General features: G+C 40.6%; 4 protein-coding genes, 1 non-coding gene and 1 pseudogene across 8 annotated transcripts in view; 4 read left to right on the forward strand and 2 right to left on the reverse strand.

Moving 5' to 3' along the window:
• The first annotated feature begins 15,144 nt into the window (after positions 1-15,144).
• LOC145413285 (uncharacterized) lies at positions 15,145-32,694 on the forward strand. Its single transcript, XM_080283013.1, has 4 exons — positions 15,145-15,187; positions 17,827-18,063; positions 23,770-23,915; positions 31,505-32,694. Exons 1-4 carry the CDS (start codon positions 15,145-15,147, stop codon positions 31,613-31,615), a joined length of 537 nt encoding a protein of 178 aa, XP_080139139.1. The 3' UTR covers positions 31,616-32,694.
• A 140-nt stretch (positions 32,695-32,834) lies between these two features.
• On the reverse strand, positions 32,835-66,401 carry Argl (Argininosuccinate lyase). 4 transcript variants are annotated; one of them, XR_013899697.1, is made up of 12 exons: positions 66,323-66,401; positions 63,286-63,435; positions 61,921-62,091; positions 59,006-59,137; positions 53,720-53,820; positions 51,066-51,259; positions 43,896-44,095; positions 42,414-42,557; positions 41,802-41,882; positions 40,620-40,726; positions 35,615-35,820; positions 32,835-33,446 (listed from the first exon to the last, which is right to left on the reverse strand). XR_013899697.1 is itself a non-coding variant. In XM_080282948.1 (11 exons), exons 2-11 carry the CDS (start codon positions 63,415-63,417, stop codon positions 35,667-35,669), a joined length of 1,416 nt encoding a protein of 471 aa, XP_080139074.1. In that variant the 5' UTR covers positions 63,418-63,435; positions 66,295-66,390; the 3' UTR covers positions 32,835-35,666. The 4 variants fall into 4 exon arrangements, 3 of the variants coding, with proteins under 3 accessions (XP_080139074.1, XP_080139075.1, XP_080139076.1); XM_080282948.1 differs by having other exon boundaries at positions 32,835-35,820; positions 66,295-66,390; XM_080282949.1 differs by having other exon boundaries at positions 32,835-35,820; positions 66,373-66,386.
• Positions 46,675-46,794, forward strand: LOC145413343 (5S ribosomal RNA; annotated as a pseudogene).
• Positions 60,016-60,134, reverse strand: LOC145413310 (5S ribosomal RNA). The gene has a single exon (XR_013899709.1). It is a non-coding gene; the product is annotated as a 5S ribosomal RNA (ribosomal RNA).
• A 415-nt stretch (positions 66,402-66,816) lies between the features above and the next one.
• LOC145413154 (uncharacterized) lies at positions 66,817-74,628 on the forward strand. The gene is made up of 3 exons (XM_080282880.1): positions 66,817-66,936; positions 70,338-70,404; positions 74,125-74,628. Exons 1-3 carry the CDS (start codon positions 66,841-66,843, stop codon positions 74,211-74,213), a joined length of 252 nt encoding a protein of 83 aa, XP_080139006.1. The 5' UTR covers positions 66,817-66,840; the 3' UTR covers positions 74,214-74,628.
• Positions 74,629-90,699: 16,071 nt separating this feature from the next.
• Positions 90,700-102,500, forward strand: part of LOC145413286 (kelch domain-containing protein 3) — a 14,984-nt gene continuing 3,183 nt past the window's right edge. The window contains exons 1-7 of the mRNA XM_080283014.1: positions 90,700-90,850; positions 92,931-93,089; positions 96,063-96,250; positions 97,115-97,331; positions 98,124-98,210; positions 101,681-101,789; positions 102,480-102,500. The exon at positions 102,480-102,500 is cut by the window's right edge and continues 92 nt beyond it. Coding sequence (XP_080139140.1) covers positions 90,700-90,850; positions 92,931-93,089; positions 96,063-96,250; positions 97,115-97,331; positions 98,124-98,210; positions 101,681-101,789; positions 102,480-102,500 — 932 coding nt within the window. The remainder of the gene's footprint in view (positions 90,851-92,930; positions 93,090-96,062; positions 96,251-97,114; positions 97,332-98,123; positions 98,211-101,680; positions 101,790-102,479) is intronic.

A 102,500-nucleotide genomic window follows, 5' to 3' on the forward strand; every position in this document is an offset into this window, starting at 1 on the left:
TATTTACTCTGGCCAACATCAAACGATTTTACTCACCACTATGAAACCTCCAGAGGTCCTGATTTTTTAAGCAAAGAAAAAAGAGCTAAAGGCTGTGTGTCTGCCACATTACTCTCCTAAGTAAGATGTGAACAAAAGAGAACCAAAAACAATATTCAGTAAGTTCGAGATGTCCTGGCACACTGCAGTTTTTTGACTGGGAGTCAGAGAAAGGGAAATATAGATTGTTCTAAAACTGACCAACTGAGAGTATCAGGTACCGTAACTCTTTCAGTAGAGATCTGGACAGAAAAGGGGAGAAAGTGCATTTGCCTGACGGGTGATACGCGCCCGCCGTTATCAGGAGTGGATGCAGGCAGACACTTCCGGAGAAACAGAGACCAGTGAATCAGCGATAGCAGAAAGAGGTGCAACACTGTAGCTAGGAGAATGAAGAGAATTAGTGTGAGGTGGAGTGCTGATGAGACGAATAACCTTTGCCTTCACTCTGTTTAGAAGAGCTGAATAAGGTGAGCTCCCCCTCCCCCAACACACGAGAGAAGAGCAGTATTCCATACAGGAACGAATAAGATCCTTGTACGAAGTCAGCAACAGTGCAGTGGTAAAGAAAGATGAGAGTCTGTTTAGCACACCAGGGTCTGGGAAGTTGATTTACAAGGGAAGTGATTTTCCATGTTAGGTCCCTAGACAAAGATAACCCAGGCGTATTAAGAGACGAATACAGCTAAAGATTAAGTTATCTTCTGATGAAAAAGTTTCACGGGTTACGAGACAGAGGAACTAAGTTTTTGATGCAGTAAAAGTAACGGGGTTGTTGTGATGGACACTATGATAAGCGGATGGCAAAATGTTGGGTGGAGTCATCAGTGTATGAGTGGGTAAGGCTAGATGTGAAGTTCACAGGATCACTGATGATGTTGTGGTTACGTTCCTGTATTCTAAAAATAAACTAAAATGTACCGTTGTATCCTAACTGGAAGTTCAGTACTATCCAACTACGTATATAAATCTTTTAAAGAATGACTTGTAATTCTACAATCAGATTTAGACAAAAGAAAAAAAAAAGGTCACTTGCCTAGAGTTCTAATTCAGTTTGAATGTCACCATTGGAGTTTTGAAAATGAATCCTAAAATAGCCAATGCTTAATTTGTCAAGTCTGAGCTCTGGTGTCTAAAAATCTTTCAGTCCTTAGGAAAAAAAAAAAAAAGTTAAAAGCTTCCTAAGCCCATGGAAGTCAATCCGCAATTCTAAAATTTACGACTAGTGTGTAAAATATACAATATATTGTGAAACCTGTCAAGCACGAGTAATAATCCATTTCATTTCGTGGAGGTACTGGTTTTGTCTTGTTACGGTACCTCCAGACGATATTGCTCGTCAGGACGACTTCTTGTATTTTAAGAGTTTAAAATGTCCATATAAACTCCTTCAATTAGAAACACATCCTTATGAAACACCTCCAATTAGAAATACCTTTTAATCTGAATAAAATCGTTTAGCGATAGCAGGGTGTCCTCGAGCTGGAGGACAGAAGCAAAGTTCGGTAAGGCAAGGCCCGACCTTCTGACAATCATCGGGCGACTTAAAAAAAAAAAAAAAAAAAAAAAAAAAAGTGGTGCAGGCTAGCGATCTGAGGTATCAATAGGTGAAGGTCACGTGCTGTGTGCAGGTCTGAATCCCCACGAAGTGGCACCGATTTTTTTTTTTTTTTTTTTTTATCAATGTCATCAGGGGCCAAGGACGGTCATCTACCTTTAATCCAATCACTAACAGGGTTTTTTTTTCCTTAGCTTAGTGCAATGTCTGCAGGTAACGGTCTTAAAGGCGCGGAAGTCTTGATCATACTGAAAAGGTCACTGGAGACTGTTTCTTATCTTGTCACTACCATGGGCTCTTTGCAAAATTCAATACTATATTAGTGTGGGAGCAACAGTTAAACATAAAAGTCGTGGTCCAGTACTGGAGGTGTTATGCAATATGGGACTGGCTGTGACAGAGTTGGCTTTCTTACTACTATTACATTTGTGGCATCTACGACGTGAGTAATGAGTGCTGCTCATTTCCCTTTGTGCCTTAATATGGCATGCAGCCTATCCTTCCCTAATGTTCATATCACTCCCTGTCTGAGCCTCAGTAGTTGGCTCCTGCACAGACTACACCTTCGTCCTCTTGGCTTGGAGGGGCGTGGCGGATGTGTGTTTGTTGACGTGGTAGCTGACACGCGCGCGCGCACACATACACATTCCGTGTGTGTGTGTGTGTGTGTGTGTGTGTGTGTGTGTGTGTGTGTGTGTGTGTGTGTGTGTGTGTGTGACTCACACATATACACACATTCTTTACTTCCCCCCCCTCTCTCTCTCTCTCTCTCTCTCTCTCTATATATATATATATATATATATATATATATATATATATATATATATATATATGTAAATATCAATTTATCACACACACACACACACACACACAAAGAAAAAGATATGTGGCGTATAGTCTACGCTACGATATAGTAATGAAATTCAAGTGATCTTACAGTCTCTTTAGACCCCCAACCTTTGTACGGCTATCCAGTAGTAATTTTTAAACTTAAGTCTTTATTCATCACCATAACACAAGAACAATGAGGCAGGGAATGCGTACTCTGCCAGTATAGAGAAAGTTTATTTTTGGCTATCACTCTCCGCCCCAAGAGCAGTCTTGCAGTGATCTAATATGAGCTGATGTAGACAGGCTACAGAAATACAGATAGATAGACACTGTACATAGAGATATAAAGGCTAGACGGAGAGAGCGGGAGACGGGAGGAAGAAACAGGGAGAAATCTGACTAATGACATGTTTGATAGCCGCACCCACCGCCACAATATACAAGGGGCAGAGAAGCAATTATTTCCCGGTTAAGCACTGAGATGACATCCTTCTGCCTTACAGGCGATCCCATTACTACCAACTATGCTGTATTTTGCCCTGCACCTCTGGGCTATATTTGCGGCTATTCCGGAATGACGCAGGTACTCAGTCCTCTACATACAGTACACACCACACGCACCTGAGACACGCACCAGATACACCCCAGACACAAAAAAACACACCAGATACACCCGTCACAAAAAAACACACCAGATAGGCCTACACCCCAGACGTACAACACACCACACATACCCTTCCCTTCAACAGCTCCCCCCACCCCTTGAGGCCTGACTTAATGAGTGAATGACACAGTTAGGGACACACACTGGATCTGGGCGTCTCGTGGGAGGGTTAAAAAAAATGACAGAGAGGGAAAGGAGGTAAAGGAAAACACTGAGGCAGATGAGAGAGAGAGAGAGAGAGAGACAGAGAGAGAGAGAGAGAGACAGAGAGAGAGAAAGAAAAAGAGAAAGACAGAAAGAGCACACCAAACCTGCCACAAACAATAAGTGACGAGGGATCAAGGCCAGAGCTGCCACGATCCTGTACACAGTGGGGTTGGATCCTTTCGTCATCCCACTCTGACGTTAAATATAGATTCCAGAGCGCTCTTGGCCGCTGGCTTTTGTTTTTTGATACTTGGGGTGCGTGGAGTTATAGATTACGGTACTTGTTGAGAGTGGCCTTGTATAGCCTGAAATTTCCCTCCTCTCTCTCTCTCTCTCTCTCTCTCAAACAAGAGGAGGCATACAGACACACAAAGACACCTGCACATGGCAAATACACGCACATACAATTAGCTAAGCCGAAGTAGTTACTGCGGTCAAGTTAGTTCCTGTGTATGTATGTATGTAAGTATGTATGTTAACCTAGTATCTCAGGAAAACATTATGCAATCTAGATCAATACTGGCAGAAAGACTGTACGTAGGTCTGGGTATAACTGATTCAATTTTCATGCAGATCGGTGAAAGATAAGGTCACAAGCCGATGTCAAAATTCTGGGCGCGGTGTTATCCCATGAATGCCTGATCCGATCTGGTTCAAATTTGGCACATACATTATTTTTTAGGATGGGAATATGTGATCTGATTTTGGTGCATATGGAGGGAAGGGTAAAGTCACAAGTCAAAGTCAAAATTTGGGAGTGGAGTTGCTGTGTTGCCTGAGTGCCTTCTGTATCTACATGGTGCGATACAACCAGCGTAGGTAGCCTATCGTTTCTCTCTCTCTCTCTCTCTCTCTCTCTCTCTCTCTCTCTCTCTCTCTCTCTCTCTCTCTCTCTCTCTCTCTCTCTCTCTCTCTCTCTCTCTCTCTCACACACACAACCAGTACACCATCAGTACCCCACCTGTTTCATTCACAGCCTCTGAACCGGTCCATCTAGTTCTTTCAGACCGGCTCAGTGACATCATAAACCCACCCACTCTCATCACCCTATATTGTGTGCTGTGGCCTGATGTTTTATAGTAGTAGTAGTGGCTATGAGTAGTAATAGTAGTAACAACTGCGGTAGTGAAGATTTACTTCTGGCTAGTTGTAGTAGCAGTAGCAGAAATAGCACAGTAATACGGTTGTAGAGATTTAGTACTACTGGTACGGCAGTAACAGCAATTGTTGTGGTAGTAGATTTTGTTACAGTAGGTTAATTCCTTACCTGTAGCTATAATTTCGTTTTTTTTCTTTAATGTACACATCAGTACCGAACTGTACCGTATGTAGTACGCGTACCGGTAGTGGTAACTTCTACTACTACTACTACTACTACGTCGACGACGACCGCAAGCAGTAGTAGTAGTAGTAGTAATGGCTCATTTAAATCCCATTCATATCATGTAGCCTTGTTCCACTTTTTGCCAGTTATGGGAGGACGTCACTATCTGCCGTTGCACTTTTTTTCTGCCTTTTTTTTTCATGTGTTAGATCGTCCCCTAAAAAAAAGATATTCATTGACAGTTTTTTTCTTTATGCTCCGTAATCCTTGAGAGAGAGAGAGAGAGAGAGAGAGAGAGAGAGAGATTTACTTAGTCATACTACGTTAAAGATACACGGGAAAGCTTAGGAAGTGAATTAAGTAGATATTATTATTGTTTTTTAATAAGAGGACGAGTGACTAAAAAATCACGGTGTAGACTAACTGTAATAAACGTGAATATGGAGAACGGTATATAATTATGTCCATCTGTTCATCCACCTGTCTGTCTATCCATCTGCTATCCGTCGTTTATCCAGCTGTTGGCTATACTTGAATCCCTGTATCAGTCAGTTCATCAGTCTGTCTATCAGTCTATCTATCTATCTATCTATTTGTTTATCTGTCTGTCTGTCTGCCTGTCCGTCTACTGTATATGTATGTATGTATGTATGTACGTATAAGTACTGTATGTATATGTCTATCTGTCTATCTCTGTATGTCTGTCTACCAGTCTGTCTATATCTATCTATCTACCTATCTGTGTCTGTGTGTCTGTTTGTCTGTCCGTCTGTCTGTCTATATCTATCAGTCGATCGACTGATCGATTTATTACCTCTGCCTAGGAGGTTATGTTTTACCCAGCGTTGGTTTGTTTGTCTGTCAGTCTGACTGTCTGTCTGCCTGTTAGAAGGATTACTCAACAATTTATGAATGGATTTTGATGAAATAATGTGGAAGGGTGGGCCATGGTCCAAGGAATAAATGATTAAATTTTGAACCGGATCAGTGTCCGGAGTATCCCGCAAAATATCTCCAAAAGTTCTCTCAATGAATTTCAATGAAATTTTGTGGAAAGGTGCGCCATAGACCAAGAAATGGTTGATTAAATTTTGAGGCGGATCTGGATCCGGATCCGGATCCTGTACCCACGGATCTGGATCCGGGATTACTCAGAAAGTTAAGAACAGATTTTGATGACATATTGTGGAAGGGTGGGCAATGGGCCAAGGCAGAAATTATTAGATTTGGGGGCGGATCCGGAGTATCCCGCACGATATCTCCAAAAATTCTCAATGAATTTTGTGCAAAGGTAGTCCATGGACCAAGAAAGAAATTATTAAATTTGGGGGCGGATCCAGATGCGAATGCTATATCCATGGATCCGGATCCTTTTTAATGGCAATGGTATTGGCGGAAGTATGCGCTTTCTGGGCGCTCTCTAGTTTATATATCTTTTAACTATCTGTCTACGGTGTCTATCTTATAGGCAGTACACACACACACACACACACACACACACACACACACACACACACACACACACACACACACACACACACTTGCATATTTATAAAGTATGAAAAACACCCACCACTTCGCCCCACCTCTTTTTTCAACTTAACACAGATTCTGGGTTAGTGACATTTAGCTGATCCAAAGTGTGGTCGGTTGAGCCACAAAACATATCCTAGGCTGTATGCTGACGTTAAAAAAATCACAAAAAAGTAAGGAAGTATGAGAGAACAGGTTGAGGTAACTGTTTACAGATTAATCAAACACTGACGTCCGTAGTTTAGTTTCCCGGTACAATAGTCTAACTGTATCGTATTTTTGGCTACAAGGGTAATACCGTGGCCTTGGATGAGATGACTGAATAAACTTGAAAATGGCTAGCTTAATTAGACTAGGTTACTGTTGCTGTGCCGGTCCAAATGAGGTCCTTTGCACGACCTTACGTTCTCGTCGGAAGGAGAGTGGGAACCAGAGTTGATCCTTGCTCGTGCTGGTAAAGTACGAATGAGGAAACGATACAGTTAAGATATATTACTTCTGAGTCGGGGAAAGTTTATTTAGGAAAGGATAAGTTACGATTGGTTATGACAGGTCAGTCGGAAGAGTTGATTAGATTATGCTAGTTGATCCTGTCATTAACATTTACTATGAACGCATGAAGATATTTTTATGTTAGTTAATGTCAGGCGATTTTATTCAGATGAAGAAAACTTATTCAGGCGAGGGGTTAATTAGGGTTAGGCAAGGTTAGGCCTGTCAGAAAAGACAAGTCGGGTTATCCAATTACGTTTAGTCAGTTTTTCTTTAACACACTACTTATATTAAATTAAACTCCAGCAGCATGATAAATTCTATTCCATTTTTGTTACCACCAGACGAATTTAGTAATTTTAAAACGCACCGCTTGTAATGAAAGGGCTAAAAACTCCACTAATCTGTTTAGTACCATAACTTTTTACTGCTGGTACTGTTCTTGTCACCGCCAGACGACTTTATTCGGTTATGCTGTGTCAGGTGTGGTGCTGAGGTGCTGGCAGTGCTGGTGGTGCTGATGTCCACCCACGATGACAAATGACGCAGCATCCTCTATCCTCACCCACTGAACACTAATGCCCACCGTCCGCACTGGTAGAAAGGATGGGTGTAGTGGGATGAAAGAGAGAGAGAGAGTTAACTCTGTCCCTATAGTGATGATTTTTAATAAATTCCAGCTATCTCTGCTTGTACATAATGACTCAGTTCAGTTTAGGAGGGATCTCTCGTAATAAAGACCATTTATAAAGGCTACATCTAATTCCTCCCGTTCGATAGGAGCATCTCAAGTAAAAATAGCTAGCCAGTACTAGAAGGTAAAGGTGGCGGCAGAGGTCAAGAGGGGCTTTGCAGCGGTGCTGTGTCAGTAACTTAGGCCTTTCAGCTTGTGGTAGGTTTTCACCCGATATCCTGGGATACAAGACCACTGCATCATCCAGGTTACCACAGTTACCTCCCGTAGAAGTTCCCATAAGTATTCATTTTACCTACCAACCCATAAAGGGTGGATAGACACCTGAGTCGCGTGACGCCAGCTGCCCGCAACAGGATTCCTGGCGCGGCAACTTCGCAATCGGCGACGCTGACCGCTCAGCAACTCCGGCAGCAATATACTGATCAATAGCCTAACAAGAAATAATAATAACCTCAGACTCAGCAAGGCTAATAACGTGACACTGCGCGTATTTCCACACACAAGGTCCACTGCCATAAAAACCCTTTTCAATCCCATTACAGGCCTGACCAGCCTAGCTCCGGGCCCTTGGACTCCTGATGACAAAATATAATGAGATGATGATGATGAGATAGTTTATTAAGGCTATATATATATATATATATATATATATATATATATATATATATATATATATATATACATATATATATATATATATATATATATATATATATATATATATATATATATATATATATATATATATATATATTCCCTCTCGATCGAAGAGTCTTCTCTAAGCTGAATACAATCGTCCGGAGGCAGCAAGAACAAAATGAACTAATACATCATCGGGGTGAAAGGGCTGGGACCGAATCCGCGTCCACGAGGTCCCCGGTTAACCTTTTCACGGCTTTAATCTGATTGGCCTAGAAGATTTCGTCACACCTACTGCTCACTGGTTTATTTTTGGTACTACCGTACACTTTAACGTTCTGTTCCTGAAACTAAGCTGAATAAAATCGTGTGGGGTCAGGTAGGCATCAGAATATGAGATGTCCCGATCATGAGAGTGTTAATAGTCAGTGTTATCACTCAGACTCCCATAACTCACTCTCATGTGAGCTGAATCGTCTAATGTAAGGGAAATAAAATACTAAAATTGCCCCCCTCATGATTGTGTTAGCTACTAGGCACTTGGCTGTACCGGTATGTTACCGATGCAAATTTTGTCCACACTAAACTCTTCAGTACAAGGACTCTTCAAATTGAAGAGTTTTTGTATACCTTCAACCTTACAATTCAACGAGAGATTAATGGGAGCGCAAGGCTGAAGTGGCCGGTTACCTGCAGTCCACTGGGGTCACGTCCATACGACTCAAGAGGCCACAACAACAACCCCGCTACAGCCAGAGGTCCGCCTTGGAATGAATAAAGTCGTCCGATGGTTGCTTGATTGAAATGAAAAATATTTATGGTGTCGAAGGAGTAAAGCAACAAAATTATAAGAGAATAATAAGGATTAATAAGGAGGAAGTGCAACGATATCTCCTTTAGACCTCTCAACGGGAATACGCGTACGGCCTTATCCTTTCACTACGACAGCTTTCTGTATTTTATTCCTGTTACTACTAAACACATTAATCCAGTTACTCCATCGGTATATCTAACCCCTCCAGTTCCAAGACCCAAATACACTGAATAAAATCGTCTGGTGATAGCAGTGATAAAAGGATAAATGCGTCCTCGAGCTGAGGGGGTTAAAAGGTCAAGATTAACATACGGAAAAGTCATCCTAATGTCAAGAGGATTTAAGGTTGAATTTTATATGGTTAAAGTTGAGGGTTAGACGGAGTGATTGAAAGGTCTGAAGATCAAAGGCGGATGAAAGTTTAAGATCACCTATATTTCATTTCCTTTAACATGTCAGAGATTTTCGTCCATTTGCAGCTCATTTCCCGTAGCTCATTAAATAAATAAGACAATACTATGGGTCAACATCCTTTCCATAGCACTTGTTCTTGACTAGGACCTAAGTCTAGTGTTCACCTCTTGTAACAGTTCATTATTCTTAGCGGAGATTTTCGTACATTTGCAGCTAATTTCCCGTAGCTAATAAACTGCATAAGATAATAGTAGGACTCAACATCTTTGCCACAGAATTTCCTCTTAACTAGAACTATATTTTTGTATTAATCTCTTGTTACAGCTCAGATTTCAAGATACAGAATATTACGTTTGGCTACAGACTACAAATTACGGTAGAGTGCAAATACAAATGTCAGCAAGGACGTGGGCCGATCATCTACCCTTAAAGTTCTGAGATGCTGTACTCTTTAGCCCTGGGTCCAATACCTGGCCAGAGGCAAACTTGAACTGCTACCTACTCCCGTACCGTATGACTGACACACACACACACACACATCCTGTGTGTGTGTAATTCACCGGGTCGGTCAGGATCACTTGATGGTCGTGATCGTCAGCTTTTACCCTCCCGGAAGGGAGCTGAGAGCTCATATAGTCCGATCTAAGGGCAAGGATGTGACCTTCACACACGCACACACCCATCCCCTTGCTCAAGGGGGACAGTAACCACCCACTTCGTCAGTGAAACTTTTTCGCAACCTGAGCGAGGCGCGAACTCTCGTCCACCAGTTGGCAAGCGAGAGCGTTACCACTGCACCAGCGAGCGGTGTGTGTGTGTGTGTGTGTGTGTGTGGTGATTCCCCTCCTAGTTAATTTTCTCTCTCTCTCTCTCTCTGATTGGTAATTCTCCTCCTTATAAATATAGTGTCGATTTGTTGTTTATGTTACACACACACACACACACACACACACACACACACACACACACATCCTCTCTCTCTCTCTCTCTCTCTCTCTCTCTCTCTCTCTCTCACTAGTAATTCCCCTCCTGGTAAAGTTTCTCTCTCTCTCTCTCTCTCAATGGTGATTCCCCTCCCGGACTAGTTTTTATCGCGGAGTAAACACAGCTCCCGAAGGCCTAGTGCGGCTGACGGACGCTGGAGGACATTCATGGCTAAAGTGCCGTTCATTGGTTGCCGGAAGCCATGGCAACTCTTTCAAATGTAGGTAGGTATTTCTTGCGGCATGGGAGGCTGCGTAATACCTCCTTAGCGATTTAATTTGCAAATTTTACCTTAACCCCGTGCTGTTATCTCCCGGCCGGTTTACCTACTCACCATGGGATAGTTTTCGGGGGGTTGGAAGTAGCATTCATTAACCCTTTCATTACCACTAACATTTCCTATACCAAATGAAGCCGTCTGCAGGTACAAAAAATAACGCTTAAAATATGTCATCGGAGTAAAGGGGTTAATATTCTCTTACATGTTAATTATATCGCTTCAGTATCGATATAGTTTGCAGCAGTAACATTCAAGGTTATGTTGATGCGTAAAGAGCAGGGTTAATAGCTAAGGAAGAAGTGCTACGAAGTCTCCTGTCACTGACGCTAAGACCCTGAAATATATTTACCTCTGAATCTCACTTCCTCAAGAGTTTATTTTGTTAGGGGTCACGTGGAGGACAATAAAGCAACTTGGATCAGAATCAGACGAAGAGACGATATTTTCACTAATAGAAATAAATAAATAATGGGTAGTTTTCATCTTTCACAAACCCGTAACTAATGCATAAGGTAAATAAAAGAGTGGGGAGCAGTGAAAGTAAGAGTGGTAGGGTAACCAGTGTGAGTTGAAACCAGTTATTGTATTTTATCCATTTCTGTCTGGCTTTCAACATCGTACCCCAATGTTGGCGCCAGTACTGAATGGTAAACAAGTGTGTGTGTGTGTGTGTGTGTGTGTGTGTAGGCACGAACCGCTGATGGAGTGGGAGGAAAAAGTTGGCAGCGAGCTATACGAACAGATGAAGTTTTATAATAATGCTGGTCTCCGTTATGAGAGGTTAATAACCAATAGGTCAGAGTGGAGACCTTTGGGTAAGATATTTGTGTTACTGTGGAAACCATTCCAGTCAGCGGAGTTATTTTCACTTTTTATTCTTGTTATCTACAGACGAATTTATTCAGCTTGAGAGAGACATCAGGAACATGAGTGGTTGAAGACAGTCTAGCCTCCATTAACCCCAGCAGTATGAGAGGGTCTTAATTCCAATGAAATTGTCCAGGGGTAGCAAGAATGAAATGTAAAAAGACATCATCAAAAGGAAAAATTAATAGCTTTATGTGGAGGAGGAAAACGGTACATTTAGCACTGCATTAAGCCACTTGTTTTATGCCACTTACAGCACTGCATTTTATTCTCTACTATTTAACCCCTTCCGTCCAATGGTGTACTTTCTTGCTTTATTTCTGTTAGCGACAGACGATTATTTTAGTTTGGGAGAGACTTTTCTAACAACGGGTTATATATAGCTTTCATTAAACTCTTCACCACAGGAAGTCTCCCCTAAAATTGAAAAAATTTGTCTGGCCTTGGCATAAAAAAAAAAAGGGGGGGAGGAGGGGCGTCATTTGATTGAAAGGTTAAAACACGAAAAGTCTCTCCTAAGCAGCGAAATTTCTAGGCGGTAGCACGAATGACACAGTATGAGGTCATCGCACTCGAGGGGTTATCGACGATGTTTGTAAAGGGGTACGTCTACCACCTTGCCAGATCATTTGCCTTGGCCCGTATTAAATCGGAGAAAAATAAATAAACTTAGAGATAATCCAAAAAGAACTAGTAACTGCTAAAATCTGTACTGTCTTTGTGGCTTCCTGTTTATAATTGTTGGTTACAAAGGGAGACGTTAAATGCCACGCTAACAATAAAAATACTAGTCATCACTCACTTGTAGCAGTACCGTACTTCCGGTTACGCCATTCTTACTGGTAAGTGAGACATTGATAGACAGATAGAGATAGATAGACAGATAGATAAATAGGTATAGACAGACAGATAGAGACATACATACACACAGGCAGAGAGAGAGGGAGAGAAAGGGGAGAGGGAATTCCTATGTAACAAGATCTAATTCCGTCTGTTTAGCGTAATATACAAAATAATACTATTTGAAACTTGGAAAAAAAAAAAAAACATTTTTATAAAGAAAATGTGTGTGTGTGTGTGTGTGTGTGTGTGTGTGTGTGTGTGTGTGTGTGTGTGTGTGTGTGTGTGTGTGTGTGTCCTTCAACAGAGAGTTCCTGGAGGAAGGTTACGAGAGACACACACACACACACACACACACACACACACACACACACACGTATACATATTCTGCAGTGGTACCGGTAAATCAGCGTTCTTACTTAACTCAGAATTAGCTCAGTCTGTAAATTATTAGGTACGAAAATAGGAGACAGTCTCTCTCTCTCTCTCTCTCTCTCTCTCTCTCTCTCTCTCATCTCTATTTCAAGTAGCGAATGGTCTTTGCACTTTCTCAGTTCGTAAGACAGTCAATAGTACTGTTTGATATTCTCTTACAATTAGGAGGCTCTCTGATATTTATATACTGCTGGTTTATTATAGCTTTTGGAATTTTAAAACTTAAATGCGATAAATTCAACTGTAAATAACTCTCCTTATGGCAGCAGGAATAAGAAAAAGAAAGGCGCCATTGTACAACCGTTATTGAAGCTTATTTTTAATCTAATTACTTCGAGAGATATTTCCTAAGATTTAAAAAAAAAAAAAACATAAGTTGACAGTAGGAAGGCATTATGAAAGGCACCACTGGATGATGCTGAAAATGTATGGAATAGATGGACGGTTGTTGAATGCCTATGAAAAGTATGTTTGAGGGCGCTAGGGCTGTAATGCGTGTTTGCTGGTGATACTGCATTAAGTGAGGATGAATGTGAGCTGCAAGGCATGGTGAGTGAGTCCAGGAGTGTATTTCGGAAACGGAATCTAAAAGTGCACGTAGGTAAGAGTAAAGTTAGAGTCGCTGAGAGACGAAGTCACAGCATGCAGAGTGAGACTAGATGGTAAGGAAATGGAGAATGTGAGTGCATTCAAATACTTCGGTAGTGTGGTGAGTAAGAATGGAAGTTTTGAGGAAGAAGTGCTTGAAAGGGTACAGCAGGGTAGAAAGGATGTTGGTTCACTTAATGCAGTGATAAGGACCAGAGAAATGAGCATAAAAGTAAAACAGTCGCTGCTTAACAGTATTGTGACCCCCACTCTAACGTATGGAGGTAGAACTTAAACCCTGTTGGAGGGACACAAGTCAAGAATGAGAGCAACAGAAATGAGTAACTTCAGTGGGGCATGTGGAGTCACACGGAGAAACAGACAGGCAAACGAGGAAGTAAAAGAGCATTGTGGTGATGATGTGAATGTCACTGAAAGTGCACGGTGTATTAATAACCATTACTGCATGTCTGTGGACTTATGTAAGAGTGCTAAAATAAGTACCGGTAATTCCGGTAATATTTCCCGTGGTTACTCTAAGTTACAAACCTGCCATTAGAGTTACCAGTTCGGTATGACCACCTGGCCAGACATCCAAAGTACGGTTGTGAAGTAAACACTGCCCATTAAACCTTTCTTTACGATGGCGTTTTGTATATTTTCTTTCTTGCTTCTGCAAGATGATTTCAATCGGTTATGGAGATTAAAACATCTTGACGAAAATAAAGTTAAAACTTGTACCTCCCTGAACATCCATTCGTTCAAAGATACAAGTTAAGCTTTCTATATTTTTACGCCAAAACGGCGGCTGATGACTTAATACTGGCCTATAAATTTTATTTTAGTTAACATTCGACGACTTTACTTGCCACAGAGTCTGCCGTCATCCAAGGATTAACTAGCTGGTATATGACCATAATGGCATGCAGTTTGGAGCATTAGGAATTTATACCTTACAATGTTAGTGGACTGCTCTGCCGAGAAAGCGGGCAACGTAAAGTAGTGCATTGCAACCTTGGACCTAGGCCTAGGGGAAGGTGTAGGGGCGACCTTGCAATCTTTCTCACGATTCATCCAGTGTGTATGCCAACCACAACAATCACAGACAGTTAAGATTATGCAGAGGTTAACAGAAGTACGGTATATTTAAGTAATATCAGAAGATGAACTATATGAAGCGTTCAGGCATGGCGTGAAGAAGCTCCAGAAAATGGGGTGAATGTACTGCTACGTTAAGATTACAACATTTCTGAAACTACCGTATAACTGATAAAACAATGTAATTATCTTACTAATACACAACCAACAAACTAACATGATGCGTGTAAGAGTATAAGCAGAACTACTTGTGAAGACAGATGGCACCAGTGGCCGAAGGCCTACATAAAAACTACAATGACCTCGGTAATGGAGTAGGTGTCACACTGGCTGTTTAGTTCTTGTGAACACACCTTGGACCCTTCTACCTTGTCCTTGCTGATGGGTGCGCCCAGTGCTGGCTCTGCCAGGGTCAAGAGGTCAAGTGCAACCAGCACGTACATTTGCTGTCTTTCTCTTCTAGGGGTGGAATTTACGCTGGCAATACAGTTGCTCCAGGGCCAGTAGGAAGTGGTCCTTCTCGCTGCCGCTGTCAAAGTCACTCCTGACAAACTTGTCCATTATCGCCAGCTCACTGGGTTGCATAATCTTGTGCCTTGGGCTTGTATCGTCATTATAGAAGCTAACACTATTATGATGACCTCCAGATAGATGATAGTTCTAAGAAAAGTTACCATCCCTGGCTACTGACCGCCCTTGCCCCATATTTTCTGTGGTTGCGACGCCATTAAGCCTAATTCTTACCCCGTGTTGCCTTTGGTGAATGATCTGCACTGATATAAATGCAAGTGATGTAATTTCTTGTAGGTTGTGCGGCAATAAAGGGAATCAAATCTGGGAATGACCCTCATAACCTTACAAAAGCTGGTGGTGCCGCCCTTGGGTGCGTGTGTGGCAGCGTGTAATCCTTCAACCAGAGGGTGGCACCTTCTGTAGCTGTAACATCTTGCCCATTTACGAGACCGTTGACCTTTGCGATGGAGATGGAGTGTCCTTTGGCACGGACATGTGCTGCTCTATGAACCGGAGAGACGAGAGAAGGTTGGAGAACTTGTTGCGCTGTTGAGTGCTTCACATTTCCATCAATGATTTAGGTAGTTACCAACGTTTTGTCACAACGACAAATAGGAGTTTTATTTTTTTTCCCCATTTATTAATAAATCTTGTACGAAAGGGCTTATCCACCTCACTCTGACAGAAAATCGAATACTGTAGGTAATGTTTCCTCTAGGTAGCCAACCAGCCTGCAGGCTTAGCTACATCAGGAACAGTTTGCTTGATCCACCCGGTGTCCATAGCTCGGAATGGAGGTGTATTTGCAAATGGACGTACAGGGTACGATTAATGTGGCAAGATAGGTGCAAGTGCGGACGTGTCAGTAGGATCATTTTTTATTTTATTCTTTAATATTTTATTATTATTATTATTATTATTATTATTATCATCATCATCATCACTACTACTACTACTACTACTACTAGTAGTAGTAGTAGTAACTCTGATTAATTTACTTATTTTCTATTCATTATTATTATTATTATTATTATTATTATTATTATTATTATTATTATTATTATCACTACTACTACTACTAGTAGTAGTAGCAGTAGTAGTAGTAACTCTGATTATTTTACTTATTTTCTATTCATTATTATTATTATTATTATTATTATTATTACTCTGTGTGTGTGTGTGTGTGTGTGTGTGTGTGTGTGTGTGTGTGTGTGTGTGTGTGTGTGTGTGTGTGTGTGTGTGTGTATGTGTGTGGTGGCCTCCTTCAATTTTGTTTACGAAGGATTTCACGTCCGAAGTTTGGTAATGTGAGTATTCGTGGTCGTAATGAATGCTGTTAACTGGTATACTTTCTTCAGTGATGTGCCAGATTCAGTGCTCCACTATTAAGGGCCAGGTATTACGCCGGGGGAACAGAACTCTTACTTCTGTACTAAATCCCTGAAGCCGTTGACGCTTCCAGACAATTTTCTTCAGCTAAAGGGATATTTTTCAAACTGAAGGGGGAGGGATTATAAACTGCCTTCATTACTCCATCACTATTAAAAGTCCTTCCTAAGCTGATTATAAATGTCTGGTGGAAGCAAGAATAAAATCGAAAGTACGTCTTCGGAGTGACGGAGAAGGGAGTTTGACTGATAGTGTGCCTTGTTAAATGCCGTCTTAATGTGCTCATTTCGGAAGGTAACTGAAAAACGTACGAAAAGCTGTGACCGTTCGATCCCAGGTCGGGGCGCATATAAGCGAAATGTACCCAAGTATGAAACATCCGCACGATGATGACGTCAAACTGACGTCACAGAAATGGAAGGAGTAAAATGATCATGACGTTACCTCAAGAACTCCGGAAAGTGAATAAACGTTTGAGTAACTTGCAAAATACGGTCAGAATCTATAGCAATACATATTTATGCCCCCGGCCACCTATGGTGGAGGAGGCATTAAGTAGGCTAACTGACCAGTAAAATCCCTTTGTCGGCGAGGTACGAGCGAGGCCATTTAAATCCGAGAGCATTGAAATGTCGCCTTACACCTCAAGGATGCCTACAGTATATTGCTGGCTCGCTACCTACCAAATTTCATGACTTGACGACAAACTTTCTGGCCTATGTTCCTCTTATGAAGATTTTCGACATGCTGCACTTGGCGTGTGGCACGTGCCACGTGCACCGCCGGGGTGTGATGAAACCTGTCCAAAACAAATCTAGAAATGGAGCTATCATATGGTGCAAACCACGCAGTGATCGGCCCTGTGGCTGCTGAGATATAAGCTTCTCAAAAGTGTTACAGTCGGGCCGGGTCGGGCTGCTCATATGTGAGAAAAGGCCACTACTTGAGAGACTCGCGAGGACCTCGCCCTCGCTCGTAATCAGTCCATGTGTGCGAGTTTGGGTGCGTGCGTCCATGCATCTGCTACTCTCTTGTGGGTGCGATATCTCCTGATCCCATCGACGGATATCCACTAAACTTTTCTTAGTGATAAAGTATGAAGGGACGCTGAACTGATTAGGCCAGCAAAGTCAAGGGATCAAAGGTCAGAGCCATATGGGGTCGACTTACATTATCGTGTGCGTCCACAACACTCTTGTGCGCGCAATATCTCCTGAACCCACGCACGGATTTCCACCAAACTTTTGTCAGTGATACAGTATGAAGGGACGATGAACTGATCAGGTCAGCAAGATCAAGGGATCGAGGGTTAAGGTTATATGGGGTCGACTAAGTTTATCCTTGTGAATGCGAAATCTCCTGAACCCCTGCGTGATTTTCGACTAAACTTTTGTCAGTGATACATTATAAAGGGACAACGAACTGATTAAGTCTGCAAGCTCATGGACGTATAGCTTGGCGGAGGCATACTGAGCAACGACAGCTTGAGGCCAGAGTTCTTGGTGTTTCATTATTATCATTATTATTATTATTATTATTATTATTATTATTATCATCGTGTTTTATTATTTTATTTTTATTCATTATTATTGACTTTATATCATTTGTTTATTTCTTCAGTGTTGCAAATGTGGAGTGTGGTAAGCCTGGCGTGGTGGTGGCTTGGCGGGACCGAAGCGTTGGGTGCACCTCTACTGGGGCCGGAGATCATGAGTTTCGGCTCCCTACCCCGCCTGAGTCTATGGCACAGCGGCCCCTACCCCATCATCCCCACAGCGCCCCTGCAATCCAGCCTGCCAGCGCCTAAGGGAACGGATTTCGATGGGCCGGATCCGGGTCTAAATCCCGCCATTATCAGTGAGTATGCTGACAGAAATTGTTACCCGGTTTTATACATCTACCCATCCATACACACACACACACACACACACACACACACACACACACACACACACACACACACACACACACACACACACACACACACACACACAACTGCTTTAAAAGGGCTTATCATCCACTCACTCAATGTAGTGCTATCTACGGGTAAATGTACAACCCAAATGTTCTGTAGCCTCCTAGTACCCGGGAAACCACCTACTAAGCTGGATGGCAATACTATAATTCAGTGTTCCTTGTGTGCCAGGCAAAAGGTAGGGGGTGTGGCAGGGGTTAGTGTTCCCCCAAAACTGCTTTTACTCGCTGGAAAATTGTGATGGGTGGTTGCTACCATCATCCATTTACTTGATGTAGTGCTGCCTACTTCTTCCTTCACCTTTATTTTTCTCGTTCTGAGTCTGCTCTCCTCTCTTCCTATTTCTGTCATCCTTCCTGTCAATTTTTATTATTTTTCTTTCCACTTCAGCTGGCTCTACACTGAGTGACAAGCCTAATGGCTTCCAATAACCCAGGAAACCATTTACAACGTTGGGTAGTAACCATATAACAAGATAACGGGGTGCTGTGGACCCTATTATTATATCCCTGGTACTGTTGACTGAGTGGAGAGACGCAGATGCGTCGTCCTCCGGGATCCAAACCTCTACACTCTTCCCCAAGCCTCGCTATGTCCCAAGGGAGCATCAGGTCACTGTTCGGGAAGGCCGTGCAGGGGCGAATGTTTGCCTGCAGCTGATGAGTCTGCTTGGCCTGACAGTCCGGGGGTATTCAACAACAACAGTACCTTACTAGCAAAAATTTCAATCTCACTCCATCCTTAGGTAGGAAAAGAGATCTGGATGATGATAATGATGATGATGATGATGATGGTGACGTCTTTTGTACTCTATTCTTCCTAATACAATTTTTTATTCACATAAATATCTTAGGAACCTGATTTTCAAGGCCTCATCCAGGTCTGAATCCCGCCGTTATCAGTAAGTAGCCTGGTAAAAATCTTTATTGTTTTCTGCGCACACAAATGATGATGATGATGATGATGAGAGAGAGAGAGAGAGAGAGTACATAGGACGTCCCTGGTTGCAAGGGGTTAAATACAACTGCAGCCTCAACTCGCATCACAGGAACGCTAACCTTTGGAACTGGAGGAGTTAGGTGTGAGGTGTAGCCCCCCTTCAGTACGAGAGGCCTTCTTGTGTTGAACTGCGGTTTCTGGAATTAGCAAAAATAGCAATATATAATAATAATAATCATCATACTGTAATAATAATAATAATAATAATAATAATAATAATAATAAAAGACGTCAGGAAATAGCAACACCAACAACGATATGATGATAATAATAATAATAATAATAAAGAAGAAGAAGACAGAGAAGGAGGAGGGGAAGATGTTCGTCACAGGATTAAAGGGCGTGAAGGCGGCTCCTCTCTTTGCACAGCCCACGCCTTTCCATTGACTTTTCCTACTATTGTATGCATATTGCTTTTTAGTTGTTGGCCTGTGTGTGTGTGTGTGTGTGTGTGTGTGTGTGTGTGTGTGTGTGTGTGTTAAATTACTCATGCCAGCTGCTGACGTGTTTGTTTGGCACAAGATGAATGTTCCGAACTGGGAGGGTTAGATACCGCCATTATAAGCCCCTTCAGTACGAGAGCTATAATTTTGAATATATAATTATTTAGCAGCAGCGATATTGAACTAAAATGGACGTCACACAGATTCAAGGGGTTAAGGAAAATATATTATACTTATTTTACGCAAAGTTCTTTCATCTCCCTTTCTCCCCGCAACACCGTCCATCACATCTTACCTGCTTCGCCACGAGTAAAACCTTTGCTGTTTTATTATCCTTACCTGCAGATTTATTTATTTATTCATTCGTTTATTTATTTATTTATGAAGGGAGGAGTCTGGCAGCCCAAAAAGTAATAAAACGTTTGTGAGAAGTAACGGTAAATTTAAACCCTTCACTAAGATGACAACTTCATTATTTCATTTATTTATTTATTTAGTCTACTACTAGACAATTTTGTTCACCTAGTGGTAGATTTTTCGAACCTAGAAGTTAGATAGAGCCTCTGGGATCTCTTAAGCTAAATAAAAGCATCTGATGATACACTGCAAGGGTAGGCTATCCTGTACTATAAAACACGTCTTCTAAGTGTAGAGGTTCAAGGGAGTTCGAGGAGGGCTAAAAAATCTAAGGCTTCCTCGTACCATATTTACCGATCATGACCCAGATTCTCAGGCAGAGAGAGAGAGAGAGAGAGAGAGGAGGGAGGGGAGGGAAGCGAGTGTACAAGGTCAAGGTGACGCAACTCAGCTGTGACTTATTTATTCCTCTCATCACACAATTACATACATACCGCGCTTTCACTAACCATTATATCGCAATTTTCTTTAATTCCTTCTATCCCATGACCTATTCTGTGTTCTACTACTGCTAGAACCGTACGATTTTCTTCAGTTTCGGAGAGACTGTCTTTGCAAGCAGAGGTCTTCATTAACCCCTTTACTACTAGCCTGTCCTAAGCTGAATAAAATCATCTGGTGTGTGTGTGTAAGAGAGAGAGAGAGAGAGAGAGAGAGAGAGAGACTTACCATCCCCTGGGAATGCAGGATGGTCTCCACAATGCTAGAACATTGATATATAGAAAAGGCAAGACGTCTGTGCAAACTGCCATGATAATTAAAGAATGTACACAGGATCCCCCAAATAAGTGTGTCACTATGGTTTGATCTTTGACCCATAGCTCCGTAAAAGGATAAATCTTCAAAAAAAAAAAAAAAAGTATAAGGGAGTATTTCCTTAAGAAACAGATGTGCCATATTTGAAGTGAATCGGTGAAGAAATGAAGGAGCACCAAACTCATAAGTGTTTGGAAGGACGAAAGAATCAATCTGTCTGTATTATAATGATCTGTCTATCTATATTATAATAATCCGATTTCTGTATGTTTGTTGGCTTGTCCATTTGTCACCGTAACACAGCAAAACCGGCGCATTGTAGCAAGGTACCGATAAAATGCTCTAACTTGAAGAATAAAACAATTTCCAGTCCATCGGGCCACCGGTTCCCGAGTTATGACTCATATCTGACCTTTTGACATCGACCGAAGACCACTTGAAGGCGGATCGCTTTCTTTGTGGGCATTGAAGTTACCTTAACAGCCTTTATGACACGTGGTGAAAGGCAGCCTTCGGCGGCCTAATCGTTCCAAAGTATATATTTTTAAATATTTTGTGGCTACGACCAAGAGCGCTAACAATGACCATGAAAGAGACCGTTTGACTGAAGGACTGAGAGACAATCTATAATAAATCCTTCAGTGACACTAAAAGGATTCTTCTCACCTTAGGAAACACCTCTCTGACCAAAAGGATTAAGGAACTCTCTCTCTCTCTCTCTCTCTCTCTCTCTCTCTCTCTCTCTCTCTCTCTCTCTCTCTCTCTCTCAAGGATGGGCCGCGAAGCAAAAAGGAGGTGCAGTTTCAGTTTTTCATGTACGTTTCTGGTTACCTGGTATCTGCGTATCTGTTTATGTATGTATGTATGTATGTGCATGCTGTGTGTGTGTGTGTGTGTGTGTGTGTGTGTGTGTGTGTGTGTGTGTGTGTGTGTGTGTGTGTGTGTGTGTGTGTGTGTGTGTGTGTGTGTGTGTGTGTGTGTGTGTGTCAGATGGAAATGAGAGTCATAAGAAGGGAGGAGTATTCAACGTAAGACAGACCTCCCGCACAGAACTAATTATATTGTTGAAGGTCGTATCTTACCTCTCCGGTTTTTAAATCACTCCTGATCTGAATAAAATCATCTAAAAGTGGAAGGGATTAAGTAAATTAAAAGTCGTCCGGCTGATGTGGTTAGTATTGAAACAGAGGGCGTTGCACCTACTCCTCAGCGATTTATTTTCTTCTGCGGAATTCAAATCTTTCAGTATCGACATAGTGTGCATCAGTTACACGTAAGAGGATACTAACCACTATATAAAGGTGATGTTTTTTTCATCATATTTTCTTTTCTACTGCCAAAATTTTCTTACATACATTAGAGCTTCCTACACTGCTTTCATTTTAACTTGGCCTAAAAATTACGACATCGCCGTCTTGAATTCTGCGGTGTAACGATTATCAACTCTAGAATATGGTGCTAGTTACGATGATACGCTATGGCAAGGATGTACTGCCGTACTTTTGCCTTTTTCTGCCACTGACCTGCGTGAAGCAAACTACAAAATGATTATCTGGCCTAAGTTTGGTGAAAAAACTATAGTTATGAAAGGTTAATGAAACCTTTGGAATTCCTAGATTCAAGTCCCAATTAAAAGGAATAAAACTGTCTAGAGATATCAGCAACAGAATAAATAATACGTCATCGTAGTAAAGGGTTAAGACGTAATAGTCAAAATGAGTCGCTGAGGAAGAGGTGTTACGAAATCTCCAATGTAGTACAAACTTATAGTATGATGGATTATTATTATTATTATTAAAACCTCCCACATCCCGATGGAAAATTTTCTTGTTTCTGTCAGTATTACCATGCTGGGGAAGATCTAAATCGCTGCCGTTCGCATACCGTTTGAGCTACAGCCTTCATTCTTTGTCATATTATAGTGTTGGTTGGCCGATTCATCTGACCTAATATCCTCCTGATCCGACTACCGAAACCCAGAAAGGGTCAAGAAAAAGCGACTCCTAAGCTCAAGAACCACTTAAGTTAGAGGACTAAAATTTTGTGGCATATACCTGGGACATGGCCAGAATGCAGTGCTTATTATAGTCCAAATCGGATCATACTCTTTGAGATTGCCTATGGTCCAAATTTTTTGCACAACTCGGGAAAACAGAGAAGTCACCTGATTTATGTGAAAGAACAAAGCTAGGGCCACCAAACTTGGTGAACCTACAGATCTTGATGACCTAAGGTGACATACAGATTAACCATCTTAGCTTCAAGGTCCCTTCATAGCTCGGCTTCTAGTAGGCAATGGCTGTGGGATATTTTTCTTTATCAATTTTGTTCTCGGACAATTTTACGGCGTTCTAGTTATTATCATTATTATTGTTATCATTAACATTATTATTTTTAGTAGTAGTAGTAGTAGTATTTACATACTGAATGATTAACAAGGGGCGAGTGAAACAGAAAATAGTGATGAGTACAACTGTGTGGCGTTAAAATAGCCTGTATGACACTATTGTTGGGATTAATTTTCCTCCCAGCATTCATACCCTCTTGCGTCCTACCATGTCCATCTCCCTATCCCCCTTCCAGCCGCATATGATGTTAGTGTTGGAATTAACGGCTATTTTGTTGAATTAATTAAAAAAAACATTATGTCTTTACACGTCCCTACCCCCCACTCCTCTTCCATCTGTATGTTTGTTTTGGGATTAAGTGCCATTTTCTTGCGTTAATTTTATACCCTTATATTCTAACTTGTCCATCCCCCACCGAAGCCTAGCCACATATGGTGTTATAATAGTGTTGGGATTAAGTGCTATTTTGTTGCCTCATGTCTATGCTCTCTGTGTCGTGACACGTCCCTCTAAAACCCCACATACAGCCGTAAATAATGTTAGTGTTGGTATTACGTACATTTTTTTCTGCCTAACCTCTATAACCCCCTATGTCCTAACACCTCGCTTCCCACCCTCTTTCCAGCCGTGCCCAGAGAGCCGTGTCCAAGCGGGTATCGACGTGACTTCAATGACATGTGTCGACTCAAGTTCGGCTACGGTCCTAATCCCTTCTTCTCCTTCACCCCAGAGAAGTTTAAGGGGGATGTTCAGTTCTACATGGGTCTTCAGGTAAGCCAAAGTCTTCACTCTTTCTGTACGATTACGCCTTGCTCTTTTTCTTGCAGCTGCTGGAGAGGAATGCCATCGTGGGGTGTCAGCGATATAACCAGGCGGCTCAATTGTTTGGTTACTGCTCTTTCAGTTACGCCAAGCTATTTTTATCCTTATTTGCAGCTGCTGGAGAGGGACACCTTCATGTGGTGGCACTGATATAACCAGGTGGCTTAACTACATGGTTATACAAACGTCCTGCATCTACTTCCCTATGTTTCGAAAAGAAGATGGTGGACTACAGTAGGATGGCAACTATATCCTACATTCCACCGGGTTCACGTTTCAGACGAACCTTCTCTTCCTCCTCCTGTAATTGTAAAATATTTCTTGGCCATACACGATATGCTAACAATACTCTCCCTCCGTAATCACTAACTGAATGGGGGTTGGGCTAACCAGGATTATTTATTCTACAAAGTGCAATTCATAGTGTGTACTGTCTGAAGTTATGTTTGATCAACAGCTCCAGACAGAGTGTGTGGAGCGAGGAATGGGCCGCTTTTGTCCATACACAAACTTTGTGGTGTACAATGGTACGGCACTATTGACTGACTCCATCTGGGAGTTCGCACAGCGAACGCATTCAGAACCCGTCTAGAATCATATGTCACAAAACATTGCAATTTGGAGAGGAATTTTGTTCGGTGCCGTCAGATGGATTGCAATTTAGAACGTTTATATGTCCTATTTTCTACAGTGGAGCACACTGTATAGAACAAGGAATACGAGCACAGCCTATGTCCCCTATATATGGCATAGTTGCTTATACCCTACCTATATTATATCTTTTTCATGACATACCTGAAAAAGAAAAGTGAATATACTGTACTCCTTATGACAGCATATACCCCCATTCCCCATCATAGTAGTAGTATAGTAGTAGTAGTAGTAGTTGTTGTTGTTGTTGCTGTTGTAGTTATGTACTACTACTACTCCTAGCACCACCAGTGCTATACTATTGCCACTACTACTACTACTACTGCTACTACAACTACATCTACTACTACAAACACTGCTACTACTATTACTACAGCTACTACTGCTACAACGACTACTACCACTACTACAACTACTATTACTACTACTACAACAACAACTACAATTACTTCTACTACTACCACAACGACTGCAGCTATCTTTGCTTACTTCCACTGGACGATTTTATTTAGCACAAACTAGGAAGAACCTCATGTAGTGATTAGGTTAGAAGCAATCGCCATTAACTCCTTCACTACAATGACTGCTTTCAAAATTTCATCCTCGCTACTGCCAGCCGTCATCTAGCTCATTGGTTAAATTTAGGATACAATTCGCCACGTGTGTAAGATGGTCGAATATCAGGGTTTGGTGCCGAGGTGGACTGAGTTGAAATACCTGTATTCAGTTTTTGCTATTTACTTTTTGCCGCATATCTAAGGGTTGGTGGATTACAAGAGTTGAGGGACTACTGTGTAACAAGGATGAAGATGAAAGGTGGTTTGGGATGGAATGGAAGGATGCAAAAAAGTTAGGATAAGGAGTACGAGAAGGATGGAATAGAAGGTTGATTGGGTGGAAGAGAAAATGTAGGAAAGTGAAGAGAGATGAAATGAATGGTTGCCTTGGGGTCAAATGGGGAAGAAATGGGAGAAATAGAATTCCCCCGAGCTAGACCCTGTATTGGATCATATAGCCCCGCTAGGTTGCAGGAGCGCGCTACCAAGCCCGGCACGGAAGTCCCGGACGAGGCTCGAACTTGCAATCCCCCGAATACGAGCTTGTTGCTCTACCACTGAGCCACCGTAACCCCATATGAGGAAGAAGGGTTTTCTTAAAAGGAATGTAACTTCACAAGCTTCGTTGCTCCTCCATAGACCTCAGAGATTAAATACTCCTGAATATGATAGCCCAAACATATCGCTGTTCGTCTATTTTAACTTGGTGGATTTTTTTTTTTTCCTTTTGTAGCTTGTTTCACGTTACTCAGTGGCAGAATTAAACAATATTATGGCTCGATAGCCTTTCCATAGTACTCTTTCGTGACTAGCACCATACCGTGTTCTAGTGTTAATCTCTTGTTACAGCCCAGTGTCAGAATATGACACTAATAAGATCCAATATTTTTTCCACAACACTTCTTGGTGACAAGCACCATATTCTAGTGTTAATATATTGTTAGTTAGGTGACAAAATAAGACAGTCCAATACTATGACTGCATTCTTTCCATAGCCCTTTTTTATGACTAGCATCATATTCTTGTATTAATCCCATGTTACAGTTCAACACTGTAGCTGAAGAGATGGCTATTTAGAGAAAACTGAAGTGAACAGAGTATAGTAACGTTAAAGTACTGTTGCCTAGTGGTCAGCCCTGTTCTGGCGTGTGGTAGGTGGAGTACTGCACCTCGAAAGTGGCCTCGCTACCGTGCCCAGAGCCGAGTACGTCTAAAAACAAAGGTAAAACAGAAGAGAATGTGGAGTGCATAAGGATGGAAGGATGAAATAGTTGAAACACATCCAGGTGGAAATGTCAATGTTGGCAGATTGTTGGACATGAAATGAAGGCCGCAACTGACCACAAATACATGAAAACGGAGCTAATATAAACTACAGAAGCATACAGTATATAATGCATAATTATAATGGCATAAAATAAATGAAAACGGATAATAGAGGAAGTGTCTCTCGCCAGATGGTTGGGCAGCTGAATATGAAAACATGAAAAGCCGAACAAAGATAAACTAGAGGCTTATTATAAGGATGGAATACCTACCGTAACCATATGTCGGCAGGTGATTGAGCATGGATGAACTACAGCTGCATGTGAAAACAAATCAGAAAAATAAACTAAAGGTGTATGTACTGTCCAGTGCATAATAATGACAGAAGCAAGAACTAGCTTAATGAAACAGGGTGGAGGTGTCGTGCTGAAAGATGGTTAGGGACGGAATGCAGGCTACAGCCGAGCCACGGCAGAGTGAGGGATTAGTGCATTAACTCGCAGACGGCTGGGGATGAAATGAAAGAGTAAAGTTAAACCCTTCAGACCCGTTACTTTTTGTTTATTCTTTCTACATTTAGTGGTGGGTGGTGGCGACCATCATCCACTCGCGATGTAGTGCTGCCTACTTCATATGGTGACTCTTCACTGAGTGCAAGCCTAATGGTTTGCTGTGACTTGGGAAATCATTTACAACGCTGGATGGTAACCATATACCCATATAACAGGGTAATGTGGAGTCTAGTATGATGCCCCTGTTAAATAAGCTGAGACGCAAATATGGCGTCCATCCAGAAACCGAGCTTCCACACTCTTCCCCGCATCTCGCTGTGGCGGGGCGCTGTCCACTTCAAGGGAACATCGGTTCACTGCACGGGATGGCCCTGTTGGGGCAACTGCTTGCCTACGGTTGATGGATCTGGTGGACCAGACAGACCGGGGTTGCTCTGTTACTACTCTTACTACTACTACTGCTGCTGCTGCTACTACCACGACGACGACCACCACCCACTAACATTTTCAGACGATTTTATTCAGCTTGGGAGATACTTTTCGAGCTTGAGGGGTTAGATACAGTCTTCGTTAACTCCTTAAATGCGAGATATTTCCAAAGTTTAATAAAATCAATGATAAGGCTGGGGAAGTAGTTACATTTTGGAAGGCGGTACAAGATCAAAGCAAATACTGCAGACAGTTAAAGATGATAAAAGGAGTTGCAGCTGAGCCAGAACAGCATCGAAGAGTTTATGCTTCTCAGTATTTTAAGATCGTGTGAAGGACTACCAATCTCGGTATATAGCCTTGTTTGGGCTGAAGGCGAAGGACGGAGGCAACGAGCATAAAACAGCTGTGTTGGTGGGATGGACAAAGGTTAAAGGTTCTTCCGCCTTCATTGCTATCCACTCTGACTTAAGCACCATCCACAACAAACTCCTCAATACTTCACCTCTTCAACTCTTCGCTTTCCTCTGTTAATTGGTTAACGTTCCGAATCTGGATCTGAGAGAAGCCTGATGTGTTCTGCTTATCAGATGTAATTCTTTCCTTTTTTATGATGCATCAGGGAGGAAAGTGACAGATATCCCTTAAGTGTGAAGCAGACGCAGTGGAATAGTACCTATAAGCGAACTCATGTCTGCTGTACATGATGTCAGTACCAAACTTCAAAATAAATGTTAAAAAGTTGTTTGTCGGGGCAATCATGCGAAGTAGAAATGAAAGTTTTAAAACTGACGTACAGTTTTTATGAAATTAGCTTATCCTCAAAACTCATTCCACAATTTTCTCAATTTGTTATGCTAACTCGGTCTACAGTACATTTGTGTGTAGCTTTGACAAATATTTCCATGATGTTACTTGCGGTACGTTTGCATAAATCCTTCAGGCAGATGATTTTATATATAATTTACATTATCTACCACCAAATTACAGTTCTCAGACTAGGCTTTATGTGAATGAAGTTACCACCGGTAGTTTTATATACTCAAACTAAGTCTGTCAAAGTGGGACATTCATGTGTTTCGTGTGGTGTTTGATGCCCCTCTTGTGCGTAGCCACTTATCACCTAGGGCGCTGCACCTCTGTGACCTTATGTATCTAGGTTTCAAAACCTGCATACGTCCAGAGGGTGACAAGAACCACCACTAAGTCGCAAGGGTTCTTCCACTTCTGAGAAAATTTCTGGTTGTTTGCTACACAGATGGATTTGGCTGAATGGAATTGGTGTAATTTCATGGAACAGAGTTTGTGTATCATATATGTGGGCTATTATGGCAGTAAACTAAAATTTCATAAGACCTTTACCCCCCCCCCCCCCGCAGCAGCACTGTGCAGTGCCATACTGAGGCCCCATTTGAGAATGGAAATGATAGGCCAGTCACGGTGTACTTCGGAGGTAAGAATTACAAAGAGGTTGTTATATACTGCACGGTGCAATCATTTAGCGATATCATTCCCTTGTGGCCAGTAATATATTTGGGTGACTTTGTAGCCGAAGATGTCTCCAGTGAGATGCTAAAGGCAAATCACGTAATTCAATCGTATATTTGGAACAATAAATCTCAAAGTGACTTATAAAGTCTTGGTGGCTGCTTGAACATCATGGCATTGTGGGGAGAGAAGAAAGCTACCAAGAAAATTCAGCTACCAGGAGAGTAAGAAATGTATCTGCTAAATATGTCTGTTGTTTGCACTGTACCGCCTTGGAATACAAGGTTAGGGTGCAGAATTCATAATGGTTAATATGCCTTACCTATATAAGTGTCCAATAATATACCTGGTGTGATTACTAAACATGCAAACTTTGATATGGTGCTACCCAAAAGTTCCAGTAATTTGAAGAGGAAGCCAACCGTTTGCAGTTTTGCCTTTTGCTGCTAGGAGGAGTCAGCAGCACCCCTTGTGCATCAGTGTGGCCCTGGCCATGTCTGTGAGCGGACGTGTTGTTGAGCTACGCTTACTACTGTAACGTGATATGTAGATGCATCAAGTTCTGCTTCAAGATCAACAAGACGGCTGCAGAAACTCACTGGTTGTTTCAGCAAGCCTTTGGTGACAATGCTATGTCCCAAAGTAGAACATTTTTCTGGTACACGCGGTTCAAGGAAGGCCGAAAAAAGCACATCAAGTTCGCTGCAATGTGAAGTCGATGTTGATTGTTTTCTTCGATATCCAAGGAATTGTTCACAAGGAATTCATCCCACCTGGTCAATCTATCAGTGGAAAGTTTTATTGTGAAGTTTTGCAGTGTCTGAGGGAGAACACCCGCTGCAAACGTTCAGAACAGTGGAAGTACAGGGACTGGGTCCTGCGTCACAACAACGCCCCCGTCCACACATCAACTGTTGTCCAGCAGTTCCTGGCTTCCACTTACACGGCAGTCATTCCCCACTCACCCTATTCGCCTGACCTTGTCCCCTGTAACTTCTTCCTGTTTCCCAAGCTGAAATTACGACTGACAGGGCGCCGATTTAACTCGATTGAGGAGATCCAGACAGAATCGCAGGAGGTGCTCAAGACCATCACGCCTGAAGCCTTCTAGGGATGCATGGACTCATTGAAAAAATGCAGGGACAACTGTATACGTGCCCAAGGGGACTACTTCAAGGCAACAGTGAGAACTAGGAGGTAAGGCAACTTATTTTCCTACAATATTCAAAGTACTGGAACTTTTGGGTACTACCGCGTATATATATATATATATATATACACAGTATATATACATATGTCTCCCTCGCTTTACGATCGGTGTGCGTTCCTAGAAAGGCAATCATATACTGAAATATCGTATAGCGAACTTAAGGTTTAATGGGAAAAATAGGGATGCATTCCTGGACTCGTACATAAGAAACCCAACACCCATACAAGTGCTCTAACATGCAATAATAATGATGTTTTATGTGTTGTAGGGCATCTGAATCAATATGAATGTACATTTGCAAACATAAAAACATGAAACAGTATAAACAATGACATGAAATACGGTACAGTATGAAGAACAGGAAAAATAGTGATATCCTGGACACTGATGCACACAGATGCTCTGAGGCTGTAAGCTGAACAAGCGTGCTGGTGAGACTGCCACGGTGATGCGGTTTCGGGACAATTCGCCATCATTAATAAAGACAGTAATGGGTGTTAATAAAGACAGTAATGGGTGTTAATAAAGACAGTAATGGGTGAGGCTAGAATATAATTCAAAGGCAACTACAGCAAGGAAGAAACAAGTTAATTATTGACTAAAGGTCCAACTAATAAATAATATCCTAAGCCTACGCTACTGAACACAGACTTTGATGGATCCCCCTGAAATATAGATATTATAGTACTGATTAATTAATAATAAGTACAGTATATTTATAGAATGACGTGGAATTGTCCAGTGTGTGAATTGTCCTAATGGAGAATCGTCCATGTTTTGAGGGCGAATTGACTTGATTGCGAACTGTCTCGGAACCAGTGATGCTTGGTTGGTGGAAGCACAGGAAACTGTGCGTGGGGTGGGTATGCCACACAACTCTCAGGTGATCTGCTTATGAGCGTGGGATTTCTCCACATTATCAATTGTAAATGCGGTGGAGCTCAATCGTAAAACGAACGATTGGTACTAAAGAACAATCGTAAATGTGAAATATTGTAAAATGAAAACATCATACAACGAGGGAGACCTGTATATATATATATATATATATATATATATATATATATATATATATACTGGATTTTGTTTTAAAGGATGCCTTGGAGCCCGGTGGCCAAGTACTCATTTTGAGGGTAAAGGTCATGCCCATCATGCAGTAATTTGAACCCTCAACAGCTAATCAGAGGTTTATACAAAACAAGTACTGTATGGCTGGTCTTGTCCTTATATGATCTGGACTTTGGTAGCCTAGCCTCAGGCCCCCCTACACTCTGAGAGGAGCAAGGTGGGACTAGCTGTTATGACTTGGGAAGTTCAGGAGTCTACTTATGCAGGAACTATTTTCCAACAACTTTTAACTTGTGCATCATCTAGAAATGAATCATAATTTTCTAAAGGTATATAACAAGTATTTTGTGTTCACAGGTTGGGGGCCCAGGACAAACTCGGCGGCGAGGAAGAGGGCGGCGACCCCGACCCAGAGTACTCAATGTTAACTCTGTGCCAAATTCACCAAGTGATGATGATGATGATTAGGCTGGGGGCAAAAAGAAAAAATAAAGTAAAACCTCCATTAACTCACCAGAAATTATCCTCGCAGATGTTCCTGGAAATGGATGACACTAAAACAATGGAATGTCATGATTTCATTCCACTGGCCTAAAATAATAATAGTGTAGTAAAAAAAAAAGCTCACCATTTTCTATAACTAGAACAAATGGGCTCAAGGCTGAGAATCTTTTTTCCCCATCAGCATAAAGAACTCTCATCGTAACAAAATGACACAAATAAGTACCTGTTGCGGTAATCAACCAAGCTGTCAAAGGCTATAACTGGACTAAGCCATGAAGTACCTGTGTTACTGGAGGGTTTACTGGAACTGAAAAACTAATAGATCGCTTCTATTGGTCCTTTCAGTGAAGTGGCATTTTAGTGTTGTCAAAATAAAAAGGTTACCAGATCGTAAATCACGAACTCACATGTAGCGCCTAATGTACATGAATATTTAGACTGCTGTGGATGTGAACATATATATACAGATACATATATGGTATGGATGTGAACATAAATAAAGATACAAATGTACATGCCACCAGGATATTCATAGTTTCCTAGAGTTAATTCATAACAGCCAGTGCTTTGAGGCTAGACCACCAGGATGCCTGGTCATCAAAGGGTGCCAAGTAGTTGAGTGGCTAGAGTGCTTGTCGAAGTAAAGGTCTGGCCATGTACACAGGCTCAATCCCCAAGAGGTGACGGGATCATTTTGCAATCGTATAATACCACCAAGAGAAGTTGGCTGGTAACCTGCCTTAAATGTAATGGACTATACAAGAACAGCCTCAAGCCCCTACACCTCAAAGGAATTTTTTTTCTACTGTGTTATTTCCACTACCTCAGCACTATGGACTGTGGCGAAGGGCATCAGTGCACAGATACCACCATACCACCTTGGGAAACTCTGGTGATATTCTGCAAGTTTGTCTGAACTGTCAATATGGTGTGCTGGCCATATTGTTTATTTATTACAAGTGACTGCAAGATGTTGGTGTGACTGAGAAACATTACACAATAATTTCATGGTTCATAAACAATGACAAGACAGAACACATTTTTTTAAATGTAAAGTTAGATGACCATGTCTAAGTTGAATAATTATCTGGCTATGCAAACGGACAAGTACTCTTTGGTAAAAAGTCCTTTCCCTCTATCTGGTCTGGGGGCTGACATGTCATTCTAGTGTAGTAAATCATTGTTATATGTCACCTATTGTTACTTTTATTTACTATGCAGTCTGCAAAACATACAGAAATTTATTTTACAATTCCATTCCAATCTATGATGCAGATTTGACAGCTTCTCTCATATTAAATTAACATTTGTACAGAAAGTTGTGATATTTTGGAACACACCACTGACTTATAATGAGGACTGATTGTAGTTCCTTGCTCTGGTCAGTCGAAGGTATGTGTTCAATTTACAAAAAATAAAAATAAAAAAAATGAAAATAAACATAAATACAATAAAAGAAAAAGAAGCTTACCTAAATTTACAGTCATTAGTCTTACAGACATGGAAATCTGTAGTTTTATATGGGTGGAAAGTATTTTACCAAAATTGTAATTTGTATGTATCACCAAGAACACAATACCTTTGTACATCCATGCACCTGGCTTCTGTACTCATTGCAAGAGATGCACCGATGGAGGAGTGACTATATATTATCCACTCTAACACAGAATTTCCCAGTTATTATGTGCAGAATGTTGTGAGATCTTCTCTGTCAATAAGTGATATGCAGCCATGCAGTTACTGACCAAATTCAGAAAACATGAGTAATGATAGCACTCGAGGAGAGAGACTGCAGCTGTAAGGTACAAAAGAACAGAATTAACTAATATACTGGTGAAAGAATATGAACATGGAGAATTATAGACATTAAGCTTGTCATCAGTTAACAACCAGTGATTTGTATGATAGCCAAACCATTCAACTATTTAACAACTTTCAACAATCAAGTAAGACCTGTTAATTCCAACATCCCATTCCATTCTGATGCTTAAACAGTGGCTATTAGGGTCTAGTGTGGTATGCATTTAAATGTCATATGCAATTTTTATATGCAGAGGTGTGATAAGTATACTTTGAAACTGTGCCAGTTCAAGGCTGAAGAAAGAATCGGTAAACAAACACAGTCTCAGTTTAGCAACTTAAGTTCCATTTATAACATGTGTTTGGACTGGCAAGCCTAGCTCTGGGGCCCTATAATCCTGATGGAGCAACAGTAGCTAGGATGATGGATGGATGGATGTTTCACTCATCACATAAGGCAATGAAAAAAAAAAAAAAAAAAAAAAAGGGGGGGGGGATCTTACTGTAGGCAATGATAGTAGTCTGAAAGGAAACAAAGACCACAGTGATGCCAGTGCTAAAGTGACCAGAGGTCACATCCAGCTGAATCAGCACAGTATGGTGTGAAGGATGATAATCAGTCTCAAAACTGACATAGGTGGCTGAAAAAATCAGTCAGTATCAAATTACAGTGATGCTGTAAACTGAGTTATTTACAGTCAGAGTATCTTATAAACCAGTTTAGGATTTACTTCAAATCCTCAATTATTCTGCAAGAAGAACAGTACTAGCAGTGTGCAACTTATGAATAAAATCTGTGGCAAAAAATATGGTGTATACTTGTTTAATTCATCAATTGTTCTATCTATCTATCTCTTGCCAGACGCCTTAATCCTGTAAGGGGTGACCACAAACAAATCGCCTCCATGTCATCCAGTCCCCTGCCATTTCACTGCTCTGCTCCTAGCTCACACTCCCCTCTCTCATATACCTCTCCACTCCATCCCTCCATCTTAGTCATCCTTGGCCTCCCCCTCCCTCTCCCCTCCTCCACCTCACTCACATACACCCTCCTCGTTAGTCTCTTGTTCTCCATCATCAGTTGCTGCCTGATAATAAAGGATGTATTTTTTCCATATATCACTTCATGATAATAGCAGGGAACTATTAATTTATAGTTTGATGTCCAGTTCTTGAAATCACCCTAGGATGATCATAACATTAACACCATGCCTTTGTTGCCACTCATTACTACCTCTCTCACATATTCATCCACTCCATATTGCTACATCACTAGCAACACAGGCCCACATCAGTGTGCTAGGGTTAAGCAGGCTTTCAGCAACAATACCACCACCACTACTATCCACCTAAAGACTATCACTACTACCATCATCTACCTACAGACCACTACTATCACCATCATCACCACATACAGTATACTGTACACCCACAACACCAGCCCCACCACCTCCCCACACGCCCACACATAAGATGAGGGTGGATGCAGACAATGGCGGTTTCCAAACTGTTACGTTCGTAGCCCGCTGGTGCCTATTTCTGCAATGACTAAGAGACTCAAGTGTCCTGTAAAGTGGTCAGTATTTGAATAGTACAAGAATGATAAGTTAAGGGTTAGTTAAGCTTTAATTTCTCCTAGAACTGAAGGTGAGAGACAGCCTGACTTTGTTTAAATTGAGGCTCTGCTGTACTTACCAGCCAAAATTGCTACAATCTGCGTAAGAACAAAACTGTCATTACAGAAATTCATAATGCATCTGAGTTGAAACATCAAAACTCAAACTTGGATCACACATACTACAGTACTACACCAAATCTTCATTAGGATTACCTCTGACACCTTGCTCCTTCTTGGGAAGTCTCCCAACAGGAATGGCTGTCAAAAATTTTTCTGTTAAAATGTACTTTGTATTTACATACTTAAGCTTTCGGACACTCCTCTTTCTCTACCTTCTCTCCCTACTTTACTGTTCCAATCTACTTTCTATAACAAATACAGTCTTCCTCATCTACTGTAACTCTGCATCATACTTTTAAAGACATTCTTCAGTCTACATTCTCAATAAATACATTACCAGTACAAAATATATGGACTAAGAATTTTACAATACAGTACTGTGGTACTGTACAGTATTTAAAAGACAATAGCATAATGTCTCTAACCTCATTATTTATACTGTATTTTCACAACAATGTCTTCCTGACAGCAACCATCCTACTGCTGGGTCAAACTGAAGGAAGATAGGAAAGCTCGAGCATCAGCAATCTGTGAGTTGACACTGCTGAGTCCTGTGCCACCTGCTGCCTCATACTGTTCCACACTGTGCTCAAAGTTCCATACAGCAGACACATCTTCTGTGAACAGCTCACTGGGGAGATATGAAAAAAAAAATACAAGACTGTTAAATACATGAATGACTGAGGATCTACAGAGCAATAAGCTTTCTTTTCTTAGTCCTCAGAATTCTAGCTTTTCATTATTCCAGCTATGATTTTTTCAGGATTATGCATCATATACTGGGTGACAAAATACTGCTCATGTAATTTAGATAAACTAACTGTTACACAAAACTGCAACCAGACACACATTTTAAAGATCAAAGTAACATAAATGAAATAGTCAACACCAGCTTCTAATGATCATAAATACTTCATTCCTATACAAGGCCCCAACAATTAGGCAATTCTAATATCTTACTGGGCAACCTGTCCAATCGTCACCATATTTGATCAAATCATTTATATGCTCCAACATGTTTGAATGCATTGGCCTTGGTCACCTAATGGCAGCTCTACATGCTGCTTGATATGTGGCAGTCTCCTTGTTCAGTCCCTTATGTCTGATGTCACACTCTATGACCTCATTCCAGGACTTTTTTTGGTCTGCCTCTTGCAACCCTACCCCCAGTGTTCAAACTTCTCACCTTCTGCACTCAACTATCACCCTCCATCCTCTCAACATGCTCAAACCATCTCACTCTGCCCCTCCTCATCACCTTGTTCCCCTCAAGCCTCGCATGCAAGAGCACACTACACATCCAGCTAATTACTGTCATTTCCATTCATCTGAGCCTACAGATATCCTCTTCATTTACTGCCCAGGTCTCACTACCATACAGCATTACACTCCTAACAATGCTGCACACAAAGATCCCTTTGCATTCAGGGAAAGCCCTCTCAGATGAGGCAACAGCTCCCTAAATTTCCTCCAACCTCTCCTTACCCTAACCACAGGGCTAACTCCAGCCTCACCTCCAGCACATATGTCCCCTAAATAACAGAACTCCTCCACATACTCAAATATATCCTATATATCCTGAGTCCTTCAACATTTTAGCAGTCAACCCAGACACATCTGTCGCCTTCCCCAAATGCATCCTGCCTATTGCCCTGTTCACTGTAGCAGCATTAGTCAAAGGCCAAGGGCCAAACACTTGATCCACTGACTCCAAACCTTCCCTGTTCCAATCAAACTTCTCATTCAGTAGCTGGTTATAATATTCTCTCCATGTGTCCTTAATATCCTCACTGTACACTCCTACCTTTCCTTCATCATTCTTCACACACTACTCACCCATGGTATTCCTATTTTCTCTCTTCTCTAGTTTGCCATCTTAAATACCATATTCTTCATTTCAACGCTATTTAGGTTATACAGTGAAGGTCTATGAGACTCAAATTTGATTCTGTATACCTCTTTTCTTGCCCTATGCTTGGCAGCCACATACAGTATTCCTCTCTGTTACCACCTCTTTTTTTCCATTCCCGGAAAAGTCTTTTCTCCATAACTACAGCTTCTACACCTTCATCCCACCACTATGTTACCTTATGTCTTGGAGGGCCCCTTGGCCATCCACACACTGAATCACTAACTTAAAAAGAGATTTTTCTTGAAAGCTCTGTACTGCTCATCAACTTTTCTGTGAACAGCCCCTAGTTCAGTCATCATGCTACTCATCTCACTACAGAATGTATCCCTTACTGCTCAGTTTTCCAATTTCCATATTTTCCTCCTGGGTGCATAGATCCTCTTCTTCACCACTTGCTACACAAGCACCATGTCACACATGAATAATTTGTGTTGCTGCATATATTCTTTGCTACCTATCATTCTTGCATCCTTCACCAACCTCCTACCAGCCCTCCTGCCTACTATTACCCCCCACACTCATTGTAATCTGCCTAAACTCTCTTTTCATAAAATGCGTGTTGCACACAATCATGTTCACTGTCTTCCCAATTACAGGTATCCTTTCCCCTTCCGCATTCCTTGTACCATATGCACATTCCCTATACATCCCTTCATATCCCTGAGCTGCTTCACCCACATGACCATTTATATTCCCACTCACAACTACAATCTCATCATCCTCCATACCACCAACCACAGATTACCTTAAAGAGAAAAGGTGAACTAAGCATATGTACTGGTATATAATGATATAATGAGCTTGAATCAGTTTAAGAAACAGAAATTTACATCATCATCATCAACCGAACCTCCTTTCCCACCTTAGGGCAGGGTGAGGAGTGGCAAAGTCCAGACAGCATAAATTTGCCCAATCCAATGGGCCACGCTTCCATTCGTTCACCATTCAAGCCCCCAGAATCCTGGCTCTACCTGACATGCCAAAAGCATTCACCATGTGCTGTAGCTTCACATAAACGTATCCGACAAAGTCAATCCGGACGCTGTCACATCAAAAAGGGGTGTCAAATCCCTGATCATGCGCTTCTCCTCACAATATTCATCCGGTCAGCTCGATCTCTTGTCAGTTCCCTAGCCTCACCAACTTCCAAACCTCTCTTCCTCACACACTCATCCAACATATCTCTCCACCTTCTCCTTGGCCTACCTTGCCTCCTCCCGCCTTCAAATTTTCTCGGATATACCTTTTTCACCACTCTTTTGTTATCCATTCTCAGCACATTCTCTTTGATTTTGGTGTCCACAGACTTCCTCACTCCACATCTTTCACAAATACCATTATTTCATATCCTATCCACTCTCTGTACTCCACATACATTCCTCAGCAGTCCCATCTCCACTGCTCTCACTCTTGACTTTTCATTTTCATGCCACACCATAGTCTCACATCCATATGTTAACGCTGGCACTAACATTCCTTCATGTAAGCAGTATGCAGCTGCAACACTCAAGTCTCTGTTCATTATCAAGGCCTTCATTGCACCAGCTACTTTCTTTCCTTGTGTCACTCTACTTTCCACTTCTTTTGCACATTTTCCTCTCTTTTCTATCACTGTACGCAGGTATTTGAACTCATCAATTGCAATCTCTCTCCATTCACCCATACGTTTCCATCCTTGCATATTCTGTTCTCACTTTTTCTTATAACATCATTTGCATTACCCTCGCAATACAGAAATGAATTTTATATTTTATTCTTGCTGTCTCCAGATGATTTAATTCAGCTTCGAGGCTGGAACTGCAAGGGTTTGATGTAGTCTTCATTAATCCTTTCACTAACAGAGGGTCACCTTAGATCATTCTCAAGCTCAATAAAATCATCTGGAGGTAGTGAGAATAAATTACGAAAAATGCCCTTCCGCTGAAGGGGTTAAACGCTCTATTAAGGGGTTATCACACGGTACCTGAAATAATGGTTTGCTGACAGAACGCGTTCCTGGTTTGCTGGAATCAGGCACAAACCCTATCACACAAGTTCCTTGAACACCACTGACGGTCGGCAAAAATGTAAGCAAAGCACACTGGAGTCTGTCCCACCGTCTCACACAAGTCACACGTATCAGACACAACATAGTTTTTCTTGAATTTGCTGAGGAGAGAGTTATTGCTGCATTGGCTCGTGCAGTGGTGGCACTTGAGAAGAAAGAAGCGGCTGTGGCCAAAACCACAAGAAGGCGTCTGTGGAGCCGCCTTCTCATGACAAGGGAATGGCCTTATTTTTTCAATGAGGGCAATTTCAGCAGCCCTTTTCCATACTAACTGCCCAGATGCCATCGTATCTGCAGTGTTGAATGAACGGCGAGGTACATAAGATACTCTTTCACCCAGCGTGGTGTGCTGTATTAGCTCCCCAATGTAAACCACTGAATTATCGACATCATTATTTCACCCGTGCACAATATAAATTAATAATATATATAATGGAAAGTACTAAGAACTCTAGGAAGGAATTATAACTTTTAAAAAATAAGCAAAATACTGCAGTATACCCTCCAAGTTCTCCATTGAGCCCGCTCTCCTATCAGAGAAAACGTTTTGTACCTGGTTTCGTCGGCAGGAATGGATTTGCACCAAATCCAGTTTTGCCGACGAAATCCTTGGCAGCTACCATGGTTTCGTGGGCGGTTACCACGATTTCTTCGGCAAACCACGATTTCAGGTACTGTGTGATACCCCCTTTAAGCAACTATAGTGACATGACACAACCCTAAGTCACCCACTCTCTCACCTAAAAAATATCACTCAGTATCCCTTTCTTTTTACAAGGGCATTATTTCCCATGGTCAGCATCTTTACAGGGATGCCTAATGTTACCCTTGTCACAGAATCGCACCAGATCTATGAAGGCAGCAGTGTGTTTTTAATCAATGCTTTTCAGCTACCATTCTCAAAGTATATACTTGTTCTACAAAACTTTTCATTTCTAAATCATCATTGCTCTTCTACTATGCTATTCACAATCATCTACACTCTCTCAAAGATTATTCCCTCACAAATTGATCCCACTGTGTTCAACAGGTTATCTCATTTATAATCATGACATTCTGTTTTGTTCAACAGGTTATCTCATCTATAATCATGACATTCTGTTTTGCAACTCTTCCTTTATTAAAGTGGTACAATACCTACCTCTTCCAGTTTTCTGGTGCAACCTGTATTCTACTTCTTCTAAATACAGCAGTATATAAATCAATGTACCTAACAATCTTATTATACAATCTAAACACATATAATGTAAGATGACAGTGTTCATCACCATCATCATCATAACCTCTTTTCCTATATGCGGACGGGGCAAGGTAGGATCTAGAAACAGGGAATGAGAAAGAACAAACTTGGGAACAATATCATTAGCATGTCCCATAAAATTATTAATGACACATCATTCAAGCCACTAGAATCCTGATTCCACCTCCAATACCAGGTTTGCTACTTTTGTTAAATCTAGCCATCACACACCTGACTGTAGCCAGTTTGTCCAAAGGCAGCTGTGAGAAGGAACACTTGAGGTCCTCTGTCAACTTCACCACCTCACCAGCCTTCCCATGAGCCATGCGGAAGGGCATCTGTAACCATGTGTCAACTATATTTACTTGTAATTGTGTACAGTGAACTGCACTCAAGAACAGACAGCACTCTTCCAGCAACAGGATATCATGCCATTTATCCCCCCACATTCCTCTTCACCCAAAAGAATAACTGGCAACCTGGATATAAAATTACGTTGTTGCATGTCACATTCTAAGAAATAATATAACCGCAAAATTTTATCTGCCTTACTAAAATTTTATCTGCCTTAATAACCCTTGTGCAGTCAATAAGCACTAAAAAGTAGCTAAATACAAGTATATTCAATGCATTATAAGTAATATGAACATGACAGAAATATGGAATATTTCCTCTTGCTCTTTGGGGAGGGGGGGAAGGATGGCACAAACTGTTACCTTATTCACATACAGGATTTTTTTGTTGTCTGATTGCTGTTACTGGACATGATATAAAACTGCTCCTGCAATATGTAAGGCCTTAAGAATTACTGATAATCACATAGTGCTAAATATAACTGTTTTTGGTAATTTCCCATTCCGTTGTGTTTTGGTAAAACAAAGGTCTAATAAACAAAATCAACATATTACTATACAGACCAAAATATATACTCCACTTTAATCAGAATATATTAGACACATCAGTCTAAATGCAAGCTATACCTGATAGGCTTTCCAGTACTGTATTCCAGCCATGACCCCTTTAATTCATATCTGATGATTATTATTCTTAAACAGTATATATACTGTACTGTACCATTTTTTTGTCTTCTTAAAACTAAGAAAATCTACAAAACTGGCTAATCACACAGCAAAATTTCCTTATGAAAGATTCAATCCTGGTATAAAAGTCAAATGAAACTTTAACTGGTAAAGAGATATAAAGACTGGCTGTCTATGATTAGCATTTTCCCCCTCTTATAACAACATGGTATTAATAAAATAGTTCTGCTATTTCACTTGACTAGCAGTCCTGTTAGGAACACTGTAAAGGAGGCTAACTCTAATGTATTCACAATGGCATGTGCTTTATCTTTCAGCTAACAAAGAGAAGATGAAATAAAAAATCAAACACAACCTTTTCTATGTAACTCACCCCTTTCTTGACAAGATAGTAGGCAACATCAGTGGCCAACATCTCTTCAGTCAGAGCCCTACGACATGCAGCCTCGTTCACCTGTCAACAGAATCCCTGATTACTTGGGAAAGCCTGTGAAAGCAAAAACATTCCTTACCATACTAACACCAAAGATGCAACCATTCTTTGCAGCAGTTGCATCTTACTGATAAGTGTTTGTGTGTGATGCCTGTTCCACATAATGGGATGTGTCTCTTAAGTGTCTCCTGCTATGAGTAAGAGAGTTACAAGCTATATTTTTCACAGAACTTCCAAGTGAAAAAAATAAAATTTCTGGGAGTGCAACTTTGTGCTGATGCTGAAGCTCACCAAGCTCCATATGGGAGATGGAGATGGAATTGAGAAGTGTTTCTATATCCAGCAAGATCAGCTGTCTGGGTATTTCAGTCCCACCAAGTGGAGGCATCCTTCTTCAGTGGTGAAATTAGAAATTACAGTATCTTTATTAACTGTTTCCATCAGGCAATGAACAGAGACAGACACTTACAGATGCTTTAGATTATTAAATAGACTCAGTAATTCAACATCTACCCAGTGGTTGATGAAAAGCTTCTGAAACCTAATCAATACCTTAAGTGTTGCCATGGCACCAGCTGCTACTTGCAAGATGCCCTGCAATGTACAAGCTGTCTCAAACATTTTCACCTTGTCCTCCTGCAGATCCTTGTTGTATGTTGATGGCAGACCCTTCATGACCATCAAGAAACCACACAACTGGGGGGAAAAACATGCATAGTGTTCATAAGCCATCTGGCTTTCTATGCACTAAATCACCATCATTATCAACCAAATACAATTTTCCATAGTGGTAGGTGGGGGCGCTCACCATCCATTCACTCGATGTAGTGCTGCTCTCGGGTGTCTGCCCTTTCCTCTCCATCGTTCTTTCCTTCCATCCTCTTCTGTCTTTCTTTCCTTCATTCTTTCCTTGTCCTTCTGCCTACGGGTGACTTTACACTCCCTCTTCTGTCTTTCTTTCCTTTATTCTTTCGACTTCCTTCAGCCTGTGGGTGACTCTACACTGAGTGACAAGCCAAATGGTTTCCTGTGCACCAGGAAACCATTTACTATGCTGGGTGGTAACCATATAACCAAATTTTGGCGCCTGGTGGTTTAGTGGGTAATTACTGCGCTCCAATCGGATTGAGCCAGTGAAGGTTTATATCCAAGGGGTGGTTGGGGTCGACTGCTCAATTCATGTAATGCCACTCAGGGATGAATGAGGCTGGTCACTCTCATCTTAAATGTCGGGACCAATGCCTAGCCCTGGGCTCCTACGCTCCTCATGGGGCAATGTAGGATTGGATGATGGATGGATGGATGGATACAATTTTTCATGTCTACATATTAAGGAGATACTTGATCCAAAGATCTTAGGGCCACATTCTTAAAACTGAGCACACAAAGATGTGGTGACATCTCCTTATTTTAATAATACTTTCTGATGTAGGTGAAAATGATCAAACTTACCTGACTTTTTTATAACTCTGCTGCCTACATTCTGTATCATGGGATTTTTGTTGAGCACATCTAACAACTACAGATGTTCCTTAAATGACAGTCAAATTTTAAGAGGCTTGTTTACACCTTCACACACTCAGCTTTAATACCACAACTGTGTTTACCGAAACCTCCAAAAGGCACGAGTAAACTACACAGAAATACTTATTTCATATACAGTACAGTAGTTGTATGTCATTAATTAGGTAGGATTAGGGGAAGAAGAAAGGGAGGGTGAGGAGCAATTAATGTCTCTCTTGCTTCTAAAACACAATGAGCAAGAGAGACGGAGGGAGAAAACAATGTGTGACATGCAAGAGGTCTACATACTGAAAAATTATTCACACTTGTTTGTGTTCACTTGTCTTGTTAGCCTTATTTTTTTTTGTGACATGTATAAAATGTAGTATACACTTTATACATTTAATACACGCACGCACGCTCGCACACAAGCACACACGCACGCGCACACACGCGCACACACACACACACACACACACACACACACACACACACACACACACACAATGCTGAAACTTAATAACAACCCACATTTCCTGAGAGTGTCCCAGCCTTGCCCCTGATGAGCTCAAAGCTGTCGGGGTTCTTCTTCTGTGGCATGAGCGAGGATCCAGTGGCATAGGCATCCGACAGCAACACAAAGTTGAACTCTCGGCTGGAATACAGGGTCATGTCCTCTGCCATCCGACTCAAGTGAACGCTAACCAGGCTGGCCCAGAACATATACTCCACTGCCGGTGATGGAAATGGAAATGGAATAGAATGAACCATAATAAGATGGAAAAGATACATGATGATTATGTGAAAGTCCAGATGAACCATGATAACAAGGAAAACACATCTCAGTTATGTGGAGTGAAAAGAGGGTGAGAGATTGAAAAATGAAAGTGTATGTGAGAGAGACAGATGGAGAGAAAGGGAGAGGGAGACTGAGGATGGGGTGGAGGGGTATGGTAAATGAATAAGAGAGATGTGTGACAGAGGGGATGAAGTACAGGGCAGCATGGAGGCAATTTTTGCATGGTCATCCTTTTCAGGCTATAGAAATAGATATAAACAGTATGAATGACCTTTCTACTGCTGAATAAAAAATAAAACGGTCTTCGAACAGGTACAAGCACCACGAGGATGGATGGTGCAAGTAATACTGTATATATATATATATATATATATATATATATATATATATATATATATATATATATATATATAATTATATTGGTAAAGGCATGGTTATATTTAATGGGTTGCGTTATTAATAATATTATCATTTTTCAGTTGTTGCAGCAATAGTATTAGTTTACTGATTTACACTGCACCACCCAGATCTGTGGCACCCTTAGCATCTGCTTATCTTGCCTAATTATACGGCTGGCCCTGCTCCTTACAAATTATTATCATTATTTTTTTTTTTTTCATGAATAGGGAGTAGTTACCTTTTTTTTTTTTTTTTTTTTTTTTTTTTTTTTTTTTTAAAATCTGACTTTGGCCATAGGCTTCACAACCTGTTCCCAAATCCCAGTAGTCCTCCTACAAGCCATTCACCCCCACGTCACCACTTTGGCAGTAAAACCCATCATCCATATTGAATACATGCAAAGGCTGTCTCATACTGGACTAGTGTATTGGTATTAGCGGGGGTATTATTACGACATGTCAGCGGGTCTTCTGGTAGGTCAGTAAAGTCTGCTTTAATGAAACTCAAATCCTTAAACTGTTCCCTGACCAGCCAGGATTTGAACTTGGGTCCTTTAGGATCGCATGTCATCTCTCTACCAATTTGACTACCACCACCCCAAATTATATAATTACAGTAGACGCCCGATTTAACGGACTAATTCAGCCAACTCCCATTCTGTTATCTCGAATTTTCCACAAAATCAAGCTCCTTAACCAATACTCAATATGAGGGAAACTTTTCCGGTACTTTGATGTACTTTCTGCTAAAACCCTGAAGGCAACGGTCAAGCCGAGTTCCTGACAATGCACACCAAACCCTAGCAAACTATGCAAACTCTCAATGCTACACACAGCAGTCTGAACCCATAAATAATACCCCACTTAAATGCATTATTGTGTACATGTTAACAGTGATATACAGTAATGGCTTAGTAATAAAATATGTACACATAAAGAATAAGGTGAAGATAGTAGTGAACCAAATAGTATAGCAAATAGGGATATTAAATTACAGTAAGGCTTACCTCCACAAGTAGGGGTTCTGCACTTGGTGCAGAAATATGCCTGACACAGGTAGCCATACTGGCCATCCTAAACCTGTGTCAGACTCGGGGATGGTTTGGTCACTGTCAAAGTCACCCTCCATCAGCACTTGAGGTGGTACAGGGGTGACAGAGAGACTGGGAAGCATAAGGGATGGCACTCTATCTTATCAATTATTTCTCATTTCTGGCCATGCAAAAGCCTCACTCTCTCCTTCTTTTCCTGAACCTTAGGCATGGTTCATAAATGCTTTGGTTCACTGGAGAGAGAAAAAAAAATAAATATAAGGCTGCAATACCAAGGCAAAGCCACAAATGCATGGAGCAATGTTTACAGTTGGGGCATCACATGAAGACTGCATAGGCCGAACGACATCGCCAAGTCTCTGTTGCTACCCAGGCAGTTTGGCAGAGACGTGTGGGAACACCACACATCACCGGTCAGGGAAGTGTTTCTGGTATGGGTTTGATGATGTGCTTGATTTACAGGACTTTTTCCGGTAATTCAGTGATTTTAGGAACGAAATTTCCTTACCAGTATTATTCTCATTTTAACGGAAATTTTCCTTTAAACTGGGCCAAAAAAGTACCAGAAAAAAATTATTCCATTACTTCAGGCTTCTGCTAAATCGATGATCATTAAACTGAGCTTCTACTGTATAATTATTATAACTGAGGGGAAGACATGGAAGAAAATGTAGAAAGGCTAGCTGCTACCTCGAGCAGGGTATCCTTACTAAACATAATTTCACTGTTGTGGCCAGTGGCACAGCCAGGGGGGGGTCACAGGGGCCAACTCCCCCCCCAAAAAAAAATAGACTGCAAATCTTAAATGCTGAATTCTTGTTTAATCAAGGATGTAATACTCGGTATGTCACATATTTGGAGAACTAAAAAAATATGCAATTCTGAGGGAAAAAAGTCTTGTATACACATATACTTTTTAAGACTTACAATACTTTACTTCAGGTGCAAGACAGATATTCGAATTTACGCACGGGGAGCCGTTGGCGCCCGGACGGATGAGGAGAGGAGGCAGGAAAGGAAGCAAAAAAACATGTGACATTCTGTGAAATTTTCAGTTTTTTTATGTACTGTATGACACGTTGAGTACACCGCTTCCCATCCGATCAGCGAAGTTAAGCAACGTTGGGTCTGGTTAGTACTTGGATGGGTGACCGCATGGGAACACCAGATGCTGTTGGCATCCCTACGTCAAGTGGGGTTGGTGGAGGATTAGTGCCCCTCCCTGTAAAACAATTAACTCTAAGCCCTTGGCCACCCCATTTGGGATACATGGCGTCTGGCAATGGATGGATGGATGGATGACATATTATCTTCAAAATAGGAAACTCCACTACTAATTCTATCTATCTATCTATTGCCAGATGCCATAATCCTGTAAGGGGTGGCCATTTGACTCTGAGTTGTTTTACAGGGAGAGGCACTAACCCTCTACCAACCCACTTGCTGACACGCTACTAATTGGTTTATGTAATTAACCAGTCAGGAGTACCTGTGGGCATGTAGGCCTACATGTGGCTGAACTGGCAAGAAAAATAAACTATCATGGCAACGTTTACCGGCCATCAGCTCACTCGCTCATCACCCGCCTATGCCATCAGTCATCAGTCAACTCTCATCAGATTGTGTTGCACCAGTGACCAGTCCATACAACTTGCTAATTACACTACTTGCACGCCGTACTGTGACAAGAAGTACAAAGACATATTCCATGGGTTACCCTGGATCACTTTGTTATGAAACAGAAGCAGCCACAGCAATCATGTATATTGGACCTCATGAGTTCAAGTTCTAAAAGGTCAGTGTATGTTTAGCAACGCATTACAGTGTAGAGCATATTATTACTGCCAATACTAATAACGAATGGTAATGTCATGCCATGAGCTCTACATAAGTGTACTGTAGGTGCACACAGAAAGTGGAAGCCAATGATTGCTTAAGATTTTCCTTGTGATATATTTAAGGCTTTTGCTACCTGTGCCCTGTGTGGCAACCACCACTGCAGTAAACTAATTGTCACTGAACTAAGTGAAGTATTTAACACGATGGATTTTCAAACATTAGTGCTGCGTGGGGTGAGTTGGGACAGTGTGGGACACGGGGTGAGTTGGAACAGTGGGCAATGCAGTGCCTAATGCCAAGACATTTCCATTTTATGGTGCCCATTCAATAGCCCTGCCCCAACTTTACAAATGTTGTTAATACCAGTTTTCTATACAATCACAAATAATGCATGAAAAATGTGCAAATACGAAAGGGTAGCATTTTGACCTTCATAAAATTTCTATCTATCTATCTATCTATTGCCAGATGCCATAATCCCGTACGGGGTGGCCATTTGACTCTGAGTTATTTGTTTTACAGGGAGGGGCACTAACCCTCCACCAACCCACTTGACACGTAGGGAGCTTCATTTTTGAAAATACACATATTTTGCCAATTTTCCTCTCCCAGTCAGTTTTAGAGCTAAAGGTCTATTTTTTGGTGAGTGAAATCTTAAATTGTTATAGTTTTTTTGTGATTTATTCAGCAAATGCATTTTTACAGCAGAACAGTGCTGAAGGATTAATAGTCAATTGTCCTGACACCACCACCATTTTTTTTTTTTTTTTTAACCCAGGGTGAGTTGGGACAACAATTTCATTTGATTTTTGCATGGAAAAATCTACTTTTCATGCATTATATACTACTATATTTTATTGTCTGCTGTATTTATGGCGGCTTTGGGTGTCAGCAAGTAGATAATTCTCATTTTTAGGTTGCATGCATGCCCTAAAGAGAGAAAATACTGTGATATGGATTATGGCAAGAAAGCATATATTGGTAGAGTGTTAAAAGTAGGGAAAAAGAGTTTTACAATGAAATTTTTGGAAAGAAGAGGAACTGAGAAATGGAACTGGACAGTTTGTGATGACATACCATATACCGATGATGATTTTAGGCAGCATATCATTGGTGGACCTGTCTTATTAGCAGGAACTGTACTTTTTACGATGCAAGAGGTGGACAAAGCCTTTCATGATTATAAAAAGCATATTTCTCAGTGAATTTTCTCAGCATAAACAGCTACAGGCAACTTAGTGGAACTCTTAACTACGGAATATGTATAGTGCACTGCGTCCTTAACTGTGAAGTGTGGGCAAGGGGCTAGATTTATGAAATTAGTTATAACCATCTCTTTGTGTTCAATTCATCACTTCTGCTATAAAAATGACAGTGACTGATGAAAAGCCCGCCATGTGCATCGACACACATGCAAGCCGACATCGCCTGTTGGAGCCAAAATGGCCACCAATATTTAGATGCACAGAAATCCATTCTGAATCTTCTGTGCAAATCCTGTGGCTCCTGCCACTCCTTCGAACAGTGGGCCATTCCATCCCCCACTTGCTCTCTCTCTCATGTGTCCCAGAGTAGTGATCGCATCTCGTATTTACAGTATCACACTGCATCAATCTCTTACTCCCTTGCATAACATCACAGACCCCCTGCAATCATTTGTCTGCAGTGCTGGTGATCAAAAACCATTGCTGTGTGAGCTTTTTTTTTTTTTTTTTTTTTTTTTTTTTTAAATAACCAAAAGTCCAGTACAATGTCCAGCCGAGGTGCTACCCTAAGTGGAAAGTATGGTGCTCGGAGTGCTGCCCCAGGCGAAGGGAAAGTGAAGCTCCCAGGGAAGAACACAACCCTTGAAGTGAAGCTGGATATCGTGAGGTGGAATCAGGGCAGCCAGGGCATTAGCAGCACTGCTGACATGCTGCAGATACCCCAATCAATCGTCTCTACCACCATCAAGCAGTCTGCTGATGTGTTAACTGCAGGGTAACAGGTGTCCTCCTTCAATGCTTAGAGCAGTGATTCTTAAACTGTGAGTCGCGACCCAAAGTTGGGTCATGATAGGAATTTTGACGGGTCACGGACACATAGAACAGACCAAATGTTTTCAATGTACTTTACTTACGCAAATGAAATTGTAATTATCCTTATTACACTATTGGCATGTTCATAATAACAACGAAAGGCTATATACAGGTTACTCCCTCCCTCCCTCCCTCCCTCCCTCCCTCCCTCTCTCTCTCTCTCTCTCTCTCTCTCTGATTTTTTTATCCTGTGGGTCACAAAGTCTTGAAATATTCCAAATAGGGTCACCCACTAAAAAGTTTGAGAACCGCTGGCTTAGAGGATCACGAAGGCTAGGGACCCAGTGATGGAGGAGATGGAGTGACTCCTGACAATGTTGGTGCAGGACCAGAAATGAAGAGGTGCACCATCAGACTCTAGCCTGATCTGCACCAAGGCTCTCTCCCTATGGTTTAACATAAAGAAAATGCTGAAGGTGGACCCAAAGGAGGTGTTCAAGGTAAGTCCAAGGTGGTTCAAACACTACAAGGAGTGCAGTGACCTGCTGCACGTGCCCACCAACCATGTAGCCGCAGTGGCATTCCCTGTGATGTTCAAGGTGAACACAGAGGAGGGTGGGTACAGTCCCAAATGAGTCATCAGTTTCAATAATAACAGGACCTGTCCCCAAGCCTCAAGGGGGGGGGGAGGGACATGATGAGAATTTGGTCCGGCACCACTTATTGTTGGTTACATCTGTTTTGGAACTTTATTAACTGTCTTACTTCAATGCCGCCTCACTTAGTATTCTTTCTATCATACCCATAGATAATTCACTGACGGAAAGTAGTCAAAAAAGGTATTAGGAGAGGTCTAAGAACCAGTCTAGGGGGATTTTTTTTTTTTTTACATTATTATTTACCAGTATTTATTTTTGGTCAGTTTTGGGTGGGTGCCTCTTGGCCTGAAACATAACCCCACTGAATCCGTGTTATAATTGTCCTGGTACCTGATAAATCAATATACGATCCACTTTCCATAACATAACCCCATCGGACACTGGAGGTGTGCAATATATAGACTGTGGTAAACCAGGAACAACACACAAAATACATAACCAATGAGGAACTTATAAATGATGGTGAATGTATTATTAATCACTGAATTGAACTTAACGACCCACCCAGTTGATATGCTATATGATAATTTTTTTTTTCTACAACCTCTATCTATCTATTTTTCTACAACCATATACAGTATATTACAGTAATACAATGCTAAGAATAGTATGGTACTATCATCAATATAATGATCATTTCAATCCTCGATTACACAAACAACTGGGGTAGATGTTCTAGTGATCCTTTGAATCTGGGTGAAATCTGTTTAGTTTATTCTTACCTCTACCAGATGACTATATTTACTGCAAGAAAGGTTTGTCATATCAAGAGCACATTAAACCTGTATCTAATCCTTTCAGTTCACAAAGTCTATCCAAAGTTGAATAAAACTGTCAGACAACAGGAACAAAATGAAAAAGACCTAGGCTGAATGGGCTGAATATTTAAAGGACTTAATTGCAGTAAGGTATATAAATAGCATGAACACAACTAACCCACAAAGTCTCTGTCACTAACAGCAAAGAGACTGTTTTTGGTAGCCTCCCGAAAGCCAAGCTCCCTTGCCAAAGTGGCCCGGTCAACTGGGAATGGGTTACCAGCCAGTGCCCCAGAGCCGAGTGGACAGGTGTTGATGCGGTGGTAGAGGGATCGCAGCCGCTCCAGGTCAATCACCAATGGCCATGCATGACTAGGGAGTCGGAGGAAGGGAGATGAGTGAGCTGCACTGTTCACTACCAGTAAGCGCTTTACACTAAAAGATGAAGGGTTATTGATAATGTACCTGAACTGGAAATATTTCCTGAACTGAAAAGTTCTGAACTGTTCTAACTATGCACTTTTATGAAATGTAAATGAAAAATATAATCTATCCTATATTACCTTTATATCAAAAATTATTTTTAAGACTAATATCATATCATATTTCTCATTGTAATAATACATGAACATTCTCATCAAGTCAATGAGAACACCTGAACTAGCATTTTAACAGCTTAGCAAAAGTCTCTATGCTTTGTTTAGTTTTTGCCAAGTATGTTATCTATCTGTACAATGTTAATGACTTTATATATAAATTGTGTAATTTATATTGTAAAGCCTAACACCAACACACCTTCTCCAGGCACTTGCAGCAGTCATTCAGTTGATGCAGCGAAAGCAAAACACACAGCCACAACAGCCAAGGTGAGCTGCCTGCAAATTAGAGATTAGCAAGCGTTAGGAGAGGTGCAAGCAAAACTTTACCACATTCACCATAATTATGTTTCCATGAAAAAGCTTAATTTTGGCTGAAGCAAGGGTTTCATTCATTCATTCACTGCCAGACGCCATGTATCCCAGACGGGGTGGCCAATGGCTTAGAGTTTATTGTTTTACAGGGAGGGGCACTAATCCTCCACCAACCCCACTTGACACGTAGGGATGCCAACAGCATCTGGTGTTCCCAGGCGGTCACCCACCCAAGTACTAACCAGACCCAACGTAAGCAAGGGTAATACAGGAAAATATTCCTCCGTAAAAAAGGGTTAAGGTAGTTATAAACTCTTCACTTGGAGGACTCCTCAACTGTATATTAGATGATACAGTCTGGAAGCAGAAAAACTAAAACTAAAACAGAGAAAAATGGTGTTGGTGTACTGAAAAAGTTAATGGCTGTTAGTCAACAAAAATCACATGTGTAGTGAAAATTTTACCAGTTCAGTTCTACATCAAACTTCTGATCTCATACCCTATCAATCAATCATTAAGGATGGCTGTAACAAAGACTTCTATACAGCCATATCCTGACTGAACTGCAGCCCCCTCATTCCACCTTAACCTACCTTTTTATCTCTCTACTACTGAATATCTTAACACTTTTATTAACCAATGGTGGCCAAAACAAAAAGGCTCCATTATCAACTTATTCCAGCTAACTCAACTAGGCCCATATCAATCACAATACCCTCTCACATACACTCCCAAACTCTATCTTTCTACCTGTTTTGTGGTTCACTTCTGCTCTTATCAGACAAAACAGTAATAGTAACAGCCAAGCCCCTATCCCCCTCTTCAATGTGTAGGGACCTGAGGACAGGCTACCACAGTCCAGTATGCACAGGGACCAAACTACTTCCTCTGATGGCATTATGACTGAGAAAAACTCCATTCACCTCTTGGCGATGAAGCCTATGAAGCTGCCACACCATTTGGATAGTTCTGATCTCCAGATCAACTGTGGATAAATATCACTATACAGTACTCAAGATTTACTCTCTTATGCTTCATACTAACCTTCATACTCATCTTTTTCCTGGTTCTAGTCCTTCATCATGCCCTACGTTATTATCACACTCAACTTCTTCCATGGTGCTGGAGAGGGATGCCTTAATGTGGTATTACCAATATAACTCACTGCTCAGTTATTCAAACATCTCTCAACTCCCTCCCTACTCCCAGAAATGAGGATGATGAACTGCATAAAGGCAATTTCAGCCTACAGTCCATTAGGTGCATCTCCAGAAGAACTTGGGGCAACAGCAGTAACGACAAAAACAACAAAAACAACTTCCCTCAGAGGTCTCTTTCAAAGTGGGTGCTAACATCGAGCCCTGTGGGACTCCACTTGTTACTTTCCTCCATCCAGATATCTATCTATCTATCTATCTATCTATCTATTGCCAGACTCTTTAATCCCGTAAGGGGTGGCCACAAACAAATATCCTCTATGTTGCCTTGTCCCCTGCCATTTCACTTCCTTGCTCCCAGCTCACACCCTCCCCTCTCTCATGTACCTCTCCACTTCATCCCTCAATCTCATCCTTGGCCTCCCCTTCCCTCTCCCCCCCTCCACTTCACTCACATACACTCTCCTCGTCAGTCTCCCACTCTCCATTGTCTCCACATGGCCAAAGCACCTCTATGTGTTTCTCCTAATGCTTCCCATCACATCCACATCCACACCACAACGCTCCTTTACAGCCTTATTTATAAGTTAGTACGTCTCTCCATGTGACTAGGACTGTTAACCCATTATTTTTTTGCTATTTTGCCATCATGTAACATAATATTCAACTAATACGAAATGCTACCTACATTTAGAGGGCACCTAAACAAATACATTCAGGGATACTAGTATGGTGTTCACAAACAATACCAAAGAGATGATCACCTGAGGAGCCAATGAGACCAGCGTATGGGCTGAGCACGCTGAAGATGAGTGTAGCCTGGCATCAAGATGGTTTTCTCTTTTTCAGCTCGGTCTACTAACACCTGTGAAGTTGATAAGATAAAACCCATACAAACACTGCTGCTATAATAAAGTAGAAATGCTTACATACTTTTCTCATGCTAAAAAGAATGAGCCACTGGTTGAGAGCATGTAAATCATATTCCTTGAAAAGAAGGTAAAACAAATGAAAGCTCAAGTCAAGAATCATCAAAGATGCTTGGACACACTGCATTAAAAACACTGAAGGTCACAGGAAGCAGGAAAGACAGACTGAAGAACACAGCACTTGAGCTGACCAGCTGTGTACAGTACATGAAAGGGCAATGATAGACAATGAACATCAATACAACACTGCAGCAAAGAGAGAAAGGTTGAAGGAATGGAGTTTAAGAGTTCCATTCCCCCAATATGCAAGCTGTACTCCACAAATGGGGCCCTATAAAAAGTCAGCAACTAGGTACAGTTAAAAAATGCACGGAGCTGGTCCAACACCGAACCTCTATGAAGCTGATTCTGCAAGTAATGTGATCCTTCCATAACAGATTACACACACACACACACACACACACAAGATACTACAGATATTGAGAGATGATGAAGGACTGAGTTGTTGAACGTGAAAAACTGCCAAGTAGTAAATCACGTCAAACCTAAAAATGGAAACATTTTGCATCTGAGTCAGAATTTAAGAATGCCACTCTTCCCTAACCAGAAATAAAAAACAAATACAAAGTCTGGTATGCCAATGCCTGATTTCAAGTTTTTTGCTGTGACGAACAATGTGAGAAGCCGGTGAAGAAGTGAAATGTACAGTGTTCATTGAATGAAAGGATTACGTAATCAAAGTAAGATGGAACGTGAAGTCAGAGATCTCATCAAAGGATGTGAATATGAAAAAATGGCAATATTCTGTAAGATAAGATGGTAAGCCAGATGATGAAAACACTTGAAAATACTTGGCATGTCATTTCCTACATTATCATACGGAACTCAAACTTGAGTTGTGAATAAGAGAAAACTTTTTTACGGCTACAGGCTGCAAAAGTGGCCATTTTCAATAAACATACAGGAATAAGCAGAACTGGGTGCATATGTAATGCAGTGTTATATTAAAACTCTAGAATGAAACAATGAGCTTTAGAAGTGATGCGGCACTGCAGAATGGATGAAGAGAAATACAGTAGTTTGTGCTCCAGTCGGATTGAGCTGGTGAAGGTTTATATCCAAGGGATGGTTGGGGTTGATTGCTCATGTAATGCCACTCAGGGATGAGTAACGCTGGTCACTCTCATCTTAAATGTCGAGACCAACTGCCTAGCCCCGGGCTCCAACGCTCCTCATGGGGCAATGTAGGATTGGATGATGGATGGATGGATCGAGGTGGTATGATCACAGTTAAACAATGCACATATGGTAAATAAAGTAGCCACCAAAGAAACCTGCTTAAAGTAATGGTGATGATTACACTGGTAAAGGAAAACTATTTGAGGAACTGAAGTAGAGAGAGGAACCGAAAATACACTCAATCCTTCAGTACCGCGGGCAATAGGGACTGGACAAGGACCGTGGTACCCAAATCCGCGTCACTCAGACAATATGTTTACATGTATAATGGTACAATGTGTTCTGGCAACTTTCCAAAACTCTCACTTTTACCCCTTCTTACCACCTAATCCCACGTAAATTACCCCCACTTGCACCCACCATCAGGTAAAACATTGAAAGAGATATAACTGTTGTAATTAAAAACATCAATGGTATTAAAAATAGCATTAACAAAAATAACAGTTGGGATGGGTACCCTTTTGTTGATACGTAGCTCCCCGGTATTTTCTTCCCATCCCCCAATTCCCACAATGTTGTCAAAGTTTCGCTTTCTCTCATATCATGTGGCTTTCAGGAGAGACCTTAGGCCATATGGTTAGACAAAAATTTATGGGTCTGGCAGTTTTAGAGTACGAAATAGAACGAAAATTTGTGCTAACAAGAAAAAATTACTTTAATCCCTGTGTTCTCGTGAGTTAGCGTTCAGTTTCACATTTTTCGTTTTATATCGCGTTTCCCAACGCATTTCTGATAAACTAAACATATGGCTAAACTGCTCAATCAGTTCGAAATGTGTTGGGAAGAGCGATACCGAACGAAGAGTAATGCGTTGGGAAGAGCGATACCGAACGAAGAATGTGAAAAGGAACGCTAACTCAGGAGAACACATGGATGAAAGAGTACCTTTTTTCTGGTTTGCAAACATTTTCGCTCCATTTTGTTCCCTAAAACAGCCAGACCCGTAAATTTTAGTCTAACTATACAGCCTAACGTCTCTCCCGAAGGCCACATGATACGAGAAGGCGAAACTTTGACAACAACTTTTGGGTTGGGGGGCGGGAGTAAAATACCGTGGAGCTACGTATCAACAAAATGGTACTCAGTGGAGGTGGTGTTGACCTAGTCCAACTTCTGTTTTTGTTAATGCCATTTTTAATACCACTGATGTTTTTAATTACAACAGTTATATCTCTTCAGTGTTTTACCTGATGGTGCGTATAGGTGGAGGTAAATACGTGGGGTATGATGGTAAAAAGGGGTAAAAGTGAGAGTTTGCTTTCTGTGACTCTCCACATAACGCCCTATAAGCTTCTCAGTCAGTTTCAGGACAACATATAAACCTTCACAGCTGCCAGGATTGCATCACTTCCTACGCACGATCTTTATCTTCTCCCTGTCCTTCCAAATTGTTATGATGGTGCTGTCTTTTATGCTATGTTTTTTCTTTTTTTCTTTTGCCATTTTGGTATTTGTACGCTTAAAGCAGTGGAAGAACCTTACCAATTCAGTTCATATTCCTCCAGTTTGTTTTCTGTATTTTTCAGACTATTTTCGGGGTGGTAAATTACCTTTTCCTGCTGAAAAATTTCCCACTTTTTATCATCACGTTCCTTAATTGTGTTGATGTACTCAAAGGCGAAAAATTTCCCACTTTTTATCATCACGTTCCTTAATTGTGTTGATGTACTCAAAGGCGATTTTCATCTCCCAACTTCCCAACTGGATGCTACGTTAGGTTAGGTTAAATTATAAGGTATAGTTAAGCTAGGTTAGGTCAAGTTTAAACACTTAGGTTAGGACAGGCCCTAATTTTGCCGTAACCCTGATGTGTCAAACAAGTTGACAGCGGAATACAACTGAAAACGACGGGGGAAACAGATTTAGTATGAAACGTTTATTTACCTCCCAGAAGTAATCCGACAAACATAAGACTATCAGGAAGAAGAACGAAGAATGTGAAACTGAATGCTCACTTACACGAGCAGAAGTATTTTGTGTGTGTGTGTGTGTGTGTGTGTGTGTGTGTGTGTGATTAGCAAACATTTTCGTTCAGTTTCGTCTCCTAAAACTCGAAACCCATATGACTGTGAGGTAGAGTCTGTGAGACGCGAGAAAGGACTTGATAGCCGTATGCTCAGTCGGTCCTAAATGTGTTGGGAAGCATGAAACCGAACGAAAAATGTGGAACTGAACACTAACAAGAACACAGACGAAAGTATTTTTTTTTAATTAGCAAACATTTTCGTTCCATTTCGTCCCCTAAAACTGCGAAACCCATTATGAGTGTGGGGTGGAACTAGGTGAAGCATGAGAAAGGATTGATAACAGTATGCTCAGTTAGTTGGAAGTGTTGGGAAGCATTAAATCGAACGAAGAATGTGGAACTAAACGCTACGATAACACATGGACGAAAGAGTAACTTCCTCTAATTAGCGAACATTTTCGTTCCATTTCGTTCCTTAAAACAGCAAAATCCATGATAATTGTGGGTAAGGACTAGATGAGGCATGAGAAAGGACTGATAACCTTATGCCCAGTTGGTCCAAAATGTGTTGGGAAGCATGAAATCAAACGAAGAATGTGGAACTGAACTGTAACTTACGAGAACACAAGGATTTTTTTTTTTTTTTTTTTTCTGATTAGCATACATTGTCGTTCCATTTTGTCCCCTGAAATTTCCGAAACCCATATATTTCGTCAAACCGTTCGGCCTTGAGTTTGCCCAGAAAACATATTTCCATTCTGTATGCGTATTCATAAAAACCACCAGGAACCCTCAGCCAGGAACAACGCTTGCCCATTCGTTTCAAAACTAACCATAGGTTTTTGACGAAAATATGCCCACTGTGCTTCCCAGGCAAAATTTCAGCAACCTAACCTACCCTAACCTATCCCATCTCACTAGGGCTGTTTGGCTGAGGTGGCTGGCTGTGGTACTGAGATAAATATCCATATAGAATGGAAATATGCCCCCAGGAAATGTACCCAGAGGTTAGAGGGTGACGTCATAGCGTGCGGCTTTCAAATTTCGTCCCCAGGCCAGCTGACTTCCCGCGTGAGCTTAAGTTTTTCCGCGTGTTGACATGACTTGTCTCATTATGCTGACCGCGTTAGAACAAAAACGTGTTACTCAACCACGTGTTACTTAAGGATTGAGTGTATATGCGAAAACAGGTTAAGGAAGATATGTAACAGTAAGAAAACCATATGAAGACAAAGCAGACCGAGGGCAATTATGGCTATCTCATGTGTGGGGACAGCAGAAGGATGTAATGTACCTATTAATGATGATTATGAAAATGATTTACTTGGTGGGGGTGCTCAACATCCACTCACTCGATGTAGTGCTCCTTTGGGTGTCTGCCTTTTCCTCTCTTCCTTCCTTCCTCTTCTGTCTTTCTTTCCTTCATTCTTTCCTCTTCCTTCTGCCTATGGATGACTTTACACTCCTTCTGTCTTTCTTTACTTCACTCTTCCTCTTCTTTCTGCCTGTGGGTGACTCTACACTAACTGACATGCCAAATGGTCTCTGTACACCAGGAAATCATTTATTACACTGGGTGGTAACCATGTAACCAAATTATAGCGCATGGTGGTTTAGTGGGTAATTAAGACGCTCCAATCGGATTGAGCTTGTGTTGGTTTATCCAAGGGGTGGTTGGGGTTTATTGCTCACGTAATGCCACTCACGGATGAGTGAAGCTGGTCACTCTCATCTTAAATGTCAGGACCAGTCTGCCTAGCCCCGGGCTCCTACACTCCTCATGAGGCAGTATAGGATTGGATGATGGATAGACGAAAATGATAATGGCAATGATGATGACATGGAACAGGACAAGGAGGAGGAAGGACACCACATTCCGGGCAAACAAGTCTCCATAAAGTTGTTCAGTGGCTTACCTTGATAAGCTCTATAAGATGAGATGCAATGTGAGTGAGATAGTCACGGAGCCAAAGCTTCATGTCTGTGGCCACCTGATCATTGCGGCTTCGTCCTGTGTGCACTTTACCACCTACATCACCCACCAGCTCCTGTCAGATAAACCATATTTTTCTCAAACTGTACCAATAAACTGGAAACTGCTAATACAGTACATTTCATATAATGAGTCACTGTTATGGTGTTGAGGATGTTTTCCAAAACATCACAACTTTTCCAATACAACCAGTGCTGTAAACTGGGGAGCTGGCAAATTAGCTTTCTAGGTAGCAATGAAACCTTAACAGGCAATTTTTTCTGATTTACTGTGACACAGCAAAAATAAACATTAAGAAAGTAGTATACAATGACTTTCTATGCTGTACAGTAGAGCTGCCTGCCCATGTTGGTTGCGTGCAAGATGGCCACTACATTACAATCACATATTGGTAATACATGTAACACTATCTTATACAGAAAGGGAATACTGAGGTAATAACAAACTTGCCATGGATGCAAATAATCACCTCCTACACCATTATGATGTCAACTACTACCACCTTGTAATCTTCTTCAACACATTAAAACTTCTGACAAGATATGATGCTCAAAGAGTCAAGAGTGAAACCATGAATGTCTACCAGAACTTTTTCTGGGAAAGGCAAGTGGCACACCTCAATAGTCAGCTTTATGGGCCACTGTTTTCAAAACATTAATGCAGTAGGTGTGTGTAAGTATAAGCTACATATAGATACAATGGAATCTCCTAAATTGTGCGATCCTCAATGGCAGATTCATAATATGGCAACATCAAGCAACAAGTCTGGAATATCAGTAACTCACAGAAATTGCACAAAATCTGCAAATTTCATTCATTCATTGCCAGACGCCATGTATCCCAAACGGGGTGGTCAAGGCTTAGAGTTAATTGTTTTAAAGGGAGGGGCACTAATCCTCCACCAACCCCATTTGACACGTAGGGAGAACGTTATGCCAACAGCATCTGGTGTTCCCAGGCAGTCACCCATCCAAGTACTAACCAGACCCAACGTTGCTTAACTTCGCTGATCGGACGGGAAGCGGTGTACTCAACGTGGTATGGCCGTTGAAGCCTCAAAAGTGACACTTTTCTGATGTCTCATATAATACATGCAACCATTTTGGTACTTCAAGCCCGCGTGTCTAGCCTGGTGTAAACCAACTGTAGTCAAGCATGGCAATTATTAAACCAATCACATTCAAGCATAGTACTTAATATAAGCAAATCACAGCACTTTCATCCCACGCCAAACATGAAGGACACGCGCGCTTGACGACCCGGCGCCAAGCTCAGAGCATTGCCTCCTCTCAGTTGTTGGCGAATAGTTCTGATGTGGTTTACAAGAGGATTTTTCTTTCACCAGGACTTCATCTGCCTGCCCAGTATTACCATGGCTGATCGTAACCCTCCTAAGCCTACAATTTCTTCAAGGATGGGGAAGATGAATCCAACATTAACTTACACTTAAAAGTTAGATGTAATAGGGAGGACTGACAGCAGTGAGAAGAAAGCCAAAGTTGCCCACCATTACAGATTCAATGAGGATGATCTCTCCAACTGGCCGCATTGTTTACCAACCACCACTCCAACTGGATACATCAGTGTATCAAGAGCTTTCAAAGTAAGTTTATAAAAATGCCCAGTAGCTGTGGTAATCCAGGATTAATAACAAATAACCTGTGAAAGACTCACTTCAATATAAAATAAGGACAGGCCGCACTCATATAGCGGAGAATTAAGCTCAAGATAATTCTTTTCCATTTGGGTGCAGCCATTCCACCTACATGATAAACTCACGATCTCAAGTTAAGTAGTTTTGGTACACATGCAACACAGATAATTAGTTGTTGCATTATGACCAAGAACTGAGTGGAAAAAAACAAAATATGTACACCTATATTTTTAAGGTATACAAGGACGAGGGCATGTCGCCACTGGCAGTGTTAACTGACAATCTCGCCAACTGGCCACGTTGTTTGCCAACCACCGCTCTGACTGGATGAGTCCATGTATCATGCATTATAAATCCTCATTTATATCTTTCAGAGGTAAGTTTATAAAAATGCCCTGTAGCTGTGGTAATCCAGGAATAATAAGTAACATGTGAAAGACTCATATCAATAGAAAATGTGGAAGGGCTGTGCCCATTTGGTAAAGAATTAAACTCAATGAATCAATGATTCTTGTGACGACACAGAGGCAGCTGAGGGCACCGACAACATCACTTCTATTGCCTCCACACTGGACCCTGAGGGGTTCCTGAGGCAGGCTGATGAGTCGCAGCACCATGAGGCAGCAGCACACTCACCTCGTGCTGAGAGGCCGCAGTCCACTTCAAGCCTCAGAATCCTTCCCCCCTCCCCCATCCATTCAAGCAATGTCATCAGTCAGAGTCAGGTAAGAATCTACAATATTGTTCATTCCCATTAAATATGCTTTACTAATTTCTTTTCCAGGCTATTACTGTTTGCTGGTGACCAGTCTGATGAACATTTTGGGTTTGGGTGGCAACTTTTCTATTATGACAGACCCGTATGTGATTTTCTCCATAAGAATAACTATTTCTCATTCGCAAAGTTCTCAAATTGCAGCATGTGCTCAGTCTCATAAAGCTAGGATTTAGGAGATTCCATTACAGACAGATAGACAGACAAGTAAACAGACAGACAGATTGCAATGGACAGACAGACAGACACAGAGATAGACAGATAGATACTACGTACACTGTACACCATTTTTGTTATGCACGGGTCATGACATGATCCAGTAAGTGGAAGGAAACAACTCTCCATCAGATGCCCTTGACTCATTCAATGCTAGGCTACTGGCAAGAGGAATTAACATGACTTACTGTACCTTGAGACGTCTTTCATTGGCAGTATGTATGTCCTCATCACCTGGCTGTATGTTAAAGGTATTGGCAGCCCACTCCTCCTTCACTGCCTGCAGACCCCCAGTAATGCTGCCACACTCCTCTGCTGTCAACAGACCAGCCTTCTGCAGTGCTCTAGCATAAGCCACACTCCCCTTGAGGCACAGAGATTAGACTGCTATCAGTGGTACTGTGGCATTATACAGATGTGTGTCTCTATTTAATGAACCACTGGTAAATCAAGTACAGAGGTCTCTATATATCTGCAGTTGGAAATAGTATAATGATGAAACCAAAATACAGTATGATGCTTAATTGGGGATATTTGTTTGTCCAATGATAGAAGCACTCCTATCAGGATCATGTGTTCAATAAAACAAAGGTCTATAACAGCTTAGGAGCAGACAAGTGAGTTTTGTTGAATGGCCCATCCATAACATATAAGGATAGGGTTTATATGTTTATGTGGAATAGGATCAAATATATGGCTGCTAGTGAGCAGGGACAGGTCAATCATGGCCATCAATATACATAAAAGGGCCACGTTGTTTTTGTTTGTTAGTTTGTTTGTATGTCCTTTAATCATGCCCAAACCAAGGGCCAGAGACCACCAGATGCATATATATTCTGCATCAGGGTGGCCCAAGGATGGTTTTATGGGGGGTGTCAAAATTCAGACCTGGGTCATTTAAGGTCACCGGCAGAGTGTTTGCCTTTTTAGCCCGGGCAATGCTGGGTTCCCCTGCAGCCCAATTTTTGGCATGGGGACTTCTATGACCTCCAGTTCGGACACAGGCTATGTGAGGTTGACCTCCGAGGTCATTTGAAGTCACTGGTTGGAGGTCATTTAAGGTCACCAGTAATTCACGCTCAAACGACTGGACCAGCAGCCCATTTTTTGGCATGGAGACTCATATGACCTCCAGTTCGGACATAGGCTATGTGAGGCTGACCTCCGAGGTCATTTGCAGTCACCAGTCACAGGTCATCTGAGGTCACTGGTAACAAATTCAACCAGCAGCCCAATTTTTGCACTGGAGACTCATATGACCCCCAGTTCGGACTCAGGCTATGTGAGGTTGACCTCTGAGGTCATTTGAGATCACCAGTGATAGTAACAAGGTGCACATAAATACTGTGCATTTGTCTGCGAAAGCTGAATCTGAAAGTTCCTAGACCTCCTATAATTCCTCTTCAAAAGCACAAGAAGTATATAATGTTGCTGGAGTAGAAAGAAAGACTGAACTAGAACAAACAGGATTAGAGTGTTCGCCTTTTGGCCCAGGCAATGCCAGGTCCTCTTGCTAGTCTTGGATAAAAGAATAAGAAGACAATACGAATAATCTCACCTGAATATCCTGCTTCCACATGGCTTTGTCATATGAGATAGAGGCATTGAACTTTTCCATCACTGGGTCTGTGGCACCTTCAAATCTGCCACCCCATAGCTTTACCCCCTCTGATGCTCCCTCAGCAGACATTATAAACAGTTTGTGTATCTGCAAGGGAAAACTAGACTGAAAGAATTCACCGTCACCATCACTGTAACCAAAATTGCTAACAAGAAGACTGTCTCCTATTCTACACAGAAAAATAACTGTTCAAATTTCTGATTTTTTTTTCTTTTTTAAGGAATGATTATTATGGGAAAGTGTGTTAAAAATACTGTGCATATGTAGGACCGAACATTAGCATCTTATTAAACTAAGTTTAGGATCCTTAGGGCCTAATCTTGGCATGCTTCAGACCTAACCTTAGCATCATTTGAACCTTTTGGACCTAGCCTAGCCATCCTTCAGTAGACTTAATTAAAGAGGACAAAAAAATCACCCACATCATTCTTAACCTGACAATGAAAGCCACATCCTTCAGACCCATCCTCATCCTTTAATCTTCACCAAATCATTCTTGTTTCATTTTCTCTACTGACCTCATACTTAACCCCTTGGGGTTGGGGATTGTCTATAAAATCGACCATCAAGAGCAGGCGTTTTTCGCAAAAAACAGGTGATTCTTCAAAAATCACTCCCATGAAAACTAATAAACCGATTGTAAAAATCTTTATACCAAGTAAAGCAAAGTACAGCTCTTTAGCTTTCAAATGAGTGGTGTTCCAATGTCCTATGATTATATATTGTTGAGCAGTGGCTGAGAATGTGTGTCTAAACATTCTGGAATGAGGACAGATGTCTCCATGAGACACTTTCCAGGAGAGGAACCAATCTTTAGGGGTTAAATCTAACCTCCATACACTTGTCACACAGTACCTATCACACAAAATAATACTAGAAATCTAAAGATTATAATCATCATCAATATCCTGCACCTTTTTTCAGATGGGGTGAGGTAGGGTACACAAAGCCAGGAAAAGGCAAGAATACAATACCATAGTGGAAAAACTAACCAACAGCATGACAAATAGCCTAAAATGGGTCACAAACACATTCATTTCACAAATCAAACCCCTAGAATCCCAACTCCACCTGACAGGTACCGTACACCGTCCATACATAGCTTCACATTTACCCATCAGAATCAATCTGACATTTGTCAGTTTAAAAAAAAAAAAAAAAAAAAAAAAAAAAAAAATGGTAATCTTCAAGGAGACAGGGGATAACCTCTTTTTTTTTTTTTTTTTTTTTTTTTAAACCCCTGCATGTGATTCTTTGAGTATTTTCTGAGTGTGTTTTCAAGTTTAAATGTTTTTTATTTCTTTTACAAGTGGTGAACAGCACTTAAAAAGTAGTCTCTCTTTACAAAGGTCTATCTATCTATCTATTGCCGGACGCCTCAATCCCGTTTGGGGTGGCCACAAACAAATCGCCTCCAAGTCGCCCTGTCCCCCGCCATTTCACTCCCCTGCTCCCAACTCACACCCCCCTCTCTCATATACCTCTCCACCCCATCCCGCCATCTCATCCTCGGCCTCCCCCTCCCTCTTCCCCCCTCCACCTCACTCACATACACTTTTTTCGTCAGTCTTTCACCCTCCATCCTCTCCACATGGCCAAACCACCTCAGTGTGTTCCTCATAACGCTTCCTATCACATCCACATCCACACCACAACGCTCCTTTATATATATCCTCATTCGTCAGCCTGTCTTTCCACGTGACTCCACAGGCTCCTCTTAAATAACTCATTTCCACTGCTCTCACTCTTGACTTGTGTCCTTCCAACAATGTCCAAGCTTCACTTCCGTACGTTAGAGTTGGTATCACAATACTGTCATGTAGAAACTTTTTCACTTCCATGCTCACTTCCCTGTTTCTTATCACTGCTTTCAAAGAACCAGCAACCTTTCTTCCCTGCTGTACCCTTTCAAGCACTTCACCCTCCAAACCTCCATCCTTACTCATCACACTACCCAAGTACTTAAACGTACTCACATTTTCCAATTCCTCACCATCCAACCTCGCTGTACATTCACTAACTTCACCTCTCTCAAAGACCATCACTTTACTCTTCCCTACATTCACCTTCAGATTCCGTTTCTTACACACTCTCTCAAACTCATCCACCAAGCCTTGCAGCTCCCCTTCGTCTTCACTCAACAACACAGTATCATCTGCAAACAACAGTACAGGGAGTTTCCAAACACTATCCTCTCTCTCCACTACCCTACATAAGAAGCAAAAAAGTTGATGTATCATCTGTAGGTCCCCTCAAGCTGGATAATTGTAATTTAACTGCTGATTGTGGCAAAATGGCAGACAGCTATCTGCAAATTCTGTTTGGTTTACCGTATACAACCCATGAATTAAATAGCCCCTTCCCACACCAATTATCTGATGAAACTATCCACTTGTATGCGGCCTTCATGGATTTGGACTGAGAAAGCATATGACAGGATATATAGACAAAGACTGTGGAAAGTATTAAGAATATATAGAATAGATGGGAAGTTGATGAGTGCTGTGAAGAGTATGTATGAGTGTCAAGACTGTAGTGTGTGTGGATAGTGAATTATTATTTAAGAAATAACAACAGTAGCATAGGTTAGGTTAATTACAGTGAGTTAGGTAAGGTTGAATTGATTATAATTTAAATCTGGCAGCACAACTGACAGGATCATATGCCACTGGTAAGGTTAGGTTAGGTTTAGGTTGGTTAGATATTATAATTATTTCCCCATGAAACCTAGAGTTTTGACAGTTTTCGGTGCAATTCATACAACCCTAACCGTCACAACCGCTGGAATGGTCATCCCACCAACCAAACTGCCGGTTCATTATAACTCGTAAATATATGCATTTCCGATGGTATGAGGGTCAGATTCGAATGAATCACAACAAAAAACTAACAAAAACGTCTAGGTTTCATGGAAAAATAGCTGTGGTGTATCTGCTTGGCAATTACCGAAACGCCATCAAAGTTGCAAACTTACCAAAAACAAACTCCACAAATAGGCCTTCAAATTTTTTTTTGTTCACCCACTCCTTTCCACAGCCTGGCACTCTCTGCACTGCTACTACCTTGGCACTGCCGCCTGACAACAGCTGCCCAGAAACAATAATGATAGCTACCGTATATGGCAGTTTACGAAAACTACGATTTTTTTTTAAGCAATCAGTAAATTGTCAGGGTAAATTCTACACTGTACTTCTCCGTGATATCAAACTGAAAATGACAGCTGAACATATTAACAGGTCACATTAAGGGCAAACCACAACCAACATAGAGCTCAGTTATCCCACCCCTAATCAACAAACTCAAAGAAATGGCCACACCCCATACTGGATTGCGTGTGGGTATAGATACCTGGAGATAGATTATTATTATTATTATTATTATTATTATTATTATTAAAATATAATGAAAATTCTTTGCCGAGATCGGTAACTGACACGGTAGTAAAGGCAACGCAGCAGCAGCCAGTGAGCCAGCTGATCATCAACAACAACAATGGCGGACTTAAGGTCGGATGTGCGTAACGACTCTGATATGGCCGTCAATGTGGCCACCCCAGACCCAAAGAACGTCCAGGAACTAACTCAGTATGTAAGTAAATATCATAACATCTGATTTATCCAATGACTCTGCATATTTTCTCTCTCAAATATAAGTTATTGCTCTAATGCGTGGAGGTCTTGATCAGGTTGCCATGCCAACATCACAAAACATTAACTTTGGCTGTCGGCAAATTAAACATTGTTTTAATTAACATTATTAACTCCCCGTAGTCATAGCCATTATTCACCCGTAATGAGTGTTGAGTCTGGCAAAGGTTTTGTCGTAGTTGTAGTTTTTCAGGGCATGGTAGTTGGAAAATCAAGTGTCGCATTTTATATTGTTCATCATGGTTTGGTCATACAATTTCTTGCAGAAGTCTAACATCAACAAAACAGCCCCAGTTGCACAGCCAGACCTGTGGCATTAGAAAAACTTTAATATACATTGTTAATTTGGCTTCAGTGAAGGTGTTACTGGTATTTATTTTGCGTGTCATGAACTACCATACAGTTTTGTTGTAATTTCATTCATTTTGTTTGTAAAAGCTCCACCATGCTTGCATGCATTGGCCTTGGTCACCTAATGACGACTATCCCTACTGCTCAATCTCTAGCAGCCTCCCTGCTCAGTCTCATATCCATGAGGTCAGATTCTGTGACTTAATCCAGGTCTTTTTTGGTTTGCCTTGTAACCCTATGCTCATCATTCACACTTCTCACCCTCTGCACCCAGCTGTGATCTTCCATCCTCTTTATATGTCCCAAACCATCTCAGTTTACCATCTCATCACAGCAGTAATACATTCAAGTCTTATCCTTCCTCTCAGCTCTTCAGTCACAATCCTAGCCCCTCTTTCTGGACTTCCCCCAACCTAGCCACAGAGCTAGCTCCATCCCTACCTCTAGCATATAACATGTTCCCCAAATAACAAAACACCCACATACTCATGCACCTCTCTAGCAAAGGTTAATTGTTTCATGCCTCTCAGTCTCTACATGCTCTCCCTGGCACTCCACTCACACAAAATCAGCATCATTTACCAGCCTACCTCTGAGACCACATTTCATGTGCACCCTCTTATCAAAAACTCTGCACAAGATGGAGTTAATTCCCATACCCTTGTGGCAAACTGCACATGGCCACACTCCCTCTGCTTTGACAGTAGGTGTGCCTCATTCCACTTCTCCACTTCCTGAATCAATACTACTCATTTCAGTAAGATAAAACTGTTTTACAATTTGTATTTAATGGATATTAAATATGTTAATGGGGACAGTCTCCAGACTTTTGGTGCGGTCAGGATGGGATGAATAGCTTGACAACAACATGGCTCATTTCCATTTTGTTTGAAAATTGTTTGAATCTGGCAGCAGATTTCAAATCACCTCCTAGGAGTATGTAACTTGGGATGGTATCTTAGGAAATTGTATGAGATTGTTTGAAATTGTTTGATCATGATATGACTATAAATTATGCTATAAGTTACTGTTATACGTTTGGGGTGATCTCTCCACTGACGCCTCAGCTTCCATTAAAAGAGGATTATGCTGGGTTCCTAAACTGTTGGTTCCTATATAGTGGTCAACTCTGATGACAGAGAACTGTGTGGGAATTCACTTGGCCTCATGGAGCATACCATAGGCTGTCTTGGTCCTTTACCAAGTGAGGTTTGCAGCATTACTTTCCCAAGGAATAATTTATTTTGATTAACTGAGCTGGCCATATCTGTGCTTTATCTTGTATAGCTGGATGGCATTAGCCCTATCTGAATCTGAGTTGAAAGCTGTAGTTTAATAACTTGTCTTGGTATGGTAAAGCCATTTATCTCAGTGATGTGTCTTTCTGGCCCCTTTACACTCCCAGCAGGGTGTCTGAGGAATTTGAGTTTCAAATGGAGGGAATTTATGAAAATGTTCTGGAAAGAGGTGAAGAGAGTTAGACAGTGGCAAAGAAGTTAGTCGGGGAGTGAAAGATAATATATGGTAGGATACTTATTGACAGAGTTAGGGAAGGAACAGAGGAATTAGTTGGAGAAGAACAGGGAGGTTTTAGGAAGAGAAGAGGTTCTGTAGATCAGATATTCTTAGATCTTTAGTGGAAAAGTTTCTATTGAAAGGAAAGAAGTTGTAGCCTATGTGGATTTCATGGATTTGGATAAAGCATATGACAGGGTGGATAGACATGGATTGTGGAAAGCATTAAGGATATATGGAGTAGATGGGAAGTTGTTGAATGCTGTGAAGAGTATGTATGGGGGTACTGTGTGCTAACCTGTAACACCACTTCCTTAATCCCATTCATGTATAATGCTCATTGCTGTTGGTCAGGTTCTAAACATTTTTGTATTGCTTTCTTGACTAAGCATAATGGTAGAAGTGGCCCCAGATGTGCCCAGATCAGCAATTTCCAACTACCGGGACTGTATTACGCTTATCTGCCTCCCATAGCACCCAGTTCAGGACTGCTCATTAGACCACTGTGCACCTCCTCCTCTGTCCTCCTTCACATCAGGCCCATCTACCATCACAGTTGATTTAAGTATAGAGTGTTGGTACAGCATGCCCTCATTTTATTATAAAGGATGTTTGAAAAAAAATCCATCTCATAACTGTCTATCTGTCTGTCTCTAGCCAGACGCCATAATCCCATAATGGGTGGTCATTTATTATATATCGAGTCTGTTATGACGGGTTCAGTGGGGATGTGTTTTTGGCAAAGGGTCACCAACCTGCCAAAGTCTAAAATCGGTTTTCCAGCTCACCTTAGCTGGTAGGTATTTCACTTCACTGCTCTTCTCTTGCTGCTTGCCACCAAAAATAAGTTTAAAAATTAGGCTAGTTTTCAGCTCAAGTTGGTAGTTATTTCACTTCACTGCACTTCACTTGCTGCTTGAACTCCAACACCACACCATTGTTTCATCTCTGACGCTAACGCATCCAATAGTGACCAAGTTTAAAGACCATCTTGGAACAAACAAAAGATTGTAAGCTTGCATGTTGGTGATCATATTCTGGTAAACGAAAATAATGGTTGAACATTGACCATTGAGGCTTTGTACTGGATCCTAATGATTGTGTAAGCAAAAATGCTTTGGAAAAAAAAAAAAAAATGTCATCATATAATTGATTCATCACATACTGGTTCACAGTATAATGAGGGTCACTATTTGTTTTTTCAGTGTGTTGTAGAGTTAAACTTTCTTATGAATATTGTAAGGCCAGTTTGAGGTGGTTTGAGCAAGCTTCTGGGGGTCATTAGGTGGCTCTGGGGGAAATTGGGACCAAATTCCTTTATTCCTATAAGCCCTTTGTCCTGTAATGTTGTTTCCATAATCCTCTACCAGAATATGGCATTAATAGGTAAGCCAGATGTACTAGGAGAATTTACTTCTACTGTATAAACAGTAATAAATTTGTACTTTAATTTGTTATGAATCATATTTTTTCCAGGTGACAGTGCTGCTACAGCAGATGCAGGAACGTTTCCAGACCATGTCCGACCAAATTATCACAAGAAATATCCTTTTATAACCAATTACTGTACAGTACGGTATAGAAACAACTATGTATAGTTTTGCATTATACTGTAGCTGGTTGTCAGTCTAATGCATAGTGCTTTATCGTGTGGGTAGTAGACAGTGAAACATTCATAGATTTCTAACCTTACTAAGTTGCAACTCTTCCTTGCATTGCACCTTACTTTGTTTATTCACCTCATTTTTTGTTTGCCTTATGTAATAACAACAACCAACTATCCATTCATATTACTGTACTTCCTTCCTTTGTTGTTAGTCCACATACTTCCTTAGGCATTTTTGTTTCAGCCCCTCATAATTATATTTTTGACAGATTTGACATCATATGCTTTAGCATGTCATGTACTGTACTTTGTAACAAGTTGATAGAAACAGAGAATACAGTATTGTAAAAGCCTTTTTTCTTTCTTTCTTTTTCTTTTTCTTTTTCTTTTTTTTTTTAGGAAAAAGAAATACACCTGAAAATTTTCCACACTGTCACTTAAAATATATTTGACCATAATGATGTTTCATCAGTGCTAACAGTAGGTGCTGAAAAACAAGCTTGCCAATGGCACAGGCTAAAATAAGGTGCAAGGAACAGCTTTGCAGTCAGTTAATATAAATACAGTACTCCTAAAATGCAGGTAAAACATCGAATGTGAACTGCATTGATTTTTTTTTTCTTTCTTTCTTTCTTTTTTTTTTTTTTTAACCGATCTTCCATCCCCCACTTCTTTCCTTCCCACCTCTCCTCTTCCTCATGTTCTTTCACTCCTCACTTTTTTCCTTTCCACCTTTCCTTCTGTTCTCTTCATTCTTGCCTTTCACCTTGTTTTCCTTCCATGTACTGTATTTAGGACTGGTACCAGAGCAGAATATGAAATTGAACCATTTCCACCAGAATTTGGCTACAGTACCAAAGCATGGATAACATTACTGTAGGTACTGAAATTAGACCTGAGCAGATTTGTAGAAAATTAAGATGAACCAGATTGCTGGAACTCATCTGAGATTTCCAGTAGCAACCAGAACCTAGCATCTTCCAGCACTTCCTTTCCTCTCCTTTCCATTCTCCCTCCTTTCATTGGTATATACTCCATCTGTCCTTTGTCTCCGTCCTTACTGCGTCCCACATTATTTTTTTGTTTCGTTTTTGAAGGCTCTAACATGCTTGCATGCAGCAGCCATGGTTGTCTAATGGCAGCTGTCCCTGCTGCATGATCTCTGGTAGCTTCCCCATTTAGTCACTTATCCCCGAAGTAACACTAAGTGACCTTATCCCAGATCTTTTTCAGTCTTCCTCTCGCTACCCTACTCCCAACATTAACATTTCTCTCTTTCTGCACCCAGTTATCATTCCCCATCCTCTCCACATTCCCAAACCATCTCAATCTTCCTCTCATCATCACAGCACCAATACACTCAGTCCCATCCTACCTCTCAACTTTTCCATCATAAACCTTGTCCTCCAAGGCTTCACACTCAGGGTCGCACCCCACGTTCACCTAATCATTGCAGTTTCTGCGAATATCCTCTTCCTTTACTGCCCAGGTCTCACTACCATACAGCATTATACTCCTAACACATGCCACATACAAAGATCCCTTAGCACGGAGGGAGAGCCCTCTCAATGTCAGGAGAGGCAACAACTCCCTGAACTTCTTCCAACCATTCCTCACTTTAACCACAGAGCTAACTCCACCCCCACCTCCAGAACATAACATGTCTCCCAAATGACAAAACTCTTCCACACACTCAAGAGACTCACCAGCCAGTTAAATCCTTTCACGCCTGGCAATCTCCACCTGCTCTCCCTGACACACCGCACACACGAAATCAGAGTTATCTTGTAGTCTGCTTCTGATACCACTACATCTCATATACACCCACGTATCACAAACACTGCATAAGATGGAATTACTTCCCATGCACTTGTGGCAAAATACACGTGGCCACTTCCCCTCTTCTTTGGCAGTATCGCCCCCTGCCCTAGATACCATCACTTTTGTTTTATCTGCGTTTTCTCTTAAGTCCTTATGTCCCATACCATCTCTCCATTTCCTAAATCTTTCCTACACCTCCCTTTCATTTTCTGCAATCAATACCAAATCATCGGCATACAGCATCTCGCACGAGAGTCCATTTCTGAAGTTGTGTGAAAGGGCTTCAAGTAGCATAATAAACAACAAGGGGCACAAGACTGACCCCTGATGCACACCAACATTCATGGAAAATTCCTCACTCAAATCTCCATTCACTCTTACCTTGGTGCGAGCACCCCCCATACATGGCCATAACTACCCTAACTGGCCACTTGTCGATCCCAAGCTTTCTCACTGCCCATTTCACCACCTCTTTAGGGACTCTGTCAAAGGCCTTCTCCAATTCAACAAAAACAAAGTACAAGTTCCCTTTTCTTTCCTATATATTTTTCTGAAGCTGTTGAACAATGAATATCGCATCAGTGGTCCCAATGCCTGACATAAACCCAAAATGCATCTCATCAATATTTACTCCTCTAATCATACCTTCTAGAACTCTCTCCATTACCTTCATTATCTGGTCCAAAAGCTTTATGCCTCTATAATTTCCTCTTTCCAGGGCATCACCCTTCTCCTTGTACACATTTACAGTTACACTCTTCAGTTACGTTCTTCTAATTACTATTATTATTAAAGTGGGGTTGGTGGAGGATTAGTGCCCCTCCCTGTAAAACAATTAACTCTAAGCCCTTGGCCACCCTGTCTGGGATACATGGCATCTGGCAATGAATGAATGAATGAATGAATTATTATTATTATTATTATTATTATTATTTTATTATTACAGTATTATTATTATTATACAAAAATCACCTTGTCGTAAAAACCCAGTCATTTCTAGCACATCAGTTACATGAAAGTGCAGTAATGGACCATGCAAGCCTCAAGCAGTTATAGATTGTAGACACACAGAGGCCGTTCTTTCGTAGTACTTAATTCTTTTTCAGAATAGCCTCGTGGCATTAATTTTATAACAGGAGTGCCATGTATTATGAACAGTGAAGCATCAGTACAGACATATCCTTATTTATTCATTACAAAAGAAAAATTTATTTACTAGTATCAGAACCATTTTAAAAGCTGGCAAATGATTTTTCTGTTGTAAAAAATTTGTTGTAGATATCTGTTACAGAAATGTTAATACATAAGGTTCATAGAAACAAGATACTGAATGTTATGTGAGAAAGTGAGGTACGGAGGTTGATGAGGCTATGGAACTGACAATGGATCAAAGTGAGTCGAAGTGTTTTGTACAGAGGAATGTATGGCAAAGGTTTGATATTCCTGTTTTTCCAGGTAAAGAGACAGTCATGGGATTGATTCTAGCTGAGAGGTGGTATGAAGCACGTATATATGGATGTTTATATCTGTGGGATGGAGTCAGGATTCAGGGGGTGTGGCTGGTGTGTGAATGAGAGTGTGGCCCATTTAATTGGGCAGATTTTTGGTTAGTTCCTCCTCCTGTCATTTTTTTTTTTTTTTTTTTTTTTTTTTTTTTTTTTTTTTGATGCTACCTCACCCCATTTTTAGATGGGAAAAGAGGTTTGGATGATGATGATGATGATGATGGTGATTTTAAAACTGAGACAGCGTTATAATGTGCCACAATCAGATTTTGAAAACAGTATTCATGAACAGTTGTATAAGTTACAGCACGTTTCCTTGACTACCAAGCACTAGATGAGATGGGTAATCGCATTGATGACCTTGAGAGGAACATTGCCGACCTCATGACTCAAGCTGGGCCAGAGGAAGTTGATAAATGAGAAGAACCTTGAAGAGGGTATCCTGTATGGCATGGGTTATATTGGCGAAGCAGTTGAATTCCCTAGCTAGTAAATAAAATTATGTGGAGCAAGTCCTCATTATATGTAGCTTTTAAAAAGTTCTGTTGTGTAGTGATTTCTTCATTGATTCCGGAAGTACAGTATTTCCATTTACCGTAATTACAGTGCTACCTATAAAGCTGCTTTTTTCCCCCAATTCATGTATGGAAGAGTTTTGATATATTGAAACTCAGCATTGACATACAATGAGGACCACCTGTACTTCAGTGATGGATCCAGAGGGGGATGTACAGCAAAACCAGACCACTCCCCCCCCCCCTCACTTCACTTCCATGAGTTGTTCTACAACTTTTTCAGACTGTCAGGTAAAAAAAAACTTCCTTTTTTTTATATAGACAGCAATACTTTTTTTTTTTTTTTTTTTTTTTTTTTTTTTTTTTTTTTTTTTTTAAATGCTGATGATGGGTTAAAAAAAATAAAAATAGATCCCCCCTCTTTCAGAAGACTGTATCTGCCCCTGTACTTTCATGCAGTTCATGTACTTATGAAACATGCTGAATTGCAAATAGTAGCCATATAACTGATTTATCCAGCCATTATCATATAATTTTTGGACTATTAAAATCATACAAAAAAGTTTATTGGTTATTATGAATGACTTGATGAAGAAAAGCTTAACTGATTTATTAGTTGTACCATACTAGTATTAATTCATTTGTTGTTATTATTATTTTTCTGCTGATTTTCAGTGTTTTATGATAAAAGAATATATATTTTTTCCTCCATTCAGTTTTTACAGACACATGAGAGTGGTTGTAGAAATGGAACAATACAAAGACCTGTCACCAAGATGAAAGTAGCCATTATTTAGTGTTCGTTAGAGCTGTATGAAATACAGTGCAACTTATAGCACAGTACTGTGGTGAGTTTGGGTGAGTGTATGTTATTAAGTGAACGATTGTAGAACTGCCTGTTCAAATGGTTTATATGTATTGCAGGACTATGTTTGATATTTGCACTGGAAAAGTATATATGTAGAGGACTGTATTGTATATTTTTGCTGGAAAAGTATGATGTGGTACTAAATTAAATGTTATGAACATATAACTAATAAATGAACAGTACTAGTTACTTTATATCTGCTGTGTTCTAAATGGATGAAAGCATTTGTATTTTTTCATTAAAAAACTGCACTGTGTGTAGAGGTTTCAATTAGCAGCAAACCATTTTGTGCAATAGAAAATTGTGGTTTGGTTATATAGTCAATCTTTTTCAGTATTCAGAAAAGAACACATACTAACCCCTTTTGTTAGTCCCATGTTGTGGTGCTGACTTGGTAATAACTAGAAAACTCACTATACAACAAACTAGCTCCAATATTACTTGTATTCAGCAGAACGCTGGCTTACACAAAATGAATAACTGCATCACCAACAAAAGCAGCACTCTTCATTCCAGACATAAATGAATGGCAAAAGCAGCACTTTTTTTATTCCAGACATACATGAATCTCAATTATACCCTCATGTCACTGTCTTTAACAAATCTCTCCCTTTAGGAAAAATAAATCCAAATTCATGGCCATACTTTGAACACACATGCCCTCTTGTCACACAAATTCAAGTCCTGTATTGCAAATGCTCGTAAACCAGATACCTTGAAAACACTCACAGCCATTATCTTTTAACAACAGGTGGAGTCACTAATTGCAGTCTACAAACAGTTCTAATGGAAAAAATAAATGTATGTGAACTCTGGCAGGGCCATCACCGTATTCACAGACCTGGTGAAAGTAATTCCAAAAAACAAAAATGTTCCCCACAAAGCTGGATTCCCATTCGGCAAAATTGACTAATATGTTAGCCACTTTTTAAGGCCATTTTTAATTTACTTAAGCTGTAATGAAATATTTCATTCACAGTTAAAAACAGTTGGAAAATTGATGTTTAGCTCATTTGAGTACTCATCACAACAACAATCCTCCTATCAAGCTGAATCTCAGTGAGTGTTGGTCATTTGCCTCACAAAAACAGCTAACATGTTAGCTGTTTTCTGCTTAGTGTGATACCAGCATAAAGGACCAGGTGAACTGAGAAAAACACACAGGACATTCAAAGGAAACTTCCCTTCCAAGAGAAAGTCAAGTTCATCCACCCAGACAGTGATGTGATCCTCACTTTTCTACTTCAGTATCAATACAAAACACCACTCACAAATATCCCAATCATTCCTACTGTGTCATGGATTCCCCTTACACCACAACACAGCTTATGAACTTACTCTCACAACACAGACAAACCTTCAAATAATATCTATGGAAGCTTTCAGCTAGAGGTTGCTGCAGGATTCCTGCAGGCCATTGTGATCACATCCAGATGAATTTGTGGTAAAGACAAGAACATCAAGAATAGTAGTTAATTATTTCTGATATTGTGAATAAATTAACAAATTATGTTGTTGGTGGACATAGACCTGATTAACTCATAGACTTTGTGAGGTTTCCAGATACTGAGCAAAATCATCTGGTTTGGACTAGAGTAAAATAAGTTGTCAGCAGAGATTGAAGGATTACAGGAGGTACTTTCTTAAGCCTTAGATTCCAAGAGTTTATAGTGGCAAGTAATATGTTCGTGCATTAGCCAGAGTAAGACAGATAAGTTGTCAGTTGATGTTTAAAGGTTAAAGATATGTAATGTCACTGTTCTGTACAGTACAGTACTTGTTGGACAGTTAGGAACAGTCACATTTACATTTAGGGACTGTTGCCAGTGCTAGCAATGTGTAGGACTTTCCACTTGATGGCAGCTTTCCAAGTATCATGATCTTGAGCCATTTCCTTCTCAATGCCCTGTCCTGAAGGTTACCATGCATGACTTCTTCGCAGGTCTTCCTCACCTTGCTTGTGGGCATTCTTCCCCACACATTCATACCTGTGACTCTCCTCATCCAGTTACCCTCTCCTTTCATCCACCATTATTCTTTTCTTAATGCAGAGGGGGGGGAGGAAGGATGGGAACCTGCAAAATTTTATGCTTTCCAGGAAAAACTGAACAAAATGGTGGCTGATACATTATTTGTTTTTTGAAATGGATCGGTGTTGATTACTGGATAATGAACCTCCCTGTCAGGGGGTTTGCTTGTAGAGACAAGACTTCAGACATGATAGTGTATTTTATTTAATGTTCCAACTGTCATTTTCATAATGGTTGGTGTTAATGATCTCCGTGGATATAATTGTAGTTGTAAAAGAGAAAATATCTTGGTAAGCAGTAAGTTAACAACAGTCACTGCCACTCTGTATATATTTTTTTAATACCTCCTCAACTTGTATTTAAGGATAGTAAAGTCTGTGTTGTCAGGACTTGCAGTGGGTGAGGATTATTGCTCATGTGAAACTAAAGATAATGAAGTTTCTTCAGTGGTAATGTAATTATGGTTTATGCTGAAGCATCGTCCACTTTATAGTGTGGACTCATAGCTAAAAATTTGTATGAAGGGTTTAGGATAAGTAAACTGAGAAAAGCAATACAGCCTCTCTGTTGTTTGTAGTACTGTACAGTTTTGTAACCTAGTTCCATTACTGTATTGTATTTCCTCTAGGTACAGGTACTGTATTTACTCCATTGTTATTTTTTAAGTTAATAACAAAAACAAATACAGGATTTCATGTGTGCCTATTGTCAGTTTATGGTTCTTTTAATTGTAATGTATAAGGATAATGTAATACAGTGTAGCTGGAGATCTGAAAGTTTTGGTTATTAGAAAGAGGCTTTATAGTTTAGAACAAATTTACGATCTAGAGAGTTATACATGCAAGGATATGCTCACAGTGTTGTGAGCTTTGGCATATTGTGGCAAATGAAAATCAAATACACACTTGTTTTTGCAATTCTGGAGAGGTAATGATCTTTTTCCCTTTAATATCTCCATGTATGCAGCAGTGTAATATATGTATTTAATAGGTTATGTGATTAGTTCATCTGTGTTGTCCCAGAAAATTCACTGTTCTGAAAGTTGCAGTGCAGTAATTAGGCCCACATTTTTCAGTAAAGTAAATCACCTTTTCCCTTCCCTCCCGTAGTTTGTCTTTCAAATTTTTGACCTTGGCTGCTCATAACTTATAGTTTGGCTGCAGTATGTCTGTATTTATTGTATGGCTTGGTGTTTAAGAACCTTTACTTGAAATTATGCCGTTAAAAGACAGGAATAAGGTAAATTTTAGAAGGGATGAGGTGTCAGTACCAAGAATTGACTTTATTTACCTGTTTTTATAGGATGTGAATTCAGACAGTGGACTGACACAAAACACTGGCTATTTGTGTTCAGTAGCATTTTGCCCTATTTACAGCTTGGTGTATGTATACACTCTTGCTTTGGCTACTAGCCCAACATGGGAAAAACTAAAGATACATCTGTATCATACCATGGAGATAGCACAGTTTTTTTTTTCAAGAAGTTCCTGCATCCCTTGACCTACTTGCTGCCAAAAGGTGACAGTGTTGCATTGGTGGTATAATTATAAATGAATGGGTGTTCATTATGTAATGAAAGACATGAATGGTGAGTACAGTAAGTTCACTAGAGGTCCATGTAGCAGGCTGTATTCCATAGAATCTACTTGTACAGTATAGTTGGAGTGAGGTTGGCTGATGTGCGATACTATTGTCTGCATTGACATTAATATTTGTCAGTTTGTGTTCTCTGAAGCAGTTTTATTCTTGTTGTACTCTAGTAATGTGCATTTTGTATTTATTGCCAGTATTCAAGGTTGTGCAAGCTTTAGTTACCTAGTTGTATTTTATTACAGAACAATATGGAATTTCTGCTCATGTCCACTGTTAATGACTATTTAAACTATAGTTGCAGTGCTGCCACACTTTGCCAGAAAGAAGAACAAGGAATGTAGGAACTTCCTGAGGCAAGTGTTCATAGTAGAAAGTACAGGTATCTTATTGATACTTTTTTTTTTTTTTTTTTTTTTTTTTTTTTTTTGACACCAGGGGAGATAATAATTTATGTGACTTGGTATTACTGTTATTTTTGGCTTGCAGGTTTTCATGCCTCACTTTGGGTTTGTTGTACAGTCTGAGACAAGAGTCTGTCTATTGCAGTCTTTAATCCCTTTTACTTCTCACTTCCTTCTGCTGCCTGATATAAGCTGAGGTAGTCTTGGTATGTTTCAGTGCCACATAGATGATTCTCTTTGATATAATGTATCAGGGAGGAAAATGATGGACATGGCGTAAGAGTGAAATAGAAAGTAGATCCAGTTGAATAACAGGTGTACCTGCAGTAGTTCCTGATAGCATTATTTCTTGCAGCAACACATCCATGGGCCGTGCCAAAATTTAAACCCCTCCACCCCACCCATGATGGGCATGGCTCCACTAAAATAGAGTGGGATATTAGTAAAGTAACAGCTCAGTGTATCCCTCCCATTTTAATATTGGATCTAGGGTTTTGGTTGATAATGATGGGGAATAAAGATCATAAGAAAATTAAGAGAAGACAGAAAACATGATGGAGGTGAGAGTGTCCTGGGAATGATGAGTAGCTGTTATAGAAAGTCTTGGAGGATTTTGTATCCTGGCTGTCTTATACAAGTCAATAGGTAGATAGAATAACCAGTATTGTGGACCAAGTACATAGTATAGTACTGTGATTATAATCTGTCCATAGTGTGAAACTCCAAAAAACCTGTCTCATAAACTATTCACAACTTACAGTCATCCTTCCTCCTCTAGCTCATGTGAAGTTTCTGGACCCCTTTAATCTGATAACTTATTTTTCCATGTTGTTATTGCTATTTGCACATGATTTTATTTCAATTTGGGGAGATGTCTTGTTGTAGAACAGTCAGTAAATAGGGTATCTAATCCCTCTTGTCCAACAAACTTCTCTTAAACTGAATGAAAATAATCATGTAGTAGCAGAAATAAAATATGAGTGTGTGGAAGAGTTTTGTGATTTAGAGGACATGTTGTGTGCTGAAGGTGCAGCTGGAGCTAGCTCTGTGGCAAAGGTAAGGAGTGATTGGAGGAAGGGAGCTGTTGCCTCTCCTGACATTGAGAGGGCCTTCCCTCAATGCTAAGGGATCTTTGTATGCAACATGTGTTAGGAGTGTAATGCTGCATGGTAGTGAGACCTGGGCAGTTGAGGAAGAGGATGCTCATAGGCTTTGATGTTCAGAAATGATAATGATGTACTGTATGTGCATCCTTGAATGCGAGGCCTGTGGGAGCTAGGTTTACGATTGAAGAATTGTTACGAAAGATGGGACTGAAGTGAATTGATGTTGTAATGAGGAGAGGTAGATTGAGATGGTTTGGGTATGTGGAGAAGATGGAAGATAACAGTTGGGTGCAGAAAGTAAGAAGTGTGAATGTCGGGGGTAGGATTGTGAGAGGTAGACAGAAAAAGACGTGGGACGAGGTCATAGAGTGTGACCTTGGGGATAATGGACTGGATAGGGAGGCTGCCAGAGATCAAGTAGCATGGAGAGCTCCCATTAGATAACCAAGGTTGACTCAGCATGTTTGAGCTTTTATAAATGATACGAACAATTTGAAACTAAGAAGTGTGTATGTTCATTATTGAGATACCTGCTCAATGATTTAGCCAATGCAACACAAACCAGATGGTAATACAGGGTACCTTGAGGAAGGATGGGTCTGGAATGGACTGGTGTTGTGATGAGGAGGGGTAGATTGAGATTGTTCGGGCATGTGGAGAGGATGGAAGATAACAGCTGGGTGCAGAACGTGAGACGTGTGAACGTTGGTGGTAGGGTTGTGAGAGGCAGAGCGAAAAAGACCTGGGACGAGGTCATAACGTGGTACCTCAGGGATAAGGGACTGAATAGGGAGGCTGCCAGAGATCAAGCAGCATGGAAAGCTGCCATTAGTTGACCAAGGTCGAAGCATGCTAGCATGTTGGAGGCTTTATAAATGATACAAACAATTTGAAACTAAGAAGTGTGTATGATCATTATTGAGACACCTGCTCACTGATTTAGGGTCAATTCAGCACCCAGCAGATGGCAATACAGGGTACCTTGAAATGATAATGTCCTTTTCTTATGAAGCATACCTGTACAGTACATTACAGTACAGTATTGAGCATCAGTTACTTTTAAATGTCAGTTATGTGAAATGTATGTTTTGAAAAATGTTCACCTGGAAATGGTATACCACCCATAGTTACAGTATTAACTGCACAAGCCCTTTAATTGCTAGAGAGCTTCCCTTGGCTGAAAGTTTTCAAATGTGACTGCAGAAGTTATACAGCTAATCCTCAAGGATATTAAATTCATCTTCATTGGACATTTATTATTGATAACCAGAGAAAGTTGAAAGGCAAAAACTAGAAAATGATGGCACTATATTGGCCTGTTACAGTATGGCCATCTGTTGGGTGTTTGCTGTACTATGGAGGTAAATTGTTGCAGATGGAGAAATAACTGATGCCAAAGATTTTGAGAATGGACTACGGTTACCCAGGGCTTGAGAGGACAGTAGTTTTTTTAAGGAAGTAATGTACTGTATTTCAAATAAATTTCTTATATGTTTCAGTTATTTCTATTGCTGTGCAAAGCAGAAATCAGTATATGCAAAGTGCAGTAAACCTTCCATTATCTGCGAGTTGAGTGAGTTAGTAGTACACTACATTAATGAATTATTGATGAAATAGTCTAGATTAATATCTGGCTGTTCTAAGAGCCAGTTAGAGTACAGAAAGACCTGTTTATATGTGTCCCTTTGTATGTTTGCCTTTGCCATTAAGTACATTGTGATTTACAGGAAAATTACATGTTGAAAGTCCATTGTTATATATAAAAGCTGAATTACCAGTTCTGGAGAGGGATGCGTTCACATGGTGGGACATACTGTATAACTATGGCTCCAATGCCTGGTTGTACATGTGTCCCTCAATAACTTCCCTATCCCGAAAAGAAGGATGACAGGCTGCAGGAGGAGGGCAGCTTTAGCCTGCAGTCCACTGGTTTCACATTTAGATAGGCCTGGAGTTGCAGCTACTACTGATGTTACTCCCAGTTCCCCCAGTTTGCAGTACAGGACCAGTTGCATAAGTATTTATTTTGGATCACATCACTAGCATAAAAGAGGACATACTCAGTACAGTACTTTATATAAATATCTTAGGAAATGGATCATGCTTCTATGTGACTGTCACCAGTCTTTATGAAACACAAACAAACTTTTTTTTTTAATTATTTTTTTTTTTATAACACCGTGTCCTCCTTTCTTCAATAAGGGCTAAGGCATTGTCCCTAAGTTAGGCAAAGGACTTGGTTTGGAGCATGTAGCACTTTATGACCGGATACCCCTCCTGATGTCTACCAGTGACCCTTGGGTGGGCTTGAACCTCTGATCTTTGTCAGAGCGCTACTTTTCTAAGCAAGGCAGCTCACCTTGGTGCAGCGCAACTCACGACTTTGGTCTTGAGTCAGGCACTCTACCACTGAGCTGCCATGCCCCCCATATCTCATTCTTATCACAGAATCAGAAGTGGATGTGTCCCATTCGGTAACATGTGAGGGTGAAGACCGTGAAATTAACCAGCAGCCCAAGTGTCTGAGGATTTGCCATTCCCATCTGACCCGTGACCTTTTGATGTTTGGGGATTCTCCTCCACTCTGTTTGAGTTATTGTATATTGCTGTCTTCCTGTTCTTTTTGATAGCTTCATTTAAGTGCTGTCCTTTAACAATCTTTCTGTTATTTATTTTGTCTTGGCAGTCTCCCACTTTCAGCTTATGGTTTAAATGAATCCTAGATCTTTCCATGAGCAGTTTTATGTTGCGGTTAGTTTATACAATATTGGTCTTTTTCATTTCCCACATTAAACAGTACTCTTGACATTCTCCCAGACTGTTTTGGTCATGCCTTAGCTTAATTTTACTTGCATTTGTTTTCCTCTTTTTTTTTTTTTTTTTTTTTTTTAATGATTTCTTTAACATCTAATATATTTTCTTTTTAACTGCTGTAGTTCCATGTGGTCTTTGATACCGAATGCTGTGAATCAATTACTGTATTCAATTAATTCAGCAGCCTGTATTCAATGCTGGAAGCATAATAGTAGCCAAACACATACTATGGCAGTCCTTATTATATCTGAGTTTTTGTTAAGTAATTTCACACCTTTTTTTTTGTATAGATTGAGGTAGGTGGTGGCGACCATCACCCACTCACTTGATGTAGTGCTGCCTACTTCTTCCTTCACTGTTATTACTCTTTTTTTTGTGTCTGCCCTCTCCCATCCTATTTCTCCCATCTTTCCTGTCGCTTTTTATGAGGTGGCTTTACAGTACATTGAGTGACAAACCAAATGGTTTCCTGTAATTCAGGAAACCATTTACAGTGCTGGGTGGTAACCATATAACCAACCCATTCATGTTCCCTCCATGTCAGCAAGTGGATTGGCTGAGGGTTAGTGCCCCTCCCCATAAAACAGTTAACTCAAAGTCAAATGGCCACCACTTATATGATTATTGCATCTGGCTACAGATAGATAGATAGATAGATAAATTGGGGAAACTAGCAAATTGGTTTTTATTGGCAGCAATTGAACTTTTGTTCACTTGTATACAGTAGTTTAATGTAGACATAATGGTTAAAAAGAATGTAAAAAACATGAAATACTGAGTAATTTTTTAATCAAATATCGTGTGATGTGAGGGTGAGGGTACAACGAGGGAGCAGAAGGGCAAGGGAGTGATGGAGGAAAAGCTCCTAACAGAGGAGAGGAGGAAATACTTGGCAGACATGGAGAGACCACAACTGGGGTGATAAGCTTATGGGGAAGGGTATTCAAGAGAAGGTTGGGACTACACTTGACCATACTGAGTTGACCAAAAGATCCATCTCAGTCTTGAAATTCAACCCAGAACAAGAAATTGGTACTGAAACATTGAATGAGTTCATGAAAATGTGCTATGGATGGTTGTAGAGCCATGGTATTATCTTACTGTGCCATATGCCATAAGCTTCAAAAGGCAAAAAATCTCCAAATTAAAGCGAATGAAATATGTGGTACCGGGTATTTTCCCGTCCTTAACCCCTTGAGTAGTTTGTCTGAGTACTCCTAGGATGTAACGTATGAAACAAAATTCAAAATGGTTAAATAGAGAGCATTCTGTGGCAAAATGTAATAAACTATTCATACATACATACATCATCTAATCCTGTGTTGCCCTACGAGGACCGAAGTTGCCCAGAGCTAGGCAAGTTGGTCATGACATAAAGATGAGAGTGACAAGCTTCACTCATCCCTGAGTGGCATTGCATGAACAATAAACCCCAACCATCCCTTGGATATAAACCAGCACATGCTCAGTCCAGTTGGAGCACCCTAATTACCCACTAAATCACCAGGTGCCAGGATTTGGTCGTATGGTTACCACCTAGTGTAGTAGATGGTTTCCTGGTGTACAGGAAATTATTTGGCTTGTCACTCATTGAATGAATTCATGAAAATGTGCTATGGATGGTTGTAGAGCCATGGTATTATCTTACTGTGCCATATGCCATAAGTTTCAAAAGGCAAAAAATCTCCAAATTAAAGCGAATGAAATACGTGGTACCGGGTATTTTCCCGTCCTTAACCCCTTGAGTAGTTTTTCTGAGTACTCCTAGGATGTAACGTATGAAACAAAATTCAAAATGGTTAAATAGAGAGCATTCTGTGGCAAAATGTAATAAACTATTCATACATACATACATCATCTAATCCTGTGTTGCCCTACGAGGACCGAAGTTGCCCAGAGCTAGGCAAGTTGGTCATGACATAAAGATGAGAGTGACAAGCTTCACTCATCCCTGAGTGGCATTGCATGAACAATAAACCCCAACCATCCCTTGGATATAAACCAACACACGCTCAGTCCAGTTGGAGCACCCTAATTACCCACTAAACCACCAGGTGCCAGGATTTGGTCGTATGGTTACCACCTAGTGTAGCAGATGGTTTCCTGGTGTACAGGAAATTATTTGGCTTGTCACTCAGTGTAGAGTCACTCGTTGACAGAAGGAGGAGGTTGGAAAGAAGGACATACGAGGAAAGAAGGAAGTGGGGAAATGGCAGCCACCCCAAAACAGCACAACTTCGAGTGAGTGGATGGTGAGCGCCCCAGCCTACCACTTTTCAAGAATATTTAAACAAAACCAGTTTTGCATAACTACACTCCAAAGGTGAGTGTGTGAAGTCTGTGGGCATGTTAATGATCTTTGCATGTTTGGAGGACAGTGGTTGGCAGGGTTACACCAAAATAGACTCACCTCACATTTTCCACTATCTTTCCTGCTAAACTCATCATAATCCTCATCATCATTTAATTTTACTTGTATACTAGTTGTTCATAATATTGATATGTGTGAATGATAAAAATCTTAGATTGATGGTGGGGAAGGGAGAAAAGGTGAGCAGATGGAGAGAACACTTTAAGGAACTGTTAAACACAGAGAATGAAAATAATGCAAGTATAAGTGACTGGAGAATGGCTTGGAGAAGGTGGGAGGTGTGAAGGGAGGAGGAGATCAGGAGAATGGAAGTAGTGGAAGCAATGAAGTAAGTCAAAATGCCACAGGAACTGATGAAATGTGTGGTGAAATGAGGAAGAGGGGAGAGAGAGTAGTAGAATGGATATGGTAGATGTGCAGATTGACCTGGGAGGAAAGTAGATTACCGGAGGATTGGAAGTCATATAATTATTCCCCTGCACAGTGGGAAAGGGGAAAAAGATGTGTGTGGTAAATATAGGGGCATTTGTCTTTTTAGTGTAATGGAAAAGTATATGGTAGGATACTTATTGACAGAGAAATTAGTTGGAGTAGAACAGGGAGGGTTTAGTAAGGGAGGAGGTTGTGGAGATCAAATATTCATCCCTAGGTCTTTAGTGGAAAAGTTTTTATAGAAAGGAAAGAAAGTTGTATGAGGCCTTCATGGATTTGGAGAAAGCATATGACAGGGTAGGTAGACAAAGAATGTGGGAAATATTAAGAATATATGGAGTAAATGAGAAGCTGTTGAATGCTGTGAAGAGTATGTATGAGGATGCTAAGGCTGCAGTGCATGTGGATGGTGAACTGAGTGAATTTTTCTACCAGAATGTTGGATTGAACAGGGATGTGTCATATCTCCATGGTTGTTCAGTCTGTATATGGATGGGGTTATAAGAAACAAGTTAGGGCAGTGGATGTTGGAGTTGCCATAATGAATGAGGGCAGCACTTGGAAAATTCCTGTTCTGTTGTTTGCAGATGATCCTTTATTGTTAAGAGATAAAGGGCTTGGTGAATGAATCTGGGACAGTGTGTAACGGACAGGATCTCAATGTGAATGTAGGGAAGAATAAAGTTATGGTCTTCAAGAGAAATGAACTCACTGAATGCACAGTGAAGCTGGATGAAAAGGAAATGGAAAATGTGAGTGCATTTAGGTGCAGTACTTTGGTAGTGTGATGAGTAAGGATGGAAGTCTGCAGGATGAAGCACTTGAAAGGGTACATCAGGGAAGAAAAGTTGCTTGTTCACTGAAAGCAATAATAAGAAATAGGGCAGTGAGCATGGATGTAAAAAAAGTCGCTGCATGATATTATGTGATACCAACCCTAACGTGTGGAAGCGAAGCTTGGACCTTGCTGGAAAGACACAAGAATGAGAGCATTGGAAATGATTTATTCTAGAGGATCATGTGGAGTTATATGGAGAGATAAACTGACAAATGGGAAGTGAAGGTGTGTTGTGAAGTGGACGTGGATGTGATAGAAAGCATTAGGAAAAATACATTGAGGTGGTTTGGCCATTTTGAGAGGATGGAGAGTGAGATACTATTGAGGAGAGTGTATGTGAGTGAGGTGGAAGAGGGAAAGGGAGGGGGAGGCTGAGGATGAAATGGAGGGTTAGAGTGGATAGGTATATGTGAGTGGGGTGTGAGCTAAGGGGAGAGTAGTGAAATGGGGGACAGGGTGATATAGAGGCAGTTTGTTTGTGGCCACCCCTTACTGAATTAAGATGTCTGGAAATACTGTAGACAGATAGTGTGTGGGTGTCTTAGAGGAGAAGGCTTTAACCCATGGATTGCATAATTACTGTACCTTTTTTTATCTCATCCCATGGTGCACAAAAAATTTTTTTTTTTTTTTTTTTTTTTTTTTTTTTTTTTTTTTTGGTAAACTTGAAGACAAGCATCCAGGGAATCAACTGGTGAAAAAAAAAAAATCTCCGTCTTTGCGTAGAGCCATATGAAAGTTTACGTAGGGGGGTAGTTAATTTTTTTTTTTTATTATTATTATAAACATGAAGATAAATATCCAGGGCATCATCTGGTAAGAAGAAAAAAATCTCTCCCTCCGTCTTTGTGTAGCACCATGCTTAAATTTGTGTAGAGGTGGAGTAGTTAACGGTGATGCTCAGCCAGCACAGCCTGAGCTGTGGCTCACAGTGTGACACTATGCAGCCTGAGCTGTGGCTTGCAATCCACGGGTTAAGCATTGGAAACTAAGTCCCTGAGAGTGAACACATGACTCTCACCTCATGATGGATGAGGCTTCTCCCGCCCTCCCAATCCTCTGCCAGCTCCCCAGTACAATATTGAGGGCCAGTTTTCCAGAGTTAAAGCCTAGTACTCAGGGTTTTACATTAGCTGCATGCTAAGAGCTTGAATTTATATAATTTGACCTTTGGGAAACCATACACCAACTCATCCACTCAATGCAGTGTCTCAGCACCAGCAGGATGACTATGAAAGTTTCCGCATCGGCAAACCAACTTATAGCCAACAACAAAGCAAGCAGTGAGTGGTGTAAGTTATTGACATTATTATTATTATTATTATTTTAATCATCTTTGAGATGCATAATAAAAGTAGTTTTGTGCTGAAAGTGCGAGGTGGTCAGACGGTCAAGATACTACTGCTGCATACTGTCTGTCTGTCAGTAGCCAGACACCATAATCCCGCAGGGGGTGGCCATTTGTCTTTGAGTTAGTGGTTTTATGGGAAGCGCTAACCTTGCATCAACCCACTTGTTGACACGTAAGGAACACGTGTGGGTGGGTTATATGGCCACCACCCAGCGTTGTAAATGGTTTCCTGGCTTAACAGGAAACCATTAGGCTTGTCACTCAATGTGAAGCCATTTCAAAAGGAAAGAAGAGTAATAAAAAGTGAGAGAAAGAGGAAGAAAGGAGGGCAGACACAAAAAGAATGATAAAGATGAAGGAAGAAGTAGGCAGCACAACATCAAATGAATGGATGATGGTTGCCACCACCTACTACAAAGTACAAATATCATAATGTTATTCACTTTCTACCGAAACGTGCCAGAAAACAGCATACTGTATCTGCCTGATCAAAAGTGACGGGACGTGGATATTATTAAACATAAATTCGGTATAATAAAAAAAACTTTCATAATATGGTAAATATTGTATGGGTTCCTGTTGCTCGGTTTTGATGATCCATCAAAAAAGAAAAAAAAAAAAACTTCGTCGCATCTAGTCATGTTGGAATCTGAATACATTGTTTAGTTATTTTTAATATTCAGTGACGCGTGTACGAAAAATAATACAGAACAAATTTCGCCGAAAGGGTCAAAACAGCCGAAAACTAAGAAGACGGAACTGCTGAGCCTGGTCCTTGCGTCAATCAGGTGAATATACCTTATATGTGTTGATTATTTCCATAATGTGTTGAATGTAGAGTTATATAAAATGAATGACAGGGAAATGTAACCGTATTCACTCAGTATGGTACACTTTCCCCACCCATCATAAAGACGGGATGCCCGTCAAATATTCTAGGGAAAAGTGACCTTCCTTTCCCAGCTATGGTATGATGAATAATTGCCAGTTTATTTTATTCATTAAAGTTTTGCAGGTAATGGGCGACGAATAATATTATTATTGTTTTCCTCATGGGCACAGGTCTTCCAAATTTCCCATTCAAATGAGCCGTTCACAGGTTGATTAGGATATGTTAGGCTACATGATTTGGTCTTTTAGGAATTAGGGCTTCCAGTGTTAGGTGTAGTGGCAGTCCTAGATGGTTAAAATCATGGGGGGTCTGGGGGGCAAATCCCCCAGTCAGGTTAAGTTGGAAGGAGTGTCCATAAACAAGCTGCCACAGGCATCCAGGCAGCTCCCTTAAATACCGTAGTTGATAAAATTTGCTTATTCTGTATACATTTTGTACAGTAGTCGTAAAATATTCAAGCAGTTATCTGTGTTGCATATGGCAATAAAACTATATACCCTCCTTAACCCTTCGTTAGTCAGGTGGGGTGTTTTGGCACCCAAAATTTTTATAGAAGCTCATATTTCCCAGCTGGTAATTTGAATATTTCTCTCCATTCCAGTACTCTCCTGATTCAGTGAGGAGAGGGAGCATGTGAATTGGTTTAGTTCTGTCTCTGCTGTAGTGAGAGAGAGGGGCACTTTTTCTACCCCCTGGGGTGTCCAGTCACCCCATCAAACTAACCATTTAGATCATATTGTGATATAAATTGTTTTTTTATCTTATTTTTGCATATTGTTTATCATTATACTGATTTTAAAAGTCACAAAATGTATTTTCCTGTGCATGTTTACCTGACAGATGAGACATGAGCCCATTTGTTATTTTTTACTTATAATTTATTGTATTTTATGATTATAAATTAATAAACACCACCTACAAGGCATTTAATCTTTTCATTAGTGATTGCAGAGATATGCTGAAGCGGCAGTATGAATATATTTTACATGTTAGTAACACTACGGTACATGTATTTTTGCATTAGGGTGTTGTAACACCACACCTGACGCACCACGTTTCAATACCCCACAGGACAAACGAAGGGATAAGAACATGAGAATGTAAGGAGACAGGTGCAAATCAACCTGCCCATGTGGTAATGCTTTACCAAAATTTTTTAAATCATTGAAGATTGCTTTACCATTCTTATGTTTGGTCATTGAAAGAATCCCTAAGTGACTTCATTGGATTTCACCTGTGACATATGCATTTATAAACAGTGATATGTAGATCTCCCTACGTGTCAAGTGGGGTTGGTGGAGGATTAGTGCCCCTCCCTGTAAAACAACTTGGCCACCCTGTTTGGGATACATGGTGTCTGGCAATGAATGAATGAATGAATGATATGTAGATAAGACTAGGTATATGATACAAAAAAAAGGGATTAATCCCTGAGCTAGACCTCATCAGATCATATAGCCCTACTAGGGTCACAGGAGAGCGCTACCCCTCCCAACACAGCAGCCACCAGGCGGGGTGCGAACTCGCAACCTCACGATTATGAGCCTGACACCCTACCACTGAGCTGCTGCGCTCCCCGTTATATTATACAGTGTAGATTAATATGGGAGGCCAGGCTAGATAGGCCATGTCAGATCAACTTAGATTTAGTTGTCTTGACTTTATACACTCAGTGTGGTTTTCTTTCCAGGCGCAATGTTTTGGACGGTGGAGCTAGAAGGTGGGCCGCAGCGGGTCAACCATGCGGCCGTATCCGTAGGGGATAAGATTTACTCTTTTGGTGGATACTGCACTGGCGAGAACTACCAGGCTATGCGTAATATGGATGTACATGTATTGAACACAGGTATATGCATGACTGGCATTGTATAGTTTAGTAGTATAGTTGGTCCTATTTACTGACATAGATGTATTTAAACATTCAGGCATTCCATCCTTAGCTGGTGGTGAAGAGGGACCCCATTACATGGTGGCACTGATATAAGTGAATGGCTCTGCTGCTCATATATATAAATGTCTCTCAACTCCCTCCCCCAAAAGAAGGAGGAGGGACTGTACTCCACTGGGTCCATTTTCACATGAGCCTGGAGCCACAGTAACAACAACTTCCCTGTCTACTCGAAAACTTCAGCCTTCAGCCCACCAGGTTCACATCCAAATGAGTCTGGGGCCATAGAAACAACATACTTTGTGCTCCAGTGTAGTAATTGAAAAGAGTGGTAAATTTGCAGAGAAAATGTTGTGTATAGTAAAGTGGCCCAAGAATGAAAGAGCATGTTGTGAAGGCTTTCATTCAAATTGTCTTGAGTATGGAGGCTGCAGGAGGATTGTACAGTATTCCAGTGTTTGTTCACATCAGTTTGTGGTTGTTAGACTTTGGCATGGTATGAATGCAAAAATCAAGATGAAGGGCAGTGGAAATGGAATTATTGGGGATTGTGTGTAGAGAGTGTAGAGCAGATAGGATAAAAAAATGTGGTGTGAAAGATGTAATATAAGACAGTCAGTTAATAATTGGGTAGAAGAGAGTGTACCTGGATGGTATAGTCATGGTTGTAGAATGGGTAGTAAAACTGGTACAGTCAGTGTGAGTAAGTTTAAAGGTGGAAGGAGGCATAATAGACCAAGAAGAATATGAAAAGATGTGATAAATTAGTGTGAAAGAGAGCTAGATATGGAAGTTGGTGAGACTAGGGAGTTGATGGTGGATTTTGTTTGGGTGAATCATGTATAGATGAGTATATGATGTGGGTTTGGAGCCTTCAGCCCTCCCCTTTTCATAACATACCATTCAATGACATTTTTCTGTATGGCAGGTGTGCAGTATGTGAAAAACATATATATCTGCACGTAGTCACATCCCTTATTCCCAGATGTGGCTATACTCATGCTTCCCTCATGCATCTCACATACCTCCTCACTCATACCTTTCCACCCCATCCTTCCATTGCCTCCATGGCCTCCACTTCACTCAAATACATCCTTCTAGTCAATCTCTCATTCTTTATTTTCTCTACCTGGGTAAACTACCTCTGCATCATTAAAAAAAGATACAAACAGATACATGCAAATGGTTAGCCCTGTGAGGTGGGGCTGTGATGCCCTTGGCATGAATGATGTATGAATTATTGTCAGGCCAGTTTCACTGGAAATGCCTTTGATGGCTCATTTTCATAATTTGTCTTTCTTTGTTTCTGGGTCCAACATTACTTCCATTCTTAAGTGAATGAAGATGGTATTCTATATCTCTGTCTATAGCCAGATGCCATAATCCTGTAAACAGTGGCCGTTTGAGTTAGTTGTTTTACGGGGAAGAGCACTATCCCTTCCCCAAATCACTTGTTGACGCATGTGGAATACATGTGGATTGGTTATATGGTTACCACCCAGCATTATAGATGGTTTCCTGGCTTACAGGAAACCATTAGGCTTTTCACCCAATGTAAAGCCACTTTAAAAGGAAAGAAATGTAATAAAAGGTGACAGGAAAGATGGGAAAAACTGAAAGACAGGAGGGCAGACACAGTAGAGAATGGTAAAGATGAAGGAAAAGTAGACAGCACCAATTAGAGTGAGTGGATGATGGTTGCCACCACCAACCACAGATGATGGTATTGCTTGATGAAATTGTAACTTAATTATCAAATTGATTATCAAATTGATTGCTTGATGAAATTGTAACTTAATTATCAAATTGATTATCAAATTGATTGTGGTTAGGTGGTTAGGGGGAAAAAAAGATCAGGATGATGATGATGACTTTCTGAATCCCTTAGACCTGTGGATGTCTCTTTCTAGCTGACTGAAATCATCAGTCCTTAGCCAGAATAAAATAAAAAGAATTTTCTTGGGCTGAAAGGTAAAGCCTTGTAAATCATGTTAGTGAGGGAGTATTAGGCATTCCCTTAATTGATTTTTATTTTCAGTAACATACAGATGGAAAGCCATTGAAATTCAGCAAGGGCGGCACATGGTCCCCTTCCAGAGGTATGGTCACACTGCTGTTGCCTTTGGTCCACTGGTATATGTATGGGGTGGCCGCAATGACAATACAGCCTGCAACATTCTCTACTGCTTTGACACAAGTAAGTCTCTGAGGCAGGAATTCCAGTGGTCAGGAAGTGTGAAGTGAGCTTGTGATCCATACTTTAACAAAGAGTTTGTGGAGGTGGCGAAGAACAGTCTTGGATTTTGATTTCTAGTGAATTAGCTTCGTTGTGCATCAACATGTCACTTTGTGCTTGTAAAGGAAGCCATCTTTATTCTGGGTCTACAGCCTTCCATGTTTCCTGTCCTGACATTTACTGTAATGATACAGTCAACCCCTGCCATTCACGGGTTCACATGTTCACGGATTTTTCTGGGAAATTATTTCAAGATATTTCCTGCTTTTCCCACATCATCATCTGTTCCTAGTGGTTCATAAGTGATTTTTTTGCTTGTTTTTGGTGAGAAATACTGTCCTATACAGTTAAACTGTGCAGTTACCATCTGTAGGTATGTGCTATTCAGCACACGGCAAACTCTCATTGTCTTCATCGCATGGTGAGTATAGTACAGTGTTCTCAGAAGGGCTTGTGTATTGTCCTGTACTGTCTTTTTAGGAAGTATTAATGTGCCATAAAATGCATTTACAGGTGTTATGGTGGGTTTGTAGGTAATAGGAATAGCTAAAACATTGAAATCAGTGACTTCTTTGGTAGGTTTGGGCTCTTCACAGAATTCAGCATTCGTGGGATGTTCTGCGAATAGTGGGACCTGACTGTACTTACAGTTAGGATGTTTTGTCCACTTTAATTTATTAATGTATTCATTCTAGTATTTGTGGCAGTAGGTGGATCACTGCCGCGGTCATTGAAGTTATCGTCTTGAGATTAAAAGCAAAGTATGGCTACGAACTTGGTGACCTGCTCTATAACTATTCAGTCTTTGGCAGACAAGCCATGAAAACACGATCAGAGTCTGAAAGCTTCATTTGTACATACAGATTTCTTACATCTATCCTTCTGATACTGTTAGTATTAAAAAGGAATTTACCTTCACATATTCTGTGTGTTGAGGCAGCTAATAGAGATGAGGTGGTGATGAACAGGAAATCCCTTTTCCTTCAGAACGACTATAGTAGCTACTCTAAAGCATTTCAGTAGGCCTCAGTTCTAGGTCATGTATTTTCCCAGGTCTCAGTAAAACTAGACAGACTTGTAAGTCTGTGGAGTGTCTAAGGGGTGAATGAAATGTTGCTATAGGAGTAGAGGTAGTTAAGGTGTTTAAGGGAGAGGGAAGTGATGTTATAGAATTATGCAGGATGAACATAAGAGAAAGTGACAGTGATAAATGGGAAGGTATCAGGAATGAACATTGTGAACAAAGTGAGGAGCAGAGTTGGTCTGTTGATGAATGATGACTGGCAGAGAAGAATGATTGATTATATGAATGTATCACCTCGAAGTGCTTGGTGAAGTGTGAGATGATAACAGTGGCTCAGAATCATCTGTATGCACCTTTTGATGACAGATATAGATGAGGACAGGTTTTGGGACCAGTTAGATAGAGTGATGGAGCACATGTCAGGGAGTTACAGTGTGTTGGTGATTAGGACTCTGAGTGGAAGAGTTGTAACCGAGTAGGTCCTGTGAATGATGTAATGCATCATTTAATCAGCATTCCAGCATTTACTGTACTTTGATGAGTTTTATTGTGCTGGGAGGCAGCCACATCCTGAGACAGTTTAAAGAAGTAGAGTTGACGCTACTTACTCTGGCCTCCTAAAACATAATGTCGTGAAATTGAGTGTTATACAGACGTGATTATTGTGATGTAGATACTTAAAGGTATTTCAGTGAACTTGCATATGCAGGTATAATAAACTCTCAATTATCCAGCGTAATTCAGCCAAGCCTTACGCCAGTTAAAGTAAAATGCTGGATATTGCATAGTACCCTCTATCAGCTCAGTATTTGGTGTCAGGCTGGATATTGCATAACTGTCTGTCGAACCTCTGTCCTAAAAACTTTCCCATGAATAAAAGATGAAAATTAAGCATAAAATATAATAATAATAATGAAGGAATGATACAGTACAGCACCAGTTGGCTACTGTGTAGGAACTGGTTGATACATCTCAGTATCAGATATTGCATAGAACCACCGGTTACATCCCATTTCGGTGCCGGATATTGTTTAATTTCACCTGGTATTGCTTTAATAGAGCCAAGCCAGCAGCGCCAGATATTGCTTTGTTAGAGCCAAGCCGGCAGCGCTGGCAATTGCAGTGGGCTGGGTATTGCGATGATGGGTAATTGAGAGTTTACCGTATACTTATTAAGCATCAGAGGAAGATAAATTAGAAAAGATAGCATTTTTTATTTGTGATAAAAAATGTTTCATTGTCCTTTAACATTTATTCAGGTACCGGTATGGCTTTTCAGTTATTTAATTGATGTACAGTACAGGTGTACTCCGAGATGCGATACCCCTAGTTGCTATACCCCATCTTAGCAGTGGGGGTAGAAATACCACCATACCCCACCTAATGATGGCCAAACCCCTGTTTAACGATGGGTTTAGATAATTTTTAAACGGTTTTGATGATTTACTTAATTTTGTGTTTTGGTTGATTTATAAACTGTTTTTAGACTTAGATTAGTGTTTTAGTCATAGGTGGAGTGAACATTGTAATTCTGGGGTACAGTTTACTAAGTTTGATTTTTTTACAGACATATTTGATGATTTTCAGATTTTATTTTTGGGTTTAGGTGAGCTATAAATTGCTTTTAGACATAGTTTAGCTTGTTTTATAACATTTTGGGGGTTTAGATGAGCTAGAAACTTGGTTTTGGACCTATTTGGGTGGGTTTAGGACTTGGTTGAGGGAAACCCAAGGCTCAAAGACGCATCCCTATACTTTACATGTTAAACCTACCCCGAGATACGATACTTCAGCTAGCAATGGGGTTTTACGTAACCAGTTGCATCGTTAAACTGGGGTATACCTGTATATATGTAATGTAAAGATTTCAGTAACTGATGTGTATCTTTCTCCCTCTGTGAATGTTGTAGACACTCATTTGTGGTCCGTGCCAAAGGTGGGAGGTACTGTGCCAGAAGCAAGAGATGGTCACTCTGCATGTGTTATCAATGATCACATGTATGTCTTTTCTGGCTACCTGGAGTACATGGAGGCATACACGCAGGACCTACACACACTAAACCTTCGAACAATGACTTGGAGTTATATCAGGACAACTGTGAGTTCAAATACCTTTTGGTTGAATATTGTAATGCAAGAGCTCTTGAAAATAATGCATTGCAATGGCCAAGGATTTTCTGCATAAATTCCTGTATTAGACTACATTACTAAGAGTATCATATTTGTTGTGGAGTTTGAAGTAAGAGTTTATGATACATTTCAGTATTTGCAAGTTACTGGTTATGGTTGCAGTTATGTGAATTTGAAGCAGAGTCAGTTTGTCCAGAGTATGTATCCTTAGCCTGTACTTCAGAACTTAATATACTGAAGTATGACTAGCAAATAAAAAAGTGTATACTGTAATGTCCATGAATGAGTTAGATGGTAGGGACTGCCAAAAGGAAGTCTTGATATGGCAAGTGATTGGGTGAAAACAGTTCATAAATTTACTTTGCAAAGAGGAGAACATAATATTGAATAGAATGCTGTTATAGATTTTATAATGTTGGATGGAGATTTTTAAAATATTGTAGTGTAAGTGATAAAAAGGTGGTCATCATCATCATCATCTTCTTCTTCTTCTTCTGATATGATGATGACACCTTTTTTTCCCACCTAGTGGTGGGATGAGGTAGTGGGAGGCTTATAGTCAAGTACAGATAATTTTGCAATATTGGTATTTATTTTTCGTATTATTGTAACAACAACAAAGCAGTTTTATGTACCGTAGCCATTTTATTCATCTGTAGAAGAGAAAGGATTAATTATGGCTACACCAATTTTTCTGTTTTCCATTACCGGTAATCTTTTTGAACTGTATAAAATCTGAAGATAATTAGAATAAAATGCAAAGTACTTTATTGGATTGGATGAGTTGACAATTTTATCTGTACATTTCTTATTAACTTTGATATATATGCAGGGAACACCACCTGTATACCGAGACTTCCACACGGCAATAGGTATGGATGGCACCATGTATGTATGGGGTGGTCGTGAGGTTGCCAGCGGGTGGTACAACTCCCAAGCCAATGAACAGTACCGGTCGGAGCTCCATGCCCTTGACACTGCCACCAACCAATGGGGTGTCGTACCATGCACTGGGGCAATTCCTGAAGGTCGAAGGTCTCACTCTGCATGTGAGTTGTTCTCAACTGAAGTTCATTTGTCCCGTGCCATAAACTTCCTGTGCATGAAATGTGGCTCACCCACTGGTCCATTTGTTCAGTAACATAGACTCTGTCCCCTTATAAGCCATGTCCATCACTGAAGTTCATTTTTGCTTTACTGTAGTTAAATTTTTCTTACATCTCCTCCATTTTAAGCCATTTTGTCCTTCATAGTAGATCTACAACCCATACAAATGCTTTTAATTCAGTCTTGTTCTTTCATTTCAGTTTTTCAGTATTCATTGACAACACCTGTATTGCATGATAAACCTTAGTGCCTTTCAGATTACAGTAGAAGCCTGATTATTTCTAAGGCATTTTTCCTTTTATACAGTTTTGTGCACAGTTTTGGAGAGTTGATCTGCACTATTGATCCTATTGTTATCACCTTTTGTGACCAGTAAAAATACTCAAAAACACAATAAGACTTTCAAAAATTGTCAGTGTGTGAATAGCCAGTATTTGTTCAGTCCACAGGCCATTGCAGTTATGTTTCTTCATCATCATCCCAATCATCATCATCATTATTATTACTGTGTTCTAACCATACAGTATTAATGTATATACAGTTGACAGAGTTTGAGCATGGTTCTTTTATCTATGTCAGATAGAAATGAAGAAGGAATTCTAAGTTACAATCTTTCCCCTTTCTTGTGCCATAGGAATTAGAAGGCAGTAATGTATTGCAGGTGTTGGTTTGTTTTCTAAGTTATTTTTCATGATTATATATCCTTATAACATTACATTTTCCCTTTCTTTCAGTTGTGTACAAGGATCAAATGTATGTATTTGGTGGGTTCAACAGTAGGAAAGAGCAGCACTTTAATGACCTTCATCGATATGATCCTGGTAGGTTATTGGTGTGTGCATCCGTAATAAGAGTGCTGTGCAGTAATGACAACTAACAGCTTTTATGATTAGCAGAGGTAGTAGATTGCTGGCTTTGACTAACTAACCCTGGGAAGTACTACCATGAGAGCAGTGTTTGGCTACAGTTTAATAATTACACACACAATCAGCCACAAGTAGACAGAAACGAAGTCCCGACTGAGGCACGCACATGCAGTGTTACAGTTCTTATGCTTTTCTGGTTTTATCCTTCCAATTTCTCATATCTACTATATTGAACAGTAGATATTCATGGAGATAGGGAAGGAAAGAAAGAATGCTATACAGTACAGTACAGTGGCCTGGCATCCAGTACTTTATATAGATCAGACAGCACTGCGCCACTGGATTGATTCTGTATTGAACAAATAATAAACTTTGTGGATAAGGAAAATTATTGAGATCAGACGAATCAAATTTAATGCACAAAAATACCAAGAATGGTGTAAACAATGTCCTTTTGGTCAGTAACTTTAATCTTCTCTTCTTGTGGGAGGTGCTGCCTTTTTATGAGTTGGCTGCTGGCACATGTGGCATGATGAATAAGGGCTTGTACATACACACACACACACACACACACACACACACACACAAACAATGTTACTGTCCAATACACTATTATGACGTTAGTACAGAAGCTGGCACAGGGGGACTGAGCCTTAGTTACGTCACGTGAAAACAATGTTTTGATTGGCTGCTGCACTTCTCCTGACCTGCTGCAGCACCACTCCTGGGACTTCTCAAAATAACAGACCCCCCCCCCCCAAATCTGGATTTCATACATTTATGGAAGCAAACTGTACTAATGTAAGTGTTCCCCACCAGACCTATTTCTGTTTTTACTGAATATTTTGGGTGTTTACCACATTAAAGACAATCAGTACTAAAGAAACGCATTTTGGGTGCGAGGCCACTGTACAAATACTGAATTCAGTATGCACTGTTAAAGACAGCTAAAAGGTGGTGGGGCCGAGAATTCCACTGCCTTTTAATATTTACTTTGAAAAACAGATCAGAAGCTTATTTTGGTCTTCTGTATGCCTGCAGCTGGTAAACTTGGACAGGTTTTATGGCTGTATAGAATGTGAGAGCTTGAACGAAGAGCAAAGGAGAATAGAGTTAGCATGTGTAAGTTTCAGAGAAGTGAGGAATCTAGGATATGAGGGTGTTTTACATAATTACTGATATATGGGGTGAAAGGAGTTATATGGATGACTTGGAAGATTGGATGTAAGCACTTGTGAACTTTATAAGGTTTGTTGATGGATTTGTTGATGAATGGGGGAAGGAATGAGTGATTCTATGTGAATCAGTTTATGGTTCATATGAGTCAATTTTGTGATGGTGAAAGTCTATCTAGCTATAGCCTGACGCCCTAATCAAATCCTTAAACTGCTCCCTGCCCCAGCTGGGACTCAAACTTGGGTCCAGTAGGACTGCAGGCCACCTCTCAACCAATTCAGCCACCGCCTCCCCTAAATGGATGCGGCCTTTCCACATTTTCTATTGAAATAAGTCTCACAGGTTACTTATTATTTCTGGATTACCACAGCTACTGGGCATTTTTATAAACATACCTCTCAAAGCTATAAATGAAGGTTTAGAATGTGTGATACACTGACGCATCCAGTCGGAGTGGTAGTTGGTAAACAACGTGGCCAGTTGGAGAGATCGTCAGTAAACACTGCCGATGGCAACCTAAGTGCTTCCATGAAAACCCCAAAATATAGGTATATTTTGTGTTTCCACTCACTTCTAGTAGTCACATTTCAGCAGTTAACTGTGTTGCATGTGTACTAAAATTAATTAACTTGAGATCATAAGTTTGTTGCTATATGCATTTTTATAAACTTACCTCTGAAAGCTATAAATGAGGATATAGAATGATGCTTGGTACACTGATGCATCCAATTGGAGTGGTGGTTGGTAAACAATGTGGCCAGTTGGAGAGATCATCCTTGTTGAGTCCGTAATGGTGGGCAACTTTGGCTTTCCTCTCAATGCCATCATTCCTCCCAATTACATCTAACTTATGGGTGTAAGTTAATGTTGACTTCTTTTTCATCCCCTTCCATGAAGAAATTGTAGGCTTAGGAGGGCTACTGTCAGCCATGGTAACAATGGGCAGGTGAAGGAAGCGTGGAGGGGGGGGATCCTCTCGTAAACTACACCAGAACTACACACTGTCAACAGAAAGGAGACAGTGTGCTGAGCCAGGCAGGAGCTGGGGCTCTAGCGTGCGCGTCTTTCATGCTTAGCATGGGCGGGAAGTACTGTGATTGGCTTATAATAAGTGCTATGCTTGAATATGATTGGTTTAGAAATTGTCATGCCTGATTACGATTGGTTAACGCCCGGCTAGTCATGCAGGCTTGAGGTAATGGTTGAGCGTATTACATGAGACATCGGAAAAGCTTCACTTTTGAGGCTGCTTTTGTGAACTTCATATAATTTCCATGAGTTACTGATATTCCAAACTGTTGCATGATGTTGCCGTGTACTGTATTTTGAATCTGCTGTTTAGGATCACGTGATTTAGGAGACTCCACTGTAATTGGTTTTGAATGAGCCTAATTAGTCCTGGATGGCCATGAATGAACATGATTTGGTGTGACTGAGCCCAATTGGATATAAAGGACCCGAGTAAATGTGCATGGCCCTGAGTTGGACTAAAACTGAATTGATGAAAATGGTCCTGAGTAAATCTGATTGATCCTAAATGGTCCTAAGTGAACCTGAACTGAGGTGACTCAGCCAGATGGGAAGTGGAGGACCTGAATGAAAATAAAATGGCCTAAATGGACTATAACTGACCATAGTGAACAACTATTGCCCTGACTAGAGTTGTATATTGACCACTGAACTAGTTTCTTCCTAACCCCTTTACCCAGATTATGTCCCTCCAGTGTGAAATAAAATAATCTGCTGGTGGCCAGAATACCAGGGAGAGTATGGTTTTGGTGTGAAGAGTTTTGTTAGTTCTTCCATGAAACTCACAGGCCATTTTGACAGCTGTTCTTGTGAAAGTTGAAGAAGGTTGGGCAGCATAATGCAGGTATATACAGGGTGGTTTGTAAATTGCACTCCACTAGAAACTTACCTAGATCTAGCACCAACAGCACCAAATTGGCAACTATGGTGCCAGCAACCCCGTCGCAGGTGCTGATCGGCCCAGCGTGTGCCGGAAGAGCAGAGACCTTTTGTGATGGGACAATTTATGAAAGCCACCAAAACACCAGAAATACTGCAAGACCAGATGCTGAATGAGAAAACTTACTGTATAATGATAATAATGAATCAGTCTCTCTCTCTCTCTCTCTCTCTCTCTCATTTGCCATTATTGTAATACATAGTTATCTCCTTTCATATAGTTCATTATGTTATTACGTTAATATTACTTTGGCTACAGCTGTTCTTTTTTCTGTTTCCAGTAACCCATTGTTGGGAGAATGTGAAGCCATTAGGTGTGGGTCCATGTCCAAGGCGGAGACAGTCCTGTTGTGTTGTAGGTTCAAAGATGTTCCTGTTTGGTGGTACCAGGTAAGTGGTTATTTGTTTTCACTAGAGGGAACTGGGCCATTCCCACATCTTGAATACTAAATAATGGTTGCATGGAGTCAGTGAGTGATAGTTATGAGACAGGATTTAAGTTGCCTTGGTGGCAGGTCATAGCCTTCCATTCTGACTATGCATGACCTACAACTGAGTTGAAGCAGGTTAGGGATCTTTTTGAAGTTAGATCAGACATGTTGTAGACATCGTCAACACCTTCAGTGCTGTTATGTATTTTCTTCTTTATTCTTGCCAACTCCAGAAGTTTTTGTTCTCTTTAGAATAGACTTTCAAACTGGAGGCAGTAGATAATAATGAATGATTAGTACCTTTACAGTTTTTTAAAAAATACATTCTGCTTTCTTGTTAAACACTGTTAAGTAGTATGATACAGTATTGGACATTACCAGTAACTGTAAAGAGAGAGGAGAGAGCATATGTGTGTACAGTATGTGTCTGTTGGGGGGGGGGGGTGATAGTATCAGACTGAGGCTTAGCTAAATTTAACTCAGTCATGTTGTCATCTTTTATTAAATGCTTTACTACCCCAAGATGATTTGAAGTCCACTTAGGAGAGACTTTTCAAACTGGAGGATTTATATTAATGTCTCTTTTATCATGTTCATCATCATCATCATCATCATCATCATCATGTTAATGTCAATATTTGTATTTCAGTCCAAAAGAAAATTTTGAAGA

Source organism: Coenobita brevimanus, chromosome 95 (assembly GCF_032717465.1).
Source record: "Coenobita brevimanus isolate Jiangsu-jjx chromosome 95, ASM3271746v2, whole genome shotgun sequence".
NCBI classification, from domain to species: domain Eukaryota; kingdom Metazoa; phylum Arthropoda; class Malacostraca; order Decapoda; family Coenobitidae; genus Coenobita; species Coenobita brevimanus.

What these genes read in the sequence shown, in the direction of transcription:
- LOC145413285 (XM_080283013.1), top strand. Translation starts at nt 15,145, where the DNA reads ATGACCCTCATAACCTTACAAAAGCTGGTGGTGCCGCCCTTGG. An exon ending in GCTGGTGGTGCCGCCCTTGG is followed by an intron (nt 15,188 to 17,826) that starts GTGCGTGTGTGG and finishes TTATTTCTTCAG; the next exon opens with TGTTGCAAATGTGGAGTGTG. An exon ending in AGTTCTACATGGGTCTTCAG is followed by an intron (nt 23,916 to 31,504) that starts GTAAGCCAAAGT and finishes TTGTGTTCACAG; the next exon opens with GTTGGGGGCCCAGGACAAAC.
- Argl (XM_080282948.1), bottom strand. Translation starts at nt 63,417, where the DNA reads ATGTCTGCTGAGGGAGCATCAGAGGGGGTAAAGCTATGGGGTGGCAGA. An exon ending in CCAATGAAAGACGTCTCAAG is followed by an intron (nt 59,138 to 61,920) that starts GTACAGTAAGTC and finishes TTTATCTGACAG; the next exon opens with GAGCTGGTGGGTGATGTAGG. An exon ending in TGGTCTCATTGGCTCCTCAG is followed by an intron (nt 51,260 to 53,719) that starts GTGATCATCTCT and finishes CCGACTCCCTAG; the next exon opens with TCATGCATGGCCATTGGTGA.
- LOC145413154 (XM_080282880.1), top strand. Translation starts at nt 66,841, where the DNA reads ATGGCGGACTTAAGGTCGGATGTGCGTAACGACTCTGATATGGCCGTC. An exon ending in TCCAGGAACTAACTCAGTAT is followed by an intron (nt 66,937 to 70,337) that starts GTAAGTAAATAT and finishes TATTTTTTCCAG; the next exon opens with GTGACAGTGCTGCTACAGCA. An exon ending in CGACCAAATTATCACAAGAA is followed by an intron (nt 70,405 to 74,124) that starts ATATCCTTTTAT and finishes ACTACCAAGCAC; the next exon opens with TAGATGAGATGGGTAATCGC.